Below are 144179 nucleotides of genomic sequence, written 5' to 3'. Positions count from 1 at the left end.
GTCCCGTGGCCTTCGTCAAACAGAAACCTTTTATTCTGGTCAATTGAGTTTAGAAATGTCCATGATCCTCCAGGGATTTCAGTGGAAGGAAGAGGAAGATTCTGTTTTTTTTTTTTTTTTAAGTATTGTCACGGTTCTTTATTCTTAACTATAATGCACACACATTTGCCTAATGGTTTGTTTGAATTAGACCAACCCATTCCATTATGAAAATTGCTGTTCATTTGAGCTCCCTATGATTAGCCATTGAGGGAACTGTGGAAACAGCAGCCTTCTCCAAGCTTTTATCATTTCATTAGCAGCCATGCCACCGCAGGCATAAAAGCATACACATACAGATTATGCAGGAAAGTATAAATCATGTGTGGATGTCAAAGAGAAGATGCTAGAGATAGGATATGCAGTCATTAACTCATGAAGTGCAATATTTGGGATTATGATATTGTATATATATACAATATCATATATAAGACTGTCACTCTCTATATAAAGGCCAGATGTTTGAAACCGGTCCAGAAGGCAGGTGGAGTGATATTCTGCTTCGCTTCATCTGGTACCCTCTCTTGTCCACGAAGGAAAACTCTCATGCTTTCTCTCGAGTCAGAGACTGATCATGTTTGTGCAAACAAGAGGAGCCCAGCCGTGAGTGGGTGACTGGCGAGGCATGAAATGCTAAGCAGTCCTTCCTTCAGACAAATGAACGCCTGAAGACAGTCACTACGGCTCAGGCTCAGGGTGGGGTGGGGGTGGTCATCTGCGAAAACCTTAGCTCCCCTGATCCCAGGGACCCAAAATGCCCTTCTGCCCTTCAATCTCAGGGGAATGCATCAGCCATTTTTAATGAAGACCAAACTGTATTGAAACTATACTCTGGACTCACGTTGTAAATGTCTACAACGAATCCTTCAGATCTTTCTAGAAGGATGATACCGCTGTGCAGGCTGCCAAAGGCCAACTTTAGAGCTGGTCAGAGAATGAGGAGGGAGCCTAAGCTCCAAGCGCAAGAAGAGCGGGTCAAGGGTGAGTGAAGGTCAAAAGCCATCCGCCTCAGATGTAGGCTGCCGGTCCTCGGAGACTCAGTGGTGACTTATGTGATGCGAAGACAGAACAAACGTCTGGGTCAGAAGATAACAGTAGCTTTAACGAAGGGCTACTGTTTCACCTCACCTCGCTGGCAAGAACGAGAGTGAACTCTGGACCTGAGTGCATTTTTTTTACAGCATGCACAATGCACTGTGTGGTTAAGTCATACGTGGGCAGCTGACTCTGTGAATTCATACAATTTCGTTTGGAAACAATTTATGAATGAATCTAGATGAAGCAACAGTTAGTCATGATTTGGAAAAACTGTGGCATGTTTGTTAAGATAGGACAATCTGTCAAATGATGGGATGATAATAATTGGCATGCCAACAAAGGAGTGAACATTTCAGTTTCAATCATGAAAATGTCACTTCACATATTCATTTCCATTAATTTTACTGGTTGTTCTTTTTTTTTTTAAAGTCATTGCTTCATGCCTACTTTATGAAATGAAATACAGAAGAAACATTTATTTTATGATTATGTGCTTGACCCTCTGTGCTCATATTTCATTCATGCTAAGGCTACAGCTTTGGCAATTACTTCACTGTACGAACACTGTCAGGTAGAGTGTCAAATGCATGCTTCACAACATCACCATTCAGGCATTGTAATTGCCCAGATCCGTAGTGCATTTGACCTTGGGTTTTGGAGGGCCACATTTGTGGGTACACAAAAGACTGGATCACTTGACGTGATTACTGTTATTGCAGTACATCCTGTGTGTGTGTGCTCTCTGTATCTGTGTGCAGCTTTTGTGAGTAACACTACACCCCCACACAGTTCCTGCCATTCATCTCGATCCTTCACTCCAATTTGCAGAGGCTCAGCAGGGAGTGTGAGCCTGCTGGGGACAGTAGCAAGGGTCAGTTCATGCAGGAGATGAAGGGGGGAGAGAGCAGCATCTCCCCAACTCTGCCTTCAGCTCTTACTCATAGGAAACTAAGAGAGAGATTTTTTTTTCCATTACTTGTAATTAAAATGTTCACCATTCATTTTAGTTTATTAAGAATCTGCATTCAGTGATTAGCATTCCAGCTCATTGTATTGCTAGCCACAATGTGAAATCTTTCTCACTGAGAGCTTGGAGGGACAGACAGTCTGTTTCTTTTATTCCAGCCCCATTTCCTCTGGCAGAGCCCATCACTCTACCACTCACACATAAACCTCTGTGACAATTGCTGAGGAGAGAGCAGCCCTGGCTTTAGGTCGAATGCTGGAATGAAGATCCCCATAGCTCAGTTCCCCCTGCAGGGGTGTGTGTGTGCTGGACCTGAGCCGCCGTGGCACGCTAGTGACGGCCCATGCTGAGCCGTAGCGCCAGGGCTGCTGGTTACCATGAGGTCATCTCTGCGGGGGGGGGGGGGGGGGGGGGGGGGGGGTGGGGGGTGCGCACCTCCTGGACACTGAGGCCCACTGTTCGTTCTGGAAATAGTACCCAGGTGATGAGGCATGCTGAGGAGGAGTGCAGCTGCATCAGATCTGGTCTGCTTCAGATGTAATGGGGATGTAAATGACTGATGTGCTGCTTGTTATGATGTGTAATTTTTGCTGAAATAAACAGTGAGGGGGAATACCCATGAGTTGCATGATGAATGGGACAGGTCTGAGCTTTTTGAAAATGGATGCTTGGCTCGATATATTGTCAACAGATATGTTGGAGTTGTCAGCGCTTATGCAATAGCTCATGGGTGAGGTGGGGCGGGAGTGAGAGAGGTGATGTATGTCCTCACCGGTTTTTAAAATCATCATGTGCCTGTGTTTGTCAGGCCGCTGTTCTCAAGTCACTTAGTCATGTCGACCTTGCTTTGGGAGTTATGCAGCGCAGGGTAGTATGTGAACACTGACATCCACAGCTCCAGACGTCGGCATGCCTGTGCTTAACAGTTATATTTAAATGGGCCTTTTACACTTGTTTGCTGGTATGTGTTATGTGAGCTAGTTGAGTTTATTATTAAGAAAGTCTTTAGCCTTCTTGAAGCCTTCTTCATAAAGATTTTTTTCGGATTGTCTGAAAAGAAGTAGAACAGAAAAGAACTTCAAATGAGGGCACTACTGGTGAACCAGGTTTACATTTTCCTGTGAGCAAAGTGGATAAAACCTGTAAACAGATGTTACACCTGATAGCATTGCAGTTCATGCTATAGGCATTATGCTCATCGCCTGAGACTGTATGGTCTTCTGTAGGAGGCTGTAGTCTTTTCATGCTTCAGGTAAATTAAACATTGACCCACATAAACTAGAATCCATCAGTGTATGTCAGGACCTTTCATACAGAACTGAGAAGATTGTTTTTTAAGCTAAACTGGGTGGCTTAAAGACGGCCGAGAGCTGCTCACAACACAACACTGTTTCCTTCTATTTCTGGCATCCTTACAAGCCGTTTAAACATGCCTGAAATTAGCATGCTGCTTTAGTAAGGTCATGATATCAAAGAATGACAAATGAACCCCCAGAATATGCTGGTGTTGTGGGATATTTTTTGATCACACGTTTAAAAGTGTTTTTATGTACATATTACCATAAAAAAATCTACTCATAGATAACACATTGGTCATTTGAACAGCCGTATTAATGGATGGTAGTGTTAACAAACCAGCTGCTGACAAATGATATGAAAGGGAGCAGTTAAAACACATATATCTTATGCACCACACAGTGGAGGACAGGGCAATCTCTACTAAAATGCTTCATGTTTTTGCACAATTAGTCAAATTTTACATTAGCACACAATTTATTGCAGAGACGAGTTGAGATCCTGCTAAATAAATGCAATTAATTTATAAGATGCAGTATTTGTCCTTCATACTTTGATTGTAATGGGGACATTGCTGGCAGTTCACTGGGCAAAACAGAATTGTAATCAAGTATCCACCTGATCCTTCAAAGTATAATCACAAGGAATAGGCTATGTTTTAGAGTTGGCGGTATTTCAACATTTTCATGATTCAGTGTCATCATTTGTATTGAAGAGTAGATGGGTTTCAAAATCAGACGCCACACATGAAAGCCCACGCAAAGTGTTGCCATGGTGGCAACACTATTTCAGTTATTCTTGGACCTGTCCGTCTGCTGTCTTTACCCGCCTGCGGCTCACAGAGGCAGAAGATGTGCTTAGATATGGCCAACACGTCATTAGGGAGCGCTGCAATCCACTGCTCCTAATCCAGGCATCTTTTGCCCATGGGTGCTTCGGACTCAGACTCCCAAGGGACGATTTGAAATCCCTCGGAGGATCATCTCTGCTGACCCTGAACAACATGCCTTTCCTCCAAGCCTGGTCTCATCCCCCTCTAAATGCTCATTCTAGAATTGCTTTGCCTCATCTTTTTGCAGTAGTTATGACGTTTCACTGACAAACACCTTCTATGGTGTTGAGCTCTCCCAGTTTATGAGCATAGTACTCCTTTTATTATGACACAGCCTGGTGTATCACACTAGGGAATAGCAGGCATGTGTGGAATGTGTGCATTATGTGTTATTTAAAGCAGCTGTGCGGAATGGTGTATTTCATTTTACATAACTGATCTTTGCCCCAACATCTCGCTTAAAGGATATCATTCAATTGCATTCAGCTCATCCTGCTTCCATTCATCAGCAGTGGGTCCTCTTGTTTATGTGTTCCTGCGTTCTCTTGTCTCTGATCTGACCCTCCCACCCTTGGCACGGATGCCTCTTCATTGCCTTTCATCAGCTGGCAGGAGTTGTGAGGCTCTCCAGTCTGTCAAGGGCAACAGCTTGAGAATGGTCCTCATCCACCCTGGGCTCTATTTGAGCTGGAGGATGGAACCTGCTCAGTCAAACACAGATACACACACACACACACACACACACACACAGGAAGAGAGGCGCAGAGGAGAGGGGGAGAGAAAGGGACAGAGAGAGTTCATTTGTTTCTTTCTCTACTTTGCCAGATTTTGTGAGAATCAAGAATGTCTACCTAATAGACAGAAGCTGGAGCGTCAAGGAGGAAGAAGGCCTCACTAATGAAAATGCACCAGCATCTGCTGCCTAGATCTTCTCTTGGCAGAGAAAATGTGCTCTGGTTGTGTGTGTGTGTGTGTGTGTGTGTGTGTGTGTGTGTGTGTGTGTGTGTGTGTGTGTGTGTGTGTGTGTGTGTGTGTGTGTGTGTGTGTGTGTGTGTGTGTGTGTGTGTGTGTGCGAAAACAGATGTATGTCTGTTACATTTAATATACTTGTTCTTGTGACAGAACTCATCGCCACCCTTGAGATTCAACATGTATATTTTAAGGATGCAGAATTTCGCACTGGCTTTACATGTACAGCCTCATCCCCTGGTTTAATTTATGATTCCCTCCCTCAATCTGATGAGGTGCATCATTTCTTCTCCTGCAGTGCCAGGACTTACAGGTCTTTTGGGAGCCATTTGTTTTGCAATTGCAATATCCATAACACTATCCATTGTGTGGTGGCCAGGGAGTTACAAAGGACATCAGAGTAGTTCCTCAAGGGGTTTTCTCCAAGAAGTGATTTGAAACTTCTGTGAAGCTCGACTGTCAGTGTCTATTTAAATGAGAAAGGGCTCAGGTGCAGTTAGAGAGTTGGGTTGATGCTTTGCCTGCTGATCCCCTAGGTCCTGTCTTACGGAATGGTGGCATGAACATGCCATTCAAATACACAATAAGACTCCTTATTCTATATTCCTATCAGGGGCGGCTCATCCTTTTAAGCATATAAAGCAGTGCTACAAATTCACAAACACGGACGACACACACAGATCCAAACGGCCTGTGTCTGCTACATTTAATGACTGATTATTGCATAGACAAACTGATAAAGTCAGCTGTACAAAAAGTGGCCTTCACTGGCCAAATTAAATGGCATGAGGTGCATATGATTGATACAAAGCTCATAGTTTTAAAAGATTTTAATAGGTGTAATCTGTTTTTGTTATTTGTCAAGTGACCTTTTGGCCCAAGTTTTGAATCAGTTGTGAGCATCCTTGCACTTTCATGTAAATATGATTGACAGTAGGTCTGACAAATTACAGTGTTTGATCAGGGATCGATTACCGAATGGGCCTACCGGGCCCAGGCCCAGGGGCCCATGAGCTCAGGGGGCCCCTAAACCAGTGCCTTTGCGTGAAGTCGCTGGGGTGACCAGATGTCCTCTTTTACCTGGAAAAAAACGTTGTTGCGTGGAAGGGGGTGGGGTCATTTGCATGTGAAAAATACAAAAAATATGGGAAAACTTTGACACGGGGAAGTGGGCGTGGTCGGCTTGCTATACACTGCCCCGCCCCCTCCCCCACGACGAAGTATTCTCCTTTTTATGGACTCAAATCTGCGCAAAGGGGAGGGGGCCTTTTACATGTCCAGGCCCAGGGGCCCATGGTTTCATAATCTGCCCATTTGTTTGATCACTATCAAGACATTCTGTTTGTTTCTGTAAGCGCTACAGTTGTGCTAGGTTATTCTGCGCTTTCAAACAATGAGAGATTGCAATGATAAATGATAAAGATGTCCTAGATTTCAACAAACATTAATTGGGTCGCGGGATCCTTGCATCCTCATGCTCTGCGAATTATAAAGAAAAAGTTTAGTTTGAAGGTAGTATGAAGGTAGACCAACACCTGACTTAACTCTGCACCAGAAGAACGGGTGCATACGTTTTCGGTAGGACTGGTACAAGAACCAGAATTTGTATTTACTTCTAAGCATAAACTGGCTTTTAAGGTACTGTTAGCTACCGTAATTATAATTGTGAGTGAGCAGAGCTAGAGTGAGCAAGCAGGGTAAGAGAACAGGTATTTCCCAGTGGTTGATTACAACGAGCAAAACGCTAACGCTATGTTATTGTTTTTAATGTTGAATTGCCTTCCAATAGAGTAAATGGGCTTGAAACTGAATCGTGTTTTGGGGAGATGCTCGTTATTTGAAACACATGGCTCTAGAAAATCAGGAAGCAAGGGAGGTGAGTCGAGTTTGAGACATTGAGACACCAAGGCCTTCTTGGTGCGTTACTGGTTATAAATAAACTTTTGTTTGGATATGTTACAGTTGCTAATTATGTGTTTCCAATTGCCTAGTTTTTGCAACCATTGTTTTTTTTATTCTTAATAGTTTGTAAATATCTAAATTGAATTTGAAGCTTGTATAGTGAGTTTGGTAGACATTTTATTTCTACTTTTTGCCCTCCTATTGTGTAGAAAGAGATTAGTTTCTGGTTTCCTGCTTCTAACTTTTGCTTTTTTGGTCGGTCAGATTTATTCCACTCAAAATAGGTATTTTCTGTTTCTTTATTGGTCGATGGCCTCTCAATCAATAAGGCTGATCATCAAGGAACAAAGAAGCATAAACGTGATTCTGTCCTACTCTCTGGGCCTCCCCTGCTGTTTGTGAATTGCTTTGGACAAACTCTTTATCTGATTTTCCCACCCTTACTGTAGAAGAAAAGACTGATTTCCTGTCACATCTGATCCTCATGATAGTTTCAGACTGATGAAAATGTTGTCTTTTGTTGAAGACTCAGCTTTTCCAACTGTGCCCAATCAATACAAAAGCTATCCTGTCCTTGCACGCTATGTCCAGATATTACTTTTACAATAACCCCCCCCCCCCCCCCAAAGCATGTACAACATCTCTTTATCCGAGTACCCCATCTCAGGAATAGATCACAGAATTGATCCTTTATCCGAGTACCCAACTTTCAGAACACATCATAGAATTGATCATTTACCTGATTGGTGCTAAATGAAGGGCTCACTTAGTGACAACCCAAAGGCACATTAAGTTCCCAGGTGTTCACTGACATGTAATTGAGGCTTGGTGAAAACAAACTGAAGCTGAGATGTCCTCTGACACACAACCTGTTGTCATATGTGCATTCTCTTGCACTGGTACATTTTGATAACAGCTGATAAAGCTGCTGATCATGATGGTACTCAATGTTACTGTTGTCGGGACAACGCTGTCTACTACTTGCCACTGCTGACCGTGAAGGACAAGTGTAGAAATGCTTATTCACTCAGAATATATGAGTTTAAGTGTTATTGTCCAACTGGTTTAACAGCAGCCTGAGTCACATGCTATTACGCTGCACTGGCATCAAACATTATAAGAGCTGTCAGGACCATTATTGACAATGGTAACGTAATACTGTTATATCATGCAGAATTATCTGTCATGAAAATGTATTACCGTATTTAGCATCTACCTTCATTTCCATAACTAGGTTATATTTGGCTCATGCCAAAACATCTGATATTGTATTAGTTTAGTGATCATAGTCCTTGGGTTTACTTCTATTCACACACATTCTTCAGTGAAATATAGAAACAAATGGACATGCTTTTATTAGTTAATGAAGAGAGGTTATAGTATATTTGCTTTGTTAGTAGTACTCAGTACACTGATTATAGAGCCTGTCACATTGCTGAAATGGTTTAAGGTACTAAGATCTTTATCAGGAGCTGCATAGTTTTACCCAATTCATGATGGCAGGAATTAAACGCCCTATTAGTTCAAGGCAGATGATTCTGTGCTTTAATTTTTTGCTCCATCTCAAAGGTTTTTCTCAGGCTCATTAACTATTACAAGGCACTTGTTGATAAATCAATGTCAGAAACTTTCTGAACAGTCTCACCCTCTGACACATTTTGTGGGTTCTCTTCTCCCTGTCTTGGTTTTCTTTCACCAGTCTTCCCTCCGTGGAAACAAATGTGCCGGCGAGTGATTTAAACAGGACGTTAATGGTGTTACAATAAATGATCACACTGATTTCCGCACACTTCTTCACTGTACTTCATCTTAGGGTGAGGAAGTGTAGGTTGGACTGTGCTGAAAAGGTGTTTTTAATGAAGTATGTAGGTCCATTAAATGCAGGACCAGCATGAGTGTGATGGATGAAGAAACATAGAAGGGGGGATTATTGCTGAGTCCAAGGCCCTTGATTATCAAATGATGCACAGCGTTTATGCAAAAGGTGGTTGCCTTTAGGAGAAAGTCCACATTCCTGCAAGCGACCAAAGTTGTGTTTTCAAGCAGGGAAAGTGTTGCGCTTAAAAGTGTAGTGAATGCAGTTCATGCTCAGAGAAGAAAATACATGTAGGCCTATGAAATTGTTAAGGGAGGAATTTGCAATGCCAGCAATGATGTCACTTAGTCGTGAGATTCATTTTAGTTATGTGTCTAATGTAGCTGATGGTGAAAGTTATGTGTCTAATGTGGCTGATGGTGATGGTAGATTTGGTATTTATTGGGAAATTCATTCTAGGATTTTTTTCAGTAACTTTCGTCTTCCAACACGATGCAAGAAGGTGGTCACTCAAACTTTGCTAACCTCAATTCACAGCTGTTTTGTAGACAAATCATATCAATCACCGTCAGCCGAAATGATCTTTAACAGCTAGACAGATTTGACATACTAGCATATTCTTCTTTCTGTCGCATCATTATTCTGTTGAGGTTTTAAGCTTGAGTAGATGTAACCATACTAAAGTCAAATCTTACATTTTGATAAAGTTCTGGAATGCATGCGCCTTGACTTAGACTGCAGGAAATGTCTTATGACAGTTTTGCCAATAACACAGCACTTATCGTAGACTAACATCCCACGCCACTCCCCTGGTGGTACAGAATTAAAATGTATGAGTGCAAACTAAACTTATTTATTTTCCATTAGTGAAGTGTAATACAGGCCTTTTACAATTGGAAGTTATTGCTGGCATAGAGGGATCCTCAGTAAATGTGTTTCTCAACTCAGTAAGTTAAAGAGTGTATAGTGTTTAACTATGTGTCTGAGACTGTAGATACTTTTAATTTAAAATCTTTTCTGCAACTTCTCTCATGAAAGCTGGAAATATCCACAGACAACATTTAAATAGAAGAAAAATAGAATAAAAGAGCCCCAATGGTGTTGATAACTAAATGTGATTCACTTGTTTATTGTATTTTAGATTGTGAAGCGTGGGAGGGTGAATCTATTTGTTTTCACTGCTGGAACCTTTGGAAATTGTGCCATGTATCAGTGAAAGCCTCCCCATTATATTATATCAATATTAAGGACTGTTGGAGGACAGAATGGGATTATGTTTCATTATGATTCCAAAGAGATACCACCGCTATTAATTTCACTTGAAAGATGAGAGATTTAGTGCCTCCTTGAACCGTTTGTGATTCAATAAACTATAATGCAGCAGAGGCTCTTAACAACTACAACCAAAGGTGAGCCAAAGGAGAACGCGGATGAAAATCACCTCTAACTGCCTCAGACAACATCAAAAGCTTTTGGAATAGTGTTGACCAGTTATTCACTTTAGGTTGATTTGTGTTTGACTGTAATTTGTGACTACTCAGTGTTTTTCCTAACAAGTGCATTTGTTGTTTCCCCTTTATAATGACATTGAAATGTCTGCATACATTATAAAATAATACACTATAACAAATCGGATTCAAAAAAATGGATTTTAAAAATAAGAGAGTGATGGTCTAAAATGAAAGACACTATGACACAGCTATAAAATAAACATCCTGACTAATTTCCGGCTTTCAAAAAAAGTCAAACTCTGACATTCCAGTCAAACTGTGCCACATGTGAGCTCATTGGTCTGATCCATTCTTATACGTATGTGCTGACAGCATGGAGTAACTGACAACTGGTATCACAACTCTCTCTCTACTCAAAGGGTAAATGCTCTATCAGTAAAGGCCCAAAAGGCACCGTTTCTCAGTTTGTCCTGTCTTCAGTATGTAATCTTTATTCATATCTGCAGGAAACACTCATACCTTAAAGGCAGTGTTGCTATAATGTGTGATAAAAATGATAGAATAGTAATGTATTGGCTAAAAAAAGACAGATATTAATTAAGGTCAATATATAGTTATAATTATGATAGTTTTTTCTTCTAGGCACACTTGCTCTCACAACTTGCTCAAAAGCGTTCTCATAGTCCTCTACAATAACAAAGAGGGGGGGGGGGAACCTATCTCTTCTGCCTCTGTCTAAGTGTGTGTTGCTCTCTTAGCTTCACGCAGTCACCACATTAAGTATTTGAACACATCTAGTATGGCAAATGTGGGGCATCTGCGCATTCAAGAGTCTACTTCGAGTAATTTCAGTATCTTGACTCACTTCCCAACTGTTGATATGTGTGCACAGGTACATGCAGTTCATTGCTGGCTTTTCTTTGAGGCAAAACACAGCGTTTTGCTGATGATGCAAGATGGCCAAACCCTGCCTCCCTCTAAACTGTGGCTATATAGCATTTTTATCCCTTCACAATATTGTTGCAATAACTATTTCTAGAAAATCAATCCACAGACATAAAAACACAGATTGTTATCCACAGAATGGTGATTGCTCCGTACTCTCAAACGGCAACAATAAATTGAGAAATACGACTGTTTTTCTCCCTTGAGGCTGACCTTTTTAGAACTCATCATGGCTTCATTACTGCATTTCATTATGGCATTGTAATAAAGGCCCCTCTGGAAAGACATCAATGTCTCAATGGGGTTTTAATGTGCCATCCATCTCTGAAACTAACAAAACAAACAAATTGTCACTGTAGCTATTATTAGCCATGCTTGCTCCAAGCATGTTGCCTACAGGTACATGCCTTAGTGTGAAATCCAAAGTGACTCTTTAATTAGAAACACTTTGTCATTTTATGCACGTCTGCATATGTAGCATGACATGAAAAAAATGTAGCGTTTATTTTTTTGCTCAAATAAGGTGTTCATGATTCATTAGATGATCGTAACTCCATACCACTGGAAAATGTAACATAACAGAATGCACTGCAAGATGGAATACATGTTGACTGGAAAAAGAGGGCCCAATAAGTAGGGTATGCTGGTCTCCGTACGCCTCAGTATCACAACATTACAAAAGCATACCTCACCAAACAGCCTTCAGTAAACGTGTGTAACTCAAGATAAGGAAAAGGTTTGAAATGTATTAGCACATAAGGAAAGGGGGAATACATTGACGTTTTAGCTTCTTACATTTCTCCTCTGATGACGTTTAAACTGAACTTCAAGAGGAAATGATAACCTGTTTTGAGCCAGCACTGTAGTCAATGCATGCCTAAAACTGTTCTGCCAGCTTGCAAAACAGATGACTGTTTCACTCTGCCCTCTCTGTGTAAATATATTAATTTGTTTTTCTGTGCATATTTTTACAGCCTCTATGTTCTTGATATTGGCACTGGTTTACATTCATCTTTCATCTGCATGTGAGGTAATCATTATCATCTCATTTGGTGAATACCTCGACAGCTCAGATTGATTTATCACACCCCACCCGCCTCATTGCCTTGAACCTTTAATACTTTTGAGATCCAGCAGTGAATGCAGTCAGTCTTTTTTGTGGCTCTACTGAAACAAATAGCATTATAACAGGCCAGGCTGCACAGTTTTGATTTTCTGAAATATGTGTCCTCATCCAGGCTATAGGATAATGTTGGGTAGTAAGCTTCGAGGATGATTGTTGGTACATTGTCTTCTTTCACTTTAACCCAAATTCACTGGGTTCATGTGGATATACTTTCCTGGAGCTCTGTCAAAGATGCTGAAAGTGATGTTAGTATTTCTTACATATGTCTGCTGACAACAACTAAAGACAAAGTAGTGATATCTGTCTTTTTAAAAGTGTCCTTGTCGGTTTATATTGCCACACTGAAATTGTATTTGCTTACAGTGACGCCCAGAATTGTCCCAAAGACATGTTTGCACATTGGATATAGTGGAGTAAATCTGCTTATTTGGACTTCTGCTATGAGAGATAGCAAGAGGCCAGTGGTACAAACCTGGACAGCTAATTTCTAAAGCATACAGATGTGTTTATCCTTACCCTAACCCTAAATAACACATGACTGTGTGTCATTAAACTAACAGCTAAGAGACTTGCCTGAAACATAATTGACAGTACTGTTAGCAGTGATAATAGCTAGGTAGCTTGCAAACGGGTGTATTTTGGTGATATATATTCATGCTAACCCTTGGGAATAGGCTGGGGGGTTGCAGCATCACCAGATGAGCTCACCAGATAATGTATATTTAGCTATCTTCAAAAACAAAACAAGGAAATGGTTAAAGAATGCACAAATGCAAAATGTTGCTTCATTCATTCAGTAACCATTTTCCAATATCAATCAATAAAATATAATTTATGTAGCACTGCAGTTCAGAAAGCCTCCCATATACACCACAGAATTACAGATATGTGTTATTAGGGCAGCACCTTTAAAACAATGTGTAGAGCAAGTGTAAAGAGCATACAAATTGAGTTATAATAAATTAAGATGCATTAAATAAATATGCAAAAATACACTTTTGCAGAGAAACATGATTAAAAATCGAAAGGGTACGTCAGGATAAATAGTGTAACAGAATGTAGAGGCATTCATTATTCTTTTTGAATTGCTACCAGATTGAAAAGACGGTACTCTCTGTGTTTTAGAAGATAAAACATGTTTTTCTTTTTTAAGATATTAGAAACAGAGTACCGAGTGGCAGATAGCATCAAGAAAGATTTGTAGATATATACACATAACTGTTTTCACTAAAACACTGTTAATTTAGAGACTTGGATGGAAGGCTGAGTTCTGTGCAGCTCTGCTGTGTTGACATGTTACAGGGATGAAAGTGTCCTGAATGATCTTCTCTCCTCCTCTTCAGATGGTTGAAGACGGCTACTTTATCAAACATATCTTCAACCAATTTCAGGTGTGTGTTATTAGTACATTTTTGGGGGATCAAAGAAAACCAATGAAAACGAATTATCAAGCCGTAGTATAAGCAAGAGCCTTTTTAGTCTCAGCAGTATACTGCCACTGATCTAGTGTAATGCTTGGACACCAGAGACTATTAAACGATAGATTAAGTTTCAAAATCTTTCACAGTGTCAGAGCAACAAATTGCTGCAACCTCCTATGATAAATGATGGTGGCTTACAGTGCAGTAACAACCCCACGTTGTGGAGAGGAAGTCATTAAAGTTCAGTCACAATCAAGATGTAATAATAGTCCTATGCCACTCAGGGCCTCTCCTGGGCTCCTCTGGTGAATGGTATGTATCAATACCTTGCCAGTCACACTGAGCTCGCCCTCCACAAGCTGGCACACAATGCAGTTCATTCTCAGCATTAGTCAGTGATTCCTCTGCTTCCTGTAAGCACTACAGATCTGTGAGCTCTATGTGACGTATGCTGAGTCAAAGGCAGAGTTCGGAGAGGTGAAACGTGTCTGTGTTTACCTTTTTTTAGGTCAGGCTTCACTTTCATCATGGTGGGGGGCGGGCACACAGTGAGCGGAAAAGAATGCAACTGCAGTGCCAATTCACTGCCCCGTGGCAATAATTAAAAGTGAGACAGATGGCATGCTTCTGTTCTGCTTGATGCAGTGTCATATATTTCGCATCCAAACACTAACTAAAGCATCTCCAGTATGACATACCTGCCTCTTGAAACTCATAATTTATTGTGCACAGCACACTATTGATTTCATATAGAAGTACAGAGAGTCGGAGGCTGATCCTCATAAAATCTGTCCTGCACGTTAATGGGGTGATGTCTTTGTGAATGTGTGTGTGTGTGTGTGTGTGTGTGTGTGTGCGTGTGTGTGTGTGTGTGCGTGCGTGTGCGTGTCTTTGTGAGTGTGTGTGTGTCTTTGTGAGTGCGTGTGTGTGTGTGTGTGTGTGTGTGTGTGTGTGTGTGTGTCTTTGTGAGTGTGTGTGTGTGTACCCTCTGGGGTCCATGCACAGGGAAAGGATGTTATGTGGGGGCAGGATCCATGCAATGGATGCATTAAACCACTAGTGCAGGAATTCATTAAGGAAGATGGCTGCAGAGAATGAGAGTCATGAATAACAGTGATTCTCTCTCATCCACTCCAGACAGTTTAATGTAGATGATGTTTCATTGCAGCATCACATTCAATGTGTGCAACTCCAGAAAATCTTGCCATATGGTGCTATGTGTTCCAAACACACTGTGTTCTAAATCTCAACAAAGAGGGACTGACGCATCTCTGACTGCCAGGAGTCAAGCCTGTTGACGATGGGGAGGAACAGTTTCAGACTGAGAGCTGTGACAGTTGGCATCGTCCTTTGCCAATGTTTGCCAATCAGATGGAGAGCAGCTTGGCCTGTGAGACGTGCGCGAGATTCACAGTAACGCAGCGTAGACCAGCCCCGAGAGGACGTGTGGGGATTCAGTGTTAAAGCACACGCCTGCTCTCGGCCCTGGATGGAGCCAACAAATATGTTCAACATACTGACATGATCAGATTGCAATGTAGAAAATATACTCAGTCGTTTCAGTCCCACAAGGCGCTGGGATTTTCACAGCTATTAATTGTTGGGCGCTGGTGGACTCTCTGTGCCATCAATTTAAGTGTCAGCCTGATTCAGGAACAAAGGAGGTGTGACAAGCATTTGTCATGGGTTCCTTTGTGTGCCTTGTGAGGGTGGGATGTATTGTGGGCAAAGTGAGCCACAGAAAGGAGAGTGAACCACTGATACTCTGCCAGGAATTTAGCGCCCAGATTGAGAAAAAGAGAATTATACAAACAAACAAACACACGCACCGACCAACAACACAAATAGTTATTAAATTGCTTCATCCAACCTCACAGACCCTTCCCAGCAGTGACTCAGTGCAATGTCTGGAACAACAGCTTTTAAATGATTCCATTTAAAAGGCAACACAGCACAACAATCTGCAATATTGTGAGTGGGAGTCCCGTCATCACAGCTTGCCGAATGACAGATGGTTTCCTTTGACTGGAATGGCAGGAGCAGCAGCAGCAGCAGTGCTTCCATATTGTATTACATAACTTTGCATCCTAGTCCCCTGGAGCACTTGCCCTCTACTCCACAGCTGAGGAATCTTTGACCCTTTAACTACTAGGGAGTGAGAGCGTGTTAGTCAGAGGTAACTGGTCTACATGATGCAAAGGAAACTAAGAACTTATGTTTTACCTAAAGAGTACACAAGACCACCATTAAGGTAGCCTGGATACCAGCCCAAACCCCGCCCACAAAAAATTTTGTCAGGGAGATTTGGTCTGGCTCTGGGTTAATTGGGAGAGAGTTTCATCGGTAGGATCAAACCGGACCAATCAAATTGGCAGGGCGGGCTTTATACGTTGATGGACAGATACCAACGCTTGAGTTGAATTAACCGGTAGATTTGAACTCCGACCAAGATGGCCGCGTCTCGGGTGCTTAGTGGGGAATATTTTATGTGAATTAAGCTATCTACACGACTTTTTAATGTCTACATTGACTCGGTTAGTTGTGCATGTGCAACACGAATGTTACAGAGTATTATTTGTCTTAACTAAAGTTCTCTAGACCATTATTGTTATATCATTGCTAACGTGTACACAAAAAACCCATCGAAATAAACTGTAGCTTGTAGCCTTAATGCTAATTAATTAACGTGAGCAGGCATATCTCAACAGACATTGACAGCGCATTCATTTTCAACAGAGAAACGCGATTAAGGCATTTGTCATTTAAAAGATGTTTTTGCCGTCCTTCCTAGGGATCAGGTAAAAGTTTAATCTATCAGATGGTAATAGGCTACTACGTTGCTCTGATTGGTTCTAGGTATCCAATTCAGCGAATAGGCATTTTCTTTCCTAGTTCGTTGAAACACGCCCCATAATCACAGCCCAAAGGTCCGGTATCAGACTCATATTCTGACTAGAATCATGAGTATGACATCGTCAGGCTACCATTAAGGGGCTCTGGTCATCATATAGACCCCTTACAGTTTGAGTTTGTTTTGTACAGTAAAGTTTGTACAGTTTGATGCTAAGTGTCCTGAATAGGAAAACTGTTTTGAGGGAATGCATCAACAGGTGGCCTCATCACAGATGAAATGACTGCCTCATGTGTCTGTTTAGTACAAGATGCTTACAACACCTTCAACATGCTTTTGATTGTCTACAGGAATCCCTAAAGTCCCTCTAATTGATGCTGATAGAGTCTAAGACAAAATTCATGATTTTCTCCAACGGTAGAAATATTGTCCCCTCCTCCCATAGGATCTGCACCCGTTCTGGCACTAATATTGAGCAAGTTCCTTTCTAAATCAGTGGTGTCAAACACATCACAAAGAGAAGGAATCTGCAGAGGAGAGCCCAAGCAGATAAACAGTTGGCTGATGATTTATGGTGATTTAAACATAGATAAATATTGTCGTTATGCATGCGTTATTATGCTATGATTTTACTGGTCTGGCCTACTTGAGATCAAAGTGGGCAGTATGTGGCCCCTTAACTAAAATGAGTTTGATACCCCTGGGCTAGATTATAGGCTGTCGTTCAAATCACACGTTCTTGACCTAGCCAAGAAGGTTTAAATTAAACTGGGCTCTCTTTATAGAATTAGATCTTGTTTTACTTTTGAAAGCAGAATGGCAATAGTGCAATCATCAATTCAGTCAGAGACTGGGTTGTCTTGGTGAATAAACAGATCTGTTTGAACTTCTATTGCTCAATAGTGCATTCCACGGCAGCCAGCTCAGATGTTGTGTTTATATTTTTTGGCCTTTTTAGGTTAGATAGACCTTAATGAACCAAAGTTGGCAGACTTGACAAGAGCCTGCAGGGGGCTGAGACTGACAAGCAGTAATCACAGTATCCACTGACTGCTAGTGTTCTCCCCCAAACCACACAGCACGGTGTAATTACAGTGGCAATGGGACAAGAGAGACCACACCGCTTCCATTTCCTCACACCTCCATGGGCAGATGGTCTTGAGGAACAGTAATTAAGGCGTCCAGAGAGATGCACTAGGATGGTTGGGGGGTGGGGGAGGGGGAGAGACACACAGACACAGGCAATCTGTTTCAGGGTGACCCAGGAAGATGCTCAGAGAACCAGGATGCAAGGCTGGGGAGGCGACGCGTGGGGGGGGGGATCAGACCACACAGGGGTCTAGCCCATTTACATGTCGAGGAGAACTCCACGTCTGTGAACTCTTGCCACTGACAGAGATGCACGATGGGGATGGAGATCTGATTCCGCCCCCTCCTTGGTTAAGCTCCATTTGCTGGCTGCTGGTACTCTCTGTACTGGATTGCTCATTACTGGAGCCTGATGGGAGACTTGGTCTCCTGTTGCTCTTTCCCTTCAACAAGTTAAACTCTTCACTTTTCTGGACAGTGAACTTTAATTGCAGGGTTTTGTTTCCTTACTCCCCAGTGGTGACCTAAATCGATGTGGACCCAGATCATTTTGTAACATTAAAGTGTTTTGGAGCTGAAGTTTCACTGTTAGAGGACCTTCCACCGCTGGATATTTTGGGAGGATATTTCAAAGAGGGTTTGAACATCTGAATACATGAATGCCACACAGGTGCATCTAATATATGAGCTCACCCACACAAAAGCTGGAGTCCCAGAAGATACTGTTATTGCAGTGGCCCTCTCTAGAGTCATCTTGCTTGCACACAAACAATGGAAACCGACAATTTAAAGGCATGGCAAAACAACATATGCGGAACATACATGTAAGTTATTAATATTTGATAAACTACCAGGGCAGTTACAACAGCAGAATACAAACACAAATGACACTTTGTTTTTACGGCTTGGTGACTTTGAGGCGGTTGAGACTTCGGAGTGATTAAGACTCCAAATGTGGCAGGGCCGGGGACGTTTCCTCCCACAGAACAGATGCGCGGACAACATTAGCAAGCTTAGGGGTGTGCCTGTGTCACTCCTAAAAGGTTTGCCGTGATGTATTATACCGTAGTTGATTTTGATACTGATAATGTCTTTTGCATGCCCCTTTTTGCATGTCAAAGTTATTTGGCCCTGATAATCCATCAAGACATCTCTGGGGATTTATTTTAGTTGATGACAAGGGCAGTACATCTCCTGTCTCCGAGCATGACACCTGTATGAGATTTTCATACAAATTCATGTATGGTAATAAGGAAGAGAGAGTCTGTTCCCAGCCACAAAAGTCACAACATAGGGTATTTGCAATTTCCTGACACTAATTTGATTTGCCCACGATCATATCAAGGTCAAAATATCTCAAAATCTACATCAAGAACATACAGTTTACATGGCATTAATACCAAAATCATCCATCTGAATATATATTATCCAAATAATTAAACAGAGAACATGTCTGTGTGCATTATGTTTGTTTTTACACTCTAACACTATTGTTCAAGGAACTGTTATACCATACATATAGACTACATATCTACAGGTTCAAACAAAACTGACATATAAAGCAAGTCATTTTACTATTGAATTTAAAGCCACAGAACCCTCCTTTAGTGTTTTGGCACGCTTCAAACATGAACATGTCCTTGTTATCAGGTGTTAAGAGACATAGTGGTTGAGATTGGTGGGGGGACTTTAGCAGCAGCGAGCATCTTTGTATCAAGGTGACAGCTGTCAGAAATAGATTCTCTGAGAAAAATGTGTCGAAGATTTTCCTCGGGCCTGTAATCTGCAAGAAACATTTCATCATAAATCGTCTGTTTTAACAAAATAAGGAAATCTTCAAAGAGACAGTTTTCTCTGCCTGCCAGTTATTTTGAGTGTGCATAGCATGGGTTGTGGTAATCCTGAATGGCACTGCTATTTAGAGCACAATTAAGTTTCAAAATCAAATCAGCAAGAAATATATAAGTTTCATTAGAACTATACTGCTATACATACAGCCATGTAAAAGCAAAAACTTAATCAGTTTTTTACCATCTTTAAAACAAAGCCAAACTTTATAAAGGCCTTATGTCAAAACATGATTTAAAAAAACCTCAGTCATGCCTGAAGGGTTGACTACTACAATGGACTTTCCACAGGCCTTCTTAAAAAAGACCGTCAAACAGCTTCAGTTTCTCAAAATGCAGCTGCTAGTGTTCATACGGGGGGGTGCAATACAGTCCTTACAGAACTGGCTGTAAAGCTCTGTTTCTTGTTTACAAGTCACTGAATGGGACAGGACCAAATAACCTTCAGATATGTTTCAGCAGTATACCTCTTAGACCTCCTAGATCACTGAAGAAAATCTGTTGGTAAAACCTACTGTCAGAACTAAACACAGTGAAGCAGCCTTTAGCTGCCATGCCACTCAGTTCTAGAAACCAACATCAAAGGTGCTCCTGCCAGATTCAAATCTAGATTTAAGACCCACCTGTTCTCAGAGGCTTTCTGTTAACTGTTCACATGCACTAATTTACTTTTAATTTGTTTTGATTTAGTTTTATGCTCTTTAAGCTTCTTTTTCAAATATTTTATTTTTCGAATGCACTTTACCTTTTCTTTTAATGAATGTTACCTTTTAATCTATTATTTATCTGCTCATTTGTAAAGCACTTTGCCACTATTTATGAGCTTTGCTACATAAATAAACTTACCTTGCCTTATTGGATAACACATAGCATTGAATGAGTCCTATACCCACATCATAGACGTACATGGGGTTACATGCAGGTGATGTATATGAAGAAATACATGTTCAGATAACCGTCTGGCATAAAACAGCATCATTAAGTAAGTAATTTCAGAGGTCAGACTAACAAGAATTGTAATATCATCAACTATGGAAAAAACATACACACCGTCCTCCAAAGCATGACATTATCATAGAACATTCTCTCTGAAGTCCTGATGAAGGTCTATCCTGCCCTTGATTTTATGGGAAGAATTATTTTTATGAGATCATTCAGCCAAGGTTGTTGCATTTCTACTGCTTATGTATGTACAGTATGTTTTCTATCTGTTTGAGAATTCTGTTCAAGCCAGCTTCCTTCAATCAAAGTGGGCAGTATAGCCAAGAGAGATACAAACACTAGTGACAGAACAAGCCTGAGGATAATTTAAATAGTTCAATACATCACCGCAGGATCCACTGTACGTATCTTTCTCATAACGACCTTGAACTTTTTCAATGGTATGTAAACATTTGGATGATGTATTTGTCAGTTCCGGTCATTTCACTGTCGCCAAAAGCAAAACCATTAATATAATGCTGAAATGCTGTGTGAATTTTGGCATGTGTCTTTGGAAACAGGGAAACTGTGAAATGAGAGGCTTGGAGTGAAGTGTCTGGTGTGAAATCTGTTGTGTTAAAAAGGTCTTAAAGGTAGACTATATAAAATGTCCCCTGTCATTACTCGTAATGTAAGTAACGCGCCCCTAAGACAAACAAAACCGTTTTAGTACAAGCAGTGAAACATTTTATTATACTGGTTTCCACTGGAGTATTAGCTAGATTGTAAGAATAGAAAGACGTGGCCATCTGTGTGTGTTGCATAGTAAAAGTTTCCATATGAGGACATTTTCATAATATTGGTTCTAAATTAATAAGTCTCTCCTACCCAAAGCTCTTGCATACAGTAACATAATGACTGTACGAGTATGATACCAGTTGATACTGAAAAAGATCATGGCCATTGTCAAATCTTGTATGGATTTTAGTCCTTTCAGTATTACCTGTGCAAATATGTGTGCTGTGCTGTGCGTTTGTCTCCACCTGGAAGCAGGACGTGCCAGTGACTCTGAGTATGGTACAACTAAGCCGCTTGCAAGGTAAGTAGTGGGGGTTTGTTGTGAGGCGGCCTCCCCGGATGTTGTTGCATCCCTTTTTTGTCTTGTTCCTTGCTGGCTTTTTCTTGCAGTCTGTTCCACAAGTGGTTAGATCCAAAGGGCGCATTGTTTGCTAATATACCTATATTCTTGTTCCTTAGAGGTTTTTCAAAGGTAGTGATCTCCGAAGGGAGTATTGCACGTGTAAGCGCAAGCTAACATGTCCGAGGGGCTGGGGCTTATAGGTTCAGGCGTGAGCCTGTTTATAATGCCCTTATGCACAAGGGAGGCTCGTTTGGATTTCTTTGCTGGTTAACGACCCTTCTCCCCCTCTGGCACGGAACAGTGGGCCAAGTGCCTGAGAAGAGAGTCACATGGCCAGCCCTGTGATAGCAGCTGTCTGAAATGAGGAGGAGGTGGACATGGTTTCTCTGCTTTTCAGCAGGGCAAGCTAGCCCAAGGAGGAACAGACCAGACCAGACCATGACTGCCCTTATGTTCTCAGCAGGGTCTGTGTTGGGATGAGCAAGTTGGCTAGTTTCAGACAAAACTAGCCAACACCAGTGCCATCCTCTCACTGTACCTGGATCATCTCTCCTTGAAAACAGAAATGGGGGGGCACTGTAGCTCACACAGTAGCCTCGACCACATTCGGGCTTGAAGCTCAAGGAGGTCACGGGTTCGAATCCGGCCCGATGCCATTTCTCCTGTCCACTCCCCACCTCTTCTCCCTCTCATTTCCTGTCCAACGCTGCACTGATCTGTCCGTTAAAGGCCAAAAACAAATCTTTAAAATAAAAAATAAAAAAACAGAAATGAAGCTGTTCTCCTCCCTCCTCTCAACAGTAATGAAGGAGCAGGCAGAGGCAGCAGGGAATGCTATTGCATCAGTTTGGAGGGTGAGGCGCCACTAATGGCTGAAACAGTCTCCCCTCCAACAAGTTGACCGTGACTGCCTGGTCAGGCTGGCTGTGGAGCCCTCTAGCATGTTTGGACTTAAGGATGCTTCAGTAGGTCTAGGAGGCTCATTGCTACACCAATGTGCTGTCAGCCCTGCTGTCTCGTTACTGAGGTACCCACCATCCTTGGGCCAAAGATCCCCTAGTTCAGCCTCAATTGGGTCCCGGAGATCTTAGATCACAGCCGGAGCAAGATCATGGGCAGACAGCTCAGTGGTATGGCAAAAGAAGGGGCCGGCCAATGCCAGGGGCCCCAATGGCCTCCACCTCTTTCCTGGCGGTGTGCTAGCCTGCATCTACGTTGGCTCCCATTCAGGGCGAGTTGGGGTCTTTTCAACTCTGACCCAGGGCTACCATTTGAAAATTCCTCCACACACCCCGACTCTCAACACCTAGTCCTGCAGTGCAGATTTTAGAGTCATAGTTAGCTACACTCCATATACGCCTTCGCCCCGTAATTGGATCTCTGTGGGCTACACTGGGGTCTCCGTCCCCTCAGATGCAGAAAGCTGACTATCCCAAGGGTGCAGGGGGCAATGATCCAACATGGCTGATTTGCACCTGTCGAGCATCAGGATTCCTACTTTCAAATACCCATTTGGAGAGGACACTGGCATTACCTAAGGGTTCCAGCTTGAGGGCAGGATCTAGGAGTTCACGGTCCCCCCTTTGCAGGGGCGGACTGGGGGGAAAAAGTGGCCCGGGAGTTACTGTCAGGCCGGCCCATTCAATACACGGCGCGCGGTCCACTAAGTACACAGCGCGCTGCCCACTCAGTACACACCGCATTGCCCACTCAATGGATCGCACGTATCGGTCAGTGGCCTACTGGGAAAAATACCCATACTTGATTACAAAGAAATTACATCATATATGCTTGTTTTTTAATAACATTTGGATCCACCAATTTGCCTGGATGGACACATGCAATTAAATGATACTGGCTATTGTAACACTCCAAGGTAGGAATAGTTTGCAAGATGAATAGTATCAGATCAGATCAGATGGTAATCAGATCAGATGGTTATACGTATAACTACAAAGCCTATTGGTTAGTACACTCAAAGCGTATTAGATAAATATACTTGAAATTAGTGCTGTCAAACTATTACAATATTTAATCGCAATTTTTTGTCCATTATAAATGTCCCTTCATTTATTTTGTATCGATTTATCCATGTTTTATTCCAGAATCATCTATCTAGATAACATATTAACATTGTTTATAATGTAAGTGTTGTGAAACGCAAGCTTTACTTGGCCAATTCAACACCTTTAGATAACATATTAACAATCTAAATAACATATGAACATTGTTTATAATGTAAGTGTTGTGAAATGCAAGCTTTACTTGGCCAATTCAACACCTTTAGATAACATATTAACAATCTAGATAACATATTAACATTGTTTATAATGTAAGTGTTGGTGTAACACAGTGATTTTAGCATAACAAACTAGCTGGTAAACTTATTTGACACAAGTTACAGTATTAGAAATGATAAGATTGCCCTATTTACAACTACCACCATGGATAGCTTGCTCATCGATTGTTAGCAAGTGACTACGGCTAACATGTTTAAATAGATAATCTCGATGTTGACAACAGCTTGCTTATTTTACCAGATCATAACGGTCTCAATTTAAGACATACCGTTACTAGGCTTGCTGAAGGGAACGTTACCTCATCTGTGAATAGCAAGCTAACATTTGGCAAGGTCAACGCCACATCTTACCTTATCACTGTCTCCACCAGTCAGTGGTTATCCAAATAAAATGTAGGCTAGAGTTATTGACATTTATTAAAACTTAATCAGACTGACGGAAGAGATTGACAGAGGCAGCAGCAAGCTGTGCCTCATCCGTGTTAAGGGCTAGGGCTGACTGCACACGCCAATACGGTTGCGTGCCCTGGCTGGGCGTGTTGCGTGTATGGAAATCCAAATGTAAGAATCCCAGAATCCTCTACCTCAATCGGCACAGCTGAGAACACTTCGGCTGTATAAGAACAAATGTTCAGGTGTTCATTAATAACGTAGAGATATGTTCTTTCATTTGAACTTCCGAAGTCCGTAAAACACATTTAAGAAGTAACGTTAAAAAAAAAAAAAAAAAAAAAATCGAAAAACAGTCACCATAGGTGTGAAGACAGATTGCAAGTAGGAGTATAAATTTCAGTCAGTGCTTATTATCAATGAATAACTTAGAGAAAACTAGATAAATGTTGTCTTCAGAATCTTAAAAATATGTTGTACTGATTTGCGCTGCGAGAGGGCCGGTTGGAGATGATAATGGGCTGGTCTTTTGGGCCATCGGCCCAGCGGGGATTTCCCCGGTATTCCCGATGGCCAGTCCGCCCCTGCCCCTTTGGAATCTCTCTGGCCCCCGCACACATTGATGAAATGCATGGATGCCATCCTCAGGAAGGCCCCAGGGTCCTAAACTATGTGGATGATTGGTTGGTGTGTGCCCGGACGGAACAGATGTGCTGCCACCATGTGTCCATGCTGCTCGAACACCTTCAAGGCCTGGGGCTGTGCTTGAATGCATAGAAGAGCAAGCTGGAGCCTTCACTGGTCATGGGTATGACCTAGGTGTGACCTTGAACTCCAGGTCTGCCATCATGCCCCTGACCACATAGTGAAAGGAGACCATAAGGGCGTGCCTCTCTCTTTTTCCCCTTCATATAAGCTGGGGATTGAGTTTCCACCTGATGGGGCTGATGGCGGCCATTGTTCAGAGGGTCCTGCCTGCCCTCTTGCACATGTGCAGTGATTTCATTCGTGTTCCTCGTGACCAGTAGCTGCTCTTGTGTTTGGTGTGAATGTCCCTTCTTCTCTTGTTGCCCCACCCACTGTCGGCACACAATGAGCTTTTCCTGCAGTGGCTGGACGATAAGGTCTTTGATCTGTCAAAGCGCCATCATCTCCTTCCCACTTCTGACACATGGGTTACATCTGGGCTTTTTTTTCCTGAAATGACAACACTGGCAGGGTTGCTTTGTAAGCGGTATGCTACACATAGGATGAACTCATAAATAGACACAGAAGGGAGAATGATAATCACACTAACGGTGCAAGATAACATTAAACTAATGCACAGAACTAACACAGGAATTAAGCAAACCCACACACAAACAAGATGACAAACAACCACATGCAGTCCTACAGACACACAAGGGATATCAAACCTGAACGGTAATGCTAAAACAACAACACAACAGTCACATGCCTGAGTCACATGCCCCCCCCCCCCCCCCCCCCACATGTTACAATGTAGTTGGATATTGCATGCTAAGGCAAGCTTATTAAATGACACTAAAATACAAATTACTAGATGTTAATATCAGTTTGAATAGAATGTATTTTCAAATTACAAATTCATTAAATACATTTTCTCATGCCAGTATTTGGTATTTTATTTTGATACATCCAGCATGTATTTGTTATTTGTAACAAGATACCTTTTGACATATTTGTGGCCATTTCTGCTGGTCCAGAGTAACAGCATGGTGGTTGCAGCCTACATCAACAGGCAAAGGGATGTGGGCTCTCCTTGCCTGTGCCGGTTGGCATATGACCTATGGACATGGGTGTATAAACGGTCCCTCTGCCTGAGGGTGACCAATTTGCCAGGTCCTCTGAATGTTGCTGCAGATCAGCAATCCAGGAGAATGGAGGTTTGCATCACTTCAGGCCACGAGAGGCTGATCTGTTTGCCTCCAGGGAGACAACACATCAGCCAATGTTTTTCTCCCTGGGGAAAGACAACCCACCTCTGGGGACAGATGCCTTGGCACATCAGTGGCCTCAGGGCCTAATGTATACATCTCCTCCTCCTGAAAAACTGGGTGGAGAATGAGTCAATGATTTTGTAGGCACTGAATTCGCCCCACACGGTGTGGTTCTAAGAGATTCTACCTCTCCTGAACGGGACTCCCTGGGGGCATCACATACGACAGACCAATTGCTTTTCTGTTTCAAAGCGTAACGTCTAGAGGCACTGCTATCAAAGGCGAGGCTGTCTTGGTGGGTGGTGGAAGCAATCCAGCAGCCTTACACAGAGACGGATGGACCGCCCCTGCCTGGGCTTCATGCTCACTTAACACGGGGTGTGGTCATGTCATGGGCGCTGTGGCAGGGTGCGTCTCTATAGCATATCTATACAGTGGCCTCATGGTCAACTTCGTCAACATTTACAAAACACTTTTCCCTGTATGTGGAGGCCTTTCTTTTGGTAAGTTGGTGCTGGGAGCAACCAGGCATATAAACCAGGCAACAGGGTATTGTCTGTAGCCACTTAGCCAGGTTTGTGTCTGGTGGGCGGGCTTGGGCACCACCTATTCACTAAGGCCTTGGCATCTTGAAAGGGCTGGCACCTGGGCAGAAGGCAGCAGCAGTTGTGTCTGGTGGTGCTTGCCAGCCTAAGAGGTATGCAAATAGTCAAAATAGTTCATCCATCCCTCCACCAACACATACCTGTGTGTTAGGGCTGCACCGTCTCCTCGTGGTGTGTCTTACTGAGCTTCCCAGTACATATGGGATGTGTAACGGAGTGGAGTGAGTGTCTTAATACGATAACGAACGTTCAGTTATACAGTCACCTTTGATCTCTGAGGGAAGAGACTATCTCTCCACCTAATGTGCCGCTCACATGTCACACGTGTGTCAGTTAATATCAAACAATAGTCCCACAGAATCACATTTGTGTTTTATATTGCACTAACCAATGCGTGGCCGGTGCGACTGGCGTATCTTAAATAGTATCCACGTCACTCGATCCAGTAGGTCGATTCCCTGTACATATGGAATATCTAACGGAGTGGGCTCGGTGAACAAAGATTACAGTGTAACTGAATGGTTTCCATGGTAACAGCCTGAATCTCTTGTACCAGCCCTGCGTTTATCAATGTGTGGCTTTCTATAGAAACACAGAACATAGATGATACTGTTAAACAAATCATACCACATTTATGATTTTCTCTGTCCTTTTTGAGTAGGTTAATCATATTTAAAATCATTAAAAATAGAAAGATACAACAGATGTGGAGGTCATGCAATTCTCTGGTATCTTTGCATGCCCTACTTTGTTCCCATCTTCAGGGGGAGGATGCTTCCACACCAACTCATGATTAATAAATGAAAGCCCAGACCATGCCCCAAGATCTTTGTTTTTGTCACATTGTCAGACACCTATTTGTAACGAAACCGCACGGCAAACGATCAGCTTTCATCACCCCATGCTACTGCCATGAGCATTTCAGCTACCATACCTCTCGAATCAGGGCATCATTTCTCTGTTCCTTCATTTGAAACTAAACAAGTTTAAGGTGTGCACATGTACCAGTGAAAACAGAAACAGGAAAGGCAAGCTAACAACACCCTCAATTGTGAGAGATTTGCATTGATTCAGACACACCTGGCTTTTCACACTACAGACTGTCAAATGTGTTGCATAGTTACAACCCTTGGTACCTGGGAAATTATGCTATTGTATTTGAAGTTTTGTATCCTTAATGAAATGTTCCAACACAACCATTGAGAGACATTATGAATGGAAATGTTATACTTAATTTGTGCAGATGGGATAAGTATACAGTGTGTCTATCAGCTTTACTATGTGCTGCCCCAACATACCTAGTATTTTGTAGCCTGCCCAGTTGTTTGAAACAGAATAAATTAGTGTGTGCACATCACTGCCCCATGTCATTCCACATTCGTTGCTCATTACATGACACTGCTTACGAATAGGCACCACTTCTGCGATCATTTCTGTATGGCAGCCTACCTATATATACCTATAAATAAACATTTTGAAAATGAGTGACAGGTGGGTAATCTTGAATAGCATGCATAATTACAAATGAACCCTTCACAGATTTGGCCTGCCAGTCTGATTCTGCATCTGTTCAGGGTGAATTCTCCTCCGCTGTGTGTGTTCTGATGTTGCCTTGATAACTCTCATGTGAGGTGTGTTAATCGGGTCTGAAAAGAGGTGCAGTGTACCTTCCGAATCTTTCAATATGGACTCTTATCAGTTCATGTGTTGTTCAAAGCTAATCCTCTGGTCAAGGCAGATCTGGGTTTATTATCTTCTTTTCTGTTTTTGTGGTGTTCTGTGATGAGCCGGGGCTTTGGCTTTTGTAAGCCACCATCAGAGTGTGACTGCAAAGTCCTACAGCATGAATCAGATCCCTAAAAAAAGGCTTTTGCTATTTGAGGTAAGACACTCATTTTGACTTTGAGATGACATTACTGCATGAATAAGGCATCACTAAGAACCTATTTCAATCTTTTAATGCCGACACGGGCACTATTTCATCCTCAAGGTGTGCGCTTTGCAAATTTTAAAGATGAATGAAATTGGTCTGATGTACTGTTACACACATTATCTGTTGTTGTTAACATGTACATACCCATCCCATTCTATATGAAGAGCTCACTGTAATCACTGACTTACCTGCAAATAATCTTTGAGACAGACATGAAAATGACAACCTCATACAATTTATCACCAAGTATATTTACATGACATACAATTCGCCATCAGTGCAATACATAGGAATGTTGCATAATTACCAAACGTTAAACTCTTTCCATTGTAAAGAAAAATAAATGAAATGACAGAAGCTGATATAACTCGTATGTAAAGCGACATTTACAACTCTCAGATTGGTTAACAGCTTCACAGAACTCTCCAAAATAAAACTTTAGAAATCACCCCATCACCACTTGGATATGTAGCATTGAAAAAAAAAAAATCCTCATAGCACATGTACATATAGATTTTTTTTCATACAGGTAATGGATTGCTTTTTTTGTACAAACATTTTATATAACTTTGGCAGTTTCTCAGGAACAAAGTTATTTCCTATATGAAACGACAATATCAAACCGTCAGCAATGTTATGTAAGCCCGCCTTCCAAAGCTCGTGTTCACAGTGATAATTCAGAAGGGCTGGAAGCCAATGACTGAAAAAAAAAAAAACAACAACATAAAATATGGCATTAAAGAAAAGACCGTTCCACCCTTTCTTGTTCAACTGATAGCACAGGAGGCTGTCTGCATTGTTGTCAATGGTTATAAAATTACAAACACCTATGAAGTCTGAAATAGCAGTCATCGCCGTTTAAAAAAATGGTCTCTTTTTTTTTAAGGGTTGGCTCAAAATACAAAGAACTGGAGGGCGCAGGCTCATGACCTTTGCCGTGGTCACTGTGAACTCATGGGAGAGACATGGTCGAACACAGGACATGCACAACCAGTGTTGTGTGAAGGAATGTGTAACGAACTGGTGCAAATGAAAGGACTTAACGAGGAAAACGCTACACGCTCAAAGAGAATGATTATACACTGGACAAATCAAGCAAATTTCGAAAAGATACCAAGTTCACCATAGTTTTATATCCTTCTGTTTTAGATCTTTTTTAACTCTGGTTTGGCACTTTATCTGAACACATTTCTGTTCAAAAAGACTAAATGTCTTACAAAAATGTACCGAATGTCCCTTGAACATAACTTGTAGAATATAGTACTTCATCGTGAGCATACATTAGGTAAACACTTGTACGTACTGTAGTTTAAAATGAACATTCCAACAGATGTTTTACGCACATGCACAAAAACAAACAACACAACTCCTCGGGCCAGCTGGGATACCCCTCTGATCCCCCCTTCCCCCTGCTTTCCGTCGCTGCATGTTTTGATTCATTTTTTCACCTCCGCCGCCGCCGCCACCTCCTCGGCAGACCTTGTGTCGGACTTGAGCCGCACAAACTCTTTAGCCACCTCATCATTGGTCCTCTGAGAGAGTATCCTCATGATGGTCAGGCCAGTTTCATCCATGCAGATGGACTTGACGAGGGGACAGAGGACAGGCAGACTTGCCGTGTCAGCCAGCTCTCGTAGCTGGATGACCGTCATGCCAACGACGCGGTCCTCCCGGGCAAAGCAGTAGTCCTTCACCGAGACGTGAAGCTCGTAGGCCTCTGGACCGTGTTCATTGCTCAGTACACTTTAAAAGAAAAAGACAAAAGTGACTTTTACAAAATCATCCATATTAATCAGCTTTCTTTGTTTCCAATAATGCTTTACAAATGCAAGGAGGTTAACTTCTTGCCACATGGGCACTATAGGTTATGGTTTTCTCCTAATTACATGCCACTCAGCAGATAAGAGTCTGAGTCTGTGACATTTAGAAGAAATAACGAGCATTTACAGTGAACAGCTGAGAAGCAGCAAAGTCAGTCAATGCCTTCCTTAGCAGATGGGGGAGAATACTTTCACTGAGAAGCTCAAAGATATCCTTTCTGGCAAGCCAACCTTTCTGTAAGCTGCTTCCCAATGATCCCTCTGCTCTAATTGCCTCTTAGGCTTCAAGTGAGACTGTCAGGGGTTAATCTATATGCAGACAGAGCAGGCATTGATCCCTCAGCACAACTACCAGACACCATATATGATCATTCCACGTCGTTTGGCAGAGACAGAGTGTGCCAGGGAGCATGGGGGAGTTGAGGCATATTTCATCAGACTTCACCGCTCCATTCTGCTCAATTATGCATCAAGAAAGGGAGGGATGCACAGTCAACGCTTTCACAGTTTAATTTATGCGCTCCACCTTTATGGTGCCATGCATTGTAGTTCCTCAGCCTTGCCCACAAATTCACACCACTATAGGTGAAATTCCCTGGTGCACAGCGGGTTTTATGTACATGATAAGAGAAAGAAAAACGATCCCTTGCTATCAGTTAACTGAACGTTGGGGCTGGGGGGGGGGGTTGTAAATAGGACTTGTAAAAAAAGGACACTTACTATTGGAATGCTTCGTTGAACTTCGGGGACCAGTTGTTGTTCTTGGTTTTGGTGCTGAACTTGCGCTTCTTGTCAGCGAGGTGCGGCCCGATGGCGTTGACTTCCACAAACGGCCGGAACATGGCGTTTGTCGCCCAGCTGATGTTGTTCACTCCCACCACTGCAGGGCAGAGAAAGGACAGGACATGAGTGAAGACTCCTCCGCACGCACTGACTCACATGTGCTTACCCTAACCACTGCCAGGAGCTACACTGTGTCAGTCTCTACACTGTGTCTGTCCCACTTTACTGGTTTATATAGTACACCATGTCTATGAAGAAAACAAAGATTGCAGCTGGCTTCATGGCTCCTGCCAAGGGACAGGCCATGTAATCGAAGAACACTTGGGGATGCACCAGCTCTGCAGGGCCCACATGAACTGTCCCCCGGAGCCCAGAGAACATTTGTCCATGAAGGGAGCCAGTACGGAGGGTGTGAAAGCATTTGGAGGTGAGTACAAGGATACGCCTGTCTGGTCTTGCTCAAAGGTCGTTCTACTCAGACTGAACGTCCACATACAGCTCGGCTTCTTAACACTCCTTAATGCTTATTGGTTTTGGATACATTCGACAAATATCTATGAAGAATGGACTTAATGAGGTTTCTTAATATACCTCTTTTTAATGGCATTGTTATTGGAACACTACTCCATAAATGCTACAAGACTAGGGTCATTAAGGAACAAGATTGTGTTTCATCATGACGGTGGGCCAATAATGACTGTACTAATCCTCCTTCTCCTACATTTTTCAGTGAGTTGGAGTACAGCAACAAAAAATGAGTTAGTCTGCATGCCATCCTAAAGCAAAGCTCCAAATAGCGGTGCTGTAACAAAGGAGAAAACTTTCACCACATGGCTTCATAAAACTTCTGCCTTTATATGAAGTCGAACTTCTGAGTGGAGTTGGAAATTAAGGACAAATCAAGCCAGTCTACTTAGGAACAGTTGTTAATGAAACATAGTCTGTTTATTGGAAATGTATGCATCCAGAAACATAAAGGGGATACTGTACATAGAGACAGGTCTACCTGATTCTGCTGAACACATACGCAGTGCTGACATGATGTCTGATTCAACTGAACACATACTCTATGCTGACACAATGTCTGATTCAACTGAACACATACTCTATGCTGACATGATGTCTGATTTAACTGAACACATAGGGCCCTATCTTGCCGATCAGAAACGCAAGTAGGACGGCGCCAAACGCAAGTAGCTGTGTGGGCGGCTCTATGGCGCAGTTGCTATTTTAACGGCGGAAAAAACACACTTGCGCTGGAGGGTTGGTCCAAAGGAGGTTACTCAGCTATAGGTGTGGTTTGGGCGTAATATGCAATAAACTAATTAGAGCGTCATCTCACATTCCCTTTAAGAGCGAGGAGCGCATAGCGGCTTGTTATTATAATGGCGGAATTACCTGGAGGAGGACCGTGTGTTACCAGAAACAATCACGGCAATATTTTTCCCATGCTTGTTTGGAGAAATGTTTCTACTTTCATTTCTCGTTTGTATTTTTTCAGTTACTAGCATTCGTTTTTTGGTGGCAACATATTTGAAATAAAAGTCACAAAAACATACTTTCCGATGTTTTGGGTTCACCCTCACTGAATCACTAGGTTATGTATGCATGGTACTAATAATATTGCACCCATCTGCACATGCAGTTTAACCTCACGTCTTCTAAAGTCCTCTAATCTATCCTCATTGACACATCCATGATTCATGGCAATGTTGTGTAAAACACTGGGGGGGTACGTATGTGAATATGGGTGCAGTCTATAGCGCCAAGGACGCCAGGGAACTTCTCCCAGAACGCCTGCTTAGCCCGCTCTTGGCTGTCGGGTGTTACGGGAAATTTTATGAATTCCCCAGCATGTCGGACTAGACCTGACGTAACTGCATGTATAGCCGAACTTATTGTAGACTGTGATAGGGACATTGTGCGTCTGTCCCCAGCTCATCTGCCAGAGAGAGAGCGAGTGAGTGTGTGTGTGTGTGTGTGCTCGCGCTCGTGCGGCCAGCCACTGATCAGGCTCTCCTCTCCCTCCCTTTTCTCCTTATCTCGCCGCAGAAATGTGATAGGGACAGTGTGCGTCTGTCCCCAGCTCATCTACCAGGAGATGGAAGACATCATAACCGCCATTACAATTAACCTGAATCATTTGCGTCAATGTGTACGCTAGATGTATGCCTATTTTAAAAATATCTTGGATATGGATATCACAATAATTTCCTCACGTGGTAAATACTTTATTTTCCTTGTAATTATATATGGCTTGCCAAAAAATTGGTGTAAATCTCTCCTGTAGACGACAGAAGTAAAGTGTAGCCTATAGGTCCTATACTGTGCGGGCAAGCACATGCGCCCTTAAAATAGCGTTCTGAATACGCGTTACAGACTTTAGACATTGCGCCTCTGACATTAGACCAGCTTTTTGTGGTCAATGGCGCACGGCGCACGGCGCACGGCGTTGTTTTGAAACTGCCCCCGCCCATGTCGACGCAAGTTCATTTCGAAGCGCGCCTCTGGAGGGAAAATCGCGCTGTGCGCCGGGTGCAAGATAGGAATGATACATGCGTCGGTGACAATGTCAATTGCGCTGGGTGCAAGATAGGGCCCATACTCTATGCTGACATGATGTCTGATTCAACTGAACACATACTCTATGCTGACATGATGTCTGATTCAACTGAACACATACTCTATGCTGACATGATGTCTGATTCAACTGAACACATACTCTATGCTGACATGATGTCTGATTCAACTGAACACATACTCTATGCTGACATGATGTATGATTCTACTGAACACATACTCTATGCTGACATGATGTCTGATTCAACTGAACACATACTCTATGCTGACATGATGTCTGATTCAACTGAACACATACTCTATGCTGACATGATGTCTGATTCAACTGAACACATACTCTATGCTGACATGATGTCTGATTCAACTGAACATACTCTATGCTAACATGATGTCTGATTCAACTGAACACATACTCTATGCTGACATGATGTATGATTCTACTGAACACATACTCTATGCTGACATGATGTCACACCTCATGTTTATGAGGTACTTTTACAGCAAAGACACATTATGGAGATTTTGCTTCTTCAGCTCAAATCCATGTTAAAAAGGCAGCGACTAAACATTAAAATAAACTTTTCAGGGGATGTAAGCTTGTGAGAGTGTGAATGCGTGACTGCAGGTGTGTGTAATTGTCTATCCGCGTGTGTGTGCGAGTGAGAAAGAGAGAGGGAGAGAAAAAGAGAGAGGTGTTTTCCACAGGGCACCCAGGCTTACCCTTCACGCCGACTTTGTGCTCCCCGGTGCCAGGATGAGAGATGAGGTCCACTTGCATGGACACCTCCCCCACCGCTCCGCCGGACGATTCACCTAGAGTTCCCGAAAACAAAAGCAGAATAAATCAAACACAGACACTGTGCGTCTCCTCTCGGGATGATTGCAGAAACACTCGCTTGAGTGGGAACCAAAAAGCAAAAATAAAAGAGGCCTTGAAATAATTGCTCATTGACTCAATTGACCTGGGACAGAGGAATACAGTATGAACTCCACTTGACTTGCTCCCTTGAAAAAACCCTTTTAAAAGATGGGAGTGTATACCAACATCAAGCAGGAGTTCTCATTGTGTTCAGTGATCCTTTTCACTTCAAGCCAGTCAAAACCCATTGAGCATTAAGCAACATTAGTCTGGGCTGAGTAATGTGTCTCTCCCAACTTGCCGTCCATTTTCAGCTATTTAACCAAATGAGCACAGAGCAAGCAGATTCCCAGGCCTGATCCCTGTGTAGACCAATGACTTGTTGTTAGTCCCCAGTGGTCCCATCAGAAGCTTGTCGTACAGCATTATTAATGTCCCAATGGTCTTGGCTGCACACATACACACTGTGGGGAAATTACAGACAGATGCGTGCCATCTTCCTCCCAGGATAAATGACTGTGTTTATGTGCTGCTTAATCAATAATTGCCAAAACACCCAGCGCTTATTAACGCACATAATGAAAGAACGGGAGAATCTGATTTATGGTAATGACACCTGATTACTGAAGGACTGTGAAAAATAACCCCAGCTAACAATTAGGTGGCAAGTAAACACAAACCATCTGCAGTTTGCCAATTAAAAGGCAGTGGCCATGTTTGACTTGAAAGGGACGGATGAAACGGGAGCCATGCTGAGCCGGGCGCTAGCTGTGGAACTCAGGATTCATTTGAATAGCGCTGAGGAGGATACGCTACACAGGTGAGGGAAGAACTCACTCCCATCCATCAAGTGATCAGTGCTTATGTACAACACAAACGATGCGCTGTGCCGAAAATGATGTCGCTTACACAGACTGCAGTAAATGGTGTCAGGCTCGTTCAAAATCTATACCAACATTAGCGGTCAGAATACATTAGTGTAGACAGATGTGACGAGACAGAGAGGTGCTTGACTGATGTTTCAGTCTGACAGAATGTGAATGTTATGTTGTCAAGCCATGGGAAGTGGGGGGTGGGGGTGGGGGGGGGGGGGGTGAGCTTGTGAGCTCAGACTCAGATAGCACATGGGGTGTGAAAGGAGCGATTAGCCGTGACATTATTCTAATTCTCTTTCATCACTAATCCCGAGGTGTGTGCACGAAGATCATTCAACACGAGTGACCATTAGTCCAGCTCCAAATTAAATCACAGTCATTGTCCTTTATGGCCAGTTAGATATGATATTAATCATTTTACCATGAGAAGGTGGTATTGAGCATATATCTAAGTTGAAATGCTGATATACTGGCGTAGTTACAGTATATACACCGACCTACTGATTTTACTGGACAGGTGGATGATTACTGCACACTGAAGCAAAACTATTATTCTGATAGATTTGAATGGTCTCGCTTAAAGAGATCTCCCATCTCTGGATGGAGAACAAAAGCGGTTCAGCCCCTCATTAAGACTGGAGCAATACGTCAAGTTAATTGACCTAGAGGTAATGCACAATGCCATAATAACCACAAGCCATTTCAACCTGCATATTGATAGAATATAATGTATTGTAACATTCAGTTATTCTCCTGTGTCAATAATAGGTTGTTTTACCCAAATATGTGAAGGGAATAATACGCTTTGAAATCACACTCACAGCACTGTAACTGCTCCTTGTACAAGATGTGCTTTACAAATAAAACTGAATTTAATTGTTCTGACGGTACAAGCAATGAGTCTCATTTATCAAGTTTAGGGCTGAGTATAAAAATATGTTTTAATATGTATATAGAACTAAGAATGTAAAAAGTGAATATCAATTAATGCACAATTATTATTATGACAACAACATTATTACTGTTTTAAGATCCTGAAGGTACAATCATTATTTGGTCAAATACACTCACACATAAGAACACTCATGTGTACAAGGAATGTAAGCCATAACTACAATATGCTGGGATCTATACTCTGGACACGTTTCCTACCTATTGAAGTATCCTACCTAAACAAAAGATCACAGTCTGCACATACCCTGTTTAGAGGAGCACTGGGCACGGTGGAACACAATAAACGTAATACAGCCACAAAAAAGTTACTGAACTGAAACATATTAACTCCAGAATAGGCAACCCATAATGACACACTACTGTAACAGACCATTCAGCAAGTCAGTTAGACAGACTCATTCTGTGCAGGTCGGTGGGTGGTAGTTATTGGTGTAATTAAGTAGGTGGGTAGTAGTTACTGGTGTCATTAAGTAGGGGGTAGTAGTTATTGGTGTAATTAAGTAGGGGGTAGTAATTACTTGTCTTATTTAGTAACAGTGTCTTTGCACTAACAGTAGCCTGCCTTGTAAGAAGTGACTTTATTTTTGCCATAACAGTAATGTAACAAGGTATCTATTGAACTTTTCACATAGGGGTGACTAACTTGGACAGTGCTTCTTTCACTTTTTTCCATCACATGAATACATTCTATGTATGTAGGCCTAAAATACACACTATGTACTGTATGTACATGATCTCAAAGATGATGTGTGACTAGGCATTGTTTTTGTCATAAAACTGTACAGCCCTCTTTGTGGCAAAGAAGATTTTAATTATTTTGAGAAAACATTAGTTCCTCATCAAAATCAAAATAATTTGTGTGCATAGCATGAATAAAATAGTCAACTCTCAGTTGTAAAGCTTCAGCTTTTGTCAACTAATGTTACTGCGCAAACATTCATGATTTCTTTCCACCTACGGATGGAATGCATCTGATACTTTGACAAGTTTGCTAACTTGTAGTACTTTTGATTGTAGTGTTAATCAAAACTTTAGACAGTTACTCAATTTTTCAGTACAAAAGTAAGACCATTAAAATGAGACGCGTTATGAGGCATAATTATTCCCTCTCAAGTAGGGAAAGCAAGAATGGATTTAGGGACAGTCATTACTCCACAATATTCAGTGCATGTTCCAAGTGAGAATACATGATGAATTCGTTAGGCATCAATGAACAACTGCTTAACACAGCCTCCTCGGAGACAAAACCCTAAGCTATTGGTGTCTCGTCTAGGATTCAGATTGCAACCCTAGAGTAGCGCTGTGCGTCATATTGATGTGTTTCTTACACACTTCTGAAGATGCACAAGGTTGACGTCAGTGATGTCAGTGATGTTGAGGGTGTGACTAATAAAAGAGAAAGGACATGCTCCTGAGATGCTGCTGCATTCTAATTGGCTCATTGAAACACAACCCATATATATATACGCACTGACAACAAAGAGGTGAATACATAGAGGAAACCCAAACCCACCGTCCTCAGGCGTAACATGATCAAGGCTAAACATGATCTGGCACCTTAAGTAGGGCACACAAAAGACATCTTACCAAACAAAGAAGCTTTTACATAACCTCTGAGCAACATCTCCGTGAGTCACTGAATCACACCATTTGAGATGTAACACATTTGTGAAGCAAATGTGCAAACACTTTAGTTAAATAAAATCCCTTTTACGCGCTCTCTCACTTCCTGTGCGACTTGCAGTGCTGTGTACAGTCAGCATCACAAAGGACTGATACTTAAGTGGCAGTTAACAAGGGAAAAGCAAAACCCTTCAGATTCAGAATGCAAAATACACCATGTTGCATTCAATACAATTTTGAAATACTAATACAAAAAGAAATGCCTCGACACCTTGGCTTTTAAAAAATCAATAAAGCTGTCAAGCCGTATAAAGAGGGCCTTGGTGGTTTCCCAATGCCATTTCTGAGGTTAGCCCTCTCCAGAATACACAACCTCTTCAGGACTTTTTTTGTCATCTGTAATTCACTGCATGTCCGGATTCCATCTGTGGCTATTTGTTTTGACGCTGCTCTTTTGGCCTGCCTGACATCCTACCATGTCACAGGAAGTGGGCAGGCAGACCCTGCAGAGAGCTGATTTGTTGTAAGAAGCCAAACAACAACGGTCAGCCAAGCGTTCTCTGACAGGACATCTGAGGCATCAAGGTATCGAGTGCAGAGATGTGTTTCTCTGTGTGAGTGCCTCGCCACCTCAAGGTCGTGAGAGGACTTGAGTTACAGTCCCCTAGCTGAAATCATGTCCAGGTCACCTTCACACCCATCTCACAGAGTCTAGATCTGGGATAGATTATTCACTCCCCATTCAACAAACTCACAATACTAACAAAAGTCAAAGTAGTCACCGTACCTAATAGGTATAACCTTCATCCGTATGACAGCGATGGAGAAAACTAGCATTCTGCATTCTGAATCTGTCTGCAGCTGGCAACCACTATGGCTTGGCTTCTTGATTGCTCCCTCATCTACCCATCATCCCCCCCCCCCGCATCACATCAAATAACAGGTACAGATTCCTCCAGTACATCACAAACTGTATGAGCTCCTCTTCACTGCTTCAATCCTGTTTAAAATGGGCCGACACACACAGGTTAATGCCAAGCGCTCCAGACAGGAGAACAGTCGGTAAAACTCTTATTCGATTTGATCTTCAATGCTAAAGTTAATGTGTGACTAAGCACTGGTGTCAGACATCAGCAAATGACTGTATGGTCTGTACAAACGAGGGGTGTGCTCCTCCTAATGACTTCATTTGGCTGCTCACGGGACAGTGATTAATGATCTGGTAAGAATCAAATTTCAAACCAATATAAACCATGTTACTGACTGCGTGAGTGGACTTTCCATAGTAGTTAATTTCTCAACCCTTACAATTCTCCCCATTGACAATGTGAGGCTCAGCCCTTCAACACGTAACAATCGATGACTGTCTGCTTTTAAATACCAGTATGTCTTCTATTTAGAGGCAGAGAAAGCACATTTTGATTGGGCACATTATTACGAAGGTACATTCTGATTGGGTACATTATTACAAAGGTACATTCTGATTGGGTACATTATTACAAAGGTACATTCTGATTGGGTACCTATACACAGTGACAAATAAGAGACTTGCACACAGATATGGTTGGTTAGGCTGAGCTGTAGTGGCTTCCTGTATCCCCACTGGGTGCCATCTGATATTTTCTGCCATGTTATGAGGAAAGAAATCAAGCAATTTTTCCAGAGATAAGCTTAAAAATAAAAAAGGGGAATGACTTCACAAGTGGGTCAGCAAAATTTGTGGAGAGAGCGAATCACAAGCACGCCAGACCCTGCGGACATAGTGCAAGTTTAAAGGGCTACAGAGGGATTCATTCTACCTTGCACACGGCTGAACACTGTAGTGACAGACACTATCACGAGAGAGAGAGAGAGAAAGAGAGGGAGAGAGAGAGAGAGAGAGCTAGAGAAAGAGAGAGAGAGAGGAGAAGCAGAAGAAAAATAGGAGCGAAAGAGAGAGAGGCAGAGATAGAAAGAAGAAGCAATTATTTTGATGACCACTTTGCGTTGTGATTTGGAGAGAGGCCAAACACGACAAGGCTGGTGAGAAAGTGGGAGGTATGGGCCTCCTCTCTTCAGAATGTATGTATCCTCTCCGCATCCGTAGGGAGTAGAGCCCCTCATGCTCTGCCAATACAGGTCATTTATTTTCCCTGAGACAGAATCAATACCCCACAACTCCTCCTTGAAAACATGTACTTCTGTAGGACTGTGGGACAAAGTGAGACCTCACTCTCTAAGGTGCCCCAACCAGCATCCCTTTTCTAACACAACATCCACATCCACACAAGGGGGACGATATTCAAAATATCTCCTATGGCCTTGTCAACTTGACTTAAATACATAATGCGACTCAAATGTGAGCCTCCACTGCAGAAGACTGGCCTGAAAATGCATGCCCCTCAGGGGTCCGTGTCAGGCTGGAAGAAAATCTTGGTTCACATCCTTTAAAATGCTGTGTACTAGGAACTATTCCCACATGAGGGTGGATATAATTGATTTGTACCAGTGCTTGTTTGGGGGGGCATGGTTCAGGATAAACAATGAGGGTGTTTATGCAGTGTGTAGGCATTCAAATTACAAAAGGAGAGAGAGCTTCTGTTAAAATGCTCTGGGGGTCGCAAGATAAAAATACACAGGCTGCCTCATGAGGGATCAGTTGAATTAAGTTGGCCTAATCCAAAACTCTGATTCACTAGCTTGACTAATTTTGTCCACGCTCCAAAAAAACAAAACAAAACTCTTCCCCATACATGAAAGTGAGGCATGTGCCTGTAATTATTAAGAGAAAAAAGTTTTCAACGTGCCAAACTGTGCATGAAAAAAAAATCGAAATATTTGTCCTCACAAAAACAAGTATCTTTGGAATGCAGGACACGCTCTCAAAGGTCTTGTCGGTTTGTCGCCTCCAGAGTTATGACCAACTATGATAAATAACTGGAAAACTCCTTAAAATAATACCTCAGCAAAAGTGCCCAAACTTGGATGGGCTTCCATTAAAAGCACTGAAGTTCAGCGCGCTGGAGGAAAGCCATGACTGACATTCCCACTGTGGTGTATCGCCCCGCTAGACAAGCATCCATCAACGCCTCCACCTGGAGTGAAGCCCTTGCCCCGATGTGATGAACAGCCCCTCGCTCAAAGTTTGAAACATCATAAACATGCACAACACACGACCCCTGGCTCTGGCAGGAACCAGTATGTAAAATATTGCAAGGAGCCCCTTTACCCTCTTATTTTCTTTTACAACAGGAAAAACAGGGCTGTTAAGGGAAAGGGGAGATGCAATTAAATGGAGGATAGGAGAGGAGAGAAAGGGCACCATCAAATATCCCACCAAACATCCTCAACACTGCCTCTGAAAACACCCTCCTTAAACTGGAAACACACACACACACACACACCCACATACACACATACACAGACACACAGACACACAGTGACACACGCAGACACCCACACAGACAGACACACAGACAGACACACACACACACACACACACACAGCGACACACACACACACACACACACACACACACACACACACAGACACACACACACACACAGACACACAGCGACACACGCAGACACTAACTCCACTCCGCTGGGGATTTAAAGATCTATGCCACCAGCAGCTATGGTAAGTGAAGCCATGTAATGGGCTTACCTTGGGAGGTCTGGGTGCATATATATTTCTTGATCAAGGCATCTGTGGGTTGTGTGTAAAGGCTGAGAGCGTACTTCAAGGACTTCAGATCGGCGCTCTTCTCCAAAAACGTCTTCTTGAGACCATTACCACCCGCGTGGAAATATTGCTGGGCAAATAAAGAGGATATTTGAGAAATATGTAATTATATGTGCAAATAATATTTTTTTCCTGAATTTCATCTTATAAAGTCGTTCTGAGATGGACATACTATGATGAAGTGGCGGAGAATTAACACAGGATTGCTGGCGTCTCACATCACCTTGTACAAACAATATCCAAGACATTAATGCTTCTCTCTACGGTTTACACAAACTACTTAGGACATGTTGACTTCCATGGGGAATGATTGGCTGCTGAAATACACAGTGCGGCGGCCGTGCCAACCATGTGCACTGATTATCCTGTCTGATTAAGAGTGAGGGGGCTGGAGCTTCATGTCAGGCAGCGGCTCCTGCTCCTGCTCCGGCTCCGGCTCCTGCTTTAAAAAGCCTCAGTGACGTGCTGTCACTTCCTGTGTTTTCTGCCCCGTCTCACTCCAGGCTTCAGCGCTGCTAAGGAAAGGGCAAGCGCTGGCGGCCCTATTGGGATTCTGCCAGGGCTTGGCGTCAATTTCAAGACCGTCACTCAGCCCCACTACTCCACCCCTTAGCAATTACACCTGGCAAACAAAGGCTCGCAATTACAGAAAATTTAGATAATTGCTTTCTCAGACCTTAGCTTTCTGTCTGGTCCTTTAATTTCCCCCCTGCCAATGATCAGTGATTCTACTTGCCTTGCGGCAGTCTCTGGATTATACCATGCTATATTGATTGGTCGGGTTGTTGTGTAACTTGATACTCTTTAGTAAAACGTGGCAGAGTAAACATGACAGAGTAATGTGAGGCAGCGCAGCAGTGTGGTCTTAGGGAATTAAGAAAAGAGTTATACAAACAGTGATCATTCAGAAAATCCTTGCCAATTGTGTGTGTTCAAGATTTTATCGCACAAACACAACAATGCACAAGGTACCTTTGGCCTTACAGAAGCAGACTGAGTGCAAACATGTCCGTCTCCCTGTTTTATTATGAGCTGGCATCTCTTGGCTTTTTCACAGTTGAGGCAATTAGGATGAGTGAATAAAGCACTGAAAGAAATGATATTTGATGACAGAAATAGAAGCTTTCCCTGAGCAAGTACCTTGTTCTTTACCTTAGCTCACTTCCCCACAGGACAGGAGCCCAAAGGCCAGCGGTAAGAGGTTCATTAAAGAGAACCTATGCTATACATAAATAGGCTACATCAAAACTACACCTGCCATGAGGGAATAACTAGGGTGAAATAATAGTCAAGTTAAAAGCATCAGACCTTCAGCTCTTGCTGAAGTGGAGTCCCTATACTGTGTCTTGTCATTTGTCTTATGTGACATCATTTATCCAGCGGTATATCTGACGGTGTGCAGCTGTGAAGTATACTAAGCCCGGTTCTTTTCACATTTTATAACTGCAGGCATTGAATGTTAAACGAAAACCGCATGCAGCCTTTTTTAACTTTGACTGGCAAAATTCTCCTCAAGGCTTTTCGTAACTTCCTTAATTGGGTCTCCTGCCTGGAATACTGATGAAGTGAAAATCTCCACCATGATTGATCTGAAGAGGAAGGTAGTCTCCTTGGAGACGGGAGAATCAATTAAAGTCTCAGAGGTTTCGCGGAGCTGCACTCACACAGGACACAGCTTAGGCCAACTTCTTGCAGTTGCCTCCGTGAAGCCTTCAAAATAATCTCCCCAATAATGACATGTACACACCTGCCTGAGGATAGCAATAACAGCAGTGTCTTACGACCACAGGGACACCCGCCTCACACATTTATTTCAAGGTCAGGCCTACAAACGCCAAAACCAATAAAATACACACAATGCAACTGGAAAGTATGGCATGTGTGGGGGTGGGCCTCTAACCTGATTCAAGGAAATATTACACCACACTATGGGCCTCCTCAAAGTACCGCACGGGTGTGCTATCCAGAGCCATGGGCCCACACTATTGGCCCACACCTCCATCCAGGCCCACAATAGATTATTGGGGGAGAGGAGCGTTGGCATGGCAGCAGGTGGGAATGAGATGTGAATGACAGAAGAAAAAGAATGTTCCTAACTACAGTCATGGCAACAAGGAAACAAACGAACAGAAGAGACCCAGGGTTCATGCATGCGTGTGAGAATCTGTCTGGTTAGGAGTGTTGCAGGTGAAGTGTGTCCTCCCAACCTGCACATGGAGAACAGGGTGACAAGAGACTTGAGAAGGACAGATGGGGAGGAGACAGAGGGGGGGAGAGAGAGAGAGAGAGAGAGAGTGGAAGTAAGAGTTATACCTTGATAGTGGGAAGCACTAAATCCATGGCTGCACACTGGCGTGGTGTCAGGCTCTGACGGGCCTCATCACGGATCACATGTTCCTGACAGGAAGAGAGAGAGAGAGAGACACACACACACACACACACACACACACACACACACACACACGGTTTAGTTTGCCATTTCAGATGAGGAAAAAAAACTGTTATGCATAATTGTATGACACTAATCATTAAATGAGTAAAACATGTAAATGCATAATTAACGATTTATGGGCACTTGATTATAAACGACCATAAACGTAATGGCCATATGTTACACAGCATTAATATGAGTCGAGTATACTGTCTCCTCCAGGAGCATTCACTTGAGCTGATGAGCTGTCTCCCCCAGGAGCATTCACGTGAGCTGAGTATACTGTCTCCTCCAGGAGCATTCACGTGAGCTGAGTATACTGTCTCCTCCAGGAGCATTCACGTGAGCTGAGTATACTGTCTCCTCCAGGAGCATTCACGTGAGCTGAGTATACTGTCTCCTCCAGGAGCATTCACGTGAGCTGAGTATACTGTCTCCTCCAGGAGCATTCACGTGAGCTGAGTATACTGTCTCCTCCAGGAGTATTCACGTGAGTGGAGTATAGTGTCTCGCCCAGGCTGTTAGAATGATCTCAGAAAAATACAGCTGTGCTTCACGTGATGAAGTCACACTACTTCCTGGGAAATTAAGAACTTAATGACTGCTGTCAATCAACTGCTATAGTCCTGCCAATCACCATCATACCTGACCACAGAACCCTCCAAAAGGGGAGGGAGGAAGGTATTCCTTGAAAGCAGACAGCAATACAAATCGTACATTCTTTCTGTTATAGGTCAGAAATGACGGCATCTTTACTGCATGTTGGATATAGCAGTGCTTAACTTCAGCTGAAATCACATTAAAAGCCTGGCTCTTGTTACTCTAAAGCATTATGTAATGCCATAAACATGTGTCCGTAATGGAAAGAGGTTATCCAGCTGTTGTAGGGAAAGCCTGATCTCCAGCCTCGGCTGTAATCCCTCAAAGTCATGGAACACACTTCGCCTAATCTTCATCTGGACTCCAGGTCATCCACTGAAAAACACAGCATACCCTTTTTTTTCTTTGTGTGTGGAACATATACAGAGCAATTAGGTTGTGGGGCTGAACTCGCAGGTCAAACAGGAACTGCACCATACCATATGAAGTTGAATGTAATCCTATGATCAATGGATCGGGTATACAAGATGTGTTGGTTCCTCTGGCAGAGTCAGGAGCTGGGTTTCAATCAATAGCCGGAAGTGTGGACGAAGATGAGATTTGGTTTCCGCGCCATGCATCTCCAGATTGGTTTGTTGTGTGTGTGTGTGTGTGTGTGTGTGTGTGTGTGTGTGTGTGTGTGTGTGTGTGTGTGTGTGTGGTTGTTTGCGCAAGTGTGTCGGTCTGTCTGTCTGCTTGTGAGGTGAGGGTTGACTCGGAAGAAGCTGTCCATCGATTTCTTCACATTAAAGGTCACTTTTTAAAGATCAGTTCCCATACAACAGTTTTAATGCTTTGTCGAAGTGTATTGATTAGGTGTTAACTCCCCCAGAATGGGCACTGACGGGGCTGAGATTGGGAAGGTCCAGCGGTGCCCATTACTCTCTATTAAAGTCACAGCACAGCCACTGAGTTCACTAACAAGTCTAGAGACCAGGGATTCTGAATGCATGTACACACACAAGCCTCTCACGCCTCACGGACCAAAGGAGCTTAAGAAAGTTCCCTGTTTTGAAAAAGCAATTCAGGCACATTCCCAGATTAGTGTTTCAACCCAGTGAAAACTCATCTTTTTTACCCTTATCACATGGTGGTATCAGTTGTGCTGCAGAAAGATTTCTTTAAATAATAAATAAATATCTAGTTAGTTCCTTTAAGTAGTAGAAGGCATGGTTAATAGAAATGACTTTGCTGTCACCCTTTCTCGGATGCTGGCTCACCTATCTAGCCTATGCTGGCTCACCTCGTCAAAATACCTGCAAAGTATACACTACCACTTAGTTTTGACGCCTAGTCTTAAGAGGTCCCATATTTCCCACTAATCCCATAGGTTCTGCTTCTTCTCCCCCTGATACGCCTTGGTCTTGGTGTTTTTCCTCTAATGGTTCCATTACTTTCCACAAGCCCAGACTGGGAAACATCACTTTAGTTACCAGCCATACCCCTCCACCACTCTCACTCACTCTGGTCTTCTCCCTCTGACTGACGCTGTTGCAAGAAGCTGCACCACAAACATGAAGATATACAACCATCCTTCACCCATCTTCCCACTTCAGGATGTCAGTATTTCCATACTGCATCATGTTGCTTCTCTTTGCATATTGTATATGCACAGTACTACATACTGCAAGTATGTTTAACTGACTTCCATACTGAATACCCATCATTACTAATCATAATGACTTGGTGACATGGCATAGGACATTTCTGCCATATAGCACACACCTGCCTCACTTTTTGGTTCCCACCAGTCAGCCCCTCCTCTTGCTACCTGTTCTTCTCTTTCTCCACCCTGTCTCACCCACTGCTGAGTGAAAGTGTTTACGTGGACTTGTCTGCATGAACTTGATTCTTCGTGTGATTGTCTCTTATCTGAAATGCAGAGGGAAACTTAAAACCTGTGGAATGATCTTGTGCTCAGGAGTGTAGAGGAATGGTGCGATCAGACTCGACTCGACTCCTGTGCTGGCCAGGGTAATGGGGAATTGATAAACGGCAGTGTCTGTGCAATTATTGCCGCTGAGACCCACAATGGAGGGGCATGCCAGTAATGAAAGGAAGGTAATGGTGGCTGAGAGGGTTATAGTGCATTGGACAGGCAAGAAAGAGGCTTTTAACAGAGAAAAAGGGCCAGCATGCTCCCAGTCCACCTGAGAGCTGAAACTGTGTGCGTCCTGTGAACACAGTATGCACTCGCTCTCTCTTTATATCTCACTGTCTCTTTATGTCTCACTGTCTCCGTCTGTCTGTCTCTCCCTCTCTCTCTTTTTCTCACACACACACACACACAGACACATGCGCAGAGCTCTCTACAACCAGCAGAGTGAACACGTGAACACACCCATGACAGTGCCTGCACTGAGGTCCTTTCTGTGTGAGGCGGCAGCTATTTGATTGCCCAGCAGGAGCATGGAGACGGAGGGCTGAGGGTAAGTGATTCGGACTGACACAGAGCACTGTGTGGGGGACAGGCGAAGAGCTCCCTCTCCTCCAATCATCCTGGCACAGGAGATGATCAGACTGGCCAAAAGCCTGGGTGTAATTCTTCAGTCTACAAATTCTCTGTTCATTGCCTGCTCCCTCTCTCTCTAATGTCTCTCTCTTTCTCTCTCTTTCTCTTTTTGTCTCTGTCTCTCTCTCTCCCTCTCTCTCCCTCTCTCTCCCTCTCTCTCTCTCCCTCCCTCTCTCTCTCTCTCTCTCTCTCTCTCTCCCTCTCTCCCTCTCTCTCGCCCTGTCTGGCCTGAGCAAAGAGCAGTTAGTGTGGGGTCATATTCATCTCCACCAGGGCTCATCTCATCTCCCTTCCCCACTCTAAACACATTCAGTGGGGACAGAAACAATCACTCTGCTTCCCCTTCAGTGTTTCACCTGTTGGGGGAGACGATGCCCCCCTGCTGCTGTGATCAAACCAACCATTACATTTGAATTTATTTTCATCTCTGATGCTGGGAAGTGCAATTCTAATGCATAGCTAATGCACCGCTTCCAGATAAGGCTATAAAATGGCTTCCTACAGACAGGGCTGTACTAGTGAATTGTAATGTATGTGCCTAACGTTGCAAATTTGATTCAGTCAACAAAGATGAAACGGATTCAATACCTTCATGCTTGCACTTTAAACCCACACGGGATGCATTTCAATCCTACAGGTACTTGTAGAGTGTCAAATTGCTTCTTAAGATTCCAGTTTCTCAATAGCTAGGCAGTTCGGTACACAAAAAGATGTCATCTTCCTTACCTTCAGTTTTGTTAATTGCCCCAAATCCTTTGCAGCACTAAATATCATCTGAGCTCCTTGCTGTTTGGAGAAAGACAAAAACACATACGCAACTGTGAACACGGATTCTTAATGAGACAAACAAAAAAATAAATGGACAAAAAAATGCCCTGTGGAGCATTAGCCAGGAAAGCGAAAATATCCGATTTCTTTTTTGTGTTGGTGAATTTTTTGCAGCCCATTGGAATTCAAAGTGCATAAGCTACGCTAGGATATTCTTAATGCAGGTGCGCAGAGCCCTGTCAGTGTTTAATGCACTGAACAAAGCCAGGCAGCTCCATCTGGAAGCAGCTGATAAAAGCACAGACCTTACCCGAGATGCTAAGCCTGAAGCCTACAGGGCACCCTTGCCAGGGCTGTCAGTGCCATATCTACCCCACAGGTGAAGAAAGACTTTTGCCTGAGGTGTGAGAATGCACCCTAAACAATGTTTGCTTGTTGGGCTTCAGTTGCTGGCTTGAAAGCTAAACTTGTGTGGAAATGTTTGCATAAATTGCTGCAATGAATCAGAGAGAGAGGGAGTAGCGGGCGACACTTGATGGTGAATGTGAATGGTGGCCGTGTCAGCGTGTGAATCTCAGAGGCACAGGGTGGGGTGGCTCACACTCTGGTCTGTCAGCGGGGGCAAGACGATCTGCCTCTCAATGGTGTTCAGGACGATCTTCCAGAGCTCCTTCAGCACCCGTTTCAGCACGGTTTTCTCGCAGATCTTGGCAAACAGCATCAAGCTGTGAAAAACAAAACAAAAATAAACACAAAATAATAAAACAACAGCACAGTTCCCAGTGTATCATCATCCCACCCAGAAGGCTTCATGACTGTCATTGACGGCGCCACGGCACAGAGTCAGCCAGCAGGAAATATTCAGAACCAGCGTTGGGTTCAGTAACCTCTGATATCTCTGGTACAGATGCACCTCTTTAATCTCTTCTGCAGCAACATCATGGCTTAAGAGGTAGTGGTGGAGGGGACGGGTGACATACTGTATACAAAAGAGGATTTAGCCTTTGCATATGATTACTAGCACTGGGGATAATTCTATGATGGCCTCAATGATAAACTTATAAAGGACCGGAGGGAAAGTGGTGACAGTGGCGTTTGTTTGTTTGTTTTACAATGAATTCAAGAGTGATGTAATCATGCGTAACACTAAGCGTTTACCAGACCAAATAAAAAACAGAATATGTATGCTAATCTTCATTTGAGTATTTTGTCCAGGCTTTTCTTTTTTTACTTCTTCCTCTTCATGCACTACTGACTTAATTTTAGGTTTGTGTGATGATGTTTGTGTGTGTGTGTGTGTGTGTGTGTGTGTGTGTGTGTGTGTGTGTGTGTGTGTGTGTGTGTGTCTCCGTGTGTGTGTTTATGTTAGTGTGTGTGCACATGCGTGTGGAGGGGTGAAGCATACTTCTTGTCCAGCAGATCCATCAGAGGCCTCAGAACAGTCTCAGCATCCATAGCAGCATTACTCTTGTTGCCCACGTTGCCTTTAATCTGGACCAGCTCCTGATTCATCTGCTTCACACAGTCCTCAATGACAGGCTTGAAACTGTAGGTCAGACACAAGCAGCACACCATTTATAAAAGTGTGTGTGTGTGTGTGTGTGTGTGTGTGTGTGTGTGTGTGTGTGTGTGTGTGTGTGTGTGTGTGTGTGTGTGTGTGTGTGTGTGTGTGTGTGTGCGAGCATGTACGCTGATGCAGTAATACAGCTGGCTTCATGTCATCCTTCTGGATTAACATCTTGACAGAAAGCTCTCTACCAACTCTCATAATATATACTCAAGGTAAGAGTGTCTACTTTATTTTTATGGACACATATTTCAATTTAAAACTCATTGTTTACGGGGATTCTTTTTTCCATATTGAGCCTTCAGAAGTACTTTATGTCTCTTTAATTTATGTTTCAGCAAGTCTACTGAGTGTGTCGGGGACCTAATCACTGTGGTTTGTAGGGATGGATCCCATCCAGGCTAAAGAACAATGGCTAATGTGAGTTTACCTGGATCCAAAAACGGCGCTCAGCTGGTCCAATACGGTGTTCAGCTTGTTCTGGAGCTCCTTCAGCAGTTCACTGGCCTCAGGATCCAGCTGCGAGAGACAGAGAGAATGAGAGATTGCCTTACAGACACACACACACACACACACACACACACACAGACACACACACTGACACACACGCACACACACACACACACACACACACATACACACACACACACACACACACACACACACACACACACACGGGAGGCAACAATGCCTTCATCTTAATCTGATTGAGAGGGAGCCAAGACAGGGGAGGCGCTGGAGAGGAGAGATGAAAAATAAACTCAAGCAGCTGTCTTGTCTCTGATTGTTTTTGGTGATCTAAGTCTGGGAAGGCTAGTGAAAATAGTTTTAATCATATAGTTTTTCCATCCTGAAAGTTTCCCAGCTACAGTATGTCTGTACAACATGTTGGATAATGCAGACTAGAGACATCTGACACATTAAGAGCTTGTAGTGAAATCTCAGGTCTGAGCTCAGCTAAGAATACCCCAAGTCGCTGAACAGCTCTTAACAGCTACGCATTACCCACTGTCAACCTGTCACATAAACTGGCTAAAAGAGAAAACAAATCGATTGAACAAATCATGGTCATTACAACGACAAAAACTACACAATCTAATCAAGTCAAAGACTGAAGATGACCTTAGGCTAAAGGGAAGTTGGACTTCTATGTGATTTAATTCCTCTGAATCACAGTCCTTTTATTCATCCCCCCAAATAGCTCCATCACCTCTGGGGTGTGTGGGGTTCATCGGGGGTACTGGATGTGCTTTCATACATGTAATCTTCCAGCCAGCTTAGCTACAGATTTGAAATGTTGCTGTGGGTATGAAGTGTTGATTAAAGGCTTGCAAAAGTGTCCAATCACTGCAGTGCTGTGTATTGGATCAAGCAATGTACAGCAATGCACCATTCTTTAATGAGAGTGAGCGTGATGTGAGGGGAACATCATCCGTGGTCCAATGAGTTGTGGTGTCTGCTTGCATTTTTAGTAAGCCTCTCTCAAGGTGATTCCGTCAGGAGGTTCAATAGGGATAAGAAACCTTAAATCCAGAGGAATAGCATTCAGTATAACTAAAGGTGCAGTAACAAATACCACCCGCCCACATAGCTTGTGAAAAGGAGATATGCTGGAAAATAGTTTACACCTCCATGAATATATGCACACATATTTATATATATATATATATATATATAAAATATAATTCATATTTAATATTTATATTTGTGAAGGTAAGCAGGACTTGTCGAGAATGTTGGGTATTATATTATTTCAAAATGAGACGAATTGAACACCTGTGTAATTGAGCTTTTTTAACTGCTGGTCTTGAGACGGCTCCATTGATAAATAGGGCAATGGTCACTCACGAGTAGCAAAAGCCTAATTAAATTTTCATCTGTATGATATATAATTCATACGGAGGAAGACGGCGATCCTCTAACTCCATCTGAGGTCAGCTGCCGTGTTCAGCAGTGTGACCTCACATCAGCGCCGGCTCTCATCCTGTGAGACCCCTACTGACTCTGGTGCTTGATGTGGCTGCACTAAGGTTCTGATGGGTGCTCTAAAGTTCTAATGGGTGCTCTGAGGTTCTGATGGGTGCTCTGAGGTTCTGATGGGTGCTCTAAGGTTCTAATGGGTGCTCTGAGGTTCTGATGGGTGCTCTAAAGTTCTAATGGGTGCTCTGAGGTTCTGATGGGTGCTCTGAGGTTCTAATGGGTGCTCTAAAGTTCTGATGGGTGCTCTAAGGTTCTGATGGGTGCTCTGAGGTTCTGATGGGTGCTCTAAGGTTCTGATGGGCACGCTGAGGTTCTGATGGGCACGCTGAGGTTCTGATGGGTGCTCTAAGGTTCTGATGGGCACGCTGAGGTTCTGATGGGTGCTCTAAGGTTCTAATGGGTGCTCTAAGGTTCTGATGGGCACGCTGAGGTTCTGATGGGTGCTCTAAGGTTCTAATGGGTGCTCTAAGGTTCTGATGGGTGCTCTAAAGTTCTGATGGGTGCTCTAAGGTTCTGATGGGCACGCTGAGGTTCTGATGGGTGCTCTAAAGTTCTGATGGGCACGCTGAGGTTCTGATGGACGCGCTGAGAAAGATGTGTGGCATTCAAACCAGGAAGATGGTAAAGGATGCCTGTGCAGTGCTGCTGCTGCTGCTGAGCATGCAGCCGTGAAGGATCAGCACTACTGAACTATGTTCAAATAAAAAAATTGCCATGCCACTAACATCCATACATTAGAATGTTGTAGAGCCAGGTTACCTAGGCAACAATCATCCAAACTCTAGGCTTAAGTAAAAGCATACAATACAGTATCATGACATCCTTCATAACTAAGCGTAAATGAGTTTGCATTCTTGGCTATATTCTTCTTCCTCCTTTCCTTTCTTTTCCCCATATGGCATATTTCTAATCTGGTTTGTTCTGCCTCCCTCATGCTGATTGAGTGCTGTGCTATCTGTCCTTATTCAAAATAATCTTTGTGGGTGTGTGTATCACTGCATCTAGATAAAATGGAAATGGGTTGACTTGACAGTAGATGATTTTCACGTAATTGATACAAATGAAAAGATATGTTCAACAAACCACACACACCAGAAGTGAAGAAGTGAAGTGTTGCCATATTACATATATAACATATGACATAAAACAGGTTCTACAACGATATTTCATTCAAGAATAAACCAATGCAGTTATATTCAGTCCTAAAGTCTACGTACATTCATCATGAAGCAGAAGAAGGTTGCTCAGAAGGCAGTGTAATGGATTTCCAGTGGGGAAATGTACTGAGCAATTAACTAAGAGAAATCACTTACTCTGACATCCTTATAATGTCAAAGACTGAATGTTTAGCAGGTTGGAGAGACACTCAAAAGATCCCTTATCTTCGTGTCACTAAGATATGAAAAATTGTTCATCAGGAAGTTAGCCAGATAGCAGCCTCTTAAACTTTAAGAGACAGAGGTCAGGACAAAAGTAACTACCTGAAGGCAAAGGTGTGCTTTTTACTCAAAAGTGTTGGACCCAATTATAAAACTCTTCCTCCCCAAAGACTGAATGGGATCATAAGGACAGTGGATGAAGAGAGGGCCAATGCTCGACTTCAACTATCAGAGCGAAAGTTTAAGTTCTGCAATTAATTTCCTGGACTGTTAGCGATCTGTTATTTATAATTTTGTGATAACACTCCTCGGTAATTGCGTTTTTTCTTTAACTTTGCTAATTGCTTTGGGAACACTAACCCTGCTATGGCTGTTAAGTGTTTTACTGAAGAGTTTGGCTCCACAGAAAGTCTATGCTTAAGCAGGATATGCTTTGATGTAACCAGGGCTAGCTTTCATTAAGAAACCCCACTTCATACGCTCCAAACTGTGCCTAAAGATTTCTCACTAAATTAATGATATTCCACATGCATAATATATGCAATTACAAAATAGCTCTCTTTGTTTTGTGTAAGTCTGCAGTGAGGTGAGGTGTAAATTACCACAACGACAAACATTTGGGCTGCGGTGAGGCAGTGGCGAGATGTGCGACAGCAATGACGCTCTGTGAGAAGTAAGCAGAGCTGGGAAAGTGCACTAAGTGCCAGATAAGCTCTTCAAACCCTGGCTGCAAACGTGTTAGGATGCATTCTGTGACTGTGCTGAGGGAAATGAGGAATGATGATCAAAACATTGAGATTGAGCGCCACAGCATCTCCAAGCTGGCAAATACCCGCTGCTAAATTAGCCATCAGCTCTGTAGTGGTGGAACGTGGGGGGTGGGTGGTTGGGGTGGGGTGGATCGAGGGAGAGGGAGAGGGAGAGCAACAAAAAAAGACGAGCTATATATAAAAGTGTGATTGGGTGTTTTCAGTTCCACCCAATGTCAGATATGTTGAAAATGGCTTTGGCTTTCAGACAGGCTTTTCAGCCCCTGTGTTTTGGAGCTTCTGAGAATGGTTGTTTTTGCAGCGTTCTGGCACATGCCGGGTTATTTTAGCAGTTGTGACACATGCTCCTGACGGGGGGGTGAGAGAACAGAGGTATGGGGAAGCAGGTGTGAGGAGGAGGGGGGTGGGGGTGGGGGGGGGTGTTGTATGAGTGGCACAAGAGGGCAGGAGGGATGGGGAGGTGGCGCGCTTTCAGTGGCGATAGCGGTGCAGGAAGGCCTGTTCACACACACCTTGCAGAAGGCCACCACCCCTTCCTCCTGCAGCACACAGCACAGAGAGAATGGGAGACAGAAAACAGAGACAACAGGAGACAGGAGACTCATTTCACATTGGTTAGGAGGAAAGAGACGGACAGAGAAAGACAGACAGACAGACAGACAGACTAGAACACTAGACATGCAGCTTCACGTCACAGGAGAGGGTTACCCCGGCACTGTCACGGGTGTTAGAGGTGAACACACAGGGTTAGAGAAGGTTAGAGAGGACAGCGTCATCCATTAGGCCAGTACTACAGGGGCTGCCTTCAGGCCCCCAACAGACCAATACATACCTGCTTCCCTCCCATAGACTCAAACATCTTTTCAAGCTGGACTCGAAGCTGCTGGACATTGTTGAGCAGGATGCAGGGCTGTCAAACAAACAAGAATAAGATGAGAGGATTTCTGGAGTCATGAATATGCCCGTCTACATTACACCACCAAGCTAGGCATGTGAATTGATTTGTGAATTGATTTTTCATCCATATCAGGCTGTGCATTCAGGCTATTATATCATGCTGATACCCACTGCGGTGCGCGTTATAGGTCAGAGCTAATACATTTGAATTCAGAAATCCATTTCCATGCTGAAGAACTCTCCTCATATACTATTACTAACTCCCCACATTAGCCTTTCATGTCTACCTCGAAAATATGTCTCTCATGTTCTCACGGCTGTTTACCTCCATGAATAAAGTTGGATTCTCTGTGAAATCTGTTTTTCATAAAGCACTCACAAACACTACTTAAGCATCTTAAGTGGCGAGACGGAGCCTCCGTTTAGACAAACTGGTGATGTTTGTGGACTCGAGCACGTGTGACCCTGACAACACAGCATGCCTCCTCAAGAGGCACAACTGACAGATATATGACTGCATTCATCTGTCTGAGTACTTAAAACAATTACCACCGTGATCTATGCCAGACTTGCCAAGGTCACATGTCGACCCGCTGATTAATCACCACAGAACTAAAGATGCTTATTAAAAGGCAGAAGATCTGTGCAACGGTGAATTTGAAATAGCTTCCATGTTCACAAATGAATGGCAATGCTGTGGCTACTGAGGTGACAGCTGATCCAAAGAGAGTAACCTAACTAGGACATATAGCACGTTTTCATAAGGGAATGAATAGCCCTGTTTAATTACTGAGATGATTTATTGGCTAAGTATAGCTTGAAAGGTGGTGATCACATGAGGCTTTCTGGAGCTGAGGAAAATGATCAATTAGGGAAGGAGAACAGCACTGGGGCACACCACACTGATCTGAGAACAGGCAGTACAGAAAACAAACGACAGCAAGAAAGAGAGAGGAAGACAGAGCCAGAGATATGCCTTTAATTATGTCCAACAGCAGCTTTCTCTGTGGACCTGTCACAGTTTTAAAAGAAACATTGGTCATCCGCATCTGACTGACAGCTAAAGCATTAAAGTTTTTCAGTTCAAAGAAAGCAAGTCATGCGCCGTAGAAGCAGTCTAGTTTAGTCTTTGTCCCACATCCTCCGTCACAGATAACAAAGAATGGAAAGAGAAATGAATGAGCAGTACACTAAAGCAGTATTGTTCGCGCAGAGCTCCACATAAGACATGCTTTCTCTACTGTGGAGACACGTACTGGGCATGTCTGAACCCAGGCCTGCTGGCCAGACAGCTGAGCTGCAGCTATGGGCCGGTCACAGTTCAACACAGACCTCCGTGCCTCCCTAAGCCCCTTTGCGGTCACCATGGAAACAAGGGAGTAGGATGCCCCACCACAGTCTGATGATACTAATGTCTGTGATGTACCAAAAACACAGAGGACCGCGACATGAAAGGGAGTAGAGGATCACACATGATGCTTACCACTTTCTCTTTGCTGGAATACAAAGGAAAATCCTTGGATAGGATTGCAGCATATTGCACAAGAACTTTGTTGATGGTCTGCAAAGGAGAAACAGACAGAAGAAATCAACTGGGAGCTCTGATTGAAAGCTTAAGACATAGGATTTGGCATTGCCTTTCAAATATTTATACAAGAATACAAAAGGCAACCACATATTACATTCTGTTTATACTGACATAGTTGACTACTGGCAACACAACACGAAAAAGACAAGAAAGTAAGAAAATATTAAATAAATATTATTTACAATTGATTACTTGTGCCACATCTAACAGAGGGATAATTTTTCACAGCTTTAATTATGAAATGAAACATATATTATCAAATATTAAAACGGTATAACTAAAAATCTAATTCATAATCTAATTTAGATTCATACTTAAGATTTACATTTTACATTGAAAATTCAACATTTTGCAAATTATTGTCAGTATGCACCTACATTTTACATTCCTCCCCCACAACACGCACAGCTTTTATTAATTCTTATGTAAAAATGGTTAATGATGTGGTCAGACATTAACATTCATTTGAAAGATAATTAACATTCTCCTTTGTGCCACCATAAAAAAATATATAATGCCTATCTGTGAACGTTTGTCAGCGGCTGGGAATGCATGAGTCTTCCCAACACTCACCTTTGCAAACCGGCGCATGAAGTGGGCCAGAGCATGTGGGTTGGGACACTCCAGCTTCTTGATGATCTCAAAGCTCTGATTGAGCTGTGTGAACACGTCCACCACGGAGCAGGAGAACAGAGCGTGCTCCGACGTCACCTGGAACTGGAGGCGTGATGACAGGAGAACACATTACTTGTGCTGAAAGGAGAGTGTGTTACTGATGTCTAGTTTATGACGGCCTTCTGTGCTAATTACATTATGTACAGAGGGAACTCTCATTTCAAACAGCAAAGAGGGCAAAAGCCCTGACTCGCTTGATTATGTTTGTGCATTGTTATCCTCAATGTGACTGCAAGTTTTCTCAATTATAATTAGGGTTGTTGCTCATCACTCCTGTGCAAAGCACCTTCTAATAAACCTACTTTATAAATTAAACTAAATTATTCAAATGGAAAATGTGTTTGGAACTATGCGTTAATTGCATTTAATCCACATCAGCCTCACTGTTCCAACCAGCAGTGTATGCACACAAAGTCAGCCAGCTATGATGTTCTGAGTACAATAAGCTGGGGTATATATTATTTTGGTTGGGTGATATTTATGACGGATAATGTATAGTCCATAAGTCAGTGTAGAAAAATAAATCCTGACGGGACAAACAGGACCCCGACGCCCAGTGGCCTAGTTGCAGAATGATATGAAAGATGGAAGCACCAAACCCATTGCCAATGGCAGCCATTTATTTTCTGCAGCGGTCATTTTCAAGAAATATCAGACCTCTGAATGTTGGGGTGGCTTATTCAAATCAATGGAACTTTTTGCAACATTATGTGGAGCTGTATCATAAAATGGATGAATAGTGTTCCTTAAACACTACATCAGACTGCTTAGACTGCTCATAATCTGACCAGAGTTTACATCAGGAAAAGAACAAAATCAGAGTTAATGTTTCAGGTATATATTATATGAGCCATCAGAGTTAAAGTTTCAGGTATATACACTATAAGCCATCAGAGTGAATGTTTCAGGTATATAGACTAAAAGCAGCCATCAGAGTTAAAGTTTCAGGTGTATAGAGTATGAATCATCAGAGTTAAAGTTTCAGGTCTATAGAGTATGAATCATCAGAGTTAATGTTTCAGGTCTATAGAGTATGAATCATCAGAGTTAATGTTTCAGGTCTATAGAGTATGAATCATCAGAGTTAATGTTTCAGGTCTAAAGAGTATGAGCCATCAGAGTTATTGTTTCAGGTATATAGAGTATGAATCATCAGAGTTAATGTTTCAGGTCTATAGAGTATGAATCATCAGAGTTAATGTTTCAGGTCTAAAGAGTATGAGCCATCAGAGTTATTGTTTCAGGTATATAGAGTATGAATCATCAGAGTTAATGTTTCAGGTGTATAGAGTCTGAGGCAATGTCACCCTACTGAGCTGTATTACAAGCACAAGTCTGAGCTGTCCGAGTGGTCTTGAAATGTATGCGAGTACTTACGCCATCTTTCTTATCCCTCTCGAGTGCACCATTAACGAAGTCCATGGCCACATCCTCGTTCTCATCAAGCCACTGAATGACAAAGGGCTCAAACCACCTGCCAGAGAAAGCAACATGTTGTCAGGTGACAGTGACCGCTCACAAGCCTTTCGTGAAATCCCTTCACAGACACCATTCCCCGGGAGGGCTGTGGGCTCCGACCCCCATTACACCAATTAACAGGAGAGACGGAACAGCCGGCTGAGAGGACATCAGCCAGGCCGGCTGCAGAAGCTCATTTGGTATTTTTCTTGTGTAAGCTGTTTTTGTGGAGTTTTACATTGAGAGGCTGTGCAGCCCGGACCTCATTAGAAGATGAATAAAAAAAGGCTTCTCCTTAATAAGTTTCCAAAGCTGTGGATATGGAACTTCAAGAGTGCCAATAAACATTTCCACTGAGGTTATAATCGGGTATGTACCGACATACATGTCAGCAGCTGTAGGGGTATACCTTATGCTGCCACGATAACGACATACAATCCATGTGGTTTCGATATGATCTATGACTGAAACTTATAGCAAGAGCAGTGATATGGGAAAGCTGAAAAAACGTAGAGCAGGTGTACCAGTGACAACACTTACAAACTTTGTCACTAAACAACTTCTAGCACTCTGTGCTGTACCATAGATCTGTGTGGGAAGTAGTCCTATTCTTGGACAGATTTAGCTCAATATCAAGCAAGGCATTTTTTATATTGGTTGGCAACATCCTGCACGGTGGAGTGCTTGGTTGTCATGATATGCTATGAATCCAAGGAGAGATTTACAACATTTAAAAGGCATTAATGCAAATCAATGCAGACTGAATTAATATCCAGGCAGTAAAGCATGTTGATTTGGCGACAGTCGTCAAGTTGGAAAGAACAAAAGGGCAGGGGAGCAAAGCAACGTGCGTGCATTAAGCAATAAGGACATTCTTACAGACACAGGTACGTGAGATAAGACCTAACCGTAGTGATTCAGGATATACCTGTGGAACAGTTACCAGTGGGGAGAGTGCTGCGCAGTGAGAAAACCTCACTCCCTCAAACCTCACACCTTGAGGGAGTGAGAAAACCTCACTCCCTCAAACCTCACACCTTGAGGGACACGCTACTGACAGATTCTACCGGCCAAGGGTTTCCACTCCCGCTGCAGAGTGATGCACGGCTACACCTGCCCATAGCACAGTGTGTTGTGTGCTGGGGAAATACTCAAAATGACTACACATGGACAAGTCAAATATCGCTACGCAATGAATAAAATGCATTATATAGGTTGCTGGATATGTGAGAGGGGTGCTGTTAAGAGTGTCATGGTTGAGGGGGCATTGGTGTAATACTCCAGTACTGAAGAGGAGCATGATGTGAAGAGGGATCCAGTGGGGGGCTGAGAACACAAAGATAGAGAGAGGCCAACAGTGCATAGCAGCCGGTTAAACTGTTGAGTCCTGTGAATTCCTGCAAAGGGAGCACTGCAGAGGGTGTAGGGAAGACACCATGCAATTTATGGAACAGCACTTCAGAGGTGCACAGTGTTCGGTGGTAGCGAGAGACACACAGACACACAGACACACACACAGATACAGACACACACACACACACACACACACACAGACACAGATACAGATACAGACACACACACAGATACAGACACACACACACAGACACACACACACACACACACACACACACGCACAAACAAACACACACACACACACCTAGAATGCTGCAAAAAAGTAGATATCATAGATAGTAGATATAACAGATAGTAGATATACCACCCTGCCATATGATATTATCACATAATTATGATGGTGCTCTCTAGCGTGTTACAGCTGAAACAGCCAGACTCCTAGTCAGACAGCATGCAGACATCTGCCAGAGAGATGAATAATAATGGAACAATTGCTCTGTCAGTTAGCATTTGGCTAGCTTAGCTGCGCTTTAGAATTATACCAGTTGAAGCGGAAGTGCGGTGTAAACAAACAAACAAAACAAAACCTGTGTTTAGCTGATACGCTGCTAAACTGTCTGGAAACCAGAACTATGATATTCAGACTGTATACTGATACAGTAATGCCACTTAAAGGGGAAATTTGGGATGTTTCGACCTGGGCCCTTTTTTTCTTTTTGGGTCCAGTTAGAAAGTCATTTTCAGTTAGAAAGTCATTTTCTACAGTCTCGATACAGACCTACACATGGTGAAAAAAATAATGCACTGTTTGCATTCTGCATGTCTTTTTGTGAGAAGAGAAAGCAGCCTACGGCCTATCACTTTACAGAGTAGTCCTAAATGACTGCATATGCCTACATCGGTAAAGAAACACATTGCCTACAAGCCTTTCATCTGGGTAATGGATATACAGTAGCCTAATATCAGTCTGATTTTAGGAATAAAATAGTTGTAATCTCTGCAGGTAAAAACGCTCAAAAAGCAACGTCTAGTGGCAGTTGTGAGATTTCGTAATTACACAGCACCTGACATCAATCTAAATCTGAGCTATAGGTTAAACCAACGGTGCTTATGGACACAGCAATGGGGTGAAAAATGTGTTCAACTCTAAAACACAGCTAAGCTACCGGCAGAGCAATCATATATCGCAGGAGAAGAGAGGAAGAGGTGCTGCAGTCCCTCTGAGAAAATCAATTCCTCTCAACGTGCTTCTTGACTGACAGGCAAGGAGAGGCACATCGTTCGCCTCCCTGTCCTGGCTGTCACCCTCTCCCACACGCCCTCATAATTCAGCCAAATGGATTGGATGCTATTTCACCAACAACGGGGGCCGTATGGAAGCGCAATGTGATTCCACACATGTATTACAAATATACGACTTGTAATGCAAGAGGGGATTACCCTTGTGCGCACTGTGCATGCTGTAGGTCATGTATTCACTAAGATCACAGGATACAGGAAGTGCTGTGACCGTATATGGGAGGGGGAAAGAGAGAGAGTTGGTAAAAAAAAAAAAAAAGGATGCCCAAAAGAGTACGAAATAAATATATAATTGGGTTGAAAGGAAGTTAGCACAGAAGTGACTGGAATGTAAAGTAACAAAAGACAGACAGGACAGCAGCGGTCTAGGGCATGAATACCTACAGAGAATACTCCGGAGGGATCCCCTTCAGTGCCGGGAGATCGCGCACATACTCATTATGGAACCATTTGACTTTGAAATGCAAATTCATGTACTCCGTGCTTTTGCATAGACGATGTTTGTCGTGCTCTGCAACAGAAAAGGTGACATAAAGAGAATATAAATACCTTAACATCAACACATTTGACAGCAACCAACATACATCACTCTGCGTAAGCAACATACATATATAGCATTAATTTGATATATATATATATAATATATATATATATATATATATATATATATATATATATGTTCATGTGTGTTTGTGTAGTAGTTGTATACATTATTTTAAAACAGATGAACATACAACTTTGTTCAACCAAAAATATAAATGAGAATAATTTTCTTTCAGTGTCATCATGCACATCACACACTGACCCAAACCTGCCCCTGCTCTTAGCCCCAAATGATACACATGCCAATACATTCTGTCAACTGACTATTTCAGGAAACGCAGCCACGGCAATACATGATTTAATTTTAGAGCCCTGATAAATCCTCAACGACCCTTTGATGTGCCGGTACCATTTTGGTACATGCAAAGCCAAAAGTAAATGCTCCCTTTAAAACTCCCATTAACCGTGGACTCTGCGATGCAGGAAACTGCGCAGCCATTTCAAATAAAACCACCAGAAAGGGGGGGGGGGGGAAGAAAAGCATGTTTTGATGTAGTTTTCCCAGCGCATCGCATTTGTTTTTTGGGTTCAGACCGGCTGCTGTGTTCAAAGACTCCTAATTAAAATGAGCAGTTTCACAGTCCATCCGCTGTCCCCAAACATATTGTGCAAACCACCAAACAGTCCCTTTAAACTGCAGTTCTGCCACTCTTAGCCGCTCTTTAACTGGCCATGCTGCCGGCTGGGTCTACTGACTTATGTTGTATATACTGACATCTCTCATTCAGTATGCAGTCAGATAGAGGAGGCAGCTAAACCTAGACCATCTTGTGCTTCCAATCTAGCCCCGTGGATTTGACAGCAGATGAGACTGTGTGCTGCCCCCTACACGCCTAATATCAAGTCCTCAGGAACAAACAGGAACAACATGTAGGGAAGAGAGATTTCAAGCCGAACCAATAGCTTCATGTTCGCAATATTGGGAGAGGCAGGCAATCTCAAACTCATGTCAGGGGAGCCCTGTGCTTAAAATCAGCAAGGTTTATAGTGACGCCTGCATGACCTTGGTACTGAGACATATTCCAAATAGAACCTGACTGGGGACTTAATGAAAGTTAGATTGGCTGAAGGTTGCTACACATGGATTTTCCTGTGGACTGGACAGTAGACATTGCAGCTTCTCTGTATTGATGGGGGAGAAAAAAAAAACCTAAAAAACGGCGAGACAAGCCGATGCAAGCTGACACGTCAAGAAGAGAAAATGCACTAGACCACTCACTGCTATGGTCTTGAATATCAGGCAAACTAGCTGAAATTAAGAGAGAAAGGAGTAGAGCAGAGAAAAAAAGAAAGAAAGCCAATGCAGATTACAGACTGGGTGTGCTGCAGAGTGCAGTATAGTGGCTTGTCTGCCAATCTGAATGGGTACAAGCAGCACAGTCAGGCAGCACTGTCAGCACCTGCCCACTGAACCTAACTTCCCTTGCCCATTGATTGCTATCTGTGTGACTATTTGAGGGACGCTCAAACATCAACCTTAAATGCCTGTCCCCTCTGATCCTCTGATACATCTGAAACTCATCCACCCTGTCCCCTTCTCAATCTGCTCCGCCCATGAATCTGGACACCCTGTGCAGAGGGTGTGGGCTTGAACTAGAGATAGCAGAGTCCAGTGCGATGACTTTGTGTGGGGTCCTGCACACGGAGCAGATCCAGACAATGATGGCAATGTCAATTCTCTAGAGTTGGTTTTAATCGCCCCACCACAGTCATTTAAAGCCTCAGTAGTGGTAAGAATGCATTCAGTTTATCATACTTGGCAGAAAAGAGACATTTTTACAAAATGGCTTTTGACAGAGGCATTCACAGTGTACATTCATAAAAGTTCCTTTGACACACATTCATTTTTCAAATGACTCAATGCATATTTCAGCCATCCACTGGGACACAAGTCAACATATTGGTACAAAGAGATTTGATTTGTTTGTTGCGGATGTAAACATAAAAGCCATATTCTGAATTGCAAAGTACAGACCACTAGTATGCCAAATCACTTTGAGATAATCACTGGCTTTTTGAAAACCAACAGATTCCTGGACAAAGGCCAATTCCCGGCAGCTCAAAAACAGAATGTTGCAGTGAACATTTGATAGTGGAATGCAAGGTTTTCAGTAACCACATGCTTTCGAGGATGGAGAAGAGAATCAAGAAAGAGCATAAGGATTTCCCCCCTAAAACATCAAAGGGTATATAATCCATGTTCTCACCTATACATACATGCTCTCTGGTACAATAGCGAACCAGATAACCACCTGGACGAATGCCTCTGCATAAATGCCATGAAGCTGACAGTTGTCTTTTTTCCCCCGAAAAATCCCACAGATACTGTTCATGGGGGGAAATGGAGGCATTACAAATCTTTTGTCACTTTGGCAAACATTCCTCTGCCTCGAGTCTTTGTTGTTCTAACGGATGTGCAGTAGCTCTAGATGCAGAGTCTTTGGCTCCCCATTGTGCAGCGAGCGTCCTCCTCAGTCCTGTTGGAACTAGGAGGGGAGACTCAAGGCAGGGAAATGTGATCCGGTGTGACGGTGCCACTTTGATAACTCGACTGAGTAGGCACTGCGGGCATCTTGGTTGTTCAGTGTGGCAGAGGCGTGGGCTGCGCTCGTGATGATGGGCAGAGTAGAAGCGGGGCAGCCCCTGAGCCCCAGTTGCCCATGCAGGGCAATGCCCACAACCCCAAGCCCTCCAACATGTCCACCAACTTCTCTGTGCTCCAGGCTGCTCTCAACTGATGCAACTGTAACAATTCCTCTGTAAACCAGAAACAGCAAGACTATATAGGAAGATGCGCGTCCCTATGGAGCCATATAGGGGCCTTTTGACTGACATGGATGTGAGCAGGTAGTCTGGAAGATTCTGAAGGTCAACTCTCTTGGGTCTTCTGCAGATGCCTCCACTGGAGTGTATCCATGGCTTAACAGACCATGGAGAATAGTGTAGCTGCCATACACGAAAGGCTCTTAAATCTCCTAAAAATTGGTGTACTGACAGATACCTATCCAGTCTAGGTAGATTGTTAACACTGCCAGCTGATGGATTGACCATTACCATGGAAGCACATGTACACAGTAAAATAAAATGACACTGACTGGGGAGAGGCAGAGCAGCAGTTTTTCAGCCTTGATCTTCAAAGGCAAATTCTTAAATGAAGGAGTCTCTAAACAGGGTTTTATTGAGTGCAATCCACAGATGCTGAAGTCATTTGAGGCTTCAGACAGAGCCTTTCCTTTGATGTGTGTACAGATATTCAAAAAGTTAAGTGCATCTGACATTCTAACAGAAAGCTGGCTGGCAAAATTCAGGCGAATGAAAATGATCTTGAATGCTGACAGGGGGTTGAAGGTTCTTCTCAATATTGCAAAATGACTGTTGATGCCTAGTAAGCTTAAACTGGGGCCAAATGTTAAAACTGCGTAGTCTACCTGTAATAATCTGCGTGTGTGTGGTGTGTGTATGTGTGTGTGTGTGTGTGTGTGTGTGTGTGTGTGTGTGTGTGTGTGTGTGTGTGTGTGTGTGTGTGTGTATGTGTGTGTGTGTGTGTGTTAATCTGCTGTAGGGGGGCCAAGTCATGCAGTACCAAAGGTTTACAATCTCTAGCATTTGGCATGCAATCATTTCCACGGCACTTTTTAAAACATTTCTTCCCCTTGACAGGAGTAAACAAACCAGGGAGGCCAAATTAATGCTCCACTGGCTTCATCAACTGAAGGGGGATGTCTGAACAGAGACACCTACAAACAAACTGTGCAGACAGATTAGGCTTTTCCACTGCAAAAAGGCTGGGAAGAGACGTCTGCACAGATTCATTTGTTATGCGTTACTAATAACTGGACCGCCACCCACGTCCAATTGGGTGCATCGGCTCCGAGACGGAAGTGGATGTCAGTGAGGCGCGCCGTCCGTCCGTCTCAGGCAGTCACACCTAAGACAGACAGCTTCCTGGAGAGCCCCCATTTCCCCAGGACACCATCAGCCGAGTGATGATGACAAATTTCATGCTTTCGTGACGAGAGCTGCCTGTCAAAAGCAGTTAAGGAAGGCTGAAAGGGAAGGCAATGAGCCAAGGATGCTCCCTACGATGGGGTGGAGACTTTCTAATGTACATCAACATAATTACAGTACGTAATATAGAACATCTGACAGTAATATAGATACATAGATACACTGGAGTGTATTATCCATTAACTCGGCTTATGAGATCCAAATTAAGAGCAGAAAGTTAACTAATGATTCTTTGATAGAGATGTATGCTTTGATTGAAATAAGATGGTCCCAGTGATCACCATCCAATCTAATATCAAATAATATGGTCACATGACTGAGACTCACCTGGCCCCAGTGTCTTCTAAGTTATCACTGCCTGACTGAATCTCCATTTATATCTGAGGTGATTTAATAAATGGAGTCTTGAGCACACATTCTTTATCTATATTACATTATATAGTTCTGCAGCGCAAAATATGAGATGAACCAAAGCGACTGCTAGATCTCAAAAAGGTACAGTCAAAACTGTTGAAATAACGATGAAATGAAATAGAATTGCCAAAAGGGAGGTGGCAGTAATCCTCAACAGAAATCCAGTCGTAACTCTCCTCAACAGGAGCACTGATCCTCTCTCTCTCTCTCTTTCTCTCTCTCTCTCTCTCTTTCTCTCTCTCTCACACTGTCTCTCACTTAAATTAGGTGTGCATTTCGAATTTACCCCTAAGGGTTGGGATTTGCTTAACAGCAGTTTATGCTAATTGGTGCCCTGTCCGCTAACTGACTGGCTCAGAGGAGCTAACACAGAGCGGAGGCCTCCCCCTCAAACACACTTAATGACTCAGGGTCTCAATCATCTCCGCACAACAGTTCTCTGAATGAGTCAACACAATCAGGAAAAGCCCTCTGGTTTTGCTGAGAGATGCATCTGCAACATTTGGATCTCTACATGATGAATTCATTGATGAAAGACACTGGACTGGAGTGGGATAGAGGCACACTACTGATCTGAAGCCAACACAGCAGGATAGAGGGGGCAGGTCAAGCCAAAACACTGTAATAGATAGTCTATCAGTTGGACACCACATGAAACTGATTGCCAATCCTTTGAGGTAGTGACCCCAGGATTAAGTGAAGTTTTGTGAATTACTATTTATCCTATTTCCAAAAGGCATTATCTGGAGACAAAGGACAGTGCAGCTCTGTAGCCTGATGCCAGATCTCAACAGAAGAGAGTGCAGCTCCATAGCCAGATGCCAGATCTCATCAGAAGTTTCATTAGGTACCCGTACCTGAGAACAATGAATTCTCAAAAACTAAAAAAGGGGGAAAACTATTTCTTCACAGCAACCTTAACAGCAAGAGGCTGAATCGCATACCTTCCAGTTCTGTCTTGTCACTAGACATGACATTCCCAACTTTAAAGTTACTATGGAGTTACAGAAACCCTCAGAGTCATTGTCCAGGCCCTGTGGTGCAGGACCAATAGAAAGCCCGCTCACTGGAGTGTAAATCATCCTCTTTGCTCAGGGACATCTGTGCGTCGGCACCTCTTACTCTCCCAATCTGATATGTGCAGCCCTCCGAGTCTTCCTGTTACCTGCTACCTGCCTCAGGCTACAGATTGATCCGGCACACTCAAAAGCACTCTGCAAGTTTTTTAAGCTCAGAGGCCCTCCTGGATATGTGTGGGGCTTCACTCATCATCCCTGCAGCTGGTGGAGAAACCATGGAGATAAAGAGCCCCAGAGCAGATAAAAGCTCCCCCCCATGCCTCGTCAGGGCACACACTTCAAACCCTAACCTGGGCCCAGGGTGGCACTCAAGGGGGTTCGGCCGGAGCTTCAGTGAAGCTCCATGGACAACATGCAAACTGGCAACTGTTGATTGTAATTTCCTGCTCGCTGATGGGATTTGGAGCGCAATTTCCATACCCAGGTTCCCTGAGAGACGGGGGCGTGACAGCTGTCAGGAGCTGTTAAAGGGAGAGGAGCTTGCACCCACTCACCGCACACGCTGTGCCATATCTGAACACACGTGCCCCGAGCCCCGAGCCCAGTCAGGTGGGGGGAAGGGAGAGCTCAGGCATTGCGTGGTTAGTATGCATGTCATGGCCATTGTATATTCATAGAGGTGCCATGCTGAACTGTACGGTCCTTTCATGGGATAGAAATGCGCTTTCCATGACCTCACTCTAGTAACTTCACTATTTCCCCTCTGAGAGTATAAAAATCGGTCAATACTGCCATGCGGAGGACACGGGGGTTTAAAGTCAGGAAGAGCCTTGATTGGAGTGAAGCTCCCTCCTGGATGGTGTAAATGTTACAGAGCATGAAGATTAATGTTTAGCGCCCCGTGCACCGTGCAGCAGTCCAATCTGCAGCTCGAGGACTTCTATGTGCCCCTGGAGACTGCTACCCTGGTGACTCAGCAGGCTGGGGGGGGGGGGGAGGGGCAGGGGGTGCCAAGGCCCTGACATGAGTCACATTGTTATGCAGGTGCTCACACTCGGGTCTTCCCCTGCTCTTCCGAGTCCATTTCACCACAGGGAGTTTTCCCTGTGTTGCTGCCACTGCTGCCCCCCCCCCCCCCCCCCCCCCCACGTCCCCCCATCCCTGCTCCCCTACTGACTCACACGAACAGCCAGTTCCTTCCATCGCTGCCCTTCCTCCTGGCTCTGCCACTATCGCGAGTGTGGCGTGAGCTCAGAGGATTGCTGTGCTGTGCTGCGTTGTGCCTACCCCCCGGAGGCCCACCCACGTCGCGCCAACCCCCCACTGCCCATCTCTCCCCACTGCCCATCTCCCTGCTCCCCCCCCCCCCCCCACCCCCAGTGCAGTGCGCCGACACGAGCCAATGACACTCTGGGGGCACCTCATCCCTGTGCTGACAGTGTTCGCAGTCCAAACACAAACATGTCAAACACCCTGGCTCCCAGAAGCTCAGGGGAAAGCATCTTGTGGTGTTACATAAAAGGGGCTAAATTTAAAAACATCCAAATATATAACAAATATAGAAAAGCCCCCCGCCCGCCCCCCGACACTCTCCCAGTCTGTTAATGAGTTCATGAGACGGGAACCTGGAGCAGGAGAGGCTAAACTTTCTCTTGGCTCTCCACACTGTCAACATGCAGAGACACACTAGAGTGGAAAAGCCCTTTAGGTGGTGCACCTCGCTGACTACCACTGTAGAGTGTGCACACTTCCACGAAGGGACAGGCCTGTGATTACAGGCTTGGATACTGCAGGAGATTCACCCTAGCCCATGTCAACCAGAAGATACATCTTGAAAAGTCTGAGAGAAAGTTTGGTGATGCTATGTTGCAAGTGTACCAGGATACCTGTTTGTGTAAATCTTCATCTCACCGGAAACATCTATGACAGACGTGCTAAGAGATAACACTGAATGAAGATGACATTTCTGTGTCACGTCCCACACACAATGCATACATCCTGTGCGGCAGAATGATGTCTCCAATTAAGTCAGGTCAGGCAGCCAGTGAAGTGCTCATGCTAACTTCTAGCTCAAACTTCATAGCAGACTAAAATTAGCAGCATCCATTTCTTTTACTGTTGTATGTGGCTGAGGGCCACAGAGTGACAAACAGCGCACGCATCACAGACTTCATTAAGCAGAACGCTCACACACACACACCCCTCCCAGCCCCGTCTTCATACATTTCCATGGCCGCTGTCGAGCACAAAGACGTGAGCGGCCGCATTCTGTTCTCCGTGGCCTGCGACCGACTCTAAGTAAACAGGTCAGAATGAGTTATTTCCATCCATTTGGAGGAGAAAAGGATGTGACGACCTCAGCGGAGGGTCAGGCTTTTAGAATTGTTCCGTGCCGTTATTCTTGCCCACTTCAGATCATCCAAACAAAGGGCCACTGTTTCTTTAGCCAGCCCAGCTCCCAAATCATCCACGGGCGCTGAAGTCCTCTCTCCCACTCTGAGTACATCACGCTTCAGATTTTCACCTGCTCTGAAAAATATGGTCATTTACTTTTCTCCAAGATGATTAAAAGATATCCTAAGGTAACAGCTCAAGTTACAAGTCACTATACAATCAGTAAAATGATGTGACCGAACCCTTGGGCTCAAAAGGGTAAAAGGACAGGTTTTGTTACGGATGTTGATTTAAAAATGTAATTTTGAGGCTTCCGAGAGATGGAATAGAAAAAAAAAAATGTCTTCACCTTTATGACATAGCTCTGCATCACGCAATCAAAATACAGTAAAGCATTTAATTTTGATCTCCCTCAAAACCAATCTTAATGTGATTGTTTCTATATATTTGGGCATATATGTTCGTGACATGCATGACGGTAAACGTGCATTCTTGTGAGTGCACTCCGTGTGTTTTCCTAACAGACCTGGTTATTTCATGCAGTTTTACACAAAGCTCTCTCTGCCCCCCTCAGACTGGCCTTTGCGTCGATGCACAGAGCTGTTTGCAAACAGTGGTGCTGACATATGTCTCACCTCTATTGAGGTTCAACACACCTGCCCAGGGAGTACTGTTAATGTCAGCCCACAGAACAACACAGCCCACCCCAGGAGGCCTTCTCTTCTCCAGCTACCACTGAGATCACAGAACCTTCAGACACACCTCAGGAATACATTGCTATTCTAGGGTTTGACAAACATTTTATCTGCCAAAGCCTGCAGGCTCATTACAGGCTTTTTAATTGAAACCTTACCCATTTTTCAATAAAGGCTATAGGACCATATTAGCATCTGAAAGACAAATATCTCACTAGGACCTTTTGACATACAGCAGTGAGATTCATGTGTGGGAAGAGAAGAGTTTTTAAACAGAACCCTTGATGAGAAGGCCTTCACATTTGAAATTTTGTAGCAATGACAAATGTAATTTGAATCCAGATCATGCTAAAAGAGTACACCAAGAAGGGTGGATACTGGATGCACATCCAAATTAAAAAATTCACTGTCATTGGAAACATTCCTCCATTGTTTCCAGTGAAGGTGTCTATTCTGCCACTGCTGTTTGGTTCAGATTGGTACAGATGGTGCCAAGCAATGACTTTTAACCCCAAATCTCTCTGCACTACAGCGAGTCATCCATCATCTTCTTCTCCACTGCAAATATTATACTGGGAAGGAGCACTCAAAAATCAATAGCGACTGACGCGCGGCTTGGAATTTACATTGTGAAGCGCAAACGACCTAGGCAAACAGTCAGACATATTTTTAAAAGTGACTAGTCACAATTCTTAAAGGACAAAGCGGTGGTTTGCCCTAATGGCTATGAAATATATTCTCCCACTTCTGGGCTAGTATGTGGCCGCCATTACTGCTCTAACTGCCACTTATTTAGAGACACTGGACTCTGGTAGCATTCGAAATTGAAACCAGCGGAGGTGAACCACCACTTTGTGTATCATCTTCTTCAGCACTAGGTCTGGGGACCTCATCTCCCCCTGCTCTCCAAGTCTCCACTGCGACCTGCTCAGCATTAGTGTCTCCAATTATCTCAACAGAGATGTTTCATGGCAAGCTGAACCCAGGCTTGCTAATCTCAGCGTCACAGAAACAGTGTGCCTCGTAGTGGGAGTGGGGTCATCACTAACAGTATGTTGGAGACAGAGGAGAGGCTTCAGTGGCAGCATTCAAACATTCATTGAGGATTCCATTGTTTGACGTTCACTGCACACACAGTCCGCAAACGGCAGTCCGTGTCAGTAATGAGCTGTGCGGTATAAAATCTGCATCCCAGCTGGACTGGAACAACACACCATGTTTACAGTGAAATGACACATGTCACACACATCCATGTCTGTACATACAAACGATATTTATACAAGCGTGCAGATTCACCGTAGAATTAATCGCCTGCTTTCCAAAGTTTGTGCGCAGAAAGCCAGTACAACCTCTGGAGGCCTTCATAATCAGGACTTGCAAGCCGCATCACGTATTAAGTCACGCACGGCTTATGCCTCATCTGTGTCCAGCCAACCTCTGGTCTGATTCCTCGTCAGCTTAAATGCTCCAGCCTCATCCGCTTTACTCTTCTTGAGAAGCTACATGGAGGCAGTGATGAGGAAACACCATTTCCAGCAACTAAAACAACCTCATGAACGGCTGCCCAAGTTTCTCAGCAAAGGCGCCCAGAAAAGGTTAGCTGAACTAAAAAGTCGTCATGCTGCCACACAAACCTGCACATCCACCCATTATTTACCATCCCCCTCTCACCGCGTTTCACCATGAAGCATAATCACATTGCCCGTCACAATGAAATGTGCTTCTTATTTCCCCATTGAATTTATTTCTGGAGAAATCCATCTTATCTCTCTGTGGAGATTCCAGTACATCTAGGCCAATCTCTAGCACTCCCCAGGAGAAGTATTTATCACAATTCCCATCCCTTATAGGAGCTACCCAAAAGTGGAGATGGTGGCTCCTTAGAAAGAGTGTCACCTGTATGTTCTCCCACTACACTCTAACGTATTGCTACGGTAATGAATAGAAGATGAGCCCAATAAGTGGAGCAGCACGGGGGGAAACCATTAGAGAAGCCACAAAAGGATTGGCATGACAGAACCACAGTGCAGGACCTGATGTCATGGTAACACATAAAATATGAGCTAGCCTATATTCTAAGTTTGATTAAAAAAAGCCAAAGTAGCCTCAAACAGAATGGAACATTTCTTATTACAACTGTGTCTTTTTAAAAGGTGTTCTCTGAGCTTTGCTTCATTATGAATGTAAACTTGAAAAGGAGCATCATGCCTGCAATAATGCTCAGACTAGATGTCTTTTTCCCTCCAGGCAGCACTGTTAACATTTCTTGGATTTATGCCAAACACGTGCCTTTGGAATATCTTTTATTCACAGATTGTGTGCAACTGCAGATAATGCCTAATGTCCTTGATACGAGTGTGCAAGGGGGTGGAGGAAGGGAGAAAGACAGACAGCAAGAGAGAGAGAGAGAGAGAGAGAGAGAGAGAGAGAGAAAGAGAGAGAGAGAGACTACTTTCATCACTGATTAGATCTCTTCGTTATGCCATAACTATCCCCACGGCGGTGTGATGAGCCCCCCTGCTCTGAAATCAGCTCTCCTATGACAACATTCCAGACCACCTGAGGTGCAGACCTGCCAGCTACTCTCAACATCACCGTCAGGGCTAACCTTTGACCCCCTGATCACGTGCATCAGGTTCACTCAAACACTCGAAGGGAGAAAGAGGGGGAGGAGAGAGACACTGAAAGAGAAGGATGCAGAAAAAAGAGAAATCAAGGGACCGAGATAAAGAAGGCAGACAGCAGCTAGAGTGAGAGCGGGAAGCATAGAACATAAAGAGAAAATAGAGAGAGGACGTCTGTACTGCAAAGAGATGAGCAAATCTTCTCTCGGAGCTCTGGCAATCGTGAAGAGAAGGGAAGGGAAAAAAGAAACTGAAAAAAAGAACCTTCTGTTTGCATGCAGGCATGTTTGGTGGCGCCCCTGACCAGCTGTAAAAGGCTGTGATTGAAATAAAGTACGGGGCAGATGAATGCCCGGCTGCTGAGTAGTGAAGTCAGAGCTGCGGGCTGCCGCTGGAGCCCAGGTCCTGCTTGCAATCCTAATGGAGCAGAGGGGGTGGGGGGCAGCCATCTATTACAGCCCTTAAAGGCGGCCTGTGTTTTCGACAGTGACAAAGCTACAGCTAAAGCTGGGCTCCCTAGAAAAAAGACCACTTTCCAAAGCTGCAGTGGCGTCTCTATGATCACATGGACACAAAGAGGTTGTTAAGGCCTAATACCTGGATTTAAACCTATTCATGCAGAGAAAAAAGCTATAAAAACCAGAGAGAGAGGGTTTTTTCTTTGGGTTACATAATTGGTGTTAAACAAGACTTTGTGTACTTCTTGAGTACAGACTTCCCTCTAATTAAGCAATTCTCTTAGCGCTCTCCTAATACCCTGTCAGTCCAATTTCACAGACATACAGGATAGTAAGCTTCTTCTTGTGCCACAAAAAAGGAAATATCTGGATGTCAAAACACACATGCCAATCGCTGTCAATTAAAGATCAGCAATAGGGGACAGTGATGTTGTTGGCAAAGAAATACTAAACAGTTAAATCAGTTACATGCTGCATCACAAGTATCTTAGCATGAGATCATAATCCTCTAAACAATTCAATTTTGTCATTTCCTTGCTACCATTTTAAAGACATTCAAGTGAATTGGGCACAGTCAGTGACATTAAATGTCATGCTGGATTAGCTGTAGGAGTTATTTTTTTCCTCAAACAATCTAATAATTAAAAAATGTGATTCTGCTCAAACTGCGTGACTGCACTACTGGCCTGATTGCTTCTGACAGCAAGGCTTCTCTCCTTATGTACGGCATGTTCTTTTCTCCTCTTTTCTCTATGTCTCTCTTTCCATTTGTTTCTCTCTTCCTTTCTTTGCATTACTCTTAATCTCCTTTTTTTCTGACCTCTCTGAACTCCTGCACTCCATCACTTTCTCAAACACCCCTCTCTCTCTCGCTCACACTCTCTCTCTCACACACACACACACACACTCACACACTCTTTCTCTCTCTCCTATATTTCTTCTATTTCTTGCCCTCTGTCGCTGCCACAGGCTTGCTGTGACACAGGCTAGCACAGGCTCAGTTCTGCTCTTTAAATGGGAGTGGGGGAGGGATATTCCCTGCTGAGGATGAGGCATCATCAGACTCTTGTAGCGGTTAGCATTAGCCTGCACCTCACTAGCTCAAACTGACTGCTCTTCGCTACAGAGCAGACACTGACTTGACATTGCTCTTTGACAGTGAAGGGTGAACCCTTTCAGACAGATGGCTAAGATGCCCGATGGGTTGTTGTTTTCTGGCAAATGCAAAATCTAACATTCAAAATGCATAATATATTAGGGGGTAAATAAGAGGAACTGCCATCAGTTAAGCTTCAGTACAGAAATTAATTGAACTTCACAAGAGAAGCAGTAGATCTGAGACTGTGAAAATATGCGTCTAAGTGCTATTGTGTGATTGTGGTGTGTGTATGTGTGTGGTGTGTGTATGTGTGTGTGTCACATGGATTACCATTATCTTGGCACCTGGTTGTCACGGCAACCCCGCTCCCCACCCAGCTAGATTACGGTGGGCGTGTGCAACAGAAATTGGAATAAATTACAGCCAGACTGTTTATCGAGAGGCTGTTACCGTCACAGCTGGGTGGGTGACAGCATGCAGCAATTACGCATCTACCCCCCACCCTGAGACACTGCAGATTCACTCGAGAATTAAGGGTGGCATCTCTCTCGGCACGTCCGCTGCCTCGGCACGTCCAAGCCTTACTCCTACCCATTATTGGACGGGCATTTCAGTACATGGTATACAGGATACCAATGTCAGGACCATGGAGGCAACAGCTGTCAACATTGGGTAGTCTAGCACTGTGATTTAAATAGATTTTTGGGGATGTAAGCCCTTGGGAGGTCATCTGAGGTTCAGCATCTAATCTCCAGCAGCTGAAGGGGGATGCAAAGGCCCTGGGCAGAAATCATCTGTGTTGCCCCAGAGATAACGCCCCCTAATCTTGCCCTTTCCAAATCTTTTTTTTGTCTTCAGCCGCAACTTACACCTTAGATCCATACATCTAAACCCTCCCCAAAACAATAAACATCAATCAGAGCTGCCGTCACGGTGGCTGATTCACATAAGATACAAGCTCCCTATCAGTCGTCTCCATCTTCCCATAGAGATGTTGAGGGTGTTAAGGAGCCTCCCGGCACACGCTTCCTCTCTCGATGAAGTCATGCAGTCACCCTTCTGCCCCGGAGCAGCACATCCTAATCTAATGCATGCTCATCTAATGGCACTCCTTGTTGGGTTCATTAGGGTGTCATTTGCGGGATCAATGCTCGGCTTTCAGATGGAAACATTTAAAAGGAAACAACAGCAACAAAATGTTTGCCTTTCGTGGACGTGATCAATAGAGGAGACTTGTAGTGCACCAATGGCAAGGAAAGAGCCTGATCACTTAGATAGGACCCAGCAGCACAATATAAATACAAGTAATTAAAACACACAATGTTTTAGTGGCAAATATTTTGGTGGAATGTGAACATTTTGATGCAGGCTCCCATGAAATGTGAACACTGACCTTCCATTGCATACTTCATATCCTGGGCAAACAGGCTCCACATGATCTCTGAACTAATCTGACCCATGTTGAGCTCTTGGGGAAATCTGGGGAGAAACAGATTAGCACAAGTTAGAGCACCTACCCACTAGGTTAGATAAGGGAGAATGAGAAATTAAACTGGCCATTTTTTCTTATGGAATATCTCAAGGACCTGTCAATGAGTTTATTCGGGGAACTGATAATCTCCTACTCAACTCTCAGGTTGTCGGCAACATGGTTACAGTTCTGGTCAGAATTATATACATGTTAATAATGCTTTTTGTAAACATTTGATCTGCCTTTCTAAAAATGGTAGTCATTGTCTGTATGACAATTATTTACAATTATATATAATTTCTAGTAGTTTCTATTCCCTTCAAATTAAGTGAAAATAAATATTTTAACATATACACAACTAGTGCAAATCTCATGATTATTTGTATTTCGTGAATTCAACAATTTGCTTAAGAATTAACAACACACTTGAAATATACATAATACAATTTAAAAAAGCACTTTCTTGTGTGACAAAAATTATTGATGTGATTTATGAAGAAAATGCACACCTACTCATGTTGAAACTAACTACGTGCATAAATTTGACATTTGCCAACTTTACAATTTTAATTTCACTCATAAATCTCTCTATGACAGTCTTGGACAACCATTTTTGAGCGCAGATACAATAAATGTAACAATTAAAAAAAAAAAAAAAAAAAAACTATAAATCCTACTATAATTTAATTTATCCATTCAAGCAGGTAGGGTGAAGGATGCCATGAATCCTTTAAGTTTTAGTTTGAGTTTTCCTTGAGTTTAAAATGAAAGAAAATATTTTTCTATAAAATATTTACGTTCCGGTCAAAAATTACCATTTTGAAACTTAACATGAGGATTAAATTACTTTTTTTTACAAGAAGAGTGGATTAGGAGACTGTGGATGAAGACAGGCTGAATCCACACTAAGACGTTTTTAGTTTTAAAGGATCACTTTTGCTACATTTACGCCAGCCGTCCATTTTCGTCATTTTCGAGCCCCAGGAACTGAGACTTTTGGAAACACTGCTGGTCCCGTTTCAGTTAGAACTCCGTGTGTGTGTTTTAGTCTGGTCAGGCAACGACATATACTTTTGGAAATGATGACGCAGACATTCACACTCACTTCCTGGCTCGGTCTTATGAGTGACAACATATCCTTCCCTGATTCATCATGTTCCATCATGTGACCCATTTCCGGAAGGGTTTTCTGTTTTCAGGCATGTTAGTATGGACAGAGATTAATTCTGATATAGAGCTAAACCGCTACACTGGACAGAGAGTGTTTTCATTTTAAAACTGCTGTTGTCTCTGGTAGTGGCATGTGTCCTAACCCATCATGGAGGGAGGAGTATGGAGGGAGGAGGGTCTGGGACCCCAGACACCACTTTCGAGCCTTCTGGAGGTAAAATCAATGAAATACTGATGAAGGAGGGCGCCTGCTTGAAAAACCCCATTGACATACTCACGAAGGCAGCTTTGTGCTAAGGTTCTATGGTTGGGTAGTCGTGCTGTGTTTGGCACTTGTGGGCTACAGACAGCGCATGTTGTACTGTAGGAGGGCCTACCGATCCCGGGTACAACATGTGGCTCGTGCTGCAGCTGTCACCAGCCAGTTGTGTGTCACTGTTGTATCCTGCTGTTCAGGATCTATGGTTGGGCTGTTGGTATATTGCTTAGGTTGGGCTGTTGGGTATGAATACTTCCATGTGACAGTGAGGTGACTGGCCACTGTGGGAAGTACCCAATCAATAGCACACAGAATTTAACATCTTTTCCTGCGTATAACCAAAAGAAATATCACGTGAGCCTAGAGATTATTTTGTCAATGTTCAAAGTCAACCCCCCTTATTATCTGCTCAGTCCAAACAGAACACATATACATTTCAAAAGCCCCAGTCCTGCATTTTTAGAATGGATTATGTGCATTTCTCTTCAAATGCTTTAGTTTCAACGCTCCATGAGATAGATCCTCTTGTTTCTATGGCAACTCGTGTGCCACACAATACATTGAAAATTAACACTGTGTGTGTGCACCATACATGCCCCCTTTCTCTCTCACTCTCTCTCTCACACACACACACACACACACACACACACACACACACACACACACACACAGACACGCACAGAGAGAGACACCCTGCCTCCACCTGAAGCAATCCATCAACAACCTCCTATACAGGGAGTGCAATTCAATTTGGAGCAGGCTTAATTGTCACGTGGTGAAAGGATCCCTAAGCGAGTGAGCATATGTATCTGAATCATCCCCACTCGGAGTGGAGAAAGGTTTCTTGCTTTGCTCTGGCCATTGATCTGTGCCGGCACTGAGCGCATCTCCACCCTTGAGGCTGCTAAAATCGGTGGGTGGGCGGGAACCTATTGCATTAGCATATCCCCTGGGCGGGGGAGCTTGCTAGCGCCATCCATCTGTCAAACTCTGCTCAATGCTGGAGACCGCAGGGCGCGTTGCACCTAAACAATATATTCATGGAATGGCCAAACACCTGCTGAATATCTCATCAGACTTCCCATCAATCAGTTCATTCAAAATGATAAGAATTATTACTACTGTTATAAATTCAATGTCCAGAATGGCTGTGAGATGGCACACTCCTCGCTGCCGAAATGAACAACAGTCCTTTTCCAATATTCAAGTACTATAATAGCATTCATCAAAGATCATCATGCAAAATAGTCTTATTATGCGACGATGGCTTGACCGCCGTGTCATGGTAGACCTGGACTCTGTCAGATTCCCCACAGAAGTGAAGGGAGACTCTCCGCCTTTGCTTCACTCCGCTGGAGGTTTAGTAGCTCCCCTGTGTCATATTTGAATAATTCAGCTCCCCTACCTTCCCAGAATGTGAATGCCGTTCCACTCCCCCATATTCCCCTCCACATTACACATGCGCAAGATCCATAGTCCACAGAGAGATGGACCTGTGCCTCCCAAAGCTCTGATCTTGATTGAATTTCAGACACTGCTCTCCACTGTCTGTATAGTGTGCATAGTGGCCTTGTGGAATGGGGATAACAGCCTCCATTTTAGGAAAGCCCTTCAGGTGCAATACTCCCATCACACATGGTGCGTAGAGGGACAAACACGTTATTCATACCATATATGAACAAGAAATTCATTCTATTTGGTTCTTTCTCTCAACAGTATTCACTGTTATTGCATGTATGGGAATCATTGAATGTAGGGTGTTTTCAACACATTCAATCTTACAATATAATTTCAGCAGCATAAATCCACTACCTTTACTTCTAAACTTCTATCTTGGTCAATAAGAGGTCGCCATACATGCTATATATATGTGGATTGTATCAGCACAGTCAAGGCTATCCAGATCTGTCATCATTTCATATTATGTTGCTTGTAAAAGTTTTATATTAGCTTTCATATTAAGGGAAATCATTTTTGCGTCTATTAAAACTCTCACGGATATTGAAGGAGGATATCTTTTCATATAGGCCAATGTATATACTAGACTGCATGGTGATCCTTGATTTAGCAATTTGAATAAAAGTCATGTTAAATAGTATTATGTAACGACGCTGTATTTAGTACAATATGTAGTAACTAGCATCATCTGAAAGGGTCAGTCCTGCTGTTCATTCATTCATGCTTCTCTTAAGGGCTTCAAATACTTTGCAACTTACTAACAGTAGCTATGATGCAGCAGTGTGGAAATGGGTGAACAAATGAGCAATGATTGTTCAATTTCAGTTTGAATTTGATGTGTTTTCAAAACCACATTACTTCTACTCCCCTGTTCAAAAAGCATGTTACTAGCACCATTTCAGAGCATTAGGGCGGCGCCTTCATTTGTGACCTGTTTCATGTCTACACAATTATGACTTTTTCGTGGAGATACATAGATGCAGAAATTTGTCGGATGACTTCACAATAATTTAGAGGAGCAGGTAGCGTCGTTGGAAAGGGCTAGTGCTGACATTTATGTTGACATGCGGTTCACGACAAAGCAATTAGTGAGATATGGAGCCAAGAGTAAGGGTGTGAATACCCAAAGAGTCTGGACAGAGGCTGCATCTGACGAGTGCAAAGAGTTCAAAACACTCTAATTCTAATTATATTCAAGTTCCAACTCCATGAGTAGCCCAGTGTTATAGCAGAGTTGTTACTACACAGCACTGATGCCACATGATAACTTGTGAATAATGTATATGTTGATGGCGTATAAAATAGGATGATAATTTTGTGCATAATGTATATTTTGATGAGTGAAGTGTGCTGATACTTACTGGTTGAGTACGGGTGTGTAACCAGTACGGTCCTCATCAATCACAGACACCATGAGCGTGATGAGTTTGGGCCAGAAGTCCAAGTTCTTGATGGAGGGTCCCTGCTCTTCACGAGGAAGATCCTGCTTTTTGCTCTGTCAGAGGGAGAACAGAGGGGGAGGGAGGAGGAGAAGAGAAGAGTGGAAGGGGTCAGAGTGGGTGATGGATGATAAAGGGGATGGCACATAATCCGCCCTTCTCTGCTTCGGCTGAATTATTTAATGTAGGCAGAGACACTTGGGGGAGACACTTTAAAAATACTTTTTTTGCATGCCAGGCTAGCTCCCAACGCCAAAACTTTATTTATCTTCAGACCACACGTATTCATGGACCACGAGCTGAGAGCGGCTGACACCCCGACCTCCCACTCAAAGAAGAGGAGGAGGAGGAGGAGGAGGAGGAGGAGGAGGGGCGAAGTGGCAAAGTAATCATTGCCATGTGTGCTCGCCTCTGACAGACACAAACATATGTCACCCAGGCTTTCTGACCGCCTGTCCTCCCAAAGGATAAAAGTCATTAAAAACAAATCAATAATTCACGCCTCAAAAGTTTGTCTTAACAGCAGCCCCTGATTTGGCCTGAGCACTTAAGCCATGCCTGACTTGGGGTGTTTAGCAATCAAGCCCCCTTTGCCATCTGTCTTATCTCTCATCTCACTGATGCCCGGATCAGAATGCACAGTGTCATTGCCACAAACTCCCATGGGCCCTCAATCAGTCAGTGAATTTACTGCGTTTTAATCTGCCAAATGGACTCAGCCTGTAGGTTTGGGCGCCTGTTTCAGAAGGAAACCCATCTCCGATTGCTCCCTATGTGGGAACGCATCTTAGACATAGTCCATTAGACATGGAGGACATCCTCTGGCAGTCGCCCCACACCGTAGTAAGGGGATACATGCAGCAGGAGGCTCCTTCTTACTCACACTCACACTCACGCTCTCTCTCTCTCTCTCTCTCTCTCACACACACACACACACACACACACACACACACACACACACACACACACACACACACACACACACACACACAGAGGGTTGTACATACCATAAAATCCTGTGTTTTGACACCCCAATGCAATAACTTGTGTCCTGCCCCCTGCCTCCTAAAAAAAAAGCCTCCCAGTCACAACATTCTCATCTAAACAAATGGAAACACGGGCGCGGAGCCAACTTGTTGCCGGCGTGTGCTTGGCTGTGGCAGAGAGACACCCAATCCACACCGATATTACAGCAGCCAGTCCAGCCTCCTTCACCCTGGCATTTGTTGATTTACAAAAGCACTCATCGGCGGTGACAGAGTCTCACTGCTGGCCAGTCTCATTAGTTTAGCCCAGCGCATGAGTCACCGGGGAGGTGAAGGTGTGATGGCTCTCGGCTGTAATCACCTGTTGGGACAGTGACAAGAGCCGGGATTAAATCTCTTTCACTACCACTGTCTGCTCCATTCCTCCACGTGGGGTGGGAAACAACGGCTCACACTGGAAATCAGGCAGTATAAGTTACATATGAGATTTAAGAAAGGTCCGTGTTCTTGCTGCTGTATGTAAAGAGGTCATAGGTGGCATTTGTACTGACTCTCCTCTACTCCATTTCCTTCTACCTAGAGAAACTCTTCCATCCCGTTATATGCACAGGTTATATACAGGAAAAGTAATGTAAGCAAGCAAAACAGCATTTTCTTTGTGCTTTCCACTGTGCCATATCTCTTCCTGCTTATCACCATAGCCTCTGTGATAGCTCACTGGCAGCACGAAGCACAAACATCCACAACACCGAAATGCCAGATGCACGCAATCTCCCCTGAGATATTGCAAGTGTCCATTAAGATTTATGGACTAATGTTTGGAATCCATGATGGTGATGTTACTCCCTCCCCACATGTCTGTTTGCTGAGAAAACAGCTTTCATTTGGGGAGATGCTATCTGTCGCCGTGTGCAGCGGAGCGTTGGAATGCCACTCACATGCCTGTGTGTATTTGTGTGGGGGAGAAAATGGAGTAGTTTGATTAATAGAAAACCATGTTCCAAAATGAGGCCTGTCCCTTACAGGGCGTTGAGTAATACGTTTTCAATTATTTAACAAGCTTCAGCGTAATGGCTACACCCCAGGCTCCATGGGTGATGGTAGAGGAGAGTTTAGGGTGAATGAGGAAACCATAAGAGGTCATTTATCTGCCTCGCAGAAACAAGAGAAACCATTAAAATTAATACAAATGCCTCAGTGTGAGGTGATGTAATTCAGTGTTCGACAGCATCTCACCTCACGTGTACATATGACGCCCAGCAGAGCACTGACGCACTTACTGCGGCCAGAAACAGCCGGAACCAAAATTAGCCTGCGTTAACCCCTCCTTTCTTTTCATTCATGGCTTTTTAAACTAAATAGCAGTTGTCACATACTCGGTCTTGCATACACTCCATTTGCCTGACGCACTCTCCGGCCGAGGAGCCAGCTGGTTATTTCATTTTCAAAGAGGAAAAGTCCTTAAGAGCCTTCCCTGAAACTCAGCTGTGACTCAGCTCCCCGGAGCCAAGAGGAGGTGAGCAGTACCCCCTCTCCGTCATGTGGCGTGATTCCCTGTGACTGGCCATGGCGATGTTTGGCCTGTGACTAGCCCTGGTGGTGTTTGGCCTGTGAGGTGGGCTCGCTGCTGTGCTCGCCGCTCGGATGCGGGGCTGTCAGATCACTGCAGCGTGACCCAGCTCCTCCTATACACCATGCTGACACAATGGAGTCCAGCACAAGCAGCTGTCTGCCGACGCCTTCACACAGGGGAGGGTTGAGGTCCAGCGGCCAAGAGGGCATGCTGACAGTGCACTCATCTAGCTCGCAGCCATCCGTCCATCCACCTGGGAGGAGGAACTGAGAGCCAGGTAGGACGCTCACTGGGGTTTCTAACCAGATCTGCCTAATTGGTGGCATAAATAATGGAGACTGTGACACCTCAGGAGGAGGATCTGCTATGCAAAACACTTTGTGTGTGAGTATGTGTGTGTGTGTGTGTGTGTGTGTGTGTGTGTGTGTGAGTGAAGGACACTGAAGGTGGTGTATTTTATAAGAGATTTAATACAGTCAAAGCTGCCTCTTCCCTCTGATCTGCCCTCCTCTCTCCAACTTATAAATATGTTAAACACAGTAAACCTCCTCACCTTCCTTTGTGTCATTGAGGCGGGAGAAAATGAAGATGTAATTTGTGACTTTTCTAATTCTGGCCCACTTCTGCGCCCCCTCAGGCTCATTACTCCCTTGCACCCCTCTGCCCCTGCCATGATAATTACCACGCTGTGAGGGCTGTGCTGGCCCTGGCCACGGTGTAACAGGAAGGCTGTGTGTGTGTGTGTGTGTGTGTGTGTGTGTGTGTGTGTGTGTGTGTGTGTGTGTGTGTGTGTGTGTGTGTGTGAAGGACACGGTTACGGTGTAACAGGAAGGCAGGAGAGGAGCAGCGTGTGGCCACACACACACACACACACACACACACAAACACACACACATGGCGTAACAGGAAGGCAGGAGAGGAGCGGCGTGTGGCCAGACCACAGATCCAGTCCTGAGCTCCATGCAGTCACTGCCAACCCAGTATCTCGATCCTTAATCACTTATCTCTAGTCACCAGAACAGCTATCTGTTCTAACAAGGTGGGGAAAGGAAGTACTAAAAGGAATACAGCTTGTGAGGCTGTGTTCACTGTCCTGCATCTTGAATTACTGTCAAAGGCTTGAATTAACAATGTTACTTCATAGAATTTACAGCAACGCACACTCACTGTGCGTGTGTACACACATGCACACTCACACACACACACACACACACACACACACACACACACACACACACACACACACACAATGGCTAAAGCCCAGTGAATTTCCCAAGGGGATTTCACCAAATGCATTTCCTCTCTAACCCCTCAGGCTGTTCAAGCCTCCCTCCCAAAATGCTTGTTTTGACTAACTTAAAAAAAAAACACGCGTGCTGCTGCATCCTGAAATATTAGATTTTTTTTTTTGTAAAGGGATACACACATTTAGCAAGTTCTTCATTAAAAAAACTAACCTCAATATTGTGCTGCTTTTTAACCCTCACCCATAGACTCAAAGGCTAATTTACATGAGCCATCACTATTTGTCACAGCAGTCTACAAGCACGTGCTTCAAATTAGGGGCTAATTTGCAAGCTGCGCATAACACTTTTTTACTGTACATGTCAGTATGCCGTGCCCCAATGAAGCTGACATCCCCTTCGTTGGTGTCGCCCGCCACGTGACCGCCCGCATGAGTCTCCCAACATGACTCGGCACCGCCACCTCCACAAACAGACTTCCCTAATTGTTCCATTACTGCCTTCATTTTCCTGTAGCTATTAAATGAATTAAAAGCTAAGCAAGTGAATATTTACTGACCGATATAAGTGACTAACACAAAGCTAAGGCCTCACATGACCACTGCTTCGTGACAGCAAATTAGCTCACCTAAACACATTGCTTCGAGTGCATATACGACACAGGGTTTGAAGAGGGAGAGCGGCTCCATAGGATGCATCAGTGTTGAGGTGTATTCATGTTGACATTGTTTAAAAAAAGGAATTTGTGTGGGCAGTGCAGCAAAACCCCACTGGCAAACTCCAAAGCCGTGTATTCTCATAAGGCACGCTAGCCTGTAAACAACCTAAGCAAACAACTCCCGCTGCCTTCAGTCAAACAGGCGATATTTCAGCCAGCCTGCCATTCACAATGCTTTTGAAGAGCTTCCAGAGCTATAGTTCCTCTATAAACAAATGTTAGTCATTGTGAGAGTAAATATAGAAATAAATGCATTCACACACACACACACACACACACACACACACACACACTCTCAGAGAAAGAGAGAAGGAGAGAGAGAGTGAGAGAGAGAGAGAGAGAGAGAGAGATTCACTGAATTTGCTTGGATAAAATGCTCTGCCATCTCCACAGTAATCTTGTTGAGTGCAGTCAGCCATGTTGCCTCTGGTTTATTCTGCAGGATGATAGTCCCCTTTGAACAATACCTGTGAGCTTAAGGTTTCTTGTTTTATTTCTACTCTGGCTTCTGTCCAAGGCATTATAGGTTTTCCATTTCAGGGGGGCATCACATAAAAATCACTGTGCGTGGGATTCTGGCCACTGGAGAGGTTTTTTTGACGGGAGTGTGTGATGCCGCGGGCAACACTGCTCCTGCCCTCGATGCTGCTATGCTCCATGGAATGGGAGCTCACTACTACCCCTCCAACCTTACAGAAACAGCCCCTTGCTCCCCTTCATTCGCTGTTTAAAATTCTGCCCCTTGCTGACAGGCTTTTCTTGCTCAATTGAGCCTCTTCCTGACCCCTGCCGACCAGAGTTTGGAGTGCTTCCCTTTTCTTTTTTTTTTGTCCTATAGTTGTTATGTAACGTGCCTCCTTCTCTTAGGAGACGAGTGTGGGGGGCAGACAATGAGCCAGAGCCTGCGACGGATGCACTTTTACTTCTCCACAGGGCCTGCTGGGAGGCTGTCAGCTGGTGAAAGCACCCAAATTATTCCCCTTTAAGACCAAGAGCCAATACAGCTCTCTCCATCAGCTGCAACACGCTCCGCTTAGGCCACGGCCTGTGCCAGGTCAAAGGGGCTGCCTGCTCCAAAAGAACAGTGCTCCCTGTGCAGATCAGAACCAGAGCTGGAGCGCTACTGGAAGGGTTGCAAGGCTTTCTCCTCGCTGGCAGTGGCCTGAGTTTGATTAACTGAATTACAATTTTTTTTAGGCATCGGTGTAATTAGGGAGAGCATCTATCTTTCAGCTGGGGTAATTGCAAACAGCCCCTCAGGCTGCCTGAACAAAGGAAGTGGAGCGACTGTTATTCAGCTCCAGAATTTATTGCACCCTATTACTGCCCGGGAGAATGTACACTGCCGCCATGTTTGGCTTATGATGGCTATATCAAAAATGGCACTGCAATGGTCACCTACTCTAAGATCATATGCAAGGCAAAAAAGGAAGAAAAAAAATGTTGGCTCTGATTTATGAAATACTAGCACTGTTTGTCAGCAAGGGCTTTGTCAAATGCTATTCCCTATCTGAAAACAGCATCCAAAACAACAATAGTCAACATCAAGAAATGCTGATGCATAAATACACCACCACAATTTTATTTCCTCCGTTTGATGTTTTAAACACATCTGGTACATGATTCTCTATTGCTACTCTGGCAGCTGATCTGGAAGGGTACGTCGTGGGTTTGATTTGTGGAAGTAAAGGGACATGGGTCATCATCATCATCACCAACAGCATCATCATTACCACCATAGTCATCCAAGGATTATGACTCGATTGTTGATGTTAAGCCCTTTGTTGATCCAGTGTTTATCCACTGAATGGTCTCTGTGGCTCGGTGAAGTTAACTGTGAAGAGGCATCACTGGCATACACTGTGTGTGTGACGTGTTCTGTACATTAGTTCTGACTTCATGGACAGTGGAGAGCTGAGAAGAGTCATGAGAGCCTGAGGCATCTTCAGCAATGCCTGAATATAATGTTGACACACACAATATTGATTTAATTAGACAGGAGGGGAACATGGATAGAAATCTCTCTCTCTCTTTCTTTGTCGCTCACATACACACACACAGCCACACACGGAGAGAGAGGAAGAGGTAAAGAAAAAGAGAGACAGTAATTGACATATCCACAAATACCCACACATGCACCACACAAACAAATGCAAACAGCCACAATTACACACCCTCACACACACATACACACACACACACACACAATCACAAACAGACACACAATCACACACCCACACACAAACACTACTGTATGCATCCATATGTGTACCCAGAGTGCGAACGCAGTCACACAGAGTGGGATTTTGATTAATGCATGAAGACATGAGGTGTACAGAGAGGACTGTCGTTCCAGCCTCAGCCCCTCTCTCTCTCTCCCTGTGTGATGGGGATTAGTGGAGATGTGTTGGTCCTCTCACCCCAGACGATGCCTCGCTCCCAGCCCCACGCAGCCCACTCACACTGGCCTGTGAGGACCGTGTCGGAGTCAGGGCAAAAGCGCAACACAACCCCAGTTCCAGATACTGTGTGCAGGCGTCCTGCTCATAGTTCATCCGCCCAGGAGCACAGCCCACACCACCATGCCAGTATATGGTATACAGATCGCCTGTTCAGGAGCACATGGCAATATATGGTATACAGATTGCATGACCACACCACCATGGCAGTAGATGGTATACAGATCACATGGCCACAGCACCATGGCAGTATATGGTATACAGATCGCCTGTTCAGGAGCACATGGCAGTATATGGTATACAGATCGCATGGCCACTGACCATGCCAGTATATGGTATACAGATCGCATGGCCACTGACCATGCCAGTATATGGTATACAGATTGCATGGCCACAGCACCATAGCAGTATATGGTATACAGATCGCATGGCCACAGCACCATGGCAGTATATGGTATACAGATCACATGGGCACAGCACCATGGCAGTATATGGTATACAGATCGCATGGCCACCGCACCATGCCAGTATATGGTATACAGATCGCATGGCCACAGCACCATAGCAGTATATGGTATACAGATCGCATGGTCACAGCACCATGGCAGTATATGGTATACAGATCGCCTGTTCAGCTGTGCAGCCAGGACCGCCTGATTATGATGGTTCTAACTGTTCATTAATGTGACTCCAGAGGATAGCAACACTTTCTACTGGTAGTGCAAGGATGCATAATCACAAATTAGCCTTTGCATTACTTAGTAATTATCTAATATGGTCCGTTCAACCAGAGAGCACCACGCAAGATCGTCTCATGCTGCATTGTAGGGGGATATACAGTATGTGTTATATTGTGTGTTAGAATCACATCAAAAAGTGATGGGCTCTTACAGTGTAGTGTTCTCTTCAGACAAATGTATTTGAACATCTGCCTTGTAAAAACATTTTTTTTCTGCAAATATAAAACATAAGGATGTATGACTCATCCAAAGGCCCTGAATAAAAGCAAGCATGTTTCACTTGGGTGAACACACAGACTGTACCACAGCTAGGAAGGCAGTCTCTGCATATCTCAAATTCAGAGATAAAGAAAGAGATTTCTGCTTCACAGCTGTTTAATGTATGCTCTATACAATGTTCTAAAACTGATTGTTCAAATCCTTGATTGTGATTGGCTAAAAGCCTTTGTAAAATCCAGCATTACCTTACAATTTGACCTCATAACATTCTATGATAACATTCCATTATACTGCGCAGCGTATTCATATAGCGCATTTCATACACAGTGTTCCATCTGGCTGTTGCGTTGCTTCAAGGGTTGCGTGGCAACGATTTAGTTAGGAACTATATTTTTTAGTGGCGGAAGAATGACGGTTTATCATTAAACTATTGTTTCTTAAATTGAATTGTCTTTATTTATGAAACCAAATCAAATATTTGTTTGCTTCGTGTCGTGCCTAACAACTCCCCTTACCTGTTCTAAAATCAGCGCAAACCACAGCCTCTTGGGGCTTATTGCTTAATTCTATAGTGGTTGCTGGATTTAAACAACGCCACATATGAGTGCTCTCTGCAGACGATACTAAAGTTATTAATAATTAGAAACTTCATTCATCAGAGAAAAGCTTGGAGTCTTCATGTTACATCTGAATCAATGAATGTTATTCCTCTAATTTGAAATTTAGCACCAAATGTATGTTGATGCAGCATGCTTAACTAAAGCTGATGAAGATTCTTGAAGTGATCAAAGAGTCAAACACCAGTTTGTGTTCCCTGGCTAAAAATAAATAAAATATATACGTATATATATGTATTTCACAGTGTACATCATGACACAATGCGTAAGACGGAAAGGTGCAGGAAACAGCAGATTTGGTTTATTCTAATGCATGTCTGCGCTATTTCTTTTGGTACATATTGCATATACATACTCATTGCACTGTACAGACAGTAGCTGAAGTTTTTACAATAGGGCCTCTGGCAAAGCACACTGGTTGGAGACCAATGCACTTTAGTCTCCGGGGGCTTGTGGAAGTAAGTGGGTATAACACGCTGATTAACATGCGATCATGGTTCACTGCCCTGGTGTCAATACACTGAATAAATCAGATACACGTCATATGCAAACTCAGCAGCCACAGTGTATGCAGCTGTGCAGATTATCCTGTCATGTGAGAGTGGGATTACAGAATGTTCTGGAAAATAACGCTGCTCACATGACACATCATTTAACCTGATGAAAATCCAACTGAATGTTAAGCTCATACCTGGTCAAGCAGCTGGTTGTAGAGTTCGTGGCAGTTGTCGAAGATGTATTTGTACGTGGAGTCCAAGCATGCGCGCACACAGTCCTTCACCACCTGACTCGCCCTGGGGGGGCTCTGCAGCTCCTGGACCTGAAAAGACCCAAACGAAATCCATTAATGAGTTTCATCTGAACAGTGGGTGGTCATAGGGAAATATCAGTTCTTCTAAATGTCAAGCAATGGCAAAGACAGATAGAAGAACATTACATTGCAGTGAATCTTTAATGAGTTTCACTTTCTGAGAGGAAATACGGGTCCAAGTGATGTGTCTTGGCAACCCGTGTGCTGGGGTACATGTATGTGACATGGCCCACCCGTGTGCTGGGGTACATTTATGTGACAGGGCCCACCCTTGTGCTGGGGTACATGTATGTGACAGGCCCGGCTGCAAGGCTAACTACCCATAATGCAGTGTGACAGCGTGGGCTTTCATTCCTTGCCTCTCAGCGCTCTCACGGTGGGAGGGGCTCCGGCTGGCATTTTAGCCATGCATGGGCGAAGCGCTCTTATACATCCTGCCTGTCAATGCAGCGGCAGGCAGGCAGGCAGGCAGGCAGGCAGGCAGGCGCAGCGTGGAGGCTTATTTTAGATTAGCCAACACACAAACATGTGCGTATATGTGAGCAGCCAGAGGATTAAGTCACAGTGGCAAAGCGAAAAGGGGCACAAGAAGATGAACACGAACACGAACACATACACAGACGATATGACAACTCCATGCTCACAAAGTGAGCGCACCTCGTTGCGTAACCGTGCCCTGCGTCGCACCAACCCTGCAATCTCCTGCATTCCTGCGTTCACTCATGCATCAGCAAGGTACAGTATCCAGTGCAATGAAAGGTGTGCATAAAGCTGTGAATAATTTTAAATGCCACGAATAAAAAGGAATCAATGACTGCTGTTTTTAATACGAAGGCCAAAAAGAAATCAATTACTGTTTATGCAAACTATTGGATATGGAACCTTTTTCATGAGGCTTATTGACCTGCATTGAAAACCTGAGTGATCAATTAAGCAGGACTCCGATTGCATGAAATATTCATACACCCCCAACCGACTGCCTTTAGTCAATGGGTAAGGATGTGTGTGTTGAGCGTGTGTGTGTGTGAACGCCAGGCTTTCAAAATGTCTCCCGTTTCTTGTGTAACATTGTAAATTACTAGTGGCTCAATACAATTCACATTTGTCACGCTAGCAAACATCCTTGTTTATCGATATGTTTCCTGTCAATATCTCAGATTGTGACATACAAGGTACTCTTGTGGTCTTCCTTAAAATATTTTATTTATCACAATTTAGCTGACAAAGAGTTTTGTGAGCATTACTGTTGTAGCAAGCCTTGCAAACACTGAACAACATAATGACAGGTGCTACATAAAATCACTGTATCAAACACCAAGTGCAAAAGGAAATCACAAATGGACCCAGACAACTGCTCCTTCATTAAAATGACTCAAAGAAGATCTCAGCAGTAATCCAGCTTTGTGGGCCACAGAGCACCTTTGCTGACAGCCCAATTATGATAATGGCTGAAAATTAAAGCCATTCTGAGATGTCAGCAAGTGCAACAGCAAATCTCCAACATATTGTAAATTAGCCCTAACTAACACAGAGTGTAATGCTGCCAACCCACTTCATGCCTGGTGCTGAGGTTCGGCGTGAAGATGAAAGCCAATTCACCAGGACCCAGGGTACTAGGATACAGATTCTTACCGGTAAGCGGGAGGCAGCAGAGATAGCTGTACAGGCAGGAACAGTAGGCCAACATATTTGGTATACGGTTTCCTTCATTTTAATCCTTAGTGGCTCGATTCGATTCTTAATCTCCATCAACACAACTGCGCCTTACTGTTAGTGCCAAGGAAGTTCTACTGCTATAAATGGTATAATGTATATAAAATGGATATAGACACACAGGGGGCAAATAGTACTACCTGCAGTTCAACCTCTCAATTAATTTATTTTAACCTGAGAGAAATGTACCTCCTTCCCTCTGAGTCAGTGCAGGTCTTAATGTCTCCTTCACCCACTGTCATCACATCTAGCGGGCAGGAGGAGGTGAAGACAGAGGGGAAGGCACTGACCTCAATCAAGGATAAGATGCGATAAATTCATGAAATCAGGAAGCCATAGAGAACAGGCAATTAATGTGGTTATCGCTGGAACAGGAGCATGGCTGACACACCCAAAGCTGATAGGGCTGATAAAGTGTGTGTGTGTGTGTGTGTGTGTGTGTGTGTGTGTGTGTGTGTGTGTGTGTGTGTGTGTGTGTGTGTGTGTGTGTGTGTGTGTGTGTGTGAGTGTGTGTGTGTGTGTGTGTGTTTGTGTGTGTGTGTGTGTGTGTGTGTGTGTGTGTGTGTGCGTGTGCATGGCTGACACACCCAAAGCTGATAGGGCTGATAAAAATCTCAGTACCTTCATCCTGAAAAAGGTGATGCTGGTTAGCAGGTCCACCGTGGACTTCAGGTCCTGCAGACGCTCTGGGTTGCCGGCAGGGAAGTTATCCTGGAAAATAACAGAACATCGGTAAAAAAAAAGGATGTTTCTGAGTACTTCAATCCTCACAGCTGTATACCACACTTCCTCTTCAGTCAACGAGTACATGAGAATCTGACTCATCAGCAGGGAGGATGTTGTGTGATGTGTGATCTGATCACTACGTCAAATCCACACATTTAAATCCTCATACTGTCAATTAAAATTCACTCAAAAGCATACTTGGATGCAGGTAAATACATAATTATACAGTACAGTGTAAATGATCCGTAAGAAGAGATATGTTTACTGGCCGTGAAGCCATCAGCCTGTTCAGTGTAGCATGATGGTATGAAGTCTTAATTTGACAGAATGAAAAAAGACCTATGTAGCTATATGCAGAACCTGCCTGACATCTCCCTGTTTACTAATACCAATCTTTAGCAAGCTTATATTTGCTGCAACCTTTAACTAAGCCTGCAAGTCAGTCTGCACCAGAGGAATTTTGGGTTAGAATGTGAATGGTCAAAATAATGTAGCAGCACTTTAAGTTTCCGCTTTAGCTTTGAAAATGTCAGTGGCTCCTGGAGGAAGAGTCTGGCATGAAACAACAAAGGCGCCTACTGTAAATGTATCTCAGATGGTGAATAATTTCCCTAATCAGCAGTACATATTCACAGTTTCAACTCCAAATAATAACAGAAAAAAGCGCTGGAGGGTTTTGGGTGGATGTTGTCATTAGAGGCTGAATGTCAGGCTTTTTGTCCTCTTTAGGCACTCATGTTGGAGCCTGTAATCAACGTTGTGGGGGTGAATCTAGTGGCAATGATGTTTGGCAACAGAGATACAAACAAAGGCTTTCCAACAGCCTGGGGACACAGTGAGTAAACACAAGTCATGCAGCAAAAGATGCACAGCAGCACTTTTCGGGGAGAGGGAGAACTGTGTTCTCAGCACCTACCATGGTGCACTACAGACTGTAACGTGATGTCTCTTTACATTCAGGTTAAAGGACACACACCCTGTGAACCTTCAACATAATGGACAGCCTGAGGGAGCTGAGGCTCACAGAAAAAGCCTCCAGGTAAGCATCACAGCGTGTTCCTTCAGGTGCCCCAGACTGCACAGGAATGCCTGGGCTGTGGCTTCAGAGCTACGCAAATCCAGTGGAACAGGGACGGAACACTAATCTCTGCCAGCCACGCTTGATTCACTTGGATGGATAGAGGGGGGGAAACAAAACAAGGGTAAAGTGCCACTGTGGCAGAAATACAGGATGGCATACGTCTCTAAACCATCTCTGTCAAATCAGTCTATATTTGAAGCTAAAGCAAACTCAATTTCCCTCAGAATTTCATTACTGGGAAATCCATAGGATCTTCCATGCAAGACTTGGCTGGCCTGAATCGTATTACTGTCCAGTACTATTTTCCGCCACCAAAGGCGACAAGCTGGAGGTCTGTGGTGTACGATAAAGCAAGTTTAATATTCCCTGGCGGCTCTCTGTGAACATGCCAATGCAATTTCAGAATAGGCCAATAGAACCAAAACTGATCAAAATATGGGTGCCTGGATTTTTTTTGCACTGTTGTCTGTCTCTCTAAATAATTAGAGGACTCATCTCTCCCTATCTGAAAAGGTATTTCTTATGTTGCAAAGTGACAGAGATCTTTTCTTTTAACTACATGGACAGTTGTGAAAAAGAAGCTGGGTTTCTTCTCTTGTGTAGTAAATCTACAGCCATTTGATAGTTGTGGGACTGAGACAACCATGACCTACATCTCCTTAACGGTTTGTCACAACACAAACACATTTCTCTCGGAATAAAAGGAATGTCATGGATAATGAGATTTAGTCTTTATTTATTTTTTTCTCAGATGAGATCTGTATTATCGTGTGATTTCTATCTTGTATTGTCATGGTGAGTGTGCCAGATGGCTATCAAAACAAGCACATTGTACATATTGGATTAAATTGCAATATGCACAGCAAACACTTTAATTTGGACAAAACACACTGCAATATTAGGACAAACTGACCCACATACATACCCGATACTTTGACAAATCGATCCTCAGGGAGTTGTGCAACTGATCCAACAGCTTAACGAACTTCTCTCTCTGCAAGAAAATATGCTGAATGAATGATACAGTTAATGTAGGAGGCTTAGTGTGACTCACAAAGATTATCATGAAAAAATTCACTGTGACATGAACCTGACCCCAAAGTTGGAGGCAGCAAAGCGGTCTGATGCGGAGATGTTGGTGGTGGCCGTTGTGGTGTGAGCGAAGTAGGCGTTGATGTTGGCCAACAGGTTACTCATGACTGCCGGCACCCCTGGACACATGTACTTTGCAGAGAGACAGGAAAAGTGGCTACACAACCAAAGGAGAAACAGAAAGGGAAGGGGCAGAAGTAGAGATGGGAGAAGGAAAGATAGATTATACTACAGTTTGACCTTTGAAATATTTGTTGATGGCTTTAAAAAGGCACAATGTAGCCTACTGTATACTAATGACTTATATGTGTATATATATATATATTCATGCTATCATTAAAAAGTGAAGGAATTCAGGCCTTATCACCCTCCCATACTATCTTCACAGCTAAACAAACAGAGCGTTTACAGTAAAGTGACAGACACCTACGTCCCAGATCACCTCTGGGACCCAGTGAGACTAATGAGAGAGCCATCCGGTTTGTTGATGCAGTGTTCTGCATTAAAGTGCTAGAGATGGGATGGAAATGTCCCCTGGGCCACACCAGCCCTGCTTCCCTGGGCTCAGAGGAAGCTCATTCAGGCTGGTGGGGAGGACTCATTAGGCTGTGCGATAGACAGACCAGAGAGAGAGGGAGACAGAGGGGGAGAGAGAGGGAGAGAGTGAGATGGAGAGACAGCGAGAGAGAGAGAGAGAGACAGCGAGAGAGTGATAGAGAGAGAGAGAGAGAGAGAGAGAGAGAGAGAGAGAGAGAGAGAGAAGCGGAGAAAGACAGAGAAGCTCCACATGTTTAAGGAGCAGAGGCAGTCCTCAGTCGTACAACACAGCAGGTCACTAAAATTAGCTTCAGCACCGCAGGGTTTATTTGGAAAATTACAGAAGAACTACGTCAACTCCTCTATCGAGTTCAGTTCTGTTGGCAAATAGCAAATACACAGGCAATGAGAAACTCGCTTTAACATTATGCCGTTGTTTCTCAGGGATCAGGGTTCCAAATTTAGATCACACTGGTGTGTAGAATGCTGTGTGATTAAGCAATTTGCTTTTAAACAAGATGTTAGGGAGGTATCAGATGCGGATGGTGATGAAAAGCTCTCAAAAACAATTAGCATGGAAGCCATAGTAAAATCACACATTTGCAGCTCATTCAAACTCTAATTGTGGTTCCCACTACTAAATCCCTATAGAAAGGACACATCAGCGCCTGAAATCTCAATAATTGCAAGAGGCGCTCAAATTTATGCACGTGCCCTAAAGGGTCTCCCATGAATACAATGCTGTACAAGTAAACACTGTATAGACATGCCAGATCATACACATTTTGCATGTACACACACACACACACACACACACACACACACACACACACACACACACACACACACACACAAACACTCAATGTGTACTTTGACGTGATTACATCTGCTATAAACAGATTATTAAATTAATCAAATATGCTGGCAGATAATGCTGTGTGCACTAAAGAACTTAAATGAATGTTATAGTATAAGTATATTAGTATATAGTACGTTGCAATGTGTAACACCTGGACAAAAATCATGTGGGATACCTCCACTATACAGCGGTGCATCTACAGTGACCAAGGCTGCGCAGAGAGAGCCTTCTGAGTTGGGCCGAAGCATTGGCCTCTGGTAATTACCTTCACTGGAGCTAAGGCTAAGAGTAAATAATTAAGGACTCTAAAGCAGTGAGTAAGAGGATGTTCACTCTTCTGGAAAAAGAAAGGTTCTTGAGTGTGTATTTATATACACTGTTTGGCAACACCCACCACAGAGAATACGATGCCACTTGCTAAAGAAAATAAATCATTAATTGTTTAACTTCTGCTTTTTCAATGGCATCCAACACACACATTTTCAACACCCGTATCTAGCTGCAGCAGACCTGCAAATGGTTTGCACTGTTCGACAGTGAAAATATCATAAAGCAATAGAAATAGGCTCTACATTTGGCTCTATAGCAGAATACCTCTATGATACACCGACTGCCATCCAGTGACCTTTTCAAATGAACATGTTTGAAGGCCACACAAATAGCCAACACATTTCTATTGTGCCAACTTGGTATGTGCATGTTGGATGACCTATCACCCAGGGCTCATTAGCAAAAGCATCCAGGGCATGAGCAAGTGAGGACCTCTAAAGAGTGTGCAGCTTTTTCCCTCCACAGTGCTACCGGGATACTATGTCCAGTAATTGATTGTGCCTCTCCCAACAGTGGAATGGAGATATCCAGTGCTTTCTCAGGTGACAGAGGTTTGCCCGGGGGCAAATCACAATAAATGACATCTGTCACGAGTGGTTAGGTTGCTCTATTGCTGGGCTACGGCTTATTGTTGCTCCTGACCATTGTTCTCTCGGTCTTTTGAGATCCATGTTTGGACCTCAGAGATGTCACAGCTAAACCGCATATACAATAAACAAAACGACACAGACTAAAATGTCCATTCTTTCTGTCCTTGGACCATCCTCTAAAATGGTATGAGTTTCCCTCCTCCAGTTCAGTCATTTATCTCATTGCTAATTCACAAAAACCTACACAGCAAATATTGCTGATGGTCAAGTTTTTCACCCTGGAGTCATTATTCTGCCCTCGGCAACAAAAGTGCTGAATGACAAAACTGAACCATTTTTTCTAAGATATTATCTGAAACAGACAGCAATACTGTTGTTATGAACACAGTTCCCAAGGGGACACGAGAACAATAGGGCTACCAAGGTGGAAAAAACAATGACTGCTTATACACCCAAGGGATTCAAACCAAGAAGATAGTAACATCTGTATCAAACCTGAACGAATATCCCTTCACATAGAAACATAGAGCAAACATACAGTGTGCTCAAGAATAGGCAGAGCTGTACATCAACATAGGCATCATATGCCAATTTCTTCTAATATTACACCTTTCATCAGGGTAATTAAATGACACTGTGATGTCAAGCACTGTCGTCTATTCATAAGCAATCCACTGAATACATTTCATCAAAAGGCACTCTGATTTGAGTGTGTGTGTGTGTGTGTGTGTGTGTGTGTGTGTGTGTGTGTGTGTGTGTGTGAGTGTGTATGTGTGTGTGTGTGTGTGCACATCTCTATTCAGGTAGTTCAATGCTTGAGTGAATCGATACACAGAGGGCCATACAGTAGTGTGCAGGTCAGCAGAGGTTTCCGCCAGAGGATATTGACTGTGGGTGAGTTACGGCAGTTACAGGTACAATAGCTATTTTTGACAACCTCTAAAAATGAGCGTTTAGAGTCTGACTGTTGGCTTTAAATGCTTCAGTACCCTAAGGAACTCACAACTGACAGATCTATGATGCTCCATTTAAGGGTTTTATGGGGGTATAAGTACCTCATAGGCACGGGAAATTATACATTCAAGGAAACCCATTGGGCTGCTTCTGAATGCAAATGAATGGATCTTTGCTCTTAGCTAGGGATGTACAAAATACAGTGGGTATATATTTGTAATGGTTCTTAAAATGCTTAAGTTGCGAGTTCCTCTGGCCAACTCAAACATTGGGTGAAAACCCTCTTCTGGCTTAGCCTACATGAGAGGGGGGGGGGGGGAGGGGGGGGGGGGGCAGTCTACCTGCAGTTTTACATGCAGGAGCTGAGCCAGTAGAGCTCTCACTGTTTGGATGTGAGGGGGGGAGAAACACGATCAGTGTACAGAGTGACAGCTTAGGCAAGCCAATTCCTGTGAAGTGCCAAGTGTTACGAACCTTATAGAAAGAACGCATTCTGCGCTACAGCATGCATTAATTTATTACAAAACCATCTAACAACGTAATGTCTTTTGTTCACGAAAAACAAAAAGTGTGTAAGCATTGGGTCCACACAATATTGAAGGGCGCACAGAAAATAAAACAAATGATCCATGTATAGTGTAATAAACTGATGTTGTGATTTTCATTTTGTGGACAAAAGGCTGGATGCACTTCTGACTTTGTGAACACAATAAACTAATTTCAAGGACAAGAGTAATTCTATGCACTTAATAGATATCCTAAGCAAAAATGAAAAGCACAACAGTCAATTTAGTGCAAAACATGAGTCACCTGTTTAGTTTTATCAGTACGAAAGAATGTGCACTCTCCAATATATCGTGGACACAATGCTAATGTTTTTGTGTTTTTCGTGGACAATAGGCATTGGCATGTTAAATGGTTTCATAATAAATTAATTCATGTTGTAGCACAGAATGCGTTCTGCCTATGAAAAAAGGTCTGTTACAGTTGGCACCCCATTCTGTCCTCCTTGCCTCTCTGTGGCCGATGTCATGGCAGCCTTTTCTATGCCAGCAGCCTCCTGCAGACACTCTGAAGTGAGCGCCACCCAGGCAGTGGAGACACCATCTTAGCATCGAGTTTTACAGTCTCAATCTCCAGTGATGTGCGGAGGCCCAAGGGAGGACTCTGACAGGAGGGATGAACAACATTAAAGTATGATTCATTACAAGCAACTCCTCCTGCAGCTAGAAGCCTCCGAAAGGATGGGGGGTGAAATGCAGTGGGAACACTAATTAATTACTGCCGCTTTCAATCTCACAATTGCTCTCAAACACTTGGGAGAGATACTGGGGCAAAAAGAGGCCGAATGTGTTCTAAGCAATGCAACACCTGGGACTTCTGGAACATTCCTACACCGCATGATTTGAGCCACCCGTAGTCCCTGGTAATGCAGTGCTCTCAGCGGGGCTCCACATTACTTTCCGTACACTGAGCTTTGCCTGAAAGCCTTTTGACTTTTGACCGCTTTCATTTTTCTGTGGATGTTAAAACCAGAGAGGGCACACACTCTGTTGCCTTGGGGCATCACAACTTCAGGTGCAGGTGACAACTGCCAGCCAGCTTTTCTTTCCTTTTGTTTTTTTCCTTCTCAGGCAGGCCCTTAAAGGGGGACTTGAGACTGTCAGGGACAGTGGGATGATTTATAAAGCCATCAAGTTTAGAATGATCGGAGACCGAGACTGGCCTGGTCTAAGGAGCTCCCCGCCGCCAGACCCGTTCATATATCCTGGTGAACACACGATAAGTGTCGGCCGTGAAACGCACTCGCCACTCATCTCTCAGACACTTACTGCACGCCTCCGCCTCCTCCTCCACCTGAGCACAGCTGCACCAGCAATTATGAGCTCATCACCCCTCTCCTCTGCTGCATGCCACCAGGCAATCTGGCCTTTGCACAACAGCATCCCTCAGCCCTGCCTGCTGCGTCTACTGCACCCACTGAATGGGCCTTGTCACGTGAATTATGATGATCAATACAACAGGACAGGGTTATGCAGGCGTTTTTAAAAAGAGCCATAATTCATTCAGTCTAAAGGTGCCATAGAGTGGTCGCTCATCTTCCGCCTGTTTACACAGCACTTTAAAAGCACCTCTTGAGTGGTCGTAAGGGATCAATGACAGCCATTCAGACTTAGCCATGTCACACTCACGTCATGGCCTGGTAGATGGATTCCACACCGAAACGCATGGCAAACTCGTCAACGATCTCCTGGGAGACGTCGTCAAAGTAAACCTTCCAGGCCTCATCCCCTTTCACCTCTGGGATCTTCACAGCGCCGCCATTCTTCACCTCAGTCAGGCAGTGGAACAGATTCTGCAAGGAAGAGCACATTATTAATAGCGGTATGGTATGGCCAAACACTAGTTTGGATGTGTACCAATAAGAAATGTCTTGAAACTTCAGATGAACAGAAACACATTTGTGGAAAAACAGCCCCAGACTATGAGTGTGCATTCGAGATGAGGTGGCCCAGAGTACCAGCCATAATTACTGAATTTATAAGCAGTGCCTTCTTCTCTAAGCAGAAAGATATTAAAGCAATTTCATGCTATGTAGAGAGTGCACTTTCGTGATGCACTGGTTTTAACAACTCAACGGTTTGTTAGGAGAACAATGGAAATTCCTCCAGACTCACTGAAACACAAAGCAGGCCATCTTAACAAAAGAGGTAAGAACTTAGGGTCACCATGTGTCCCACTTCGCCTCGTACTGCACAGCATTTTGACCCTTTGTCCGATACTGAGATACTGTCCAGCATGTTCTTTGGTCATTTGTTTTTTAACTGTCAGAAATAAGAACACTTGGATGCATACTTGATCCACTGGGCACATGATCCGCTTATGTCTCTGTGGCATACTTCTCTATTTAATAGCGCTACATTAAAAGCAACAACCTGGCTCATACATATGTAACACAGCCAAGCCATTCTAAAAGCCTGGCTTTCATCCAATGACTGAGAAGGGAGCAGTGAAGGCGATCATCAAGAGGCTGTGACGGCCATCAACCAAACCGTGCAGACATGGGGCCAGTGACCACCTCTGCTACGTCACAAAAAACAAACTTACAAAAACTTTGCACATAAGGTAAAAGCTACGAGATGACATCATGGCCACAAAGGAAAGAAAACATTATTTTACAAAAGAATGGACTGCGACATATTCCTAGATGCATGGCATGGGAATTCCCAAAGAGCGTTCTTGTAACGTGGTAACTTGCGAAATGAGTGTGCCTATGGGATGACAAACAGCACTGTGCTCATCATATCTTTCATATAGTAAAAGCTGTAGCCTGTATCTTTTATGGCCTAACGGGTGTGCTGTGGAATCAACTAGTTGAACCGTGTAGAGATAATTACTAGCCAAAAGACAGAAGACAATTGTGTCCTATTCAGTTAGAAGGACATACCATCGAAGTTTAGGGTCACCTCTCAGTGTTGGTCACTTGTCTCACATTGTCCCACACAAATGTACTACTTGTCCCATATTTGGTCTGTGTGCATCTGGTCCCCCAAGGAGAAGTCCATATCTCAGGGCTGATAAATGCCCCAGTCTAGAGGATGCTTAATGAGAGTGGGACTCACCTCATGTAAACAAGTGTACTGGCCATGGGGTGGAGCCACTTTTTCTTCTCCTTTCATCTCTACGCTGATCTTTAGTCTAATGGCGCCTGACACCGCAGACTTGTCCGTTCTTTTATCTAGAGGGCAAGCAGAAAAGAGAAGAGGTTAAGCCACGGTACAACATTTACTCTTTCAGACTCAAATATGTGTGGGTGTTTTCATTGCTTTGCCAAACTCATACGAGGGAATAGATGTAATCTGTGCTCAAATAAATGGAGTGATGCAGGGCCAGGCAGAGCCAGATCAGGGCCAGATCAGGGCCAGATCAGAGACCCTTGCAGCAGGGTTTAAAGGCATTCCATCAGAGAGCCTTGGTCAACAGTAGAAATGTCAGAACAAAGCTCAGGTGTGTGCCTATGTGCTGCTATCCTGAGGTGGCCTCTTTCAACTGTCCACCCAGCATAGGCCACACACTCGTAAAAAAAATGCCAGGAAATTTCACTTAATATTTTATGGGAGTATAATTTTTTAAGGGTGTAACTTATATTGACCACATCTGAAGCCAAACTGGCACTGTGCTCAGAACTTTTTGCTTGTTAGTCGGAGGGGAACAGATGGAGGGAAAGTAAAATGTCAGACTTTTTAAGCGTGGCCCACATTACTGCTCCAGGAGTAATTAAAAATGCAAAGGAAACTGTAACAAAACACAGACATGCTTATTCACTGGATTGGGAAGGAATATACTAGAGCTCTATTTATCTGAGGGAAAAATGAGAAAAGCACCTACTGAATCTTCCGGGAGTGAAATCAATGATTTTTCTTTTTTTAAGATGCTGTAAGCTAAATTAGTACCTATTGGTAACTTTTGCAACCCATTTTATTGGTCCACCTCTACTATATAAATGGAAGACAGGGATTCCTCCGCCTATTTCAGAGCTTCCTGATACATTATATCATCTGTACTGTGTTTGCATTTTGGGGACATTCTGTCAGATCATACCAGCAGCATCAGGAACTCTGTGATATCTGGTATGGGGAACAGTGTGGCGGCCCTCTACTCACCCAGATTGTACCACACGTCCATTTCTCCACTCAGCATTCGGACCTCGATGATGGTCTGCCCGAGGAAGTCATCAGACTCTCGCTTGAAGTGCTGTTTCACTCGTGACTTGATGTCATCATCCTCATCCCAAACTCTCACCTTAATCCTGTCCGTGGCATTGTGGCACTCGCTGAAAAACAGAGGACAGCACAGTCATGAGCACCCACTTCCCAGCTGCCTGTTAAGGTCACATGCTCCAATGAATCGACAAACAGGGCACTTATTCCCCCCCCCCCTCCCCCCTTACCCCTCTCTGGCCAGACAGAAGGAAGACTTGAAAGGCCATTTGTGGAGGAGATATACCACAGTGACCCACAGTACACAATACTAATGCAATACAGACCATAAGTTCATATTGAGATTGCATTTAGATACGAGAATTTTAAATCTCTCAATATGATTACACAGATTCTTTTCCCATCACTCTTCATCTGGGCAGACTGTGGTTCCATGAGGGAGAAAACAACGGAGGCTTTGTAAATCAAAAAGGACGAGGCAGCCTGAATGTGTCAATCATGGAGCTTTTACTTACAGCTGAACTGACGCATCATAGAAAAGTGAGAGTTTGCATAGACATCCTATGTCATAACTGACCTTTGAAAAGCGAAAACAAGTACAAATCACGTGTTTCGTCAGGAATCATGATAGTATTGAGTTGTAAAGTCCCTTCATTATTTATTTAGACACTAGTGTGCCTATTTAATGTCCTGACAAAGTGCTTTCCTCAGCATCTTAAGTGTTGCATTATATCAATATGTTATGTAACAATATTGGTCCCGGTAAGACAAAGCATTGTCTATGCACCAGCATTACTCATGTCCAATTATCTATGTAGCCACCAGTGGCATGGTGAATTGAGGCACTTACACTGGACCAAAAAACACAACAGAGACCTGGCTAATATATAAGCAGAAGCCACTTTCATGGCAGCCTGACAGCGCTCTTACCACAGGACTGAGGCAGACCCCATAATGAACATTAAAGTGCCGACTCTCACCCACGTAATAAATGGAGCTGTGCCAATAATCCATCCGTTTTATTTGTCAAGGCGCCGCATTATGGCAACTGCAGAGTGCCAAGTTTTACGGCCTCCAGAGACCTCTGTAACCACATGACAAACTTAAGCTTTATTTTTAGGGCCTCTTTTGTTGGTCTGTCATGTCCTGGCATTCATATTTCCTGTATTTTGTCTAGATATATGGAATTGCGGGAAGTAGAGGAAGACCGAGAGAGAAAGACGTAATAATCATCTCTCTCCTCCTCACGATTCCCTGTCAGCTGAAATTGATGTCAGAGCATCCCCATCGGCTCTCTTCAAGGAAGTCCTGCATGGGCACTGTGGAGGCTTCCTCCACCCAAGAGAGAGAAGCAGGCCTGCCTGAAGGAGGAGGGGGAAGGGACAGAAGCTCCACACTCACAGATGGAGGGAGAAAGGTGTGCTGGAAGGGCCTGTCACATGGAGTTGGGGAGGCCAAAGTGTTCTCCCTGATTTGGAAACCTACAGAGTACATTAGATGACTGTGACTGTTTTATTAGATTTACAGGGGTGTTTTTGTCTGGTCCTTCATATTGACGTAGTGGTTATTGTTGCTGTTATTGTATTAGTATGTTATATGCTGACATTACGCCATCTTGATTGAATATATGTACTACTAATTATAATTACTGAATGAGAGTAATATTAATTATAGTCTCAGAGCAATATAATGACACAAATGTAGCAAGACTGATAAAATAAAATAGACTTAAGGGACAGCAAGCGTAAGAGAGGGAGAGGGAGAGGGAGAGGGAGAGAGAGAGGGAGAGGGAGAGAAAGATAGAGACACTGGGGCTGAGTAACTGTATAAGGAGACAGTTGTTAAATTATTTGTGCTTCTAAAAGGTCATGAGTAAAAAGGGAATTTCTTTCCCAAGGAAAGTCTACTTTTTATCCCGCATTAAGTCCTCCCTCTCATTCAACCCCCTTACAAAAGACTCTCTCATATTGTTGATGCTCCCAAATGGGAAGCGTCGGCTTTGAGAATGGTCTCCCACTGGACATATATAGGAGCAGTACAGCTACAGCCCTGCCTCATGGAGAATGAACATGCTACCTGAACCGAACTGACAGCATAATTTGGCTTGTGCAGCGCACTCTCTTTGTCTGCGCACTCAGTTCTGAATGCTGTGGGGCTTTAAGCTAAACTGTTCTTTGGAGCTGTCCATGGTCCTAGAGCTGAGGGAATAGTACACTGTCGACTCCAAGCAAGGATTTAGAACCCTGTCTCTGACTCCTGTATTGAAATGTATGCAGACTGTTATTTATTTTTTTTATAATTTTAAAAGCATTGTTCACCATTGTTGTTGACAGGGCATTGGACAAAATCCCACAATGAGCTAATAAAACAGATGCAGTTTGAAGCGCACACAATTATAGTACTGCAAGGCAGCACTATACTGGACAGATACTGTCAACCATCAAACAGTAAACTATGTTTTATAATGTTATTTTAATTGTCTATAATGTAGGGTTGAGAGGGTTTTTTTTTGGCCAGAGACGAGGTGCCTGGTGTTCTTTTTGTTATTTTTATATCTCCTCACCCACTGGCAAATCTGGTGATGCAGCTTTTTGTTCTTCATGAGTAACACAGCGAGGCTCTTGGGATAAAAACATACATTGAATAGGCAATTCCCCTCATGATAAATCGTGGTCACTAATGAACACATCTCAACATCTGTTTTACCTGCCCCGTCGGCTCACAGGTGTCCTTACTTAAACAAACAACCAGGTTGAGAAATGCAGATTTCATACAAAGTATGGCCACCAACAACTCATCTCATCTGCCTTTTAATTGGCCCCTGGGTCCACTGAGGCTGCGGGCAAGGGGGGTGCGGGCAAGGGGTAGACTGCAATGAACGCATGATCTATGGGTTCCCATAGTGTCCCTGGATGGCAGATGGCCCTGCAGCCCCGCTGCCATCAATATCAAATTACCCAGAGGAATGCGGGGCAAGGTTTCCTCTCCCCATCATATATAACAAGCTGGAAATGCATTGTGTTTTCGTGTTGCAGGTGAGGGGGTACTAGAGGTACACGCCCCTGGTTGATGTATGAAAAGATATGTGGTGGCTTTCTCTACCTTAAGATTTACTAGTAAATATGCTTTAAAATCAAACAGTGGCCATGGATACCTGTGATAAGACCGAATATTTACGAGAGTGTCGCGGTCTTCTGTTCCATTAACAGTGATATTGATAAAATGACACTAATAATTTAGGATTGCCTGCCTCTATTGAGGAAGTAAATGGGAGAGAAATAATAAAAGGCTGACCTCTGGTCTCTCTCTTCCCTTTGTAGATTACAGTAACTATATGTATCTATGACAAATGCTGTTAGATTTATAATGCTGTCAGGGACAGAGTTTGGCTTGGGATAACACTTCATATACAGTTAATATATAAAAAGAGGTAGAGTGACTCTTAACGCAGAGGGCATGAGCCAGGGGTCAGCAGAGCTTTTATGGAGCTTGAGGTTGTGTGGCCTTAAAGGACTACATTTGTGAGGGGAGAGATGACTATTTCTTCATCTGGAGGTCTCTATTTCTTCATCTGGAGGTCATGACTCTCAGGATTAGACTGGGTGGCCAGTGGAAAGGTGAATTAAAAGAGAGAGAGAGAGAGAGAGAGAGAGAGAGAGAGAGAGAGACAGACAGACAGACAGACAGACAGACAGACAGACAGACAGACAGAGAGAGATAGAGAGAGAGAGAGAGAGAGAGAGAGAGAGAGAGAGAGAGAGAGAGAGAGAGAGAGAGAGAGAGAGAGATAGAGATAGAGAGCAGTGCAGTGGATTGGATTGGGGTCAGGCAGCAGAATGTATGGGCTGTGGTTGATTGAACTCATACATTCTAATGTGTTAATCTTTTACAAGTTTATGCCACAAGGGATTCTGAATTCGGACTCATAAATAAGCATTGCCAATATGCTATGGTTTCTGCACACCAAGATATCTGTATCAACATTTAATCATCCACTGAAGGGATGCATTGCCAGCTTCTGAAAGATTAGACATGCAAGGAATATGGGATGTGTGTGGAAAAGATTAAACCACCAGCACAGTCAGTCTTTAGCTGTGCAATAAATACGGTATAATTCAAACTCAACTGTAGGTACCTTTATGCCTAGGGTGCAATTTATCTAAAGCGTTTTATGTTTAGCCTTTTAGGAAAAGCATTCTCTGTTTATGGTTGCAGTTGCACGATTGCTATTTAAGATGCCCATATAACATGGCGCAAGAGCCTTAACGGAGATGAAGGGCAGAAAACCTACGAACTACAAAGCTATGTATTTCCACCAGTAGGCCTACACTAATCAAGTAAGCTATTCCATTTCATAGCTCATAAATAGGCATTTTTCTTCAAAATGTCAAAGCTCTCGTCTTTTAAGGTCAAAAAGAATATAAAACCATGATTAAAAACAGTCATCACCAGGCAGCAAAACAATTATCATCTATTAAAGATGCTGCAAACCGCAGAGACGGTGCACCTGTCCCTTATCTAGCCGCACGGGCCTAATACGCCCATGGAGAGATAGAGCAGACACAGATGGGGTGAAAAGCTAAGCCACTCCTCACCGTAATATGACACTAGAATGATTGTGAGGGGCTCAAGGATATCCTAGGCAATGTGCTTCCCTTCAAGAATATGAAAAGGAATGGGGCCGTTTTGGCTAAGGGGGCCTGAGCTGGTGAGCATCCGCATGTTTCTTCATTATGATCTATTCAGAGCCTCCTAAGAGCCTGCCCTCTTATCAAGAGGAATGCTTATGCAACTGCAAGATAGGGCATAATAGCATAATAGCAGTCATTATGGCAACACAGTGGACTATTTGAAAGGATTTTTAGACAACCTTGCAGTGGGATGTCCTCTGTCAAATCGATACTGCACATAATTAAAAGCAAAGAGAGTTGTGAAAATTGAACAATGGCATGAAGCAATTGAAGCATCCCTGCTTTTACTGTTAACTTGATGACCTATGAAAGTGGGCCTCTCTCGTCATGACACTTCAGGGACTATTTCCACCGCCGTTCTCCTTCTGATGGGGGGGGGGGGGGGAGTTCAAGAGTGACTCACAAGAAGAATTTTTCATCCCAGACAGGATTGAGGTTTCCAAATATGGTCTTGGTCCTGCGTTTGGTCTTCCCCACTTGCACGGTGACGTAAGGATCGCTGGAGCCCGTCTTGTCCTTGGCCTGCAGGCCCTGTGCACACACAACTGGGTAGAGAACACAACACAAGCGTCAGCATCACGTCTGGCAGAATTCACCCCAAAAACAACAAATGTCTTTTGCATTTTATTTGCTTGTAGTAACTTTCTGACTGCCTCTGCCCGAGGCCACAGACATACAAATGCTGCTGTTGGGTTTTATTAGACAAGTCATCACGGCAAAAATCATAAACAGAGAGGGGGCTCTGGTGTGTCGTGCCAGGGGCTCCCTTTGTAGAATCCTGCTCAGTCAATGGCGAGTCAGGGGGGAGCCTAGCCCCATCAATTACTGCACCAGTAGTATTTCACAGTGCCATAAAAGGGGAAAGAGCATTAGGTTATTAAACATAAATGAGTGACACACTAAATTATTCATGTTACATATATCCTGGAGTTGGCTGCAAAAAGAGTGATTGGTGGGGAGTGAGCAGCAGAACGAGCCTCCTCAGAGGGGATGGCAAGGAAGCACAGCGCTGGCTGGAGGAACACTATGGAGAGGCTGGGTGTGTGTGTGTGTGGGGGGGGGGGGGGTGTCTGTGTGTGTGTGTGTGTCTGGGGATGTAGTGACGGTGCTGACGTCCACTGCATCAATGCAGCCTAAGCGGGCTGACTCCCCATGACAGAGATGAAGGGTTTTCTGGGGCGCACACTAAAGGTGCAGCCCGGAACAATCCATGGTATGGAATAACACAGAAAAACGGAATCAATGCGCCTCCGTGTTTATCAAATGAATAATAAATAAATAACGAGTCAATGAATACATTCCAAAATGGGAAACTCAATATAGCCTTAGAGATAAATTAAGGCAGGGCTGTGTTTTTCTTCCCCTTGTGTGTATTGACATCCTGGCAGAAGTGCAAACTTGGCAATAATTCACGGTGTCAGGAGCGGGCAAAGTCAGGTGAAGGTGCACAGCAGACACCAGACACTGACACAGTAAAGGCAGCAAATGGGCTTTCTTACCGTCAGGGCAGCAGCCATTCGTATTTGTTAAATTAAATTCAAATCCAGTTATTCGTCTGGGTATACCGATGTGGATCATAAAGATGAAGGATTTACAGGTCTCATATAACAACCACAATCTTTTAAGACCTATGCATACTTAAACAAAGCTAGAAAACACAGACATTGAAAAAAAACTGGTATAGGCCCAGATAATGTGTAATCTTGTGATTTACATATCATAGTTGTGTGTGATTTATGCAATGTTTGGAATTTTTCAAAACATCCTCTCTTACTGGTATTCAGATATCGCTGCACTGAAACCCAGTTCTGACCTGTAATGGTGATTTTGGCAGACCACTTAGACGTGCCCTCCAGCACGGCCTGCTTGGCTGTCTTCAGGTGCGTGGTGAAGTCCTCCTTGTTGATCTCGAACATCTCCTGGATCATTTCGAACACCTCAGGGCTGTTCTTCTCTCGGATCTTCATGCGCTCCTTCATGGCCATGATGATGGTCTGGGTCTTGTCCTCGGCTCCATGCTTGGAGCTCTTCTCCACCGCTCCTGAGGATGGACGTAGAGACACATAAGCAAACACACGCACAACGTTGCACACACATATGCAGTCACAAAAACAAGGCTATGTCCTCATATAATTACAGAGATTTATACAGATATCCAGCCACCCACCTCCACCTCCACCCCTCCCACCTCCCACACACACACACACACACACATGGATAGGCCATGAGGACTAAAAGGTATGAGTGAAGTAAGCTTTGGAAAGGATTCCAGAACTTGCACTCATGCTTAAACCACTTTGTTGTGCAAGTGCTGACATTTCAGGACGCCTCACCAACCTTAATTGAATTATCTTGCCTGTCATCAGCAGTGAGGTCAAGGACTCAAAACGAAAATTAGTCATGATTTGAGTAAATGCAAAAATAATCAGTTTAACGTCAATCCAAGCATGTCTAATCTAATTCGAAAACAGTGACAATTGTTCCCTGAAGCTTATACTGTATGTCTACGCTAGAATACAGTTTAAAAAGGCAATTTAAGACACATGCAGCATACTGCTGTGAAGATGTTTTAGTGCAGAAAAGAATAGGAAGACTAATCTGTTTAATATGTTAATTAAGGCTTTGAATATAGATTCATACTGAACCTACAAACAACCTGACAATCTTCAACATGTTAAAGCTTCCCTTCAAAGAGGGGAGAGTAAACAGCACTTATGCGTAATATAATAAGAGAACGGCTTAAGCCTGCACTTCAACCTGGAGAAAAGACACTGCTGTTTAGCACATCACACGGCTTAAATGGCATGCATTGAAGTGTCTCTGAAGGTCTTTTAAGTATAACTATTAGGAATTATATTTAAAAAGTTCACTGATATATTTTTCATACTGATCATACTGGAGGACAAATATTCCCTTTTTATATTAATGTGACTGACAGTCAACAGAGATAGAAAATTATATATAAGTAATATCTATGTAAATGATCTACAATGAGAACTTGCCCATCATACCCTTTGTTTGTTTTGTGACAATATATCACATAACACACCCCTAAGCATCACAGAAAGAAAGAGAGATGAAGAGAGAGAAAAAGAGAGAAAGGGAGCAAGAGAGAGAGAGAGGAAGAGGGAGATGGAAAGAAACTCACGCTGTAGACAGTCTGCGTTGAGAAGGTCCTGACACTTCTCATGACACTTGACCCCACATTCAGAGCAGCGCATGCCCTGACGAGCGATGCCCCACAGTAAGCCCTCACACTCATGGCAGTACGTGGGAGCGGTCGCCGTCCAGACCTCAAAGTTGTGGGGTGTGGTGGATGATATTGGGTAGATTAAGGCCTGCAAGGTCTTCCTAAGCACATGCAGTTTCTAGAAGAGAAGAGAACAGGGAGATTGATTGAGCCCTGTTTGGCTGCTGAGCACACCGAGAGCTATTGCCTCACAAATCATCATTTGATCCTTGCTGTTGTCACGCAAGTTTGATGAATTTGTGTCCTTCTTAATATCTGTGTACAGTCATGTCTCATTTTATTTTACGTGTATCTTTTTCTGTGCATATCTGAGAAGAGCCAAACGCCCAAAAAAACTAAAATCTGTAAATTTTCATATTCAAATTTAGCATTAAGCGTTCAACAAAACAACTTGCAAATACAGCTTCTTCTTCTACACTCTGAAAGCATGTATATAAAAAGGACAAAATCAGCATAAATCATGAATTCAAATTGGTTTGGTTCTAGGCTGAATCATCATGGAGATGCTTCCCATGTATATCATGAGATGAGATGACATGAAATTGCACACCCTGCTTCAATCAAAGCACCATAAAGGGCAACTGCGCCAATATGCTAACATGCCTCAGATCTGATGACATGTTTTCCACAGTCCATCTTCATCTTCTGGTGCACATGGCGTATCGATTTATGTTTCCGTATTAGTATATACATGGCTCCCTCTTTGTCCAGCAATCAATTCAGAAGTCGGATCCTGGGGCCCCTCACTCCTTCATGCCAGTTGTGAATCACAATCAGAATCGAACCCTGACCTTAACAGGCCTTTCTCGTTCAATTGGGATGCTTTATTGTCGGAGATCCTTCCGAGTTTCTCTGTCATGTAACCATCGTTTGCTTCTTTGTGACAGGGGGAAATCAATGCGTGCTATAACTTCTGCCTTTTTACAGTGTCTGCTCAGCAGTATGGGGGTGGGTTAGGTGGGGGGGGAGAGACATGGGCAGCAAGAGTTACAGCTGACAGAGACAGTCTATTGAGTTCTCCAACTTCTTCCGCAATGCAATTGGCTGAGAGTTTTATTGCCTCCAGATTCCTGTCTTGCGCCCACACCGCCATTACATTAACAGCCAATAATGTTAACTGTGCGCAAGGATGCAGAAAAAAAAAGAAATAAGCTACCACCACTTTCTTAAAGAGTGGATTACATTAAAACTATTGGAATGGTATTCATTAAGAAAGCTTTTTCCATCAAGAACTAGGTACAGCATTTGTGCTAAAGTCAATATTTGCCTCAATTCCAATTTAGGCATTTCATTTCATGTTAGCATAAGCAAAAGGTGCTTGTGTGGTACTTTAAGCTGCATACTATTAAAATCATACACTTAACTGAGCTGAGCCGAGGCCATAAAGCTCTTTGAAGGGACATAATATCCCTTGGAGGCTTAGTTATGTGCCTGTGGCATTCCTGGTAAAACATTTTATGAACCGTAAACATGACAAAACTTTGCTTCATTTGGCAATCAAGATCATGTGTGACCATGGGTTAAATTGGATACTTCGTTCAGGGACTCATGAACCTCAAGATGAGTACAGATGAGTTTGGTCTTAGGGGAGAACCTGCTTAGGTGTGTTGGGTGGAAAACTACCACCCAAAATACCACTAGACACCTCTAAAGTGGCCACACGTGGTGGTGATGTGTCACATACAACACAGTCAGTTGAAGCATCGCGTGAGCAATAACCCAACATACTTTTTGACATTAACAGGGCACAGGCCATATTGGAAGTCAGACAGTGGGTTTGACGGGAAGCATTTAAAGCCATCCGGGGAAAGAAAGGTCTGAGGCGGAAACATGACTAACCAAGACAGGCAGCAGAGCTCAACCTCTCGTGTCTACTGTGTAAATGAGAGGCATCATTTAATTAAATGAAACAGTCAGGAAAAATCGACTTCTTATTTAATCTGGCAAAGTTTCAACGAACCATATGTGGATGTGTTATCCACAGCTTGGCATGGAGCCATAATAAGAAACGCTTTCCATCAGACTTAAGGCAGCAGAGCCATCTATTGCCTCAGCTTCAAAGGGGCGACCCCCACCTATGTCTTCAGCTGTGCTCACAGGCTCTGCTCAACGCCACTCACACAAATATAGCATCTCAGTTTTGGGCGCCAAGCTTTGGTGGTTCACATTCTGCTTTTTCACTACTCAAAGCATCTCATTTTTCTGATGAGATTTTAATTATTAATTCCCAGCTATTTGTGAGTTTTATTCCAGATGAAATGGGCTCTCCAGAGTGAAAAAAAATGGGGATTGCGATAGAGTTCAGTCGTGTGATGCCCCATTTGCTGACGCTGGTGGCAAGGTAGAGGTTGTTTTCATCAAGTCTCTCTTTGAATATCTGTTGCAAATGACATGGATTTAGCCCCAGAGATCAGACAGCATTGAGGCCAGCAAATGTGACAGCCGCATCCCCTGAATCTCCCTGCTGTTTGCCTCACACTTCAGTCACTGCACGGGTGGAGTCACACTATACTGGATCCCCGTCATAAGCCTTTATCGATTGAAGGCTGCTTTCCTAGACAGAGCAGCACCATCCGATGAAAAACAATATCACCATCACCACCCCCTGCTACCATAGGCATAGTATCCTTGACAACCTCTCATCGTAGAGCTCCAGTTAGTACAATACACATTCTTTGCAGATTAAGTGTGCGTCACAGAAGCCACAGGGCTATGGTGCATCAGGTAATAGCCTCAAGCGTTTAGCGTTTCCATGGCAACCAACTGAGGGACCAGGCCATGGTGATTAATTCGATGACACATTCATTAGAGGAAGTTAGTAAATACGCAATAATGTCAACGCCAAATCCGTGCTGTGCTGACATACATGGACATGAAACTCATGAAGTGTTTATGCAACATAATCATGCGCTTGGTTTCAGATAGTCCTTGTAAGAACCTCTATACTCATTAGTAAGCCACGGAAACATTCTTCAGGACTATTAGTAGCAATGGTGAGAGTCAGGAATTCAAAATAAAATTTTACTTGCGTCACAGATCACATGTCCAGTTTTCGGTCACAATTCAGTAAGGTTGTATTTCTGCTTAGTATTATTAATACAACTGTAGTGCCAAAATACTTGAAAAACCACAAAATTCCAAACAGAATTGATTCGTTTCCAACACTCTAAATCAATATTCTCCTGAAGTACGTTTGTACAACATGTCTCTGTGTTTGTAAGAACACGTTGAAGCATGATTCCTCACAGGGATGCTCTTTCATGTACCTAATGCAGCGGATAACACACCAACATCTGGACGGCCTACTTCTAACTGCTGCTACAATATGTGGCCTGCACGTTTTTATACGAACGTGTGAAAGATACGAATCTGCACCTCAAGCTCTTCATTCCACAAGACTCAGCTTTCTCCAAGCCATTACATGTGGCCACCTTGCAAGAGTCTCCAGTGGATGTGAGCATTATAGTGAAGAATACATCTATCAATGGCCCAGTATCTTAATGGTCCAGTAGAAAAGCAGCTTTTTTACCAGAACCAACAGTTGTCTAGTGTAGACAGCACCAGACTAGTCATTCATTCAGTATTATTAGTAGTTCACTTTGGATGGTAGCAGTAGAATACTACTTTCAAATGCAAACTCTGTGGTATGTGTTAACATGCTTCACTTATAGTACATACAGTAGCAGGAAGGGACTCGTATGCATATAATCTGTGTACGGTATATGCTCCACAAGGATCAATCCTAGTTCCATGACTATATTTCTGAACCAGACAAGCTACAGCACAGGCTTAAAATGCAACTCACACTTTTTCAAGAAAAGATGTGAATTACAGAAAGCAGATGGTTACTCTGCATTGCTTTCCAAAATTGCATTAAAGAGCTTTTTTTTTTTTTTTTTTTTACTTATTCAGTGGATTGCAATCAATTCCATGGAGCTCTGCAGGTCAGCAGAAAAAAAAAAGAAAAGAAAGACTTATTCTTCACGCATTGATTAAAGCTCTCAGCCCTCTCCATCGCTTTGGCTCCGCCGCAGCTAACAAAAAGCAGGGGCCATGATTAAAAGGGGATTGCTGTCTGCATCAAGGGATGGGCTAATCATTCAAACACTCCAAGGTAGTCCTTTTACTGCCATGCCACACTCTGACTCATAATCTAAAATACTGGGAAGAAAGTACTAACCATGCAGCACACTGAGTTTCAGCAGCACAGCTCACTTTCTACACAGGATGTTGTGCAGTACCACACAAAGAGGCTGCTCAAAGTTTCTAAAAAGTTTTTGAATGCGACTCAGTTTGCTCTGCTTTTTCAGACCCTCCCCCCCAATCCCCCATTCCACACCTCAACCATCGTGGCTGGCTGACTTCATGCCTGGCACTTTATGTAAGACACGCTTGGTTGGCTCCCGTTAGCGTGTGACTGCCTGACCAGAGTAAGATTTATAGGAATGTGCCGCGCATATAACTCACAAACACTTACCAGATCCTCGTTGTTCAAGGTAGATCTGTTCACCAGGGCGAACGAAATGCCTGCCTTTCGAGCAGTCAAAGTCTAGGAGAAGAGAAAAGTAGAACAAAACGTCATTCCATCAAACTTATCATGATAAAAAAAAAAAAAGCATGAGTGAGAAAGCACATCGCCATGGGAACTAGCGAGCCACACTTGCATTCATGTGTGTTTTTAATGCCTGTTCACAGCATGTGGAGGTGGGAAGGAATAGTCAGTAGGTACATCTCTATTTAGAAACAAAGAAGTGCCCATTCACTCCCTCTCTGTCTGTTTGTGTGGGTGTAAGTGTGGGTCCAGGTGTTTTGTTTTGTTGTGCTTCCTTCTTTGTACAAGTTGTATAAAATGTGTCCTGGCCTATTATCAACTGCCAATGACTGCTTGCTATAAAACATTTCTTTTCCCTGAGAATTAACATTCTACACATTCCATATATTCAACCATTCCATTGTTTTATGCCTAGAAGTTGTAGCACACTTTACACCTTTGATTCTATTGGAGACGGTCATATTCTTCTTTTTAGCTAATTCTTACAATTAATCATTTTAATGAACCTATCCAAAGCAAAACCTATAAATATTTGATCATTTTTCTCAAGACAAATCATTGGTTGCCTTGTGATAAACTTCTACTCAGATTATTCTCATTGCTTTGTCTTTAAAGTACAATGGCTAAATAGTAAGAGGCCATTAGGCTTATGCATCAAATGCAGTCGTAGGAGAAAGCACACATTGTAGACACTTCCTGTTTACTCAGAACACATTACTGTTGTACTACTCCACAGGGCATGTAAGCAGACTGGTTAACCATTCAGTCATACAATAGAACCCACAGGAACTCAGCATGTAGTCCCAGTACATGATGTGGGTCATTAGACCATCATGTTATTTCAATGTTGCATGCATAGCAATCGCCACAAAATGGCACTCGTACTGAAATAACAATAACTTACCAAAGCCTGGTTTATCCAGTGGCATAAAAGGAGGAGAATGGTAAATTAAGAGAATTAGAATGTTTCTACAAAATAGATTAAAATAGCATCTCAGAAACAGCATTTTGGCATGGGCGTTTCTGCTGCCATGCAGAATATAATGTGATTCTCTCACTAGTAAGCAGAGTGAAAACTATGCAGCTGTGCTCATCATTACTTTGGTATCCTTACATACAGTGAATATTCATTCATGCATTATCATCTGACAATTCACCCATGCTTCTGTATGTATTTATGTATGTACGTATGTATTTATGTATGTTTGTATGTGTGTATTGTTTTTTTTTTTTCAGGTACTGATAATGAAGCTTTTATGAATAATATTTCTGCTGTCTACACTGCACATTAGACTCACAAATAGACAAACACATGACACACACATTTCTTTTGTGTGTATCCAGTGGCACAACACTGATTCACATTAACATTGGGAAGAATTTGGATCAAGAATCTCCAAGTAATGTTGATCGAGAAAGGGTTTTAAAACACTTAGCTAGAGCCAAAGGAGGTAATGCAACAAAGAGGAATGCAGACATCGACAGCTGACAATATTGAAATCGTCTTTACCATCTATCAAAGCACCAAATTACTCTATCACCAAAGTCATGGTAAAGACCCTTGGGAAGCCATTTGCACCTTAAGCAAAGGAATGTAGGAGAGGATAGGTGACCTCTACATGAACTCAAATGTTGATGTAAGTTTACTGAACATGCACTATTACTGCTGAGGTTGCTGCAGGCAATATCATCATAATCACAACCGTAGAGAAAACATAGACTACTGTGTTCGAATGTGAATAGTTAGCTCTAATCAAGGACTTCTAATGCATTGGTATGTTTTGTACCCCAATGCTGAAAGCAGGGGTTCCTCCTGTCCCGAAGAAACACGAGGCTGTGGTTGCCCTGGAGCAATCCCACAGCCGGTCGGGGACATGGACAGAGGAGAGGAAGCATGAGAAGACGGGACCAAATTGAACCTGTGAGCAGTGACTTCATCCGGGTGTAAAAGACTTTGTGGTGTGCTGCTTTTACATGATTTAAAAGCCTAGGCACAGTTAAATCAGAAGTCAATGAAGTCCTTAGATATATTTTTGGGTCGAGTTGTCAACATTTCATGTTTCAAATTTTGCCTTGAGTCTCACCGGGGACTGAAATGTCCAGGCACCGGCTTAGTAGAAATCTGACAACCCACTGAAAAATATCACCCATAGTATTTATGGGATCATGTGGGAAATGGCAAATATACACGCAAAACCCCAAAACAAAAATTACACCCATACTTACCAAGACATTGTTGGTTTTTAATTTCATGCGAGATATGGACAAATACAGCATCATTTTTTGTCCTTCAATGCTTTATGAACATTTGCAAGTAACTACGTGTGAAACATCAAGCCATGTTGTGCTATGATAAAATTATATGTAATTCTTAACTTAAACTGAAAAGAGACAGACAGATTTTTCAAACTTACACAATTACATGCTAGTTTTTCTATTGGTGTTTCAGACACCAAGACACATGAATAATGCTTTTTCATACATATTGTAGAGACAACAAATACAGACAAACAAATGTATAAACAGAAAAATGTTTAGGACAGAGAAATTAGTCATTCAAAACAGAAGTCATTCAAAACATAGATTTTTGTTGTTGTTGATAAGACAAAGACTTAACGTAAAATATGAACTCACAAGACAGACAAGACACTGTGTGTCTATTAGACTAATAGCATAGCCAGCACTGAAGTACCATCAGGATCAAACTCATTTATTTTGCCTTTCACTTGACAAATTCAAATGACTTACGACATAGTAGGGTTGTATTTACATATTAATACGGAGCACTGTAGCAGGCAAGGACGTCACCACACTCGTCCTACTGTAGATAACACGGAGGGAGTTGGATAAACTCAGTATAAATCAAAGATAACCTTGTTGAGGCAGATAACTCACCAGGTCTCGGACAATAGGCATGGTCCTCTTGCGACGTAAATCTGGCATACTGTCAATACCATAAAGTATACTGCCAGCCCTGCAGAGGCAGACAGATTTAGTGTCTATTAATATCATAATAATGCTGTGCGGTGTAAGACATTACTGGGCTAAAAAGGGTGATTTGATTTAAGGCTCTGGCAAACAACACAGGCCATATGTCATTCGGCTCACTTTTCCCACGCTTGGCTCTGCATTGCGTGCAACCAACACATTCCTCCCCTCCGATGCCAAATACTTGCAGACACTTACACAGCAGGCCAGGTGAGAAACCTGTCACTGGCCCAAACAGCACCCTGGAAGGGAGGCTTTGCTGTGAGGCGACGGGACAACACCAAAATAGAACGGGCCAGGTGTGTGCTGTCTGAAGCCAGTGCTACCTCTAGCCACTATGCGTGACATGGAATAAAAGTGTCATGATCCAGGTGAGAGTCAAGGCCAGGTTAGCTACACACACACACACACACACACACACACACACACACACAGTCACACGCGCACACACACACACACACGCTGCATCTGAGTCTAGCCACCTGCGACTAGCACTGGAGAGACATGAGGAGAGGGGGTGGGGGTTTGGGGTCTGACTGAGAATGGAAAGGGATTGCACCTACCCACATCAGGGATAATATAAGAAGAGGAATAAAAAGAAATGATAACCCATGCTAATAGAAGTCTGTTCGAGAGAGCTCACTGTGACTTGAGGCTAGTGCAGGTGAATGTATAAACAGAAAGAAATAAAAATCATCCTAGGATGAAACAGAGTTCTACCTGCTGCATGTGGAATGAGAGGGTGTGGAGGACCTCTGCTCTAACTGTGAGAGTAGAGACAGATACCTCAGGGTAAAATGACTACTTTCCACTCTGCTAAGAGCCCCTTAATCAGCCTCTAACAGTTGGGCTATTGGTTTAGGGCACAGAGCAGAAACTGCAGGTTTAAGTACGTCTGAGAATAACCTCTTATCTCACCAGCTTTGTGTAAGCCCACATTATAAATGTGGTATGCATACCAGACCAATAGCAGTGCAGTGGCCAGCTCAAGAACACCTTGGTGATATGGTGTATTTCCGTTAAAAAAGGCTTAATGATATTTAAATGTTTAATTATTCTGTATTGTGCAAGCACTTGTCTGTATGCAACAGAGGCAAATATTACTATGATAATTTTTACTGAACATGATAACATTTAGGTTAATTAGGGGTGTGCAAAAACATTGTGTTTTTGATTCATCATTTTTTTAATTATCTGGTTCGATATCGATCTGTAAAATTGATGGATCAAACATTTAGGCAAATACGCATTTTTTTCTTCAGTCTTCTAGGTTTATTTCCGTAATGGTTAAACATGCCCTGACTGTCATATTAAAGGCAATTCTTTGGCCTTTTCGTTTGTGGTTTTCACAATTTGTTTACAGGGACTAAATGGAAAGCTGCTGGATAGTATTCTTTATCTCATTCCTGTATATATCGAATGAAACTGAACCATATTGGATTGAATTCAACCGCTAGCTTGTAAATCATAATTTGAATCAAATCATGGCAAATACAAAAGGAAGCCGCAGTCTTCATGTCTCTCCCATTAATGCACTGCCCTCCGTTTTTTAAGCCTCTGGAGAAACAGACTCCTGGAAGGTATGAAATGAAAGTTTCACTTCTCCTGACCCTTGATCCTCAGATATATCACTTTGGAGAGGCTGTGTGGGTTTTGCGGATCACCTCGTGTGCACCCTGCTGTGACAGTGACAGCTCCCATTCCTATGACGCTCACTGGGTGACACCGCTGCACTGCCCCCCTGGCCTCCATTTATCACTGCCACTCTTCCTGCATAGCTGGCTTGGCACTCTTGCTATGTTATAAACTGCTTATTTTTTTACCATGGCCAGTCACGGGAGCAATTAATGCAGCAAACTTACCCAATCCATTTACTGTACAGCTATATAAGCTTATTCCTGAGAGTCCTTAAAGTTAATATTATTGTCAAGTGGTACTATATGCGGGACAATTATCGAACATCATGCGATGTCAGGTGTGTTTTACTTACCCTGGTGAACCCAAAGTATCCAGGCCATTTCCCTGGATTGGAACACACACAAAACCCTGTTATTATCATGTGTTCAACACCATAGCCATTCTACTTCATCTTTACACAGACATGCATACATCAAGTTTAACACAGGGCAGTCTTTGTGTAGAAATAAACGCACAAATTAAAATAGAATTTGATGAAGAAAATATGGAAGAACATGAGAAACCAGTTATAGCAACAGACAGTAACATTAACAATCATACCATCCTTACTGCAATTCCAAAGCTCACACAAAAAGCGTGCACAACCAAAATGGGGAAGGTAGAGGAACGCTTAGGCCACATTCCACAAACACTAATGTAAAATGATGGGGGGGGGGGGGGGGGTCCAGGACCTTCTAATCACTTCTAATCTAACAAACAGTATGGAGAGTTGAGGGAGCAGTGGTAAAAGGGATAACACAGAGACATGAATGGGATGTTATAGTATAGACTTAAACCTGTGAGTCCAAAGCATTGCTGTCTGAAAAGAGAAAGAGGAGGAATAATACACACGATAAGGTTAACAAGCTGAATGCATGGGCAGGGTGAGTACAAAGAAGATTATGGCCGAACAGTACAATGGAGATAGAAACATCATGCATTACATCCCTAACAAATGCTGCATGTAAATCTAATTAAAAATGTCCCATTTTTAGCACAAGTTTAGATATTCTCTCTCTCTCTCTCTCTCTCTCTCTCTCTCTCACACACACACACACACACACACACACACACACACACACACACACACACACACACACACACACACACACACACACACACACACACACACACACACACCTTACACTTTCCCCCAGCACAACCAGAGTAGCCTAAGAAAAAATCTCACAAATTGCTGACCTAGATTTTACAAACAACATGAATATTGAAAAGAGTGACAAGTACTCAACTCCTGTACTCACAAATAAGGGTCTGATGTTTGGCTGGTTGCAACTTAATGCTGTACAATGAAACAAATCCAACAAAAATATATCTCTTTTTTTATGCTTGACATGCTCCTTTGCAGAATGGGTGACCATGGGCATTGCATCACTGTTTAAGAACATGTAGGCATTAGCCTTTTTTTGATCAGCAATACAATTTCAGTAGTTCAGCAGCAACTGAACCTATCGGGACACTAAGGAAGGGTCAAGCCTCTCTACTATAGCCTACAATGATGGAGCAATATCCACAAATAGTGGTACAGACAGCTTGGAAGTGTATGTGAGTCATTGCACCTTTAATGTAAACACACTTCTGCAGCTGCTCTATGATACTACTACTGTTGCATCACCATGGCACTGATCTGACATCTGACCTTTTGCTCATGCTGAGCTGCTTAATCTAAAGGTATTGAGGCGCTTGGGTTGTGTGGTGTACAGCAGCCACATCATTCCGTGTCATCATTCCCAAATACAGAAAACACAAGACTAAACAGTACATGCTGTGTTCCATAAGATACAGAGAGCTGTTATCATCAGAGATGGTCGACATTAGCTAGCAAGACATTGTATAGGAGCAGACCTATAGTAGCAGTAGCACATTCTACTTTAAAGGAAGTCAATTTAATGACGGAACTTATGTATCTAATTTCTTATGAATGTTCACATGCTCTGAATGAATCACCCATTCATGAGTTAACAGGCCTATATGAATACAATTACATTAACCAATGTAACATTGGACCAAAAATACAGCCCGCATGAAAGCAATAACATAGTAAGGTCCATTTGCCCATAATTTGTATTAAATAAATCTGGGACTTAAGAATGTCCCCACAGTAAAATGTACTAAAACAATATATTTTTGAGGAACAACTGGAGCGCTGCAATCTCGAGATAAATAGTCTCATTTGAACGATGTAGGTCAATGAAACGACCACAAATCCACTGTGGTGTACCCGTAGTCCTGGCACTGGTGTTTCATTCATGAATTATTTGGTTCGTTGATCTGACCCTTTTAGGTGAACCTTGGGAGCCAACTTGTATATCTGAAGAACTGGGTTAAAACCTCACAAATTTGGGCTCAGGATAACTTGGGCTTATTTTCACAGACTGGGTGATAGCGCTGGAAAAGGTTTCAGTTCAAAGAGCTCGTCTAACGGGAGAGCACTGATCTTAGCACAGGTGCTCAGAAGTGACCACAGCTGTCACAACATATAACATGGGACATTCATTATTTTATTTGTCCCATTTTGAAATTTGTAACGCTTTGTCAGAACAACACAGCACATTTCACTATACTATGATACTTCACTATAGTATACTACTATACACTACATTACCATAGCATATAGGTGTTAATACAATATTGAACACATTTATGCATAGAATCTGAAAACAGATGTCACCTTTTTGAAACAACATACTGAGTTCCACAGCTGAGAAGGTTATACCGACCCACTCAAAAGCTTTTCCAGTAATATACCCAATACTCTGAGTCGCTGTGTCTAATTGACTACACAGAGCAAAAGACCAACCCATGCGGAAACGCCTGAAATTGCTATTCCTGCTCTGTTTTTTTTCTCTCTCCACATTTTCAAAGGCAGCCAACTGAAATCATTCCTATTTGAATACCGATTGCCTGCAGTTGCAACACACCAACCAAAAATAAAACAAAGCAGCACAGTGAGTTTACAAATGGATAGCCTTCAAAACACAAGGCAAGAAAGGGAAAGATACAGGGCGGAGCAGAGATGGAAGAGTGGCCAGCACACTTAGCCCCTCCTCTGAACACACAGCAGCCACGTGTACGAGACGGAAATAAATATTCTAAGCAACGCTGACCTGGTTAGAGAATGCCCTTGGGAGTACAAATTAGCATCTCAATACAGTAGCTGCTGGAGTTAAGGGAAGATTGGTCTGGCAGGAGGAACAACTGTGCCAAGGCCCCTCGAAAAAGTTCTTAACATGTGTGCCTTCAAAACAGTGGGATTTCTTTTAAAGAGAACAGAGGAGCAAATGTCAGTGGATGCAGGGAGACCAGCATCCGTCCATCTGTTTTCTCTTCTTGAGATGAAAATAATTAGGAAGGGAAAATCAAATGTAGTCTCCCTCTCAGTCTCTCTCTCTCTCTCTCTCTTTTTTATATATAAGACAGCTATAAGCCAGTTAGTTAGGGACAGCACTTGGAGCTGTGTACTCATGTACTTCATGCCACTGCTATTAAAATAGATGACTGATGGATGATTAGGAGATGCTAAATCTTTCCTGAGACTACAGTATGAACCATTGGGACATAGTTTAGTTTATAGCTACATGTAAATGGCCTATAGATGTTTTGACTTAAAAAGTAGAGACTATATCTCACACAGTTACCTAGTGGACTCATGGACTGGCCTCCTAGTGGAATGGGGTTTCACATCATTCAGAAAGTGACCACCCCATTAGTAGTGGTGCGTGACACTAACATGACTGATAGCTAGTTTGTAAAACCAGGACGGTATCAGTGAAGGGGATCAATTAGAAATGAATGACTCAGATCGGCTCTGCCCACAAAGCAACAGCAATACTCTCCACACCATTGGTGAACACTACAGGATATTGTGTCTGAAGTTGCCAAATCTAGGTCAAGAGCCCTGTTCACTTTGAATAAGGCTGAAGATATTCCCTGGGCTCCTTGTGACTGTAATAAAAAGCCCTTTGCACTGAGCGCATTCACACCAGTTCAGCACAGATGCACAAACAGCAGAGGTTTTTTGTTTTGCCTTTAACACTCCACACTCATTCAATTAGAGCCTTATAGAGTGATTGACAATTCACTTTATAATCGGATATTCACACAAGCTGTGGCCATTCCACAATGTGCCTATTTATGTTCTATAACGGGTACATAATTTGTAAGTAAATTGCACTATAAATATTGTGATCACTTACATTAAATATATTTTAAAATGCAATCTTGTAATATGTCTTGTGCTTTGTATCAACTACATAAAGGTGATAACAAAGCTTTCTTGTAAAATTAATTTATAATTAATTAGAGGAAATAAGAGGAAATAGTTTCATGTTTGAAAGCCATGTGTCAGTGAAGCTTGACGGTAATAGACGGAGACAGTGTAACCGTTTCACATTTACAGAAGTGATGGCAGCAAAGGGAACATGGGTGTCACACCCTCTCATATCTATTGAATTTTTAATTTAAGCCCAAGGAAAACCTCATGCTTCCTAATAGGCCAATTTACCATACATTGTATAAAAAAACTCAGAGTGGCCAGAGTTGAATAACAGCCTACTCTACAAAATGTGAGCGAATAGGATAATAACTAATGCAAGAAGTGTGTCCTCATCACTGAGAGGTTCAATAACCAAGTTCACATAGCCCAGAGTGTACTTCGATGGAGTCAAAATGTGAAGTACAGCTGCTTTTTGTCATACAACTGGTCTTTGCTATACCTTAGTTGATTTGAAGGGATTTACTATTTTAAGTATCCCTGAAGAACAGTATGTTGCCTGAACTATACCATAGAGAGTATTTCATAAAGACAGTGCTTATAAACTACCGCTGAACTGCAGAATATATATTTAATTTAAAACACCATACCTCCTGCGAGTATCTGTTGCTCCAGCTCTGCCATCTGTTTCCTGTAGGCCCTCAGCGCCGCCTCTTTGAAGGTTGGACGGACTCGCTTTTTGGGTGGAGCTTCAGCCGGAGGTGGAACGGGTGTAGTTTCAGGTATGTTTTTGTTTTCATCCTCTAGCTCCGCACCGTCTTTGATTGCCTCTTTCTCAGTAATCTCAATGGTTTCCTCTATGACCTCAGTGTCTTCAATTTCCTCAACTTCCTCAATCTCATCAATGTCTTCAGTCTCGTCATTCTCATCTGCATCCTCAATCACATCAACATACTCAACCATGGCTTCATACTCTGCCGTGTCCTCTGTCATTTGGGTGTCATCATAGTCCTCGACATATTCGTCTTCGTACTGGTCATCAAGGCTACAGTCATACTCCAGAACAACATTGCTTTCCTCTTGGGACATATCATAGTCCTGAGAGCCTTCTTGTTCTTGGTATTGCTCTCGGTACTCCTCCTCATCCTCATTGGCATTGCTTTTGTTCTCGAGGTTGGCAAGCACCTGCTCCATCACTTCAACATAGTTTGATTCATTGTCGACAGGTTGCTCAGTCCCCGGCTCCTCATCCTCTGCCTTGTAATAAAATGCATCGGTGTAAACATCCGAGTCGATAGTGGTGCTGGAGTCATTGACTGTGGACTGGGACGAGGTCCTGAAGCGGCCCATGAATGAGGAGCTAGCTGGTTCCTCTGTGGGGGCACTGGTGGGCTGAGAGCCTGTGTTCCAGACTACCCCCAATGCAGATTTGGCTCGCTGCAGGGTGTTGCCAAAGCCGAAGCTGAAGCTAGTACTCTTGTCAGTGAGGTCTATACTGAGTCTACTGCTCCATGATTTAGGCACCTCTTCAGTTTTTTCTGTCCTGATTTCGCTTTGACTGCGGTACATCGTAGCTGTTTTGTTCTGATTTTGTGGAAAGTGATTGACATTAACCTCTTTGAAGTGTTGGCTTGGGGGAAGTTGTGGTTGAGTGACGTGCTTGCTTTCTACCGAAGGTTTGCTGTCTACCACCGGTTTGCTTTCCACAACTGGTTTGCTTTCCACAACTGGTTTGCTTTCCACAACTGGTAGGCTTTTCACAACTGGTTTGCTTTCCACAACTGGTTTGCTTTCCACAACTGGTTTGCTTTCCACAACTGGTAGGCTTTTCACAACTGGTTGGCTTTCCACAACTGGTAGGCTTTTCACAACTGGTTTGCTTTCCACAATTGGTAGGCTTTTCACAACTGGTAGGCTTTTGACAACAGGTTGGCTTTCCACAACTGGTATGTTCTCTAAAACAAGCTTTTTTTCCTTAACTGTTTTGCTTTCTATAACAGGCTTGGTTTCCTTAACTGGTTTGCTTTCTATAACAGGCTTGGTTGCCTTAACTGGTTTGCTTTCTATAACAGGCTTGGTTTCCTTAACTGGTTTGCTCTCTTTAACTGGTTTGCTCTCTTTAACTGGTCTGCTCTCTTTAACTGGTTTATTCTCTTTGACTGGTATGATCTCTTTGACTGGCTTGATCTCTCTTATAGGCTTTCTTTCTTTCAATGGTTTGGTTACCATCACTGGCTTGCTCTGTATCAGAGGCTCACTTTCAATCATGAATTCACCTTCAACCACAAGTTCACTGTCGACTAAAGGCTCAGTGTAGGGGATGCTGTCTAGTGTCATGTAGTTTTCCCCCTCAAACTGCAAATCCACCTCCAGACATTTTGTGATGTTCTCTGGGAAGCCAGGATTGGCTAATGGGTCAAAGGGGCTACTGACCTCTGATATTATGTTCTGCTCAGTGGACGCATCAAGGCCAGAGTCTGCACCTTGTTCCAAGTGATGCCACTCCTTCCACGGAGAGAGACCACCTTGCAGGGACACCGGCGAGCCACTATAGTGGCTGCGGTCTCCTGACATGCAGACCAGTCCATTGCTTACACCACTGTCAATGGTTTCAGTCGTCTCCAACTCGTTTGGCTCTACATAGGGTGGGGTTTCCTGGCTCAGGGTCTGACTGGGAGGACTTGCATACCAAGCTGAAGCCATGTCCTCCTGTTTCCTTTGCCATAGCTCCTGATCTGAAGAAGAAAGAAGACATCCATTGGTTCTGCTGAGGTACTGGCTCTCAGAGAAGTCCTCGGAGTAAGACTGGCATAGTTTGGAGCAGTCAGACTCAGAGCGGCTGAGTTTAGGTGTTGAGTATTCGCTTTGAGAGAGCCATCCAGGGGTTATGTCTGTATAATAAGGCTTGCTCTGTTTATCAGGGTCATCGTAGCTGTCGTCAGCATAATGCACTGAGCTGACATACGCTGCGTCATCAGAACGGTCATGAGACTTTTTTTTGTCTGACTTACTTTTATGGGCTGGCTTGGTGACCATTGCATATTTATTTTTGCTAAGTTCATCTAATTCTTTATCACTCTCCATCGAGTCCCAGTCATCACTCTCAGTCATCGCTTTCTCCTTGGCTGAAATTTTGATATCCATACTCTCATAAGTTTGTGAGGAGCTAATCCCCTTCTCTTTCTTCTCTTTTGCTTCTTGGCCAAAGCCATCAGTAGAGATTGATATACCTGTTCCTTTAAGTTTATAGCTCTTTTTTAAAACTAAATCCCTGTCTGGTGGGGATGAAAAAATAACTATAATAGGGCGAGGTTTTGCATTCGAACATTCTCTTTGTTGTCCTAATCTATGGGCCAGTTCAATTTTTAGTGTCTTGTGTGCTTCGACAAAACCCATTTTCTCCCTCAGAATTTGATAAATGAGATCCTCTGTTTTTTCAAACTTGTCCTCAGGCACATTTAGAAATCTCAGTGTAGATTTGTTGGTCTGATGGCTAATCTGCTTGATGTAATCGTGTATGTCGCGTGTCTCTCGCCTCGACTGCACAAAGCCAGTGCGGAGCTGCTCAATTTCAGTCTGCACCACCTCCACACTACTAGAGATCTCATCAATGGAGTTCTTGAGTGCGTTGACGTGGCCTCGTAGCTCAGTGAGTTCGGTTTCAATCTGGCTGATTCCCTGGAGCTCCTTAAAGATCATCTCCATCACATCCTGGGTCTGATTGATGCAGCCTGTGGAACTGGAGCCAGGCTCCAGGGTGGGGGTCTTTTGCTGACGGCCGGTCCTGTCCAGAGACTTGCTCCTGATACCCAGAGTCTTCCTCCAGTTGCTTACCTCGGAGTCGGATGAGACACACTCCTGACTCTTCTTCCATTTTCTCAGCTTTCTCAGTGCACCAAGCCGAAGTGTATGCAAACTGGAGCGTTCAACCCGCTCACCCTCTGAACTCCCATCCGAGGGGGCAAGGCTGATCAGGCTCTTCCTGTTCCTTCTTACTGGCATGGTATAAGCTTTTTGTTCATCGAATCTATGGACAAGTTTGGCCTCACTTAGAGAGTCAGAGTAACTACTATCAATGGACAAGACCTCGTGAAAGACAGTTTCATTATTGTTCAAGAGAGCATTTTTATGTAGTCCGTTAGCGATTGCAACACGGTAACTAAAGGTTGGAGAAAGAGAAGAGACGTCCGTTTTTCCGTCGTCTTCTTCAAGAGAAATGTTGCGTGCAGAGGAGCATTTGGATATTTTTCTCACTGTGCTCTTTAGAGCCGTGGACAATGTTGGATTCCGAGCATGCGATTCAGGGGCCAATTTGGGTTCTTTTTTAGTTTCACTGCTCTCTTTCTTCTTTGTGGTATTTGCCAGTTTCTTTGTAAACATTCCTTTACAAATCTTTATAATGTAAGATGATAGCTTTTTAAGACGGGCGGAAACCATGGAGGGCAATGTTTAAGCGATTTTCTTTCCTCCAGATGCAGCGAAGCACAACAGTGTTAAAATCCAATTGTGTCCAACAGCAAGCACATAAAATGCTTATGAGTTCTGAAAGTCAGCCCTGAGGGACAGAGAAGATTCTTGATAAGACTTGTCCTTACATGCAGTCATGCCAAGCAAAAATATTGTATGTCCTTGTGAAGTGCCAGATTTCTTGTAAATCCAACCGCTGTCCTCATGCCCATCCAAAAAGACCTACAAAGGGAAAGCAATTCATATATTTTAGCAGTGTATTTTAGCAGTGTCACAAGCCTTGCAAATGTCATTTCATATTTGGTATTCAGTTTAAAATTCAAGTTTTAAAAAGCAGGCATGGTACAGTTAATATAAGACACTTAATATATGCAGGTCATGATGTAATCAACACATGTTGATAACAGTGAAAACAAAATGGTGGTCCTGGGGTCTCCGAATCTATTTTATGCCCTCTGAGTGATATGGTGAGTGAGACCAGGGCTAATTTCATGTCTCATATAAAAACACGAGGTGAATTCCCCTATGTGCTCCTCGTGGTTGTGTGTATAGATTTGTCAAGTCCGTAACGGCCAAGGACCACTGATAGGAACACTTTACAAGAGGGAAAGGCAATTACTTTAATTGCATCAATGCTCATGATGCTGTGTTAGCATGCGCCTTTGCAGGCCACTATGGCAGATTCACATCAGACAGTCTATGGCTCAGTGGTTAACCGTACGCATTTACCAGTGTATCACAACAACCACACATTACTTCCTGTACAGAACAGGAGATAATAAGCATTGCCAAGTAACATTCAGCATGTTGAAAGACCATCTGATCATTTTCCTGGGTAGATCATCAATGCCAGCACAGAATCAATACAAAGGCAAAGATAGACTTTAATGCAGTAATACCAACACACACTTGTACCTATATTTGAAAACGAGAACCAGTATTTGAGGTCATAAATGGCAACCCTCTGATCAATACAATTACTGAAACTCCTATGCAATTTCTTTCAGAAAACAATGCAGAAATTGACAGCTGAGCCACATTAATTCCAGAGTTCAGAATTCCATTTGTCACGTGTTCCATGTGTACAGATGCACAGTTCTGCATAATCACTACTGAGCAAAATGTTCACCTCAAATGTACTGGAAAATACAATATCACCATTAACCTTTAGCTCTTCGCCTGCAGCTATTACAGGATAATAGCACGTCTGTTTGTTCAGTGGGACTGTGTATTACTTAGTACAAATCATTTCTCATTCAACATTTACAGGGCCAAACGATCAAATATTTGAGACCAAGAAATGTCCCCTACTTAAGTAACTGGAAATACGCTAGGATTAGGGATGAGAACCTTTACGATTTTAACGATTCCGGTTCCTTATCGATTCCTGCTTATCGATTCGATTCCTTATCGATTCTCTTATCGATTCTTATTGGGTAAGGGGTGAAAAAAGAGCACAAACGGGTTTTTTACATTAATGTTCTTTTATATAAATTTCTAGAATGCTGCACACACCATAAACAGCATGTTTACATAAATAACCAAAAACTTTTATTAAAAAACAGACATTCTTGCCACTAAATATAAAACAACAATATTTAAATGCATATGTGGTGAGAGTGTCAACTCTAAAGCTATACATTGACATTGCAGAGCACTGTTGATTGCTATTTCACTCATCTATACTGTATAGATGAGTGTATGAGTGAATGAGTGAAATAGCAAACAACCCCTATACAACTCTTCCTCTGCTACCTACTGATCTTTCTTTTCCAGAGCAGATATACCTCAGGAAATGTCTCATAATTGTTGGAACATTAATGCATCCAGGTTTAGTTTTAGTCCAATCTAAACCCCTCCCTCATTGCACTCTTGAGAGAAACTAAATCTGGCAATAAAATGGCACTAACAAAATCGTTGAATTGTCTGATCTGACATGAAGCCCTTGTTATTGAGTAAACTGAAGGACTGTATATTTTCTTGTAGGTTGCTTGGTTGTATGGCTAATTGCGAACTATTATGCTTAACGCTTCTAATAGCAATGTAGAACCCACTACAAACACAATAACGTACTGAAACATACTTACTTGTATCATGCACACAATGCCTCACATACGTATTTGAACAAAGATGATTCGCAAACTAGGCACTCAGTATAATATTATTTAAAATTTAACTATTGCTGCCACTGAATTGAAAGAGAAACGTATCCATATCTAGGGAGCTGCACGCGTTGCTAGGCAACGCCATTATTAACGGAGTCTTTTGCGTTTCATCCCTGACTTACCAAGCCAAGGTAAAGTCCTCAAAATGTTTTATCATAACGGTGTTACTCGTGTGTTATCAGCAAACTTTCTAGAACCAACAGAGGGGAGGCAAGCACTGCCTCTGCCTCAAGCCAACGGCTGAAAATAGAAGATTCTACAGCTAAGCTAGCCTACGTTATATGACAATGTCCAACATCGCCCATTCTGTTAAGCAATTAAATGCTAAGTTTAGTTATGGTTAACACGACAACGCAAACGTTTGCTGATAACACACGAGTAACACCGTTATGATAAAACATTTTGAGGAGTTTACCTTAGTTAGGGATGAAGCGCCGTCGTTAGTTAGTCAAAAACATGACAATCTTGTAATTTAATACCATGTTGTGTGCTCAAGTGCTTATTCATAGTAGATGTACCTCCTCCCTTTGACGAAATACATGTTTTACAGACGTTACAAGTGACCATGTTTGCATTTGTTCGAGTGAAATAAAGCCACACTTTAGATCGCTTCTGTCTAGTTGCCATTTCTGCTGCGGTCTGATTTTTTAAAGGGTTCGCGCATGCGCAAACGGCACAGAGGTCCGTTTACAGACCCGGTTTTGAATTTGGCTAACGATTCCAAAGATTCGGCTCATTAGGAACCGGTTCTAAACAAGAACCGGGTTTCGGTTCCCATCCCTAGCTAGGATTAGTAAAGGGGCACTGAGGTGTCTGGACGAGGTGGAAGGGAAAATAAGTAGTTTCCTTTACCCACATGGCTTGGTTACAGTTTATTCATGGTTGCTAAGCACAAATCCTCTAACTTACTAGCTGTTTCTGATTCTATGCTTACCACTTGGCAAAATTAGATTCTATGTTAATTTTGTCCATTCATTAGCCACACTCACAGTAGTAGCCTCTATTGATGGGCAGCTTTTCAATCAACCGTGACTTAATATGTTATAGTTACCATTCTAAGTTTCCAGAGCATTGATAGAACAGTGATTCTACTTTTTTACTGGATGTGCTTCACAGTTATACAAAAATATGGGGACACCTGCCAGCCAATCAAAAACAAAGAGTATTTCTTGTCACTGATGTATTTTAAGAAATAATACACCACATGGTGAGTGCTTGCACAGTTTGGATCAGTGTGTATATATACAGTATATATGCACACACACATATTGTACCTGTACAATTTATTACCACCCACTCGACCATGTAGTAAAATAAGACCAAAGAATTGCTTATCTGTGTCCATGAAAAAGAAACCCATGAAAAGAGAAATCCATTGGCTTTGGTTCAGATAACACTGAGAGAACAGGCTGTGCAATTATTGTGAGTTACTGGAATTTCAACATTAACCAACCATTTGCGATGAATGTTAGTACCCAAACACATCATTGGTGTTGTCAAATCAAATAATCTATTCACATTTTCATTCTCATGGCTAATTTATCATATTATATTTTTGCCTGGCATGCACTAGCCTTGGACAAGGTGCCTTAACAATAGCGTTGTGAGTAATTGGTAATAATATTAAACACATATCGTTTTTCCTCGCTTCCATCTCCCATGGGTGCTCCATTCAGACATTGAGTGGGATGGGGGATGGGCCGTTACGGTGGCAAAATACTGACAGAGATATCAATATGGGACAGACACCAGAGGGCTTGACCTGTGCATTACAGGGAGGACTGTGACAACTTCAGCTCCCACTGATGCATATTTAAGATAGTCGATGACTGGGAGGAGCCCCACCCACCCACCCACACTCCCACACTACACACACTACCACTATCACAGCCGGCTCAGCCCATAGCCCCCCCCCCCCCCCACATCCCCCGGTGTGAGGAGTGTGTTTAAAACATGAGGATTTTCTGTTTGCACACAAACACTCACCAAGAGGAAGACACATTGACTTAATATCGCATGTAATGGCTTGTTTTTGCCTGTTTGTTTGAGATTGGGGCGAATTCGGTGTCACCACGCATCAAAGCGGCTAAAAGGCTGTCTCAGTCCGCGTGCATTTAACGGACACTAATATGTGCACATTCTGCATCAGTGAGCAGTGCAAGCTTACAGGCACATGCAGATTGCGAGGTCTTGCAGAGAGAAGTGATGGATTACTGAGACCCGGGAGCTTAGAGAATCACAGAGCTCTCCCCACCACAATAATATGGAAGAGAGATCGAATCATGCCTTTACTCAACATCCACGCTGAAATGGGTTAATCGCCATAATGACTTGAGCCATACATGCGAATTTGCCCCAGACCAAATACACAACATAGCATACTTAATGGCATGTTTGATAAATGAATGGTATTATTGCATGCAAAATTCTACTAGATATTCCAATTGTTTTAATTACAAAGTGTAGCACAGCATAGCAATAGCCAGTGAAAATGACATGCAAATGTTACCATCCACACCAAGCTATTTATCCATCTACAGTATTTGACACATTCTGCACTGCACAGACACTACGCATAAACCTTTGAAAAGCCCAGCATGAGAGAAATGAAGCAACAAGAAGCACCGGTTCCATGCACACATAGCAGATACTGAGGCACAACATACCTGTGTCAGCTCCAACACAAAGCCCTGTTCTATCCAGCCTCCGTTTCCTTTCCTACTGCATGGAAGCACTGTATCAAATATTAACAGAGGGCTGTGCTCTCCAGAGGAGACGAGTGAAGAATTCCCTCCTTGTGGCAGGGGGAGATAGAGATGGCACGGCGAAGCACACAGCGAGCAGCCGCCTGCTAACGAGTGGCAACAGGAGCAGCGTACACCGTTAGTCCCTCGCCTACTCCTCTCCAAGCCCGGTCCATTGCTCTCTCTGGATGCAGTCAGGGGATATGCTCAGCCTTGGGTTCAAGTCTGTTCCCCATGGTCTGTGTGTGTGAGCGTGTGTGTGTGAGCAGCAGCAGCAGCAGCAGCGATGTCTCCTCCTCTCCTCCTCTCTCTGCTCTGCCCCCTCTTTCTTTCACACTCTCCCCCTTCTCTCGCTCTCTCTCTCTCTCTTGCTCTATCTCTGTGTGTGAGTGTGCGCGTGTGCAAGCACGTCTCTCTCTCTCTCACTCGCTCACTTGCACTCACTTGTTTCTTCTCTCACAGCGTCGTTCTCAGTGGTATGTTGATGTGGTGCTGATGCTGATGCCGATGTGGTTCTCCTGTAGGCTGTGGGACTCTTTCAATCAATCCCTCCTCAGAAGGTCCAGACACAGCGGTGCAGATGGCGCCTGGGTCCAAGAGACAACCTTCAGTCCCCTTTCAAGAGATAGAGTCTCTGTGTGGAGTGTGGAGCGTGGAGCAAGTGGTGGAGAGCAGCAGTGGGGGCAGACAGAGCGTAATGTGCTTAGTGGGAGCGGCGGCTGGTGGGTTAGGTGCATGTGATGAGGGGAGGGGAAGAGCACTGGAGCCACATCAGTGGCCGGCGTCGCTACAAGCGGTCAGAGCCCCCCCCCCCCCCCATCTGCCTGGGGATGGCATGCAGCCACAGCCGTGTCTCACTCTCCCCCGCCACATCAGCCCAACATGACCTCCAACAGCAACTGGACCACAGTTCCAGAGGAATCTCTTCTCTCCTTTTTCCTCCCCTGACTTCCGCTCTCTCGTGTTCCCCCTTCCCTCTTTCCTAGTCTATGGCCCCCTTCCCTCTTCCTGCCTCTTGCTCTCGCTTCCATCATTTAAATATGGATTCTATTGGATTTTTTTATCACCTTCATTACCATTTACCCACAATGAGTCTGCCACTCTCAGCTTCAGCAATTATACGAAAATATATATGAAATGCCTTTATAATGAATGCAGTGATTTTGATGTCGATTTACTGCAATAAACACAAGCTTTACACTATTGTAGAAGGAACGCTAGATTTTTCATACTGTGAGATAATTTTTATTTATACATTATTTGCACTATTGATCGACACTGTATTTAGACTAAACCCTTATCGCTAGTTATGGAGTTCGAATTTGGTTCCTCTGCTTAAAGCATTTATTTTGTGTCATGTGTGGTAATGGCAGATATGCCATTCACACAATTCTCACTAATTGTCTTGCTTCGGACCGAAATTGCATTTTCAGCTTCCACAGATGCTGGAAGAGAGTGAAAATCGGAGAAGGGGTGGGGGAGCTAGAACAAAGAGAGCAGAAAAGACAAACAGAAAGAGTGTGGAAGAAGAGTGATTGCAGACTGAAAAGGGAGAGGAGAGAAATAGAGAGGTTGAGAATGAGGAAACAAGAATGGAGGAGAATGAGACACAAACCCACTGAAAGATTAAGTGTCTAATATTGTGTGGCTGGTGCTCGCCCCCTAATGGTGAGTGTGAGCACATGCAATGGTGAGTGCTTCTTTGGGGCTAGTGCGTAAACACAGCCAATCGTTTATCAGGCACAGAGGCTCATGCATGCATAATGCTCCCTCTCTGAGGCCGACACTGGGGACCACACTAACCCCAGGCTCAGGCTCGCTTCTCTCACTCTCCTCTCTCTGCCTTTCCATTAAGCCACACAGCACTGAACAGAGAAAAACATCCAACGAATATCCACCACAGGGCCATCCACACCCAGACTGAGCAATCTTATGTGAGGTATTAAAAATACCTTATGTACAGAATAAAATGCAACAAAATAGGGTTTTATCAGTAAGGATATAAAATGGTCAAGTCATTTCAGAGATGAATAATGTTTGACCTGGCCAGATCCAACAGTCACTGCTGTGGAAGCCAAGGTTCCATAATGGCATATGCTCTGATCTCTGTGGCGTCGAAGGAAATGGGAAATGTGAGGGATCTCATACTGACTGGAGAGATCCTCCCACTGTCTGTTGGTGAGTCTGTGGGCCAACTCGACCAGAACTACAACCACCTGGGCATCTGGCCCAATCACAAATCAAGCCCTGAGCATACAGCTAGCCCTGCACATTCGTAGCGCTTCAGTGACCTACATATGGTAGCTCTGGAAGCAGAGCTACATGTTTAAGTGCCCCCATGCTTAACCATCAGCTGCATGTAAACAGTTGGGATCACAAGCATGTTCTGTATATGTGCCAGTGTAAATAGATGGACTCTCGTGGGTTTAAAGAAGCAGTTGGATTCAAGCACATGGATTCTAAGCTCAAAATAAGAGTGAGATTATCAAATATCCTGTGCTTACAGTAGCATGACCATATCAGGAAAGGCTTTTTACATTAACATGGGTGATAAATCAAAGCTATGAATAAAAATAAAATCCTTATGGCAGGATGTGGCATTTCAAAAGCACCACAAGAGGACCACATTCCTTGTTTATCGTCACACTATACGCATTGCCCATTTTACCCAATACGAGGACTGGTAATAGGAAGAATCACTCGGTCTCTGACATTTCAGAATATTATAGATGGCAGTAGAGTGAAAGGTCAACTATCAGGGAAGGAAATATGAGGCCTCCTGTCCTGTACATTGCAGGCGTGCTCTGTTTTCTGAAAAGTCTCTGTCATAAGAAGGAAAAAAAATACTGCAGGCACAAGGAGGGAGATGGAGGATGAGGTCCATGTCAACTGGTCTATTACTACTATAATTTGCATTTTCTAATGTTTATAAGTTGCATATATATTTCACATAAAGTAATGGTTATATTATTCAAAGAGGCCAGAGCTAATTTTCTGCAGAGATGGTAACTGCTTCTCTGATGTTTTGTGTCAATCTTTAGTTAGTCTTTAGAACACTACCAATGCCTTGTGAACTGGTGCAATGCAGATGAATTCCCCTCCTCTCTTCCCACTAGTGAGCTCCTGGTCCAGGTATTAAAGCAGGATAAGCCTGTAACAGGTCCCTGAGTCCATGAACCATAAATTCAGATGCCAAAACAGGCTGATGCAACCTTTTTGTAGCAATAGCAATTCCACAATAGAGACTTCACTAGAAGGTGCACAAAATCGCTTGTTAGATAGCGAAGAAACCATCCGCAGGGTGTTGCTACTGAAGGCTTTTCAGGCTTTCGTTCTGTAGCCCTAAGAGTCTACTTCCAAAGTAACCTGTTCATGAACATCTGTTATTTTGAACCCGACTAGATGATGATGATTGAAAAAGAACACCACTGAGCATCATAAGAAGGATGCCCTCATGCTTCCAGGTGTTCCATGTCAAGTATTGTTGAAAGAAAATTGATGATATGTCATACCATGAGAACATGTTCAGGTATATCTGTGAAGTAAGAATTAGCTTCTTATAAACCTTTTGTTCAGTTTCACTTGCTGTGAAAGAGGCTCCAGTAGGAGGGAATAGTGTGATGCATCAATAGTGTAGTAGATCCAAATAAATAAATAAATATAAACACCTGGGGAGATGAAGTCCAGTTCTTAGCTGTTCCGGCACTCTCTGTGCGAGAACTCCAGCATTTGTGCTCCATTTCCCCGGCAGGAATCCACCAGAGAGGCATGTGGGAGTTTGCTGATTGGGCTCTACACTTTAAGCACAGATCTGAACACAGCTCACAAGTACATTCAGAACCAAGCAAGCAGCCCAGGCAGTCCCCTCAGGATCCTCAACGCTCTTCTTGTTCACCCAGATGGTTTTCAGAATACAGGATGCCACTGCACATAAGTGCCCTCCAGAATGTACTTGACAGAATAAGGAAAATGCAATGAATTCACAGGAAAAAAATAAATAAAAAATCACAACTTGCGGCAGTTCTGTCTTGCGAGCACTTCAGTTGCCCCAGTGTGGAAGGGAAACAGCGAGCTGGAGTGTGTTAAATGCAGTCAGTGCTCGAAGCCAATGGAATGTAGCTAATGAATCTATCATTTACATCACCACACCTGCACCACAAAGACTCAGAGAGGGAAGGAAATACACACTGAAAAGCAAACCCTGCTATCTTCTCTGCGAGATGCAGACGACTGGCAGACTTTGAAAATAAGAGATGTCAAAGAAGAAATCGAGGGAAAGGCTGTGTGCTCAGAGAAGAAATGAAAGCCATCTTTGCAAGCGAATTATCAGTAAAGGCTTACATTCAGTCACATACTCAATCACTCTCCATTTGATACAGGCTGATTCTCTACAGAAGAAAGTGATGTCAGTTCATTGTATCTGCAGTGTGTACATCCCCCATAACTGGTGAAGAGAGAAAGGCGGGAATAAGAGAGAGGTAATTCAAAGTGTTCAAAAGGATAGGATCTCACATTTCCAAAAATAACAATAAACAAAACCATTGGTCATTACAAATCAGAGAGTCTGCAATAGTTGGTAAAACTGAAAAGAAGATGATTTCTGTGTATGCAACTAATATGTGGTCCTGTCTGATGAGCTGCTCATGAATTTCTTAACTAGGGATAATAATTGCATTATTGCCACCTGTTTCCCCAGGGAAACCTATTCAAACGAAATAAGGCTGACACTGAAAAATACAAGCACTCTTATAGCTCTTATAGTTGTCATATATAGTTCCCTGTCAGGGAATTTCCCCTTGGATTATTATTTGATTCAGTTATGAAAAATGAAGAAATGTAGTGTTTTATTGCCCTCATGTAGCAATCTAATAATTGATATTGTGAAAGTCATTTTATAGTCATCATAACCCTCGACAGAGCCAAACACAGTGAGCACACAGTTTAGCTGAGGCAACCACGTGTGGGAGAGTTGCCAAGGCAAGAAAATTCAATTCACAAGCACCGTGGGTATTGCCCTCTCCCTTCCTGTTTACTCTAGCACACACACACACGCAACAGCTAGCGACCGAAAGGCTACTGGGGTGTTCTGGCATCCACCGGCTCAGCACCTGACCACACCAACCCCTTTAGCCATTGTGAGTCAACTTTGTGTAAAAACAGGATTGAGCACACAAGCCCAGGCCATTTTGAAAAGATTCGACTGTTAAATCTGTTTGATGATTCTATCCAAAGATGAGCAGATTCCCTCTTGTGCAGGTGTGTTTTACTACAGGAAGAAGGAGCTGACAAACAAGTCAAAAGTAAAATAAGTGTCTAGAGCATTGCTGGAGCTGCTAGATACAGAAAGCAAGCTGCTGTGTTGAAGCCTACCGCTAGTCTTCCACAGCTGTATGTAGAGACCTTGAGCTCGCTTCAGGCATGGATAAGGATCATGCTTACAACTCCATTGGGAAGAACTCTATCCATGGTGGACTTTTTCTCCAGACATTTACTTGATGGTGATTGTATGCCAGTGTTCCATCTATGTAGGCCCTCCCTGATCCCAGCACTGCTGCGTCATCTAAAAACACAGCTAGCCTGTATTTAACCAGAGTTCCATAGATTTATCTTGAGATGTCTTTTTATTTTTTTATTGTTTAATTATACCCCAGGGATGAGAAATCTCTCTTTTATGATTGTCTGCCAGGTGTCCCGATATTTCTGTATAACAGCAAACCTCTGAAGTAGAAATCCAGTTTCAGCCCTGCTCTATATCAATGCTCTGGACACTTTAAATGTGAACTATAACAACGCAGTATATAATGGTTGATTGAAAACCTGCCCACTGATAGCAGCTCCTTCAGGGATTGTGTTAGGCCAGCTACTCGATAAGCAAAACGTATTCTCAAAAAAAATTCAAAGTTGAATCACTGTTCTATATCAATGCTCTGGAAACTTGGCTCCGCTTGCCTGATATTTCTGTATCACAGGACACCTCAGCAGCCGCTAGCCTTACCTACTAGCCAGATGTTGTGCAGTAGATAAGTGAGAAGGCTTAGGCCCAATCCCATTTCTAATCTCCACCCCTACTCTTACCCCTACCCCTTGGCCCTCGCCTTTTCAAACGGAGCAATAACGTAGGTGTAGGCGTGGGGGTTGAAACGCCAGCCCTACAAATTGGGATATCCCTTCAACAATTACGTACGTCATCAGTACGCTGCGTCAGCTATTACATAACCGGAGAGCGACAGCTGTCACTCACCAGACATAAACAAACATGGCGCCTGCAGCTGTTGTGGCCGCACTGGGGAAAATGTTTACACAATGCAACATTTCATCAAACAAGTTTTAAAACCATGAATTACAAAGAAAATATGTGTGTGCTGCTTTTCCTGCTGTTTCCGACATTTTTAAAGGGACTCGCGCGATGTTTCTTTTTTAATGATCACGGGTTCGCAATGCATTGGGGGAAATCGGTCTCACCCCTCCGTTTGAAGTGTGCCCTCGGAAAATCTCCATTTGGAGGGGTGGAAAGCCCTTCCCCCACCCCTACCTTTCTGTCTTAACGTGAATTGGGATAGCCCTACCCCTACACGTGAACGCGCAAAACGGAGGGGAAGGGGAAAGGCGTAGGGCTAAGGGGTGTAATGGGATTCAGCCTTAGTGAATATGATCATTTCAAACAAAGTAAGGGGGAATACAAACACACAGACTAGGACTAAGTGAAATCAGTAACTAATTCAAGTCTGGTTCCTTTCATGTGCTGGACATTCACACCTTTCATCCAAAACTGGCACAGCAACATCTGTAGCGTAATGAAGTTCTAACCAAGTTCTTAGAAAGGTACACTTGCTGTCAAAACAAAGATGAATTTACCTGAATTCTCAAGCAACTTCCCTGCAGGGAGTTTTGTTTGCTGACAGGAAGCTGAGCGAGTGATGGACTGCCTGTTTCCCAGATTGTGAATGACTCCCTACAGGGACCCAATGTCAGCACCTACTGGACTACTGCCTCAAGGCAAGCATCACAGGTGGGGAGACTCTTCTGGGCTGTTCTTGGATGCTCTGTTGCTTTCTCCTCTGGGGAAGAAGAAGAAAAAAACCTCAAATGAACAGTGACATTCCTCCACATTACGTGCTCACTGCTCACTGGCACAGCAATGTCTCTAACAGTCAAGGCTGATTGGAAACACCATCAGCTGAGATAACAGCCTGATGTCTAGGTGCCAACAGCATTGCTGTCACTGAGTGCTTTGCATAAACTGAGAACATACTAAACAGTGCACTGATTTAAAAACTTTAATGGAAGGTATATTTGGGAGTTTGAGAAGCTGTTTATTCGTTCTTTGGTCATACCAAATTCTTTACATTTTCTTAAAGTACTATCTGGTGGATCAAAGGACTGGAGATACTGTAGAGTTATTTGAGGAGTTGTTATATTTGTTTAATTTCTCAATTTACGGTATTTGGTAAGGTACACTCTTATTTTTCATGGAAATGTGAATATGTATTTAGTATATAAATTGGTAAAACCTAAAATGGGATAGCTCATAATTATACACAACATTTTCCATAACTTTTGTCTAGCATTAAACTTCACATATTAAATTGGGCTTAGTAATATGAAGCAGTGGGGCCGAGAATGTATTTGATCACTGTCACAAACTGGAGACTTGAAACAAGAAATAGGATGCAAACGCTCAAGGCGTGTTTTACTTAAATAAATCAAAGTGCCACGATGGGCAAACAAGGCAAAGTTCACAGGACTGGAGAACACAGCATGTCTTACTGTTCACAAACAATTACACACAAAGACAAAGGAAAAGTCCAAGGCTTACATAGGAGCTTAATTAATACATTGGCTACAGGTGAGAACTAAACAAATTAACACAATGGCTAGAGGGGAGAACTTAACCTAATTAACACATTACCTACAGGTGAACCAAACATCGAGGAAAGGAAACATCGAGGAAACCAAACATCGAGGAAAATCTAAGTAGTGAGGGAAATACTCAACACAGGAAAGGATGAACGGGCTGGAGTTGCATATGGAGCAAGAGCAGGAACAGAAACAGAGGAGCATGCAGCTAAGGTTGTGACAATCACTATTTGTTGAATATTCTGATTCTAATACATTTGTCGGCAACAGTATTTCCACAGGAAACATATCATTACAAACTTTATTCTTCATTCTTCTTTAAGCTTCATAGTATTTGTATAACCAAATTCTTGAGGTCCTCATGTTTCCTTGTGATGGCTTATCCTTTGATCTCGTTATCTTCACCAAACTACGGTGGTATATGAAATCAAAGTTACTCTTAAAACAAGAGCAATCCGAGATTTCTGACCTCCAGCAAGGGTCCGTAAATGTATTGCAGTACTGCGTTTCAACGACGTTGTATTCACAAAGTGACGTTGCATACACCCAAAACTCAGTGTAAATGTTGTATCAAGCACTTGCTCGATCCCAATGCACAGTTTTCGATTACAGTGACAACGTATCACATACGTTAAGTTAGTCACGCGAAGCAATGTTAGGATCAATATCGTATTGGGACATTGAGAGAAAGATTGTGTATTAGTCTAAACATCATTCCTTGTTTTGACAAATAACCTCATTGGGATTTTCCACGAACCAAAATCCTCACCCATACTACAATGTGAATAATTCGCCCCGATAGATAGATCTTGCTTTACCTTCAACGTCAACCCTTGCTGGAGGTCAGAAATCTCGGATTGCTCCAGATCCGGATCATCCTGAAATCTGAATTTTAATGTGGATGTCCCAGGAGCAAGATCCACCTCTTGTGAAAATTTCAGAAAGATCCGCCCAGTAGTTTCTGAGAAATCTTGTCCACAGACAGACAAACGGACAAATAAATAAATTAACGGAGCCGATCGGCATAACCTCCTTGCTGGAGGTAATGATGATCTGGCTGATCATAGCAGTGTTTATCATCAACCTCCATGAATTACAAAAGAACAACATACACACACAAGTACTAGATATGTATGAGTCGCCGGGTACATGCCCACAGTCGTAGGTACTAGTTACCTTTAAATATCAAACCTTTATTTACCAACAGTAAACCTAGAAAAAAAACCAGATTGTTTTGTTATAGTAGTTATTCTTCAACATTTACGTGCAATCTGTTTTGTAGTCTCATATAAACTATACATTCCACTACACAGTGATAACATGACAGAGAAGGCCAGGGGCAAAAATCAAGATAAACAACAGATGGTACCACAATGGTGCTCTGCCCAAAAAACGCCCTCTTCTCCCCTAGTTCTCCTGAGGGTAGCCAATATTTGGCGTGTGGCAGTCAAAAGCTCTTCATTCACAGTTCCTATGTGCATAGGTCAGCTCATTAAAGCACAAACAATGTCTTTACAAGGCAAAAGGTTCAATGGCTGGATTCCAGTCTCCATATCTTCTGTGAGACAGGTCCAGACCAGGACAAGCCATAGGTCAGTGATTTGGCACCTATTCTGGTTGGGTCATAAAAGAAAGGCTGCCAGGCCCATCCTGCCCTAATGCACTTCAGCTGACAATGCTACTGTAGATCCTGTTGGCACAGGTCCATCCATGGGACACTCTGACCCCACACTGGCAAAGGTACACAACTAAGCTTATTATCAGATTACATTTTGTACTTACATATTCCATAGTGTCAATAAGGTAGAGAAATTGAAGGAGGCAGACACCGTTTATAACTACTGAAATAATTCATTTCTTTAAATGGATACAGGAAATGTTTTTACAGTGCTACAAGCTTAAATCGTTTTAAAAGTAGTACAGACCAGCTGGAGGAAATGTACTATTAAAAAACATAAGATATGAAATATACAACAAAAAGAAAAATAATATTATTGTTATTGTTTTATATTCATTTAGAATTGCCCTGGTAATAATTACCTTAAACAGTAGTAAAAATCCAGAATGTGTATAATAAGAAATGGGTGCTAAAAAAATACATATATTCTTGGATAGCAGGATGAACATGTAAATCCTAAACACATTATAATTATCTTATTATCATTACATTTAATTGCATTTAGAAATGTGTAGATTTACCAACATGGATATAGAATTGTTTCTTCCCTCTTCAGTCTTACACACAGTTATCCATCATGCTCATTTCAACCTTCCTTTAAAGAGCTTCATATTGCACTATGCATCTCTTCTTGGCAATTAATAATCTCTACACAGTTGCTGCACTGTTCAACACACAGATATGTTGAACAAAGCTGGATCAATACTATTGCATCATGTAAGGTGAGCCAAGGTATAATCAATAACTGCACCTGATTTGTTTGAGAGGCAGAAGCAGGCTTCATGCCCCGAAAGAATCTGTCTGACAGTGATGATTTGGTTTTCTTTGGCAGCTGCAGGTGATGGTAATAAAATTCCTTCAGAATTAAGCTTGCCTCACCCCCGTGCTCCTCACGAAGCACACAGGTAATTAAGTTACACCTGATGCTGGTCATTTATTTTTTTCAGGGGGTAATGCATTTTCAAAAGAGCACATCACTCTAAACTGGGTTTATCCCACAGTGTCTGCATCTGCCAATGGAGTTATGCACGCAGCACTGAGAAATGCTTCCCTGCCTCTCTTCCATGCGATTGGATGAACATATAAAACCATGACATACAGGATTAGTAAACATATTTCTGATATCCTGCTGTGTCTGCCCTTAGGTTAATCCTACCAGTGAAACCTATATGAATATTCTGCAATGCAGCCTGTTGGGCCTTTATGTTAGACGCATTTCCATGTTTCACATATTCAGCATACTCAGATACATTCAGTATATGGTAATACTACAACTGAAATACTTTCCATATATGCTAAAAAGTATGCCCAGCTTCCTTGATGTTTCATGGAAGATGTGAGTTTTGCTTACATTAAGTGGAAACCAATTTGAACTAATCTGCAGTGCAAATATGTGTACATTGTGCAAACCTCATTGTCCTTCATCGCA

At 43.2% G+C, this 144179-nt stretch overlaps 1 protein-coding gene across 1 annotated transcript; it reads right to left on the bottom strand.

Annotated features, from left to right (window-relative positions):
* Positions 1-30272: 30272 nt before the first annotated feature.
* Positions 30273-128276, bottom strand: unc13c (unc-13 homolog C (C. elegans); the record flags this gene model as incomplete). Its single annotated transcript, XM_080843774.1, has 33 exons — positions 30273-30579; positions 31377-31536; positions 34740-34832; positions 41976-42123; positions 44367-44450; positions 48362-48421; positions 49005-49128; positions 49809-49949; positions 50401-50489; positions 54612-54638; positions 54932-55009; positions 56480-56557; positions 57158-57301; positions 58637-58733; positions 61754-61880; positions 63192-63217; positions 76073-76162; positions 80403-80536; positions 89728-89856; positions 92182-92271; positions 94293-94361; positions 94463-94616; positions 99922-100085; positions 101353-101468; positions 102394-102563; positions 107545-107686; positions 108955-109182; positions 110290-110509; positions 114869-114940; positions 117839-117917; positions 119922-119953; positions 120406-120428; positions 124490-128276. 33 exons carry the CDS (start codon positions 128274-128276, stop codon positions 30273-30275), a joined length of 7482 nt encoding a protein of 2493 aa, XP_080699900.1.
* Positions 128277-144179: the final 15903 nt, after the last annotated feature.

The sequence above is a fragment of the Sprattus sprattus genome (genome assembly GCF_963457725.1).
Source record: "Sprattus sprattus genome assembly, chromosome: 8".
In the NCBI taxonomy this organism is placed as follows: Eukaryota; Metazoa; Chordata; class Actinopteri; order Clupeiformes; family Clupeidae; genus Sprattus; species Sprattus sprattus.
Note: the sequence above shows the minus strand (reverse complement) of the source record. Positions and strands in the feature narration are given on the sequence as shown.